Source organism: Vidua chalybeata, chromosome 22 (assembly GCF_026979565.1).
Source record: "Vidua chalybeata isolate OUT-0048 chromosome 22, bVidCha1 merged haplotype, whole genome shotgun sequence".
NCBI lineage: Eukaryota > Metazoa > Chordata > Aves > Passeriformes > Viduidae > Vidua > Vidua chalybeata.
In genome coordinates, this window is record NC_071551.1 from 6,299,357 (window position 1) to 6,440,377 (window position 141,021).

The 141,021-nt window shown below is 44.2% G+C and overlaps 5 protein-coding genes and 1 long non-coding RNA gene across 11 annotated transcripts in view; 4 read left to right on the plus strand and 2 right to left on the minus strand.

The window, feature by feature from the left end:
- Nucleotides 1–3,372: 3,372 nt before the first annotated feature.
- Nucleotides 3,373–24,661, plus strand: MXRA8 (matrix remodeling associated 8). 2 transcript variants are annotated; one of them, XM_053962629.1, is made up of 10 exons: nt 3,373–3,592; nt 9,678–9,698; nt 11,281–11,589; nt 12,914–13,015; nt 15,234–15,695; nt 20,621–20,779; nt 21,601–21,631; nt 22,144–22,220; nt 23,381–23,458; nt 24,284–24,661. In XM_053962629.1, the coding sequence occupies exons 1-10, from the start codon at nt 3,544–3,546 to the stop codon at nt 24,307–24,309; spliced, it is 1,314 nt and encodes a 437-aa protein (XP_053818604.1). In that variant the 5' UTR covers nt 3,373–3,543; the 3' UTR covers nt 24,310–24,661. The 2 variants fall into 2 exon arrangements, with proteins under 2 accessions (XP_053818604.1, XP_053818605.1); XM_053962630.1 differs by having other exon boundaries at nt 15,237–15,695.
- An 8,681-nt stretch (nt 24,662–33,342) lies between these two features.
- On the plus strand, nt 33,343–108,227 carry DVL1 (dishevelled segment polarity protein 1). 4 transcript variants are annotated; one of them, XM_053962624.1, is made up of 16 exons: nt 33,343–33,649; nt 59,643–59,712; nt 72,889–73,010; nt 78,223–78,335; nt 82,179–82,317; nt 88,063–88,156; nt 89,099–89,168; nt 89,789–89,928; nt 90,231–90,307; nt 90,797–90,864; nt 92,832–92,981; nt 95,927–96,058; nt 97,943–98,110; nt 99,251–99,457; nt 102,300–102,709; nt 108,150–108,227. In XM_053962624.1, exons 1-15 carry the CDS (start codon nt 33,480–33,482, stop codon nt 102,674–102,676), a joined length of 2,097 nt encoding a protein of 698 aa, XP_053818599.1. In that variant the 5' UTR covers nt 33,343–33,479; the 3' UTR covers nt 102,677–102,709; nt 108,150–108,227. The 4 variants fall into 4 exon arrangements, with proteins under 4 accessions (XP_053818599.1, XP_053818601.1, XP_053818598.1 ...); XM_053962626.1 differs by lacking the exon at nt 108,150–108,227 and adding an exon at nt 100,532–100,578 and having other exon boundaries at nt 102,300–102,382; XM_053962623.1 differs by lacking the exon at nt 108,150–108,227 and having other exon boundaries at nt 102,300–107,384.
- On the plus strand, nt 37,469–38,579 carry LOC128798794 (uncharacterized). The gene is made up of 3 exons (XR_008434546.1): nt 37,469–37,550; nt 38,323–38,411; nt 38,496–38,579. It is a non-coding gene; the product is annotated as an uncharacterized LOC128798794 (long non-coding RNA).
- Nucleotides 108,228–108,568: 341 nt separating the features above from the next.
- TAS1R3 (taste 1 receptor member 3) lies at nt 108,569–116,257 on the minus strand. Its single transcript, XM_053962633.1, has 6 exons — nt 115,714–116,257; nt 114,493–114,793; nt 111,239–112,018; nt 110,881–111,084; nt 110,674–110,794; nt 108,569–110,210 (listed from the first exon to the last, which is right to left on the minus strand). The coding sequence occupies exons 1-6, from the start codon at nt 116,118–116,120 to the stop codon at nt 109,285–109,287; spliced, it is 2,739 nt and encodes a 912-aa protein (XP_053818608.1). The 5' UTR covers nt 116,121–116,257; the 3' UTR covers nt 108,569–109,284.
- Nucleotides 116,258–117,414: 1,157 nt separating this feature from the next.
- On the minus strand, nt 117,415–122,636 carry CPTP (ceramide-1-phosphate transfer protein). 2 transcript variants are annotated; one of them, XM_053962632.1, is made up of 2 exons: nt 122,497–122,636; nt 117,415–119,538 (listed from the first exon to the last, which is right to left on the minus strand). In XM_053962632.1, exons 1-2 carry the CDS (start codon nt 122,619–122,621, stop codon nt 119,040–119,042), a joined length of 624 nt encoding a protein of 207 aa, XP_053818607.1. In that variant the 5' UTR covers nt 122,622–122,636; the 3' UTR covers nt 117,415–119,039. The 2 variants fall into 2 exon arrangements, with proteins under 2 accessions (XP_053818607.1, XP_053818606.1); XM_053962631.1 differs by having other exon boundaries at nt 119,478–120,687.
- A 98-nt stretch (nt 122,637–122,734) lies between these two features.
- Nucleotides 122,735–141,021, plus strand: part of INTS11 (integrator complex subunit 11) — a 29,387-nt gene continuing 11,100 nt past the window's right edge. Inside the window, exons 1-12 of the mRNA XM_053962627.1 lie at nt 122,735–122,815; nt 123,014–123,192; nt 124,904–125,001; nt 126,623–126,696; nt 127,094–127,322; nt 128,436–128,534; nt 130,560–130,594; nt 134,398–134,536; nt 137,138–137,202; nt 139,591–139,780; nt 140,374–140,457; nt 140,690–140,779. Of these exons, the coding sequence (XP_053818602.1) occupies nt 123,063–123,192; nt 124,904–125,001; nt 126,623–126,696; nt 127,094–127,322; nt 128,436–128,534; nt 130,560–130,594; nt 134,398–134,536; nt 137,138–137,202; nt 139,591–139,780; nt 140,374–140,457; nt 140,690–140,779 (1,233 nt within the window). The 5' untranslated portion in view covers nt 122,735–122,815; nt 123,014–123,062. The remainder of the gene's footprint in view (nt 122,816–123,013; nt 123,193–124,903; nt 125,002–126,622; nt 126,697–127,093; nt 127,323–128,435; nt 128,535–130,559; nt 130,595–134,397; nt 134,537–137,137; nt 137,203–139,590; nt 139,781–140,373; nt 140,458–140,689; nt 140,780–141,021) is intronic.

The window sequence follows — 141,021 nt, forward strand, 5'->3', positions numbered from 1 at the left end:
CCCTTCAGAGAAGGCAAATCAGGGTTTTTGTGTTTGTGGCTGGGGAACAAGCAGGGTAATGCTGGGGCTGAGAGGTGCCTGGCTTGTTCCAGCCCTGCAGTAATGACAGGCTCTGCTTGGCAGCCCTGTCATTGTGGTTGGCTTTCAGTTTTGTCCTCTCAGTTCACAGTTCTTGCTCTAAACTGGATTATTTCAGGCTCGCTTAAGGGGTTCGTGGCAGCTGCAAGATTTGGTTTCAAGAGAAAAGCTTTGCCACCAAGTGAAAAATCAAAATGGTGTTGGTGTAAATTAACCCTGAACTGCTGTGCCTTTCTTTTGCTGTTCCCATGCAAAGTTATTTTTTTTCCACATTTTATTTTGAATTTTATTTCATTTTTCCTTGCTGCCAATTAGCTGTACTCTTGTACTCTTTATTCCTAAGCTGTAGAATTCCCTACTACTTTTCTGTTCCAGGAATTTTATCCTTTCTTCTTCCCATGAGTAGGTATTTTCTCCTTTGATCCTGGTGGAACGCTCTGGGTCCTGTATTTAAAGAAGCTGTTGATGATAAGCCTGGAGTGCTGACAAATCCTGCACACAAGGCCTTGTACTGTAATTTGTGTCAACAGATCATTAATGCTGGCATTCCTTTTTAATTCCTGTATTTATGGCTGTGAAGATGGGGTGGAAGGGGCCACTTCCACTCCTGTTTCCCAGGGTTAGTGGCTCTCAAAAATTGCACTAAAGGATGCAGAGTTCCCCTTGCCATCAGACATTTTTTCTCGATCTGATACTTGCTCAGTTTTTCTGGCTGCTGGCCTTCAGTTTGGATTTATTGCGAAGTCTCTCAGTGCAGCCTGAAAACAAAAATGGAAAAAATGGAAGAGATGGGGAGGAGGAAACTTCCTGACATCCAACACTTCCCACGAGCCAATTACCCTCGCGACCCTGCACTTTCAGCAGGGCTTTGTCCACCTGAGTCGCTGCTTTAGATCTGAATTAGGTGTGAAACACCGATTTTCTTTTGCCACAGTGAAAAAGAGGCGACTCTGGGAACAGGGGAGCCTTTCTTCTGCTGCTGACCTGATCTGCTGGCAGGTGCAGAGCCTGCAAAACCCCTCCTGCTGCTGCTGGAAAGTCCCTTTTCCTCGCCTGGATGAAATTGCTTTCTCTGGTCAGGATTTGTGGTCAGCTGGAGATGAGCAGTGGGCAGCCAAGGGATGCTTGGTATTGGGAGAATCAACCCCAATTCCCCTGGGAGTGGGGAAGGAGAAAGGCTGGGGAGCACTGCTCAGCTCAGAATGGAGAAGCTGGTTAAAAATTCAGCTCCTAGACCAGGAAAAATGTTGACACAGCTGCTCCTCCAGGATGTCTTTGGAGTAGCAAAGCCCCAGGAAGCAGGGCTGGCTGCAGACTGTGCAGGATTAGAGAGGGGACAGACAGATATATATATAAATATATAAAAAATAATTATAACAACCCCCTAAATGTGTCCCTTTCAGCCCCTCTGTGAACCCCACAGAAGCTGCTGCTCTTCCCCTGGGTGATTTTAGGAGACTTCAGCCTTGTTCAGCCTGGACTTGGCTCCTTGCAGTCAGGAAATATCCAGTCCATGACAGCAGCAACCACAGCAATCTGCTCCCTCCCAAAAACCCTGCAAGGCAAGGGGCAGGCAGTAACCTCTGCAGTGCCACAGCTGGGAGGCAGAAAAGTGGGAAAAAAAACTGGGAAAAAAGTGGGAAAAAGGTCCTGCCCGTGGTTGGGAGGGACCAGGGGAAGGAGAAAATGCTGGATTTGCTGTCTGTTAGGTGGGAGCAGCTTTTTGCCTCCCAGCCAGGCATTTTCCAGGCTGCTCTGAACACAGCCTGGGTTGGCTCCCTGATGGAGAAAGGCTCGAGATTCCATGGGATTCCATGGGATTCCATGGGATTCCATGAGATTCCATGGGATTTCATGGGATTCCATGAGATTCCATGGGATTCCATGGGATTCCTGGCCCAGCAGCTGCTCTGGACCAGTGCTGTGGTTGTTGTGACACCTGGCACAGGTCAGGGACAGGGGAACAGGAGTTTTTGCTGCCTGCAGGTGGTTTGGGACTGGAATAATGGGAATTCCTGAGGCTGGCAAAGAGAAGCTGATGGGATTGGGGTTGCAGCTGGGCTGGATTTGTTCATATCCAGGTGATGAGGGTGGGAACGTGGAGGGAGGGGCTGTTCCTATCCCATCACCCCCAAATCTCCTCACTTCAGAAAAATGTCAGAGTTGGAGTTTCCAGGGAAATTTTTGTTCTTATCTGAAGATTATTTTAGTTTTTTTCCCTAACCAGTTCTCTGGATCTGTCTTGGACAGTGTGGAGTTAACAGCAAGCTTTTTTTTTTTTTTTTCATGGTCATATTATCTAATAATAATAATAGCTTCAGTTTCTTGGAATTTGTTTGGAAGTGTCTGGTTCTGTCTGATGTTGGAGACAGGATCCTGGATTGGGTGAAGTTCTGATCTGGATGCTCCCAAAGTTTCCCTTGTTGCAGTGTGTAATTATTTAAATGTTTATTTAGGAGGTTGTTTTAATTATAATTATAACACTCTCCTCTTTCCTGAAACTCTTCCCCCTCTGGGATAGAGGGAATCTATTTTCTGGTAGAGAGACAGAGAAATGTCAGAAGGAAAAATTCAAGTGTGGCAATTAAGTTTATCCTCATGATCCCATGGGAAGGCTCCTGACTTCTGTTTTTAAGTTCTCTTGTGGAGTCCCACAGACATTTAAGGACAGTGAGTTTTAATTCCCTTTCTTCACTTGATGATTAACTTAATTGAATTGTAAAATCCAGTAAATCCAATCCACTAAATGGTGTTAACCATAACCTGACAACAGCATGTGAGAAAACAGAAAAATTGACCATATTTTAATTTTCCTCTAATATGTAATTTTACTTTTAATATCCTAGCAGCAGCTACTCTATTTCCTATTTTATACTCTATTTCCTGACTTTATACTCATTGTAATTTTCCTGTAAATACACGGCCCTTGCTTACAAATCACAGGACAGGGTAAATATTGTTTTCTAGGTTGTCTTTGGAGACTGGAGCTGGAAGTAAAACCATATGAGGAGATCAGAACCCCATTGAAGGCAGCAGAATAAATCCAGTCTGGGGGAGTGTCAGACAAAGGCAGGAACAGCTGGATCAAGTAAAGCCCGAGGAAAATTGGTTCCATCCCTAGGGGGAGGGAGAAAGATTTGTTTTGTCAGCCCAGAGCTGTGTGGGACCAACTTCAGCCGATGAAAGTTTGATGTCAGAGTGAGGGAGGGCTCAGAAGGTGCCAGAGGGAGGGGAAGGAGGAGAGGGCTCCGCAGAAAGTGAGGGAAGGGAAGGGAAGGGAAGGAGGTGGGGGGCTGGAGGTGGAGTAATCCTGCAGAATCTGAGCTGCTGTCCTCAGCTCTGGGGATGTAAATTGATGAGGTCATAGTGTTTTCCAGTTACAGAAAGGAAAGTTAAAGAAAGAAAGAAAAAAAAAGCCTTCAGCTTGTTTTTCAAGAGAGGCGAAAACTCCGAGAAGCTGAAGAAATGGAGCAACTTGTAAAACTCCTCCTGTGGCAGATTTTGCTTCAGCAAAGTAAGCTCTGAGCTGCTGGTGTGGTGTTACTTGTTTTTATTTTGGCTGCACGACGGGGCTGGGGGTTGGCTACAAGATTTTGAAGCGTTATCTTTGTAAGACTTTGTTCAGATTCCTAAATTTGCTCTGTTTTCATCTGGGGAGGAGAGGGAGTCGTAGGTTTCCTCTCTGCTTTGTGGGGAGAGAATGGAAAAATGTTTGAGGTTGTAGGAATTCTGTTCAGCATGTTCTGTGCAATTTTTTTTTTACCTATCAGCAAATTCAAACCCAATAAGCTTGGCTGTGAGTACAGCAAAGCTTTCAGAGTCAGATGTACAGGATTTATTTTTTTATGTTTGAAGAAGCAGAAACAGCTGAGGGGCTCTGTGCGTGAGGGTTCAGATGGAGGGGAAAAAAGGATGTGTGGTTTTTGGGTTTCTTTTCCTCTTGTCAGCATAAAGACAGACACAGGATTCACTTTTGGGTAGCAAGGTGCAAGAAAGGAGTCAGAAGTGAGGAGCAGAAACTTTTTAGGGGCTGGTGACCCCCTGCTCTTCCCAACCCAGTTAAAAGACTGTGGCTGACACCTGAGCCCCTCAGTTGCTCAGCACTGAGGTGGAATAAGGTGAGGAGCTCTCCCTTTGGTCCCTAATTAATCCACTTTCCATGTCACCACGGCATTTCTGCAATGCCCCGAGGCGAGGTTTAGGAATTGGCAAACGATGGGATCGGTCATAGGGACAGAAGGGTTAAAGTGGCTCAGAAATGTGGGGTGTGGGGTGGGTTAAAGAGGAGGAGGAGGAGGAGAGCCCACAGTTGTGTGCTCCAGAAGCACCAACCAGTCCAGCGACTCCCAGTGAGGTTTGGCAGAGCACCCAGGGCAGGAATAGCAGGTTGGGCTGCTGCAGAGCCAAAGGTCCCACCTGAGCAGGGGTGATCTCTGACAGAGCTTCAGGTGCATTTTGGATTTACCCGGATGCGCTCCTGCCAGCCCTGATGTTTGAGCTCACCCAAACCAGGCTACAACTCAATAACGAGGATGAGAAGGGAGGGAATCTGTGCTCTGAGGAAATCTGTGACCCCTCCTGCAGAGGAACCACTCCCTCAAGTGTTAATGTCTCAGGGAGGAACAGCTCCGTGTTTGGAGTGGCTCTACAAAACCATTCCGTGGGCCTGCAGCCAAGGGGAAGCTCACAAGGCAGGGGAGGCTTTCTAAATTCAGCTAAAATCCCAGAAAAGCTGGGGCAGATCTCTGAGGGATCCTGTCTGTGCCCCAGGTGGGGATTGGTTCCTTGTAGAGACAAAAAGTTTTTCCTTTCTGCAGAGGCAGCACATTCCTGCTCCCTGCATGTTCCTACCTGCAGGCAGTGCAGGAATTGTTGGGGCTGGATGGGTGTTTAAGGGCTCTGACATCTTTTGGGAAGTGGGAGAGTCTGCTGCTGGGAAAGTTGTCCCAGGAAGCCTTTAAAAATAAACAAACACAGAGATTTAGAGAAAATCCCAGTTCGAAGCCTGGCTTGACCATCAGTGGGCTTTGAAGGGAAATTCTGTTTTAGTGAAAAGCTGAGTCTTGCAGGCTGGCCAGGAGGTGAATGGGAGAAGTTTAGGAGGAGCTGTTTTGCTCATCTCTCTCTTCCAGATGAGCCCAGATGTTTCTCCTGGGTGGGTTTAGAAAACCTGGGCTCATTTATGTCACTGTCACCTCGATGCTGCTGCACCAAAAGCCATCAGGGCCTCTCAGCCCCCTAAAGGAGCCAGGATGGAGCCACTGCCACTCCCCGGAGGGTTTGGGGACAGCGTGGTGGCACAGGCTGCTGCTTTTCCCATAATTGTGTAATGACCCTACAGAGCCCATTAAGCCCCCTATAAACAGAGGGATTTATGGGAGAAATGAGGAATCTGGCACACACAGATCTGGGGAAGAACATGTCCCTTTCTGTTCTGGTTGTTTTTCACCCCCCAGTATGAAACAGGAGCTCAGAGGTTTCAGCAGCGCCAAGCTGAGCAGCAGCTCCTGTGTTCCCAGGAGGGAGTTCAGCCCAGGATTGTTCAGGCAGGACTCAGGGGACAATTTTCTGTCCTTGTCTTGCTCCAAGGACAGAGCCTGGAGAGCTCTGAGCATGTCACACATCTTTCACAGCCCCGGCCTTTTGCTTCTAGTTTGCCCACAGTTTTTTTGTTTTTGTTTTTTTTTTTTTTTTTTTTTTTTTTTTTTTTTTTTTGTTTGTTTTTTTTTTTTTGTGGCTTAATTCTTCACATGAAAAATGGATGGGATTCAAGAAGTAAGAACTGGCTCTGCCTTTTACAAGGGATTAAGAAATCATTTTCCAGGCTGCTTTCCTCTTCTTCTACAGTGGGACCACAGAGTATCTCTGGGATCCTGCTGACTCAGCACAGAACGTGTCAGGGACAGCACAGAATTGTCTTTTGTTGGTGTTTCTTTTTTTTTTTTTTTTTTTTTTTTGTGGTTACATCACCCAGAGAAGACAAAGTGATTCTCCATCCCATGGAACTTGAAATTTTAAAATGAAAGCCACAGTTGAGTCCTGTGTTGACAGCTCTGGGTTTAGAAGCTCCAGCTCCTGGAGGCCTGTGAGGACAGAGGTCAGAGCTGTCACCAGGTGCATGAAGACTCTTTGGTTTCACACTTGACTCACCAAAATTCCAGCTGGTCCCAGTGCAGCAGTTCATGGACTGACACCTTTACTGGGCTGTCCTTTATCTCTGCTCAGAAATCCCTGCTTCCAGCTGCTCCCAGTGCTGCCTCCATGGGCTGTCACCATTACTGGGTTTGTCCTTTATCTCTTTCCAGCTGGTCCCAGTGCTGCCTCCATGGGCTGTCACCTTTACTGGGCTGTCCTTTATCTCTTCCAGCTGCTCCCAGTGCTGCCTCCATGGGCTGTCACCTTTACTGGGTTTGTCCTTTATCTCTTCCAGCACAGCCCAGTGCTGCCTCCATGGGCTGTCACCTTTACTGGGTTTGTCCTTTATCTCTTCCAGCTGCTCCCAGTGCTGCCTCCATGGGCTGTCACCTTTACTGGGCTGTCCTTTATCTCTTCCAGCTGCTCCCAGTGCTGCCTCCATGGGCTGTCACCTTTACTGGGTTTGTCCTTTATCTCTTCCAGCTGCTCCCAGTGCTGCCTCCATGGGCTGTCACCTTTACTGGGTTTGTCCTTTATCTCTTCCAGCTGCTCCCAGTGCTGCCTCCATGGGCTGTCACCTTTACTGGGTTTGTCCTTTATCTCTGCTCAGGATCTGCTGTGCCATAAAATCCCTTTTAAAAGCAGGGTTTGGTTGCTCTGCTTGTCTCACACAGCAGGGTCCCACAGCAGAGGGAACCCCAGATACTGAGAATTTTAAGACTTTCTGTGCTGAAAGGCACAAACCCTCAAGGGAACACTGCATTTGACCTAAAACCATAGAGAAAACTTCCAAAATTGAAGAACAGAAGTGAAATTATAGGTCTGTCGTTTATTAGAAATGTGTGACATCACATAATAGAAAACATAGAGATTAAATTTTAGAATATAGTAATACATATATAAAACAAGATAAAAGTTTTAGAACAGTAGCTAATCCTTCTTCACCTTCTTCTTCATAAATTTAGAGAATAGATAATTTAATAAATAATTTAATAGATAATTTAGATAATTTTATAATTAGACAGAAAAGTCCACATTACAATTAATTAGATATCGAATTAAAAGAGAAAATCATTTAGGTGCCATTTCTTAATTAAATAGTTTTTCCTTAAAAACCTTATAAAAATAGAAACAGAACTATTTTGTAGCTTATTGGTGAAATACTACAAAGCTCACAACTTGTAAAACTATAATATAGACACTGAAAAGAGAAAAGGGCTCATTCCTCCTTCCACTGCTGCTCTCTGCTCAGGTTATTGAAGGTCAGTTGTTCAAAATCCCATTTTCTCCAGGCGTGCAGGAGATCAGAGACATCCCAGATTCCTCAGATTTCTGAGTGATCTCATTTACAGCTCTGTCAAGTAAGTCTGAGCCTTACCCAGGAGCTGATGGATGTGTGCAGATTTCCAGCATGGCTGGGGAATCAGAACAATCAGTTCTTCCTTCTTTGCCTGCTGGAGTTCCTGTGCATTTTTGTGAAGAGTTATCCCTTTTTTTTTTTTCCCCTTCTAGAATTTTGCTGCTTGGCTGCAATGTCACTTTTTAAAAAATTATTTTATATTTGCACCGTTTTGTCAAACTGTGGATGATATCCTAGGGCAGGTTCGGAGCCAGAGTTTCTGCCCAGACTCAGTGTGTGCACACACAAAGTGAGAAACCCTTTCTCTCTAAACCTCTCTGGGCTGAGCTCCAATATTTAAGCTCACCTCATCTAGGCTGGCTTTTGGGGTGCTCAGTGGCAGCCCAGCTTTGTGTGGCAACAGCCAGCAAGTCACAAATGCAGTCTGTAAAATGCAAAATATAAAATCCACAGGCTCTTCCCCTGGTCCCAACAGCAGCAGCATCTCCTGGTCACTGAGGGGCAACACCTTGGAATGACTTTTTGAGGAAGCCACAGCATTCCTGCCCTGCTCCTGGCTGAAATTTTAGGAGTGGAGGGGAAAAGAACCCACAAGACATCAACTTTTCTTGTCTAAAAGCTGTTCCATCCCAGCCAGGCCCCTTTTTCACAGAGGGTTGTGTTTGGAAGTGCTGCCCAGGCTCCAGCAGCTCGGGAAGGGAAGGGAAGGGAAGTCAAGTCAAGTCAAGTCCTTGCCCTGGCAGGTGGAAGGTGCAGGGCTCCAAAAAGGTGCAGAGGCAGGTGCTGGTGTGAGCTCAGAGCTTTGCATGGCTGAGCTTTTGTCACTCGCTGGATTTCCAGTGCTGCATTCCTAATTCTGCTTGGTAAATTCGACGCTGCTCCGTGTTTTTCCCATTAGCTCGCCAGAGGAAAGGAGAGCAGTAAATGCCTTCACTCCTCTGCCTGAGCCAGCAGAGGATGTTTCTGTCCCACCAAATCAATTTGTTGTCCGTGCAGGGACTTGGAAGCAGCCTCAGACACCATTCCCCAGCTCCCAAATCGCTGTTCATGTCACGACACTGGCCCCAGGGCAAACCACACCCGTTCAGCCACAAGGACATTGCCTGGACACCGTGACACCTCAGCTGGTGGCCTGTCACAAGTGACACCGGTTTTTCCTGGCTGATTTGGTGCTGTGGAAGGGATTTTTTAAATCACTCTTTTGTTTTTCTAAGCCAAATCTAAGTCCTGGCCTGCAGGGACAAGGGCTGCAGCTGATACATTTTGCAGCCTATCAGGAGAGACAATCAAATGATGGAATTCTGATGTCTCTTTCTTATATACAGAGAGCACAGACCTTGTCTAAGATTTGGGTTTTCTCTTTGTGATGCTGAGATTTTAAATGTAAGGAAAAAAAACCTCCTATTTGAAGTGCCTTTGAGCTGGCAGTTCAACAGAGTGTGCTGCTCATTTTTTGTTCTCTGCTGTCCCTGCCCAGTGCTTTGTGACAGAAAAAGGGGAGGAAACCAAGTTAATTCTCAGCACTTGGGGGTGTGCTAAAATACCCCCAGTCTGGAGCTGATTTTGAAATTCATAAATTCCAGGGCTAAAAAAAAAAAAAAAAAAAAAAATACAGTCTTTGTCTGGAGGACTTTGTGCCTCTGACATTAGCAGGACAAAACCTCCAATGATTTTGATGGAACCCACTTGGGTTTGGCTGGGTGGAGAGATGAATGGTGGTGTTGTTTGGGAATCTGTGTTGGGAATCAAAAGCCTGATGCCAGGAGACCTTCTAGACCCCTCCCACACAAGGAGCAGGAGGGACTGGACCAGAGAAATGCAGAATCAAAGGAATTGGTTCATCCCTGGCAAAGTTCTTCCTGTGTGGATCTGAGTCATGTGAGTTGGAGAGAGCTGATGCATCCAGAGCATCACAGAATTAACTGTGCAGACCAAGTGTGTGGCTGGAGTGGGAAAAGGATATAAACATCCAGATATAAACATCAGCATTAACAGGGAAGGGGGAATAGATGGAGCAATAACAGAGGTGGCTGCTGACTTGGAGTGTGTTTGTAGCTTTTTTATCCTTTTGCTGTCAGTAACACTTTGTTTTCTGCTTTGACAGGTTCTGTGGGCTCATATTCAGGTGAGTGGCGTCTCTGTAAATCTGCCAGGTTTTGTGATCATGAGGAGGAGTGAGAGGGACCCTGATTCCATGGCATGCACAGGGGCTTTCATCCCTAACTTCCCTGGATTGTGCATCCCATGCACTGGTGTCTCTAAACCTGGATTAAACTGGGGGTCAGGATTAGGAAGGGTGGGTAGGACAGCTCGAGCGTACAATCCTGATAACAGACATGAATGAAATCTGTGTGTTAAAGTTTTATTTATTAGGGAAAGGTTCTTCCCCCTCTGCCGGAGTCTTCCCCGGATTTGGGTGACTCCGGATGGTGGTAAAGTCTCTCCTCCAACCCGTGCCTTCAAAGAAAGACTCAGTAGTCTTCAGTCGTCCGGTCTCAAGGCAGTTTATTGCATGTTATCTCAAGGCACACAGACTCCCTGACATTGTCCCTGACTCTGTCTGTCCCCGTCTCTGGCTGTCTCCCGTCTCCCCTCCCCGAGGGGCTGGTGCCATCTTTTATATCACACATTACGTATTAGGTGTTTACAGTTTTTCCCCAATGTCTACTACCTATATTGAACAGTGACTTTCTACTCTAACCCAATCTGTGAGTGCCAACATCACCAAGAACATGGAGAATAGGAAGAAGAAAGAGGGAGGACAGGGCACGCCCAAATCCCTCCATCTTAGAACTTCTGACCCCCATGTACAAAACTCAGACCCCCCTGTACAAGGCCTAAAACCCCCCTGTACAGCACTCAAAAATTCTACCTTTCACTTTGTGACTACTTCTACTATAATATCTAAACTTTTGTGATTTCTTGTTCTTCCTGCAAGGTTGGTAAATTGTTCCATGGGTCAAGCTCAAGACCACAGGGGTCCCTGGCCACCTGCCAGGGTCCCAGAGGCTTCTGCCCTGGGCCCAGAACATCCAAGAGTGTCTGAGGGACACCTTGGGTTCCGACACCCCTCAGGGAGGCACTGACAAGGCTCCCCAGGGAATGGCCCCAGCCCCAAGAGCTCCAGGAGCATTTGGATACTGCACAGGGTGGGGTTGTTGGGGTGTGTGTGCAGGGCTAAGGTTGGATCAGTGATTCCTGGGTCCTTTCCAGCTCAGGATTTTCCATGACATTGGCCCATGCAGGTCTTGTAACCAGAATCAAAAGCCTGCAGAGATTCCAGCACAACTCCCACTCCAGCCCCTCCTTCACACACCATGAACTCCATAACCCTACAACTCTTTTTTTGGTGTTTGCTCCTGGTTTTCCAGTCCCAGCTGATGCCTCCAACCCCCCCAGCGTGGTGGTGTCTGTGCTGAACAGGCTGCCCTGGAATGGTCCCAGCCCTGAGAGCTCCAGGATACCACTCTCAGGGATGCACAGGGTGGGGTTGTTGGGGTGTGTGTGCAGGGCTAAGGTTGGATCAGTGATTCCTGGGTCCTTTCCAGCTCAGGATTCTCCATGACATTGCCCCATGCAGGTCTTGAAACCAGAATCAAAACCCTGCAGAGATTCCAGCACAACTCCCACTCCAGCCCCTCCTTCACACACCATGAACTCCATAACCCTACAACTCTTTTCTCTGCTGTTTGCTCCTGGTTTTCCAGTCCCAGCTGATGCCTCCAACCCCACCAGCGTGGTGGTGTCTGTGCTGAACATCAGTGCTGTCCTGGGCTCCCAGGCCGTGCTGCCCTGCAAGAGCCACCGCATGGTGTGGACCCAGGACCGCCTCAACGACCGGCAGCGCGTGGTGCACTGGGACCTGCTCAGCTCCTACTACGGGGACAGCAGGATGGAGAGGCTCTGTGACATGTACTCAGCTGGGGACCAACGTGTCTACAGCTCCTACAACCAGGGCAGGATCCTCATGCCCGAGAATGCCTTTGCAGATGGGAATTTCTCGCTGGTGATCAAAGGTGTCGAGGTTTTTTTTTTTTTTTTTTTTTTTTTCCTTCCTGAGGGTCGATGGGGTTTGGGGGTTTTGGTGGAAATGGGTGGTTCACAGCATGTTTTTGGTAAATGGATTTATGGTTTAGTTGAGGTGTTAGGGTGTGGGTTGGACTGGAGGATCTCTAAGATCTCTTCCAACCCAGTCATTCTGTGAATAGCAGGTTAAGAAAGTCTTATTCTCAGGAGGAATTTTAAGGTTTGGAAGGGGCTGCTCAGGGAGGTGGGGGAGTCCCCATCCCTGGTCTGGGAGCAATTTTAGGTGTGCCTGGCTGTCCTAGACACTTGGAATTCAGGATTCCAGGGTCTGGGAGCAATCTCAGTGGCACTCAGTGCTCACCATGGTTACTTGTGCACCTCCAGGTCTATCCCAGAAAACCTGCACAGCTCAGCACGTTCAGCAGACCAAAACCCTCTCAGCATTCCCTCTTACCAAATACCTGCATATCTGGTCTGTTGCATTAATTAATTTCTGCTCCTTGGGCACGTAGGGAAGTGGAGCTTTCAGCTGGAGATTCAAGGCAGGAAGAAGTTGAGGAATTGCCCCTAAACCCATTCACTGCTCCTGGGCAGCCCTCTGGTTTTGCTTCAAAGTGAAGCTTCCAGCTGCCCCAGGGGAGGTTCAGGCTGGATAAAGGAGGATTTTTTTTTTTTCCCTGGAAAGGGTTTTTAAACATGGGAATTGCTGCTTAGGGAGGTGGTGGAGTCCCCACCCCATGAGGTGTCCAAGGAAGGACTGGACATGGCACTCAGAGCTCTGGGCTGGGTGACAAGGTGAGGATTGAGATTGGACTCAATCTTGGAGCTCTTTTCCAACCTCAGTGATTCTGTGAGGTTCTCTGAAGCGCTGGGTGTTTTATTTGCCTTTGAAGCCGACCTGCTTTGAAAGAGAATTTGTAACAACCTGAAAGCCACGTGGGCTTTTTGTGGCCCTTTGGTTGTGATTCAGTTCCTGGACTATAAACACTCCATGGTCATTGTTCCCATGCTTGCTCTCAGCTAAACCTAAACCAGCTTCCTCTTTCCACCTGTTAACAGAAATACACAAATTTCTACTCACAAGAAATACGCAAATTTCTGCTCACAAGAGCAAATCAACTGAACAAATTGTTTCATTAGCTGACCAAATCATTGCAAGAGGTGATTTGTCTCTGCTTAACCCACCCTGGTGATAAGGACGGCTTAGATCAAAGTTGTTTACATCCAGACGAGGATTTGGGAAACTGCAAATGACACAAATAATCATTGCCTCGGCATAAAACACTGCATTCCTCTCTCTTCCCTGCTCTACAGGTGTCGCAGAGAGTGATGCAGGCACATACTCCTGCAATCTTCACCATCACTACTGCCACTTGTATGAAACTGTGAAAATCCAGCTGGTCATCGCCAAGAGAGGTGGGTGTGGTGACACCTCCCGGCTCTGCAGGAGGCTTGGGAAGCAGCAGGAAAACCGGCTGCTCTCTGTGCTGTTTGCTGCCTGCCTGCCTGGGTTTCAGAGGGTTTATTTTAAAACCTCTCATCTTCCTTGGCCAAGCAGTGCCTGGAGCCTGCTCAGCTCCGTGTTTGCTCTTGGTCGTTACCAAAACTGTCCCTGCTGCAGCAGCAGCACGGCCGTGGTGACAGTCCCTCCCTGGTGACAGTCCCCTCCTGGTGACAGTCTCCTCCTGGTGACAGTCTCCTCCTGGTGACAGTCCCTCCCTGGTGACAGTCCCCTCCTGGTGACAATCTCCTCCTGGTGACAATCTCCTCCTGGTGACAATCCCCTCCTGGTGACAGTCCCTCCCTGGTGACAGTCCCCCCCTGGTGACAATCCCCTCCTGGTGACAATCCCCCCCTGGTGACAATCTCCTCCTGGTGACAGTCTCCTCCTGGTGACAGTCCCCTCCTGGTGACAATCTCCTCCTGGTGACAGTCCCCTCCTGGTGACAGTCCCCTCCTGGTGACAATCTCCTCCTGGTGACAATCCCCTCCTGGTGACAATCTCCTCCTGGTGACAGTCCCTCCCTGGTGACAATCTCCTCCTGGTGACAGTCCCCTCCTGGTGACAATCTCCTCCTGGTGACAATCCCCTCCTGGTGACAATCTCCTCCTGGTGACAATCTCCTCCTGGTGACAGTCCCCTCCTGGTGACAATCTCCTCCTGGTGACAATCTTCCCCTGGTGACAATCCACACCCTCAGCTCAGCCACAAGGACCTGCCCGTGCTCTGGCTGCTGAGCTTGCCCTGGGCAGCCTGTACTTAAAAACCCACCACACCTTAAGCCCAGCTCTAAAACCAGGCTGGGAGCCCCACCCATGCACGCAGGCACCCATTAAAAATCCATTTAAGCCTCTGGATAACGCCAGTGGAGCTGCTGGGGTGGAAGTGCATCTCCTCTGCTGCTCTCACAGTGCAAGAAGAACACCCTGAGAGCCCCAGTCTGCTCCTCTGTGCTCTGGCTTCTTCTGTTATTCCTTTTCAAGAGCCAAACACGGAGCAGTGCTGCTTCAGCCCCTCCAGTAATTAGGGCCTTTGTGGGTAGGAAAGCATTTCCTGTTCAGAGGATTGGGATGAAGATCCTCGTTCCATTCTTAGCTTGTGCAGGGAATTTGCTTCCTGCTCTCTGAAGCAGGAGATTAACTCTTGAGTTAGAAGGAGGAGAAAGTGGCCTTGCTTCATGAAATGGCCAAGGATGTTAGAGGATAGAGTTTTTTTTTTACTAACTGCTGAAACAAGTGTGAAAAAGGCAGGGTTGTTCATGTTCATGCGTGTTCAAGCTGTGCCATGTGGCACTTTTAAGCTTTTGGGAGGGGGTGTGTGACAGGATTCCAATCTCGTGGAGTTTTAGGATTCCAAGAGAGCAATCTCAGGTATCTCTGGGTGTCCTTGACACCTGGAATTCAGGATTCCAAGGTATGGGAGCAATCTCAGGTGTCTCTGGCTGTCCTTGACACTTGGCGTTGAGTGGGAATTTCGCATCGATCGCAGCGTGTGACAGCGAATTGGCCTAAAATTTTGCTGATTTTGGCCAAGGAAAGGAAACCTGGGTGATGCCTCAGGTTCAGCTTTTCCATTTTTCACATTCTCTGCTGATGCCTCAGGTTCAGCTTTTCTATTTTTCACATTCTGTGCTGCTTTAGTGTGTGGCTCTGAGCTTCACATGAGGGGATGCTGAGCTCTGTGCACAGAGCAGGGAGACAAAACAATTCCTGCTCCAGCTGGGCACCAAGGACAAATGATCCAAAGCTCAGGCCCAGGAGCACAAACAGCGTGGGCTGGAGAGAGAAAAACAAGCAGGATGGGAGTGCCTGGGCTAAAGCTGGAATGGGACAATCAACTGCAAGGTGCAAATGGAGCAGAGCTGATCATTTTGTGACCAATCATCCATTTCTTGGGACCATTTGGGTTCATTGGGTGCAGCCCTGGCTGGGCTCTGGTGCTGCCCAAGGTGGATCCATGAGGAGATCCTTTAATAAATCCCTGCTTTATTCTTCAGCTCTGCCCAGCCTCTGTCCTAGCTCAGCCTTCACAAGGCATCACGGCAAGGAAACTTTACGTCAATTATCTGGGGAAAACAGGATGGGTGGGACAAAACCGGCGGAGAAAACCCATCCCAAGGTTGTGTTCCCCCAGCAGGCGAGGAGGCCAGCGAGTACTGGGACGGCGAGAAGCCGGTGCTGGTGGCCCCGGAGGGCAGCACGGTGACGCTGCCGTGCGTCAACCGCCAGCACATCTGGACGGAGCGGCACAGCGAGGAGGAGCAGCAGGTGGTGCACTGGGACCGGCAGCCCCCGGGGGTGCCCCAGGACCGCGCTGACCGCCTGGTGGACCTGTACGCGTCCGGCGAGCGCCGCTCCTACGGGCCCCTGTTCCTGCGGCAGAAGATGAACGTCACCCGCGGCGCCTTCGCCCTCGGCGACTTCTCGCTGCGCATCTCCCACCTGGAGAGCGCCGACGAGGGCACCTACTCGTGCCACCTGCACCACCACTACTGCGGCCTGCACGAGCGCCGCATCTACCACGTGGCCGTGACGGAGCCGGAGAGGGAGAGGAAGGTGGTGAACCTCACCACGCACAGCGTGGTCCCTGCTGCAGGTGAGTGGCCCCTGCTGCAGGTGAGTGTCCCCTGCTGCAGGTGAGTGTCCTCTGCTGCAGGTGAGTGTCCTCTGCTGCAGGTCAGTGTCCCTGCTGCAGGTGAGTGTCCTCTGCTGCAGGTCAGTGTCCCTGCTGCAGGTGAGTGTCCCTGCTGCAGGTGAGTGCTCCCTGCTGCAGGTGAGCTGTCCCTGCTGCAGGTGAGCTGTCCCTGCTGCAGGTGAGTGTCCCTGCTGCAGGTGACTGCTCCCTGCTGCAGGTGAGTGTCCCCTGCTGCAGGTGAGCTGTCCCTGCTGCAGATCAGTGTCCCTGCTGCAGGTGAGTGCTCCCTGCTGCAGGTGAGCTGTCCCTGCTGCAGGTGAGCTGTCCCTGCTGCAGGTGAGTGTCCCTGCTGCAGGTGAGCTGTCCCTGCTGCAGGTGAGTGTCCCTGCTGCAGGTGAGTGGTCCTGGCTGCAGGTGAGTGTCCCTGCTGCAGGTGAGCTGTCCCTGCTGCAGGTGAGTGCTCCCTGCTGCAGGTGAGTGGTCCTGGCTGCAGGTGAGTGTCCCTGCCGCAGGTGAGTGTCCTCTGCCGCAGGTGAGTGTCCCCTGCTGCAGGTGAGCTGTCCCTGCTGCAGGTGAGTGTCCTCTGCTGCAGGTGAGTGTCCTCTGCTGCAGGTGAGTGTCCCTGCTGCAGGTGAGTGTCCTCTGCTGCAGGTGAGTGTCCTCTGCTGCAGGTGAGCTGTCCCTGCTGCAGGTGAGTGTCCCCTGCTGCAGGTCAGTGTCCCTGCTGCAGGTGAGTGCTCCCTGGTGCAGGTGAGTGCTCCCTGCTGCAGGTGAGCACTCCCTGCTGCAGGTGAGTGGCCCTGCTGTCCTTGTAGAGGTGGACACCGTTGCAGTCGTTGCGTTAATTTAAAGGAATGGGAGCACGATCAGGCTAAGGATGATTTGTTGCTCAGGTTTGTGGCAGCAGCTCTCTGGTCACACAGAACAGCACACAACTGTGAGAAGAGCAGAGAAAAGAAAGAGAAACAACTCTTACCTTAGCTTGCTGCACCTGTTGTGTGAACATGTGGAATGTGTTGTGGAGAGTTTTTACCAGAGAGTGGTTTCTTAATTAGCCAGTGGTGATGGTGTTTGAACTAAAGGACCAATCAATTCCACCTGTAGCAAACGAGGGTATAAAAAAGAGCAGTGGGTTTCTCAATGAAGATTGATCAGCCTGCTGTAATACACAGAGTTTATGCCAACTATTACCTGGCTGGGGACCCATTGCTGTGACACAGGTAAACATCAGTCTCAGAGGCCGTGAGATTTTCAAGAGCAAGCATTCAGCCATGGCTCAAATTGCAGACTTCATTCAGGTTCCTCATGACGTGGCAATATGGAGCTTTCTAACCCAATGTTGCCACAGGATTTATTTTGCTTTTCTGACCTATCACCTTGACTTACTGCCCCAGGGCAGTTCTGCACTGCTGACGGGTCCTGAGGCAAACAAGCTGGGTTTGGTTTGTATTTTTGTACAGCTCCCTCTCCCTTTTTATGGGCTCTCTTTCCTCTGTGCCTTTATGGAGGTGTGGGCAGGGGGTTGATGCAGCCCTGCCTTTGCTGTCACAACTCTTCCCACCAGAGTTTCTCTCCCCTTTGCATGGATGTTTAGGCTGTGCAAGGTGCCAGACCATGCAGAATCAACCACCAGGAATTTTCCTCCACCCTTCAGCTTTTCTTTTTTTTTTCTTTTTTTTTTTTTTCTGTGTGTGTGTGTGCCATAAACCAATTTTCATATTTTCCACTGCACTGAACTATCATCTGTTAGCCTGTCCAAACTCAAAACTGTCACACTTCGTTCAGGCAGAAAAAGAAAACAAAAATCCCAAGTTTAATTTTTTTTTTAAAGTCTTTTTGGTATAGTTATTTATTAACACTTTAAAATATTCATTGTGGTTTAATATTTATTGGCTCTTTAATACAGAATTTTGATTTGCTTCATACATTTTTAAATAGGTTTATTCTCCTGTAGAAATTGGCTTTCTCAAGTCATAGAGACCTAAACTTTTTCCCTGGGGCTAAGGTTGGTGTCCAGAAAATCCAGGCAGTGCTGAGGAGAGGTGGCTGGAGACCAGGACATCCAAATATCAGAGTTCCTGCACACAGCCCTTGAGCCTTATCCACAGATGGAAATCAGATCTTGTTTCCAGAGTAGCTCACCCAGAAATTTATTCAGGATGCTGTCCTGAGGAGTTCCCTACCTGCTCAGAAAGGAGGTGCAGTCTCTGAGTGGTTTAACCTGGCTGTGCTGGAGGAATTTCCCTTCCTGGCAAAAGCCACTTCCTCTGCCCAAACCAGCAGCTTTGGGACTTTGTGCCCTGCAGGCAGTGACCCCTCACCACTCACAAAAATGTGCTGAGTCCATGGGAATGTGTGAGCAGTGGAGCTTTCCAGGGGTTCCCTTTTCCAGCCCTGCCTGGGTGCAGCAGGGGAGGCTGAGGCATTGCCCCATTCCAGGAAAAGCTGCCTGGAATTCTTCTGGGGAGCACAACGTCAACGGGGAGACAACAAAAGCAAACCAAGGAGCTTTTTTCAGGCAGCAGCCTCAGCTCCTGGCCTTGCTCCAAGCTCCATTCCCAGACAGGAAAGTTCATCCTGTTTGGGGCAGAGGCAGGGGCTCAGTGCTGCTCTTGGGCTCAGCAGTGTAAATGTGGTGCACGTCTACTAAAAGAGCTTTTTTTCCTCAGGGTTTGCTCTGCAGCAGGTGGCTGAAAATTCTGTTGTGCCTCATGATTACTGCTCAAATACTGGCAAACCTTTGCCAGGTTTGGGAGAGCTCTCTACTTTTCCCAGCAGAATAATTTGGTCTTGACACTTTGGGAAGATCATGTTAAGGCACTTCTTAAACTTAAGCTTTCACTTCTCACCATCAAGATTTATTTTTCAGTGGTTAAAATGTCCTGGAAGTGAATTTGGGGCAGAGAGCAGGGGCTCAGTGCTGCTCTTGGGCTCAGCAGTGTAAATGTGGTGCACGTCTACTAAAAGAGCTTTTTTCCTCAGGGTTTGCTCTGCAGCAGGTGGCTGAAAATTCTGTTGTGCCTCATGATTACTGCTCAAATACTGGCAAACCTTTGCCAGGTTTGGGAGAGCTCTCCACTTTTTTCAGCAGAATAATTTGGTCCTCAATTGACACTTTGGGAAGATCATGTTAAGGCACTTCTTAAACTTAAGCTTTCCCCTCTCACCATCAGGATTTATTTTATTTTAATCATATCCTGGTTAAAATATCCTGGGAGTGAATTTGGGGCAGGTGGATGTGAGATGTGCTGGGAGATCAGATCCTGGTTACAGAACAAACCTTCATCACCCCAGCTTAAATTCTGGTGTAGGGTGAGGAGGAGCCTGTGTGACCCCATGATCCTGCTCTGGGCACTGACAGTGGGACTGAGCTGTCCCTGCGTGCCTCAGTTTCCCCAGTTATCAAATGGGACATACCCCATTGCCCAGAGTTATTAAATCTCTGTTTCCACTGTTTGTTGTTGCAGTGACCTCCTTGGTGTTGCCCAAAGTTTAAACCCAGCTCTTACCCCAGTTCTGTGGGAAAGCAAAAAGCCAGGAATAGAATTCCTCTGCTGTGGCACCATCTCATTGTGGCAGCAGGGAGCCAGGGATGGGACAAAGCAGAGCTGCCACATGTGCTGTTTGCAGCTTTGCAAGTGGCTTTCTCGCTTGGAATTGAGATTTTTTAGCTTGGCAGGGTGGAAATCCCATGGTTTTTCCAGCTCTGTATCCAGGGAGCACAAGGCATCTGGAAATCCCAGTAAAAAGCAGAGTGCTGCTGGAGTGGAGCACTGGGCCACCAGAACAGAGCACGTTGCTCAAGCTTTTTGATTTTCTAGGAGTGCTGTTGGCATTAGCAAACCATCATCTTTGGTTTCAGAGTGTTTATTTCAATCCACTCTTGCCTGATTCGATTCGATTTGAATTTTTGCTGGGTTGGTGTTTTTAAGCACTGGAAACAAACTGCCCCAAAATAAAACCCTGGAAGCAGTCGCTGTGCCAGCACTGCCAGAAGTGTCAGGACACAGCTGCTGAAGGCTGCTGTGGCTTTTGAGGCATTTCCCCCACTTTTCCCCTTATTCCCTCTGGGTAATTAGCAGGGGGCACTCCCAAGGGAATGGAGGTGAGGGCTCCCCCCTGTTCTTGCCTGGTGCTCTGTGAAAATTCCCTGTAGGGGTGAAGGTGGCATTTCAGCTCTGTTTTGAAGGAAAAAACCCTCTCCCAGCAGAGTCCTGTGGGATTCCATCCATGCCTGGGCTGGCTTTGTCCATTCCTCTGACTGTTGCAAGCAGAGAAGTCACTTCCTCTTTACATGTGTAAAACATTGACCTATTTATTTGAAATCCACCAAAAAAAAAAAAAAAAAAATTTCCATGTAAAAGTTTGGAGCTCCCCTTCCTTCTGCTGTGGAACAAAAATCCTGCTGCACCCTCAAAAGGAACGGAATCTTGGCTTCCCTCTGTTTTTGGAGGGGGGGGTTTATTTATTTTATTGATCTTATTTCATTTCAAAGGAAGCTCATTTTTTGGCTCTGAAAACTCTTCCCACTCCATAAATTATAACCCTTGGCAAGGAGGGGCTGCTGTCTGGAGCCAGAGCAGAGTGGAGTTTGTGTTGAAAGGGACCCAGAGGAGGGTTGTGGGACCCTCTGGAAGGTTTGGGGCTGGCTTTGCTCTGGAATTCCCCCCTGCAAGAACATTCTGACGGCCAGGGATCACTGATCCCAGGGAAGGGATCCTGTTAAACCCTGGGAATTCTGACCTGGTGAAGAGCACAGCATCTCCCACCTGCCAGAGGTGCGGGGTGGTGTAAATCAGGATTAAATTCTTGCAGTTCAGAATTTCTCCCTGAGCGTTCCCGCCTGTGATCCCATTTCCAGTGACGCCCTGTTCTCCTTCCCTCAGATCCAAACGTGGTCAGGGGCCACAATGTCATCAATGTCATCATCCCTGAGAGCAGGATGCACTTCTTCCAGCAGCTGGGCTACATCCTGGCCACTCTGCTGCTCTTCCTCGTCCTCCTCATCATCGTGGTGCTCGTCACCCGCAGGCGCCGGCAGAGAGGTGAGCGCAGGGGAAACCTGACCTGTTCTGCAAATAATTCCTGCAAGGAGCAGTGCTGCAGGCAGGGATCCCCTCCTGGAGAGCCAGGAACCTGCCCAGTGGGGAGGATTTGCAGGGCTGGTGTGGTGTTAAAACATCCAGACCTTGATTTTGTGGAATTGTTGGGGTTGGAAAAGACTCCCAGGGTCACCAAGTGCAGGCTTTGGCTGAACCCCACTCATGATTTGCTGAGCAGAAGGGAGAAGATCCCTTCAGAATTGGCATTTATCCCTTGGGAACTCAAGTGTCCAGGTCCTTGCCCAGTGGGGAGGATTTACCTTGATTTTATGGAATTGTTGGGGTTGCAAAAGACCTCCAGGGTCACCAAGTGCAGGCTTTGGCTGAACCCCACTCCAGATTTGCTGAGTAGAAGGGAGAAGATCCCTTCAGAATTGGCATTTATCCCTTGGGAACTCAAGTGTCCAGGTCCTTGCCCAGTGGGGAGGATTTGCAGGGCTGGTGTGGTGTTAAAACATCCAGACCTTGATTTTATGGAATTGTTGGGGTTGGAAAAGACTCCCAGGGTCACCAAGTGCAGGCTTTGGCTGAACCCCACTCATGATTTGCTGAGTAGAAGGGAGAAGAAAAGCCCTTGAGAGGTGGGATTTATCAGGTGTCCAGGTCCCTGCTGTGCTGGGTGACTCTGTGGGATCCCATAAAGGGACTTTGGGATCTCTGGGTGACACCCACAGCGCTGGTTTCGGGTGCCACACAAAAAGCCAACACCAGGAACGGGTCTGGAGTGGCTCTGACTGCTCATTCTGCTTTTTCCTCCTGGTTAGGTTATGAATACAACGTGAAGAAATATGGAGAGTAAGTAAAATTAATTTTAATATAGTTAATATTATTAATTAGGTTTAGAATGCATTAAAATGAAATCATGTCGTCCTCAGCTAAGAGCCTAAACCAGCTGAAAATCTGGTTAGGAGGAGGAAGTGGAAGGAGAAAATGGTTTGTGAGGCTGATTTGGCAATTGGATTTCCTCTTGCTACTCTTTGGGAACTGATTCAGGGATGAAGTTTCTGTGAGATGTCCTTGGGAGCTGGTGGGAAAGGAATAATGCACAGATCTGCTGTGAGATGGGGCCAAGATCATGGAGCTGGGCTCCTCCAGACCTCATTTTATAGGATTAAAGTGGAAAAGAGAAGGAAATTCCAGGATTGGCTGTCCATTGTTCTAAGATCTAGACCAATAGGTGGGGAAAAAGAAATTAAAAATAAATTCTCTAAAGAAATAGAAAAGCCGATGGGGAAAAGTGTGAAAGGAGCCAGTTAGCAAAAGATGGGACAATACCATTTTTTTCCCATCCATTATTCCCTTTTCAGGAAGGATGTGAATCTTAAAGAATTTACAGTGGACACGACAGATCTGACCCCACACAAAAGTGAAGACATCAGGCTGGGTAGGTATCCCTGGCCACCAAACCTGGCCAGAACCCTTGTAAATCTGAAATTTCTAATGGCACTTGGGTATTCTGACGTGACTTAACCCATTCTTTAACCTCTGGAAGTGGGTATGGAGTTTATTTGATCAAAATTGGGTAAGGAGGAGTCCTGAGTTTGTTGAGTTCGTTGTCTCCAACTTCTCTTGAAGCCACTTTGGTTTAACTTCCTGATTTTCTCCTCCCTGGATGTCAAATCGTTCAGGGAACATTTGGGCCTTCTGTCAAGATCTGTGGTAGCAATTAGGGCAGATGAACAGAGAACGAGAGGAAGAAAATTTGCAACAGAGGCCCTGAGACAGAAAAGAGAAAATACAAATCCCCCTGGAAGTCGTGGTAAAATGAAAGCCACTGGGAGGAGGGGAAGGAAGCTCATCTCACACTGTGAAAGTGTTTTTTTTTGGGATTTATAGGATGGATTTGGGGAATTCCCAACATTCCTGAAGGTAGATGCTGCTCCTTGCTGGGGTCTGAAGGTGCAGCCTTGAGTTTATTGTGTCAGAATTGATCAGGGCTTGGTTCTTGCTGGGATTTGGAGTGAATCCATTTCACAAAACTGCTGCTCTTGTCTGCACCACCCTGAGGCTCCTCAAGCCTTGGCATCATGGCAAGTTCACCCCAGCTGCAATTTGCTTGATAAGCCAGGAAATAATTGTCCCTTTGATTTTTTTTTTTTTAATTTGCATCCCCAGTAAAGGTTCAACCTTTAAAAGAACAAGCTGACAATCCTTAGGTCCCAAGAATTGCTGTAAAGGCCCCAGCAAACAAAAAAATTGGAAGCAAAGAAAGGAATTGCAGAGGGTGGGTTGCAAAAATCCCTCTCTGTGTGTCCCAGGAGAGCAAAATTGATATAAAACTGGATAATTGCATCTGTCAGGTGAGCTTTGAGGAGACAATCCAGAGCTGGAAGGATCTGTGAGGAGCAGGGAGCTGAAGTTTGCACAACTGATGAATGCTAGGGGCTAAAATGAAGTCAGAGCAGTTTTCCTGCTGAGTAACTCCAGAAATAATTCCTAGAAATCAGAGGTGTCAGACCTAGAGCACAGCAAGGAAGGACTGATCACCTCTGTCTTGCTCATAAAACTCTTTGTTTTCTTGAATTCTGCTCCTCCCTTGCACAGATTACAAAAACAACATCCTGAAGGAGAAAGCTGAGCAAGCCAGAAGCTTCCCAGCAAAGAACATTGATTTAGACAAAGGTAATCATGAGCTTCTTCCCCTTAATTGGTGGCTGTAGGGACCTGCTGATGGGAACAGTCCATCAGTGAGTGACCAAGCCACAGCCAGAGAGGAATGAGAAACCTCGTGGCAAAAGCAAGGAATGAGAAGCCAGCTCCCTTCCCATCCTTTCATCATGGAGCCACAAGATGCAAGCAGTGATTAGGCTTTTAAAAACTCTGGCCATGGCACAAATTGGAAATTTTTTTTTTTGATTGAAAAAGAAAGCCTGCAACAGTGCCTGCTCTGCTGTGACCTCGGAGGGAGGGAGGTGGAGCCCAAAAATGTCCTGGTGTGGTGTTTGGGCAGAAAACACTGAGCAGGAGGAGAGTGTTTGGAGTGGAATTAATTTGTGGGTAATGGGCAGTTACTTCATCCAAGAAAAGCAAACAGCTCTCCCTCCCTGGGGGCTGAATCTCCTCTTGCTGAGCCAGGATTAATCCCCAGGGTTGTGCCTGTGTTTGTAGGACAGCCCTGGTGTCAAGCAGGGCTTGTGATCAGCTCTGAGATTCCATGACTCGTTCCAGGGGCGTTGGGATTGAATAAATGAGGCTGAAATGACACCAAGCAGGGGATGGAGAGCCCAGGAGCTGTCTCTGATGGAATTCTCCTGGCATTTTCTCCTGCAGGGTGGATCTGGGCAATAATTCACCCCCAGTCTGTCTCACTGGGGGGGGGGGCTTTTGATATCAGGATTGTGGGTGACTGCAAATACTCACCCTAGAAATAAATCCATATTTTTGTGCTTCTTTCAGTGGTTTGAAATCTCCCTCCAGGTGCTGACCTCCTTTTCCATTTGCTTTCAGATTTCAGGAAGGAATATTGTAAATGAAGACACTGCCAAGCTGCTGGCTGGACCAGAAGCTTCCATCCAAGATAGATAACGTGGGAGAGAGATGGCTTTTCTCAATTCCATCTCCCTCCAGTTCCCACAGAACTTTTTCCACATCCACTTTTTTGTCCCCCACACAAGGGTGCAAATGCTTCATGCAAGAGTTAAACTGTCTTGTGTGCATTTATGGGGTTGGGTTGCCTTTCCTTTCCTCTGTTCTCCCAATCCTCCCTTCCCCTTTTCTTCCTTGACAATTATTGTTGGATTTTATGCATCAATGATTTTTATGAGCTGAATCAGCAGAGGTTTTGCTTTGATGTTACTGCTTTAAATAAAACCACCTGCATCACAATTCCTGAGCCATGGTTACACCACCAGGCGTTTTTCCATGTGGTGGATCCATCAGGACAACAATGGCAAAAGCTGATCCCTGTCCTAGGCTGGTAAAATTCATTTCACACAGAACTTGGCACCTCCCAGGAGAAGCACAAAGAGCACAGCCCTCCCAAAACCTCCTTTTATCAGTGGGGAAACGTCAAAATCCTCATTTTACGGGGAAAGGGGAGCACACCAATGGCTGAGGGCTCAGCTCAGAGCTGAGCTCTGCATTTCTCACCCCGTTTTTTGTTGATTTGTTTCTGTTTCAGCACAGCCCAGAGCAGATTTGGCAGGAGCATTTGGTGGATGCAGTCACAGTGCTGTAAAAGGCAGTCTCAGGTAGATCAGGAATGTTGTGCAGAGGGCTGAGCTCCTGGGTGGAACCTGGGATGGGATTTTTTCTGCAGCCCTGGGGTGGATCCAGGCCACACAGAGCACATCAAACCAAAGGTAGGAGCCAGCACAGGGAGATGGCTCCAGGAGGAACAGCAGGAATTTTCATGGAAAAGGAAATCCTGGAGGAGGATGAGTCCATTCCCATGGATTTGGAGTGGATTCCTGGCGGGGGGTTCTGCCTCTGAACAGCATCAGGTGGAGCTGCCAAAAAATAGGAAGCGATTCAGTGTTGTAATGCAAGGAAACTTCTGGAACTTCAGGAAAGCTGTAAATATGATCAGTTCTTGGGAAATGGAAGGAAAAGGTGTTCCCTGCTCTTGTGAGGGTGTGACAGGGACTTGCTGAGGGTGGCCAGGGATTGCCATCCCTCTGTTTGGTGGCCTGGAGGGGGGGATTTGTGTGAATGGAGCCGGGGCAGCATCTCCAAGACTCCTTTCTTGCCAATCTGGGTGTCTTGTCTGACTAAATCCCATTCCAGCCCCCCTGTCCCTCCTCCCACGGGCACAGGGATCTCTGCTGGCTGTGACAGGGCTCAGCAGAGGGTGGCACGGTTCCTCAAAAGCTGAGCTCAGCTCTGCCCAAAACGTGGTGGGTGAGGCCTCCAGAGGGGCTGTGCTGGCTCTTCACGAGGTGGGATGTCACAACAAGGCACTTTTCATGACAAATAGAGCATGGACATTTTTCCAGATATTAATATTTCTGTTACTGGGGGCTGTGTTAGGGAATAATTGTGTTGGGGGGGCTTTTTTTAAATGCCTCCAAGCAGTAAAAATATTAATAATAGAACAGGACTTGAGGTGCAGGTGAACCTTCCCAAGCTGCAGCTGAGCAGATCCTCATCTTTTAATTTCTTGGCCCTTCTAAGAAATTGGAAGGGCCAAGAAATTAAAGAAACTGCTCCCCACAGGTTCTTCTGTGATTTGTAATTCATCACCTTTATCCTCACTGAACATCCACCCCAAAAAGTGCCCAGGATTAGTGCAGAGCAAGGTCTGGGGTTGATCCCAAGCCCCCCTTTTGCCCTTCCCCTGAAGCAGAGAGGGATTTTCACCCTGCCCTGAAAGCCAGGCTGCATTCCTGCAGGTGCAGGAGGCTGTGCTGGTTATTCCATCAGGGTGGCACAGTCTCAAATAATTGTCATTAAGGTCTCTCTCCCTCCCTTTCAAGTCTGTGAGTCAAAGGTTGGAGGTTTTTCCTTGCCAGCTCCAATTGCTCAGCACAGCTCAGAGTGGGGTTACTCATAAACCCCAGAGGCGTTTCAGTTTTTTTGTCTGACTCCTGGGCTGCAGAATAGCTTAAGGGGGACAAAAATGAATATATTCTCTGAAACAAGGGCTGGGAAGGGCTCTGTGAGTTCCTCATCTTTGCTTTGATCACTGGATTTGGGTAATGGTCAGAGATGCCAGGTGGGGATGGGATGGGATGGGATGGGATGGGATGGGATGGGATGGGATGGGATGGGATGGGATGGGATGGGATGGGATGGGATGGGATGGGATTCTGGCCCAGGATAACCCTCCCTGATCAGGATGGGATTTTGGCCCAGGTTAACCCTTTCTGATAAGGATAGGATGGGATTCTGGCCCATGATAACCCTCCCTGGTGAGGATGGGGTGATATTCTGGCCCAGGATAATCCTCTCTGGTCAGGATGGGATTTTGGCCCAGGTTAACCCTTTCTGATCAGGCTGGGATAGGATTCTGACCCAGGATAACCCTCTCTGGTCAGGATGGGATTCTGGCCCAGGATAACACTCCCTGATCAGGATGGGATGAGATTCTGACCCAGGATAATCCTCTCTGGTCAGGATGGGATGAGATTCTGACCCAGGATAACCCTCTCTGATCAGGATGGAATTCTGGCCCAGGATAATCCTCTCTGGTCAGGATGGGATTTTAGCCCAGGATAACCCTTTCTGATCAGGATGGGATGAGATTCTGGCCCAGGATAATCCTCTCTGGTCAGGATGGGATTTTAGCCCAGGATAACCCTTTCTGATCAGGCTGGGATAGGATTCTGGCCCAGGATAACCCTCCCTGGTAAGGACAGGGTGGGATGGGATTCTGGCCCTTTTTCCTTCAGGAGAGGAATGTTGTGTGATTGACCTGGCGATCACCACCATGGCTTCCACCAGCAGCCACTCTGTAATTTAGCAAATTAAAATTCTGGCTGAGAGAGAGCCAGGCATGGGCTGGGTAACCAAGAGGAAAAAAACAACTGCAGATTTTTTTTTTTTTTTTTTTTTTTTTTTTTTTTCTTAATGCAGAGGAATTTTAGGGCTGTTTGCCCCAAAATCCTGGTGAGGATCCGGCATTCTCTGTCTGTGGCACTGCTGGGAAATCCATGGAAATGAGAGGGTTCCACATGGAATTCCCCCCTGCTCCCTCTTCCCAAACAATTTGGTTTTCTCTGTCCTTTTCTCTCCCGAATCTGGGACTTGCCTCTTGTGGAGAAACACTTGTTTCATGTGTGTAGCACTTGGCCTGGCCTATTCAAAGTCATTTTCTCTCTGTGCCAATGAATTGCTGCACTTTGATAAACTTCTTTCCCCATCACAGTCTCCCTGGTTTCCTGAGACATAGATTTTATATTCAATTAGTTAAAATAATAATAATAATAATAATAATAATAATAATAATAATAATAATAATAATAATCACCCTCCCCAGTATTTGCTGCCCCTCAGTGAGAACTTTGCCTTTGGGCAGAGAAATCAAAGTTCTTTAGGGTAATAAATGGACTATGAGCTCTTGGTGTGTGACAAGGAAATGGTGCTTGGCAGTGACCTTAAAAGGGGTTAAAACTGAGACTAGAACTAAAACCCTCTTTGCAGCTCTGTGGACACTCTCCACACCAAGAACTTCCTCCATAAATCTTGTCCTTTGTTATAACAGAATTAATTCTCATTATTATTGTTGCTTATTTTCTACCATTGGCCTGTTAACTCTCCAAACATTTAAGAAATAAAGGAGAATAAAATGGACTTTCCAGCTCAGGCTGATTTTATTTCTTGCCCTTTTGGAGGTGTTCTCTCAGCCAGCATTAGCTAATTCTTCCCAATAGCTGTGCAGGGGTGTTTCATCTCAGAGCATCCCAAAATGCCTGACAAAGTGCAGATTGGATCCAGTAAATTATTCCAGAGATTCCAATAAAATTTCCACCTTGGGACATCATTATTTGACAGGGTCATGGGGCCCCCAGAGGAATTTCAGCTCTCCAGAAATGTTGTATAAGGAACAAATCTGCAGCTGGAGATGGAGCTCAAACCATCCAGCAGAGAGGAAGGCTGGCAGCCCTTCCAGAGGATTTCATTTTGCAGGTCCAGAAGGGAAGATAACATTTCCTGCTGGAATTCAGATCTCCCTGCCAGCCCAAATTCCTCTTTTCCTTGCAGGACTAACACCTTGCAAAGTTCCTGCTGCACATTCTGCTCCTGGAGGCCTTCCAGCCCCTGAGCACTTCCCCAGCTGGCAGAGCAGAGTTCTCCCAGGGACACTGATGGAAGCAGCTCCTGGACACTGCTGGGACAAGGATCTGAAGGATCAAGGCAGGATATTGGGATAATTCACTTGTGGGGGGATTTTGGAAGGAATTAGAGACGAGATCTCCGAGTTGGTTTTGGTCACAAGATTTATTTTTCTTATCTTCTGCACAGGCAGGAGGGGTGAGTTCAGCTCACATCTTCACTGCATGGCTCAGAGGGTCACAGGACCCCTGGTTACAAGACTTTTTAATGATTTATTAACCAATAAAACACTGCTAACAAGGATATTTATGTTTTTGACCCAATCGTTAAATATTTCATCTTATGGACCCACGCTACATCTTAGCCAATCATGTTCTGGCACACAAACCCACAGTGCTGCATTCTGAACTCCTTGTTACCTCTGTAACTACTTTTATTTTTATACCTTAAACTTTTTATATATTTAAACTTCAATCTTTTCTATCTAAAAGGTTTAGATATAAAAGGTCCAGGGGACCCTAAAACACAAATAAATGTTTATTACGTGTAAGCCCCGGGGAGCTTTGCAGAGGTTACTGCAAAGTCTTTTGCTTCCCTCTAGTGTTTAATGTCTCCATTTCCCTGTCAGTGACTGCCCAGGCTCCACTGCACACAGAGGGAGAATAAAAAAGAAAAAAAAAACCTTGCAGAACTTCCAGACCAGATCCAGAAGTTGAAACTCTGCTTCTCATTCTGTTCTGGGATCATTTCCATCTTTTGTTCCTCTTCTGCATCGATGCCAATCTTGCCAACAATCCTCAAAGTGAAATTTTGTTACTTTACAGATAAATCCTCGATGTGAAAACCACCCAGGACACCTCTGGGCGGGTGCTCAGAGCTTTGGTTTCCCTTTTGTCCCATCTTTTCACACACTTATTTTGTGAAATATTGGCAAAATTTTTGCCCAAGAACGGAGGGTTCAGTTCTTTTCCCATGGAATATTAAGGTCATGTGTTCTACCTGATGTTCAAGAATTGTTTTAGAGATTCTCCAGTAAAAATTTAGAAGCCCCTAAACCAAAACCATCTTGGGGCAGTAGTTTAGGTCGGAAGCTCTGCTGAGCACCCAGAGTGTGAAGAGCTCTGGGACAAGCAACGAGCATTGCTGTAATTCTAAAAGGGTTTTAAAAATTGGCTTTTTTAAAGGGTTTGCTTATTCCCTGTGTGGTAACTGCTGTGAAAATGAAGAAAAGGGTGAGCAGCTTTTATCCCTCAGGACACTCTCTGCTCCCTGCAGGACTATTCCCTCTATCACAGAGAGCACAGCACTGTTAGCAAGAGATTTGGTGCCTCCTATTTATTTTTTGCTGAAGTGTTAAGGCCTGAGCTCTGCAGGACACGAGGTATTAGCCCTGCTGGGCCAGGGGTGCATCCTGCTTTCCTGTGTCCTCTCTTTAATTGGATTAGCTGCTGGTTTGACTGCAGCATGAAAGTTATCTCCTCTCTTCTGTGCTTTCTGGGGGAGCTTTTTGTGAGTCACAGAGCCAGCCTGGTCGCTCTGCTCCGGGGTAATCAGCTGACAATTATTATTTCCAGCTGTCAGAAGTGAAAGCGAAGCTCAGGGAGCAAGAACAGAGCTCTCAGCAGGTTCAGGCTCTGGCAGGGCACCTGAGGAGCCCAGGAGGTCCTTAAGTACCAACTGAGGGGACCAAATGTTAATTTTTTTGCCTGAGTTTCATGCTGCAAGAACTCCATAAAGCTCAGGATCTCAGCAAATATTGCTCGTGCCAGTGTTTTGATGCCACCAAAGGGAACCTTCCCATTCCTGCAGGTCCAGAAGTGCATTCATGGTGCACTTCCCATGCCAGGAGCACTCTGGGGTGCTTGCAGAGCCTGGTAGGACAGAAAGCTGAACTCATAGTTTTTATAGAAATCTCCGTTTTTCTCCTAATTTCAAAATTCAGAGTGAGAAATGCTTGGCCATCTTGGAAGGAAATGTATTTAAATATAAATAACTCTTGAAAAAGACTCTTTCACGTGCCCTAAATTGGTGATTCCTGGTTCAAACCAGCACCAAAGCAGGGGTCACATGATGAGGAGTAAGGCCATGCCCTGACCTTGCTGTTTGTCCTGTTTGATGGTCACACATTTAGCAGGGATGAGTGGTAGAAATGTCAGCTGGATGTGATTTTGGAATTGCTTCACCATGCCAGCAATGGCAGGAGGTACTTGGTGATGTTTTGGTTTCTCACTCTTGTGAGAAATTAAATTTCTCTTAATTTAAATTTTCCTCTTAAGTTAAAATTAAATTCTCTTGTTAAATTCTGGATTATCCAGCCCCAGCTCTGTGCAGAATTTGGGAGTGGTGTCAGTTCAGGTGGTGCTGGTAGCAGTGATTAAATTGAAAATAATGTTCCCAGACCTTTTGGCAGCCTCTGGCACAGTTTGGCCTCTCTGGGTTTGGTGCTGGTGGAAAAATCCTTGCAGTGCCACAGGAAATTCAGTCACTGAGCTGTGATTTTTTTCCTTCAGAGGGCAGCTCAGCATCCTGAGAGGTGAATGTGCCTTGCAAGGGTAAAACAGAACATCATTAGCTTGGGGTTTAACTGAAAAATGGTTTTTTAATAAGCAGGAGAGTCTTTGAGACCTAAGGACACTGCTCTGAAATCTTCGTTTTCTGGTTGTTGTTTTCAGGGAATTTCTAGAAATAAAGGTGAATTCTCTCCAAATACATCACCCGTGTGGCACTAAAGAGTTTTTTTCTGATTCTGTGGTCCCCACCTGTTTGCCATCTCTGTTCCCACTCCCATCCCCTTCCCTGTCCATCCCCTTCCCCTTGCATGTCCTTTCCACTTTCCCCTCGCCCGTTTCCATTCCATTTCCCATCCTCAGCCCCTTCCCCTTCCCCTGCTCCCATTCCTATTCCCATCCCTTCCCTATCCCCTTCTCCCATCCCCGTCCTCATTCCCATCCCTGTTCTCTTTCCCTGTCCCATCCCTGTTCCCTTCTCATCCCCTTTCTCTTTCTCCCATCCCATTTCCCCTTCTCCCACCCTATTTCCTGCCCCCATTCCCATCCCCATCTCCTTTCCTTTCTCCCACCCCTTTCCTGTCCTTCTTCCCTTTCCCATCCCATTCCCTTTCCTCATCCCCAGTCCTCTTTTCCTTTCCCATCTCCTTTCCTCATCCCATCCTCTTCCTTTTTCTCATCCTTATTCTCATCCCCTTTCTCTCCCTATCCCCATCCCCTTTCTTTTTCCCATCCCATCTTCTCTCCTTTCCTCATCCCATCCCCTTTCCCATCCTATCCACTTTCCTTTCCCCATCCCCATTCTTATTTCCACCCCCCTTCCTTTCCTCATCCCCATCCTCTTTCCCTTTCCTGTCCCATCCTTTTCCCTATCCCCATCCCATTCCCATTCTTATTCCCCTTTCCTTTTTGCATCCCATCTTCTCTTTCCCTTTCCATCCTTTTCCCTCCCCTCATCCCCTTTCCTTTCCACATCCCATCCTCTCCCCTTTCCCTATCCCCATCCTCTTTCTCACCCCATCCTCTCCCCTCTCCTCATCACCATTCCCATCCCTTTTCCCTATCCCCATCCCATCCTTTTCCTTATCCCCTTTCCTTTTCCCATTCCATCCTCTCCCCGTTCCCATTCCCTTCCCATCCGTTTCCTTATCCCCTTTCCTTTTCTCAACTCATCCCATCCTCTCTCCTCATCACCATTCCCATCCCTTTTCCCTATCCCCATCCCCTTTCCTTTTCCCATCTCATCTCATCCTCTCTCCTCATCACCATTCCCATCCTTTTCCTTATCCCCTTTCCTTTTCCCATCCCACCCTCTCCCCTTTCCTCATTCCCATCCTCTTTCCCTTTCCCGTCCCATCCTTTTCCCTATCCCCATCCCCTTCCCATTCTTATTCCCCTTTCCTTTTCCCATCCCACCCTCTCCCCTCTCCCCATCCCCACCCGCGCCCATTCTTATTCCCATCCCCATTCCCATCCCATCCTTTTCCTTATCCCCTTTCCTTAGCTCATCCCATCCTCTTTCCTCATTACCATCCCCATCCCATCCTCTTCCTTATCCCCTTTCCTTTTCCCATCCCACCCTCTCCCCTCTCCCCATCCCCACCCACCCCCATTCTTATTCCCATCCCTTTTCCCCATTCCCATCCCATACTTTCTTTATCCCCTTTCCTTTTCCTATCTCATCCTCTTCCCTCTCCTCATCACCATTCCCATCCCTTTTCCCCATCCCATCCTTTTCCTTATCCCCTTTCCTTTTCCCATCTCATCCTCTTCCCTCTCCTCATCACCATTCCCGTCCCTTTTCCCCATCCCATCCTTTTCCTTATCCCCTTTCCTTTTCCCATTCCATCCTCTCCCCATTCCCATTCCCTTCCCATCCGTTTCCTTATCCCCTTTCCTTTTCCTATCTCATCCTCTTCCCTCTCCTCATCACCATTCCCATCCCTTTTCCCCATCCCATCCTTTTCCTTATCCCCTTTCCTTTTCCCATCCCACCCTCTCCCCCATCCCCATCCCCACCCATTCTTATTCCCATCCCCTTCCCTTTCCCACCCCACCCCTCCATCCCGGCCGGCCGGGCCGTGCTGCCGCCGGGCCGGCAGGGGCGGTGTGCGGGCGCTGCGGGCGCGGAGCGGGGCCGCGGAGCGGGCGGAGGGCGCTGCCCGGGGCCGCCCCGCTCCCCCTCAGGCCGGGCCCGCCGCCCGCGGCCCGGGCAGCGCCGCAGCGGCGGCGGCGCAGCGAGGCCGGCGGGGCGGCCGGAGGATGCGGGCGGGGCGGGCGCGCTGCCGTTCCCGGGTCGGGCAGCTAGAGAGCAGTGCAGGGAGCGCCAGCCCGAGCCGCGAGCTCCCTTCCTGTGGGCAAGGCCGACAGCGGAGCCGAGCGCCGGCCGAGGCCCGGCCCGGCCGCCCCCGCTCCGCTCGCCCATGGCGGAGACCAAGATCATCTACCACATCGACGAGGAGGAGACGCCGTACCTGGTGAAGCTGCCCGTGCCGCCGGAGAAAGTCACGCTGGCCGATTTCAAAAATGTCCTCAGCAACCGGCCCGTGCACAGCTACAAGTTCTTCTTCAAGTCCATGGACCAGGATTTCGGGTGAGCGGCCGCGCTCCGGGCGCGCCCCCGGCCCTCGGGTGCGGTCCCTCAACCGCGGGCCGGGCAGGGCTCGCGGCATCCCCGGGGGCACCTGCCGGGCTCGGCCCGGGCCGGCCCCGCTCGGCACCGGCAGCGCCGCGAACATGGCGGGCGCGCCGGGCCGGCCCCGCCGCGGGCTCGGGGCTGCCGCGATCGCGGCCCGCGATGCCCCGGGACCCCCCCCCCGTGCCCCCGGCAGGAGCCCCCCGGGCCCGCCCGGAGCTGTCGCGGTGCCCCCGGGCCCGGGCCGAGGCGGCGGGGACGGGCGGCCGCAGCTGTCACCGCGCCCGGGGAGGCCGCGGGAGCGCCCGGGCAGGGCGGGCGTGCCCGGCGGCCGCGGGGCGCTGGCCCGGGGCGAGCGCCGAGGGGTCGGGGCGAGGAGCTGGGGGGGGCTCCGCGGGCAGCGCTGGGACCGCGGCTGTCAAAGCTCGGGGGTCGAACGGGTGTCAGATCCTCGGGGGTCGGACGGGTGACAGGCGGTCCTGTTTGAACGGGCGTGAAATGGTCGCTGGTTAAATGGGGGACGAGTGGTCAGTGGTCAGACGGGCGTGAAATGGTCACTGGTTAAATGGGGGACGAGTGGTCAGTGGTCAGACGGGCGTGAAATGGTCACTGGTTAAATGGGGGACGAGTGGTCAAACAGGCGTGAAATGGTCAGTGGTTAAGGCCAAACAGGCGTGAAATGGTCACTGGTTAAATGGGGGACGAGTGGTCAGTGGTCAAACGGGTGCTTAAGTGCTTGGTGGTCAAATAAATGTCAAATGGTCGGTGGTCAAACAGGTGACAAGTGGTTGGTGGTCAGATGAATGTCAAATGGGGGACAAGGGGTCAGTGCTCAAAGGGGTGTGGAATGCTCAGTGGTTCAATGGAATGCTCAGTGGCCAGAGGGGTGGGAAATGGTCAGTGGTCAAACGGGTGACAAGTGGCCGGGGTCAAACGGTGCCAGGGGCTGTGCTCAGACCGCAGCTGTCAAATCCTCGAGGTCACACGGGTGTCAAACGGGTGTGGGATGGCCAGTGGTCAGTTGTTGGTGGTCAAACAGGTATGGAGTGGTCAAGCAGGTCCAGGGGCTGTGCTCACATAGTGACTATCAAATCTACTGGGTGTCGGAACGGTCCCTGGTCAAACGGGTGTGAAGTGGTCAGTGGTCAAACGGGTGTGAAGTGGTCAGTGCTCAAACGGTGTCAGGTGGTCAAACGGGTGTGAAGTGGTCAGTGGTCAAACGGGTGTGAAGTGGTCAGTGGTCAAACGGGTGTCAGGTGGTCAAAGGGGTGTGAAGTGGTCAGTGGTCAAACGGGTGTGAAGTGGTCAGTGGTCAAACGGTGTCAGGTGGTCAAACGGGTGTGAAGTGGTCAGTGGTCAAATGGGTGTGAAGTGGTCAGTGGTCAAACGGGTGTGAAGTGGTCAGTGCTCAAACGGGTGTCAGGTGGTCAAAGGGGTGTCCCACAGTCCCTGTTTGAGCAGGTGACAAGCACTTGGTGGTCAGCCGGCTCCAGGGGCTGTGCTGGGCCAGCAGCTGTCGAAGCTCGGTGGTCACACGGCTGCCGGATGGTCAGTGGCCAAACAGGTGACAGATGGCCAGTGGCCAAATGCCCGCTTCCAAGGGCACATGCTGAGCTGGGAGTGCTGGAGAAGAGCGGGGCTGGACTTTGAAATGACCTCTGTGGTGGCCAGAGGCAGCTCGCTGGCCGGGGGGGGTGTTTGACATCGTTCTGCTCCCTGCACACCAGCGTGGCTTGCGTGCCACCGGGCTTAGCGACTTAGCCAGAATAAAATAAACCAATAAAAGCCCCTTTGACAGTTTGCCAGACAGTAACTTTCAAAATGTATTAATCCTTTTGTAGCAAATCGCTTCTCTTTGTACTCACATCTGTCGCTGGCAAGGCAATTTTGCACAGTTAAATGCCTTGCCAGGAATAAAAAAAAAAAAAAAAAATACAAAAATGGAGCAGGTTTGTGGGGAAACTCGTGCGGACCTGACTCCAAAACAACGCCGTGTTTGAGGTGCAGGTTTTGTGTTTGGTGAGATGGATCACCCCAGGCATCCTCGGATGTGTTGGGCAGCCTCTTTCCTATCCCTGAGACCCAAACCGTTCGTGCTGATTGGGTTTTTATCCCTGCTGGAATGTGGATATTGTTTGTTGACACGGATTTCTGATGTGGCGAGTTGTTAGTGTTGGCTTCTAACCATAGGAGTGTTCGTGGATTGACTTCTTGTTTTTCTCACTTATGCAAACATTTCTTTGGGGGGGGAAACAGAAGTACAAAATGTTTGTTTTCAAAATAAATGGAATTACTGGTAAATGGTAAATTAAGAAATGGTAAATTTTCCTCCTGCACCTCCCCGAGTGACAGGGACACGTTGTTGTCGTAGGAATTCAGGTTGTGTTTGTGGTTTGATTTCACTAAAGGAGGTTGGGATTGTTCAGGCAGCGTCTGCATCATTCCCAGTGCCACAGAAATTTAGGATTAGGAAATACAAACTGTGCTGAGGCATCTTGAACACACGGGGATGTTTTGGTCCTAGACCAGGAAACAGAGTTTGTAACAAACCCTAGAGTGGATTTTCTTACTAGTCTGAAAATTGGGGTGAAACTTGTCTGTTATTCTTGGAAATGAAGATGATGATGGAAGATGAAGGGCTGCAGGGATCAAGACCTGGAAATTCTGTCTCTGTTATTGAATCAGCAGCGTTTGGGTGACAATCCATTGCCTTGAGACAGCTCAGAGTGACTCTGACGTGGGACCCCCGAGCTTTGTTTGCATTTGTTTTCTATGTCTTGCTCCTTTTGTGTTTGTGCCTCTCTGAACCCAAAACATTTGGGAAGATTAGAAGTAAATTCAGCTGAATTTTGGCTGTTTGAGTGTTAATGGTAAATGTGGGCTTTGTTTTCATCATCTCATCTGCAAACTGACTTTTTGTAGAGTCATGGAATATCCTGAGCTGGGAGGGATTATCCAGCCCAGCCCCTGGCCCTGCCCAGACACCCCAAAATCCCAACCCTGTGCATCCCTGGGAGCATTGTCCAAACCCTCCTGGAGCTCTTGGGGCCGTGGGGAGCCTGGTCAGTGCCCCAGAACCCTCTGGGGGAAAAACCTTTCCCAAAATCCATCCCAGCTCCCCTGGCACAGCTCCAGCCTTTTAATTGTTGCAAACAGGCAATTCTAGCTGCCGTTGCCACAAACCATAACAGAGCTGTGGCTCTCTAATTTCTCCCTTATGTGCCTGAAAATCTCCTCCAGAGCAGCTCTTGCCTGGATGTTCTGGAAGGGGAGCTGCAGGGACATTTTGGGTGTCCCTCTGGTGTCCTGCTGTCCTTCCAAGCTGGGATTTGGCTTAAATCCCTGGGATTTTGGTCCCTAAATCCCTGAATTTTTCACTGTGAAATGTGAAAAGCACTGGTTGTGTTAGGAAAACAACTGTTTTCCTGGAGGATTGGAGGGAGCTGACTCCTTGCAATTCTGCACATGCTGTTGTAATTAAGGCAGGGCCTTTCCTGGATCCCGAAATAATGGAATAAATCATGTGCTCACAAACACTGGATGTGCTGAACGGTTTCCAGCTGGGAAAGATGCAGTGGCTGAGGGCTGGGATGGAGCTGGCTTGTGGAATTAAATTCGTGTTCTTTGCTGCTTGGAAGGTGCAGGAGGAGCTGTGGGAGGGTGACATTCCCCTCTGAGCTTTGCTTACAGTTTAATTTACTGCTCTGCCACTTTCATGCCCTGACCCACGAAGGGATGGCCCTGCCTTTACTCTGCTTTCCTCCTGCCCCCACCTGTAGCCACAATGCTGATTTTAAGATGCAGGATGTCCAGCTGTGCCCTGGCATGAATACTCAGCCCTTGGAAGTGCTTTTGTGTGGTAAGCACATTTCTCTCTCTCTCTCAGGATTTTTCATAAAGGTGCACAGAGGGAAGAGAAAACAATTTCTATTTCTGCTCCTTGTTTTTCCCATGTGGAATGTGTTTGGAGAATTGCTTACCTGGGGTGATTGCTTGGTTGGATTCTGGTGAGGATTGTTTGGGGCTGGTGGCCAATCCAACCCAATCCAACCCAATCCAATCCAACCCAATCCAACCCAATCCAACCCAATCCAATCCAACCCAATCCAATCCAACCCAACCCAATCCAATCCAATCCAATCCAATCCAATCCAATCCAATCCAATCCAACCCAATCCAATCCAACCCAATCCAACCCAACCCAATCCAACCCAACCCAATCCAATCCAACCCAACCCAATCCAACCCAATCCAACCCAATCCAATCCAATCCAATCCAACCCAACCCAACCCAATCCAATCCAACCCAATCCAACCCAACCCAATCCAACCCAACCCAATCCAACCCAACCCAACCCAATCCAATCCAACCCAATCCAATCCAATCCAACCCAACCCACCTGTGGCTGCACTCTCAGAGAGGGGCACGAGTTGTGGGTTAGTCAGATTTGGTAGTCAGAACAAGTAAGTTTATAGTTTTAGTATCTCCTTTAAATAGTATATTAATAGTTTATAGCATAGTTATAATAAAGAAATCATTCAGCCTCTGAGCTGGAGTCACACATCAGCATTTCTTCCCCCCAGCTTCACCTGCATTTTACAATACTTTTGTAGCTTCTGTTTTTATTCAGCTTGGTGGGGAACCGAGCAGGGACGTTACAGGGTGAGCCTCGCTGATGTGACAGCATCCAGCATCCCCCAGCAGTGGAATTCAGGAGAGGTGATGGTTGAGGTGTGTTTTTATAGACACGGAGCTGTGTCATCAGCTGATTTAATTAATCCCAGCCACTGATTCTTTCCTCAGGGCAAAGCTCAGAGGTCATTTCCCATCACTGACAGCCGTGCTTCTCAGGTTACAGCCCCACACGTCCTCGCAGGAACACAGAATTCTGTTAATTCTTTGATGATTACAAAAATGACAGCTAATGAACACATCTAAAAATAAAGCTGTAGCTTGTGATGCCTGGGCTCTCATGACTGAAACGGTGACAGCTGTGTGGGATCCAAATGATTCACCATGAATCTGTGTGACACATCCTACAAGAGGAATTCCTTTCTGTCTGCTTTTAAATATTTGGTATTTCCAGAGCTTTGCTTGTAAAACACTATCAGTAACTTCCAGAAGCACAAAAGGATGAATGTGGAGGATCCAGGCATTCCCATTTGTTTCATTTTCCCTACAAGAAGCTGGTGTGAGGCTTTGCTGTTCCAGTTTGGGATGTGGTGCTGCAGCAGGAGCGTTTCAGTGAGGAACTGAACCATCCTAAAGACATGATGTGTCCAGAACTGGAGAAAAATTCCTTCTCGTTGTGGTTGCCCTGCTCCATTCCCCCTGAGAGTGGGGCAGGAGGAGCAGCAGAGTGTGTCTGTTCTGCCACCCTTTGGGTGAGGTTCAAATCCTCATTCTTTCCATTGTGTGCACTAATTCTCCTCTGATTATTCTTCTTCAGGGACTACTCCAAGGAGTGGCTTCTTAAACATTCCTTTGGTATCAGCCAGAGAGCTTCCTTTCAATCTGCACTTGGAGCTGCAGCTAAAAATTGGTTTTCTTGGTTGAAAACCGGTGGGAAAATGGGATTTACAGCAGCAGGAATCCAGTTTGGGAGCTCAGTGGGGTAATTTTTAACGGGGGAAGCACTGAGAGCCTTTTCTTCTGGAGGCAGAGCAGCACCCCTGTCCTCAGCCTTGCCCTCAGGGCGACTTAGGAGTTGGTTTCTAACTCCTAAGAGGATTTTCTGATTTTTTTTCTAACTCCTAAGAGGTGTTAAAAACAGGAATCCTAACTGACAGATCTCTTGCTGGGCTGTAATTTCATCATTAGGAAAAGCTTTTAGAGACAAGAGGGTATTTTTATTTTTAAAAATACACAGAATAATTTTTTTCAGGGAGAAATGAAATGGGAGTTGTTTATTTCTCCACGAGGCTTAGCCAGGTCAGAGGGAATTTTTGGAAGAGTTTGTGGTGGCAGGACAAAAAGGGAACGGCTTCAGGGTCACAGAGGGCAGGGGCAGGTGGGATATTAGGAAAGAATTCTTCCCTGGGAGGGTGGGGAGGCCCTGGTAGAGATTTCCTAAAAAAATCTGTGGTTGCCTGTTGAGTTTTGGGGTTTTTGGGTGGGTTTTTTTTTTTGTATTTTATTTTATTTTATTTTATTTTATTTTATTTTATTTTATTTTATTTTATTTATGTTATTTTATTTTATTTTGTTTTATTTTATTTTATTGTATGTTATTTTATTTATTTTATTTTATTGTATGTTATTTTATTTTATTTTATTTTATTTTATTTTATTTTATTGTATGTTATTTTATTTATTTTATTTTATTTTATTGTATGTTATTTTATTTTATTTTATTTTATTTTATTTTGTATGTTTATTTTATTTTATTTTATTTTATTTTATTTTATTTTATGTTATTTTATTTTATTTTTTATTTTATTTTATTGTACTGTATTATATTTTATTTGGTTTTTTTTTGTTAGGGTCGGGATTAAATGTGTGACACAGTATTTTTTGTTCACAGTCAGATGTTTATTAGTTCTTATCTATATTAATAGTCTCACAAACTGTGAGTTCTACAGCACTTTAATAAACTAAAAAGGGAGCTGTATCTTTTTCTCTAAGGCTTTTTAAGGATAAAGTGTCTAATTAAGAAATGATACTTAAATTATTTTTATTTTTAACTCAATAACTAACTGCTCATGGTTTGCAGTGTGGGGGAATGAGGTCTTACAAGTGGGGAATTATCCCCACAAAAGCCCAGCCTGCCATGGGATCCCAGGATTACTGAGGGTGGAAAATCCCTCCAGGATCAGAGCTTGTGCCTGATCCCCACCTGTCCCCAGCCTTGGCAAAAAAAAAAAAAAAAAAAATTAAATAAAAAATAAATCCCTGCAGTCTCCTTTTGATAGCTTCTGTTTCTCTCTTTAGCCTCCAGGGATCAGTAATTAAAAAAATCAACCCCTGGGAAGTGCTGCTGGTCTTGGCCAACCTCTGACAGAAAATGAGTAAAGAAAGGATCAGTGCTGAAATAAAGATTCAGATTACAAAAGCACTGGGGCTGGAGCTCTCCTTATCTGCCTGTGCCAAGGAGCAGGATAAATGTCTCAATAAATTCGGAATTAGGGAGGGACCAAGTGGAGTTTCACTCCTGAGAGGTGCTGTTGGTGTCCTGCAGAAAGTAGGGTTTAGGAAGCTGGGGGGGATTAAAGGGTGGATGGCTGGAGTTGGAGATCTCTGCAGTGTTTGGAGGAAAAAGCAGCAAAAAAAAATTAAAATGTAGGGTTTGCCTGTTTCAGTGTTAGCTCAGCTTGTGTCAGTTCAGAGCCTGATTCCTGAAAATCTGCTGTGATTCCTGAAAAACGGCTCTGATTTCTAAAAAATCTGCTGTGATTCCTGAAAATCTGCTCATATTCCTAAAAAACTGCTCTTATTCTTAAGAAATCTGCTCTGATTCCTAAAAATCTGCTGTGATTCCTGAAAAAACTGCTGTGGTTCCTAAAAAAATGCTCTGATTCCTAAAAATCTGCTCTGATTACTGAAAAACTGCTGTGATTCCTAAAAAAATGCTGTGATTCCTGAAAAACTGCTCTTATTCCTAAGAAATATGCTCTGATTCCTAAAAATCTGCTTGATTCCTAAAAACTGCTCTGATTCCTAAAAAAAACCTGCTCTGATTCCTAAAAAACTGCTGTGATTCCTGAAAAACTGCTCTTATTCCTAAGAAATATGCTCTGATTCCTAAGAATCTGCTGTGGTTCTTAAAAATCTGCTCTGATTCCTAAAAAAAACTGCCACTAACAACTCCACTAATAGGGAAAATTTACAATTTCTTCCCAGTTTTCAAGCTCAGCCTTCTCGGGGTGAATGTGTTCTTTAAAAATAAGGAATGGGTCGCAGCCTTCTCGGGGTGAATGTGTTCTGTAAAAAGAAGAAATTTCCCCACTTTCTTCCAGCTTAATTCCCAGGAAAATTGGAGGCTGAACTTCTGTTGGATTCTGGATTTAAAGCTACAAATAGGAGGTTTACAAACATTTCTGAGAGCACGAGGGGACAGAGGGGAGGTTTGGAGGGGATTTTTTTTGGGTGGGATTTTCCCCCTGGGATGGATTTCCCAGAGAAGCTGTGGCTGCCCCATCCCTGGAAGTGTCCAAGGCAAGGTTGGAGCAGCCTGGGTTGAGTTTTCAAGTCCCTTCCAGCCCAAACCCGTGTGGAATTCCATCCACTTCTCATTTAGAAGTCAAATGCAGTTGGGCTGGTGCAGCTTTGGAAGGGAATTTTGCCTTTTGCTCTCCCTTTGCATATGGAAAAGGTTCATTTCTCTCCCTGTGATGCACAAAATCCCAGCCCCTTTTATCTGAGCTGTTTCTCTCAGGTTGCTGAAATGACTTTTCAAAGAGTGGGAGGTGGGGAACCAAACAGGCAGAGCTGGGCAGGTGAAGAATTCCGTGGGGCCCCTCCCAGAACAAGCTCCCTGGGGATTTTTTCCAGCTCCTGGATGATGTTTCCATGAGGAATATTTGGAGGAGCACCATTTCTTGGTGCATTCCTGGCAGTTTTTGAAAGTTTTTTAGCTGAATGATTTGGGGTTTCAGAGCTCTGTAATTTTTATTTCCCTTTAAATGACTTGAAGATCTGTTGGCAAATGTGTTTTGCTGGGTGAGGGACGAGGAGTTGGTGGGAAAAGCTTCTGATCCACCTGGAGTACAGAATTCCTGTGTCCTCCTGGATCTTCCAAGGATGCTCTGAATTGGACAAATGATTAAAAACTCAAAGATCTGTGTCAGGTACCCGAGTGGGTCCCTGAGCACTGCAGTTTTCTTGGTGTTCACAGTTCTTCAGGAACACAATAATAAATGGAATAACATCTCTGCCTTTCCCTTACCACTCCTGAAACGAGGGAGGTTGGCTGTCCTTGTTTCTGTGGACATTAGAATCCACCAGCCCTGCAATCTGTGCTAAAAATGCTATTTTTCTAAGTGAAATAGTAGAAAAAAATGTGTTGTAGTTTAGCTTGGAATGGCAAATCCATGCCTAAACATGAATGTGGGGCTGAGGGATTGCATTTATTACCAAAAACTTGTTTAATTTCTCTGCTGGAAAACCTTTCCCCTGGTGAAAACACAGATTTCTCACTCTGTGTGGTGCAAATCTTTAAAGAGAGACCACAGTCCCATCCAAAAACTCCCTGTTCCTTCCTTTATAGGATTTAATTTATGGGACTTTGTGACAAGCTGGGAATCTCTCTTTTAATACCTAAACAAACTTGTAGGTCCAGTTATACTTTGAATTTGCAGTGTGGGTGGAATTTATTACCTGGTGTGAAGGCGAGAGGCCTGAGCCCAGTTTTTCCCTGGTGTGAGGAGTGTCCTGGCTGGGGGAAGTGCCCTGGGATGGATTTTTGGAGCCCTGAGCAGCTCTGGGTTCCCATCCCTGCCCAGATGCCATCCCTGAGAGCTATTTTCAGTGTCCTGCCCCGAGTTTGGAGGATAATTGCACCCTGGGGAAAGCCAAATCCCAGGCAGCTCTTTGAAATGGGCATTCCACAAGCTTTTACAGTTTTTTTTTGTTTTTTTTTTTTTTCCCTAAGCTGTTCTCAAGAGCTGCTCCATTTTATAGGGGCTTGTTAATATTTATTGTTTTGGAACTCGGGCATTGGGAATGTGGGTTCAGGTCAGGATTATGGTGACCTGTCCCTTTGTACTGTGACTTCCTTGTTTTTCTGGCAGAGATGTGGCTGTCCCTTGGGATTAGATTGGGAACAGATTCATTAACACCTGTGAGATTGAAATATAGGCACATAAAGAATTTACTAAACAGCACAGGGAGCAGAGGAAAGAGGGAACTAAGAGAAAAGACAGGAGATCCTCAGTGTGGCTAAAATGCTTTGCTTGTTTTGCCCAGTTCTATTCCAAACCCATTGTGAAGAAATTGAGGAGCAGAAATTGAGGAGCAGAAATTGAGGAGAAGAAATTGAGGAGAAGAAATTTTAAGGTCTTAGGACTCTAAAAATCACCCATTTCCTTGGCTTCCCTGCAAGAATAATATTTTTTCTAGGTTAGCTGGGCATGGAGCGAGATATAACACCATGCACAGTTGCAGTGCCACAATCAAACCAGACTCAGTTCTGTAAATCTCAATTTAAATGCCACAAATATCTGTATTTTAGTGAGCTTTTCACACCTTGAGCACGGCACAGTTATTGAAATATTGTTCATTAAGGAGCAGAGAAGGAAATCATATTCCCTGCGTGCCACTGCTCTTGGACAGCCAGTCATAAATATTTTAAAATACTTCATTTGGAGGGAATGGGGCAGAATTTCTGGCTTGGGGCTGAGCTGCCCTGGACTGAGATGGGAGGATGAGGCAGAGCTGGGCTGGCAGCCCAAGCACCAGTTGGTTCAAACCACGTGGAATTTTTTTGGAAGGAGTCACTGTGGCAGTGCTCAGGGCTGCCAGGACCTTGCAGAGTGCTTGGAGTGTGATGCAGAGGGCAAAAGGGGACTGCTGCACATGGAAATTCCCTTTTCAGAGTCACACAAGGAAGAAAAACCCATTTTATTCCAATGTTTATCCCTGTAAATTCAGCAGAATTCCTCTCCCTGCTTTGGGAAGGTGGCTGAAGGTTCTCTGTGCTTCCCTCCTGATGTTCTTTTTGGATTCATGTTCCTAACTCCTGGCTCCCCTCACCAAGTAAGGAGGTTTTCTGCTGAAAAACCCATTTTATTCCAATGTTTATCCCTGTAAATTCAGCATTTTGCTTTATTTTCATTCCTCTCCCTGCTTTGGGAAGGTGGCTGAAGGCTCTCTGTGCTTCCCTCCTGATGTTCTTTTTGGATTCATGTTCCTAACTCCTGGCTCCCCTCACCAAGTAAGGAGGTTGTTTTTTTGTTTTGTTTTGTTTTTTTTTTTTTTGCAAAAAGCAAAAAATTGCTGTTTGCTGTGTTTGTCACCTGGGTGGGAAGGGGTGACTCTCCCAGCACTGCCTGCAGGTTCTTGCTGCAATTTCTGGAGAAAAGGTAAGAAGGATCTTGTTTTGCACTGAAGCTGCAGATCTTTGTTTGAGGAGGTTTTGAGGGTTTTGAGGAGGTTTTGGAGGATTTGAGGAGGATTTGAGGAGGTTTTGAGGTTTTGGAGGGTTTGAGGAGGGTTTGGAGGGTGTTGAGGGTTTTGAGGAGGTTTTGGAGGGTTTGAGGAGGGTTTGGAGGGTGTTGAGGGTTTTGAGGAGGTTTTGGAGGATTTGAGGAGGGTTTGGAGGGTGTTGAGGAGGGTTTGAAAGGTTTTGAGGAGGGTTTGAAGGATCTGAGGAGGTTTTGAGGTTTTGGAGGGTTTGAGGAGGATTTGAGGAGGATTTGAGGAGGTTTTGAGGTTTTGGAGGGTTTGAGGAGGGTTTGGAGGGTGTTGAGGGTTTTGAGGAGGTTTTGGAGGATTTGAGGAGGGTTTGGAGGGTGTTGAGGAGGGTTTGAAAGGTTTTGAGGAGGGTTTGAAGGATCTGAGGAGGTTTTGAGGTTTTGGAGGGTTTGAGGAGGGTTTGGAGGGTGTTGAGGGTTTTGAGGAGGTTTTGGAGGGTGTTGAGGAGGGTTTGAAGGGTTTTGAGAAGGGTTTGAAAGGTTTTGAGGAGGGTTTGGAGGATTTGAGGAGGTTTTGAGATTTTGGAGGGTTTGAGGAGGTTTGGAGGGTGTTAAGGAGGGTTTGGAGGGTGTTGAGGAGGGTTTGAAGGGTTTTGAGGAGGTTTTGGAGGGTTTTGAGGGTTTGAGGAGGTTTTGTGTAGGGTTTTGAGGAGGGTTTGTGTAGGGTTTTGAGGGTTTGAGGAGGTTTTGGAGGGTTTTGAGGAGGTTTTGAAGGGTTTGAGGAGGGTTTGTGTAGGGTTTTGAGGAGGGTTTTGAGGAACGTTTGAGGAGGTTTTAAAGGGTTTTGAGGAGGTTTTGTGTAGGGTTTTGAGGAGATTTTGAAGGGTTTTGAGGAGGGTTTGAAGAGTTTTGAGGAGGTTTTGTGTAGGGTTTTGAGGAGGGTTTTGAGGAACGTTTGAGGAGGTTTTGGAGGGTTTGAGGAGGGTTTGTGTAGGGTTTTGAGGAGGGTTTTGAGGAACGTTTGAGGAGGTTTTGGAGGGTTTGAGGAGGGTTTGTGTAGGGTTTTGAGGAACGTTTGAGGAGGTTTTGGAGGGTTTGAGGAGGGTTTGAGGAGGTTCTGGAGGGTTTGAGGAGGTTTTAAAGGGTTTTGAGGAGGTTTTGAAGGGTTTGAGGAGGTTTTGGAGGGTTTTGAGGAACGTTTGAGGAGGTTTTGGAGGGTTTGAGGAGGGTTTGTGTAGGGTTTTGAGGAGGGTTTTGCTCCCCAGGTGTGTCACTCACCCGTACCTGGCTGTGTCACTTCTGTCACCATCGTGGGCACCGTGTTCATCCCCGTTTCTGGCAGCTTTCTGTGGCAGGGCCTGTGGGGCCCTGACGGGGTTGTTGAGGAACAAAAACCCCAAAAAAGGAGAATTCTGGGTGTGCTGTGGGGTTTTGAGGAGACAGGGAAGGACGGCGCTCGGTTCCTGCCTGCGGCTCTGCACGACACCTGAGCAATTCCTGCTCCTCTAAGGCATTCCTCTCCTCCCCTCTTCCTTATTTTTCAGCAAAAAAATAAGGGAAAAAAACCCATTTCCAGAAAAAAAAAAAAAAAAACATTTTATACCAGTGTTTCTCGCTGTAAATTCAGGGAGATTTATTTTCATTTTTTCCCTGCACTGGGAAGGTGCTGAAGGTTCTCTGTGCTGAGGCCTCAGCTGGAAAATCCCTGAAATTGGAATTCTTCATTAAATATTCACACTGAAGTGTTAATCAGCTTCAGCCAGAATATTTATAGAGCTGCAGCCTTCGGTCCCAGATTAAGTATAGAAATAAAATATATTATATATAAATATAAATATATTATCGTTACATCAGTTATAATTGTAAGCTGCAGCCTTCGATCCCAGATTAAGTATAGAAATAAAATATATCATATATATAAATATAAATATATTATAGTTATATCAGTTATAATTGTAGGCTGCAACCTTTGATCCCAGATTAAGTATAGAAATAAAATATATCATATATAAAGTATATTATATAAAAATATAAAATATATTATATATAAATATATCATAGTTATATTAGTTACAATTGTAAGCTGCAGCCTTTGAACCCAGATTAAGTATAGAAATAAAATATATCATATATATTATATATAAATATAAATATAGTTATATCAGTTATAATTGTAAGCTGCAACCTTCAATCCCAGATTAAGTATAGAAATAAAATATATCATATATAAAATATATAAATTATATAAAAAATATTATATATAAATATATCATAGTTAGTTACAATTTTAAGCTGCAACCATCAATGCCTGAAAAGTATACAAATAAAATATATATTTAAATATAAATATAGTTACATTAGTTATAGTTTTAAACTGCAGCCTTTGATGCCAGATTAAGTATAAATATAACTTACAGTTTTATATTCAATTCAATTCATTCATTAATTTAAATTGATATTATGTGATTACTTATAAAACCATACGTTTTATATATATATAAAAGAAATCTAATTTTATATATATATAATTATATAATTTATACAGATCTATAATAAAATTAATTGAAACAGCTTTTTTTGGGAAACTGCTGCTTCATAAAGTAAAATCAATTTACTTTAAATTGCTATTTTGTGATTACTTAGAAAACTGTAGGTTTTATAGATGTAAAATAAAGCTAATTATAATTATAAAATTACATAATTTATATATATAAAATAAAATTAATTCAAACAGCTTTTTTGGGGGGGAAACTGCTGCTTCATAACGTAAAATCAATTTCCTTTAAATTGCTATTTACTTTAAATTGATGTTATATGATTACTTATAAAACAATAAGTTTTATATATATAAAATAAATCTAATTATAATGAGAATTTCCTAAGTTTTCTAATTTCAGATCTTCTCTCCCTTTTCATGAATGAAGCCTCTCCCATTTTCCCATCAGTAAAGGACAATTAAGAGCCTTGGGGATGATCCCAGTGATGAAGTGGAATTAATCTGGTGCTCAAGGACTTTAAGTGTTGCCCTGATTTTTAAAATTAAAAGTGTTACCTTTTCTTTCATAGTTCTTTTGAAAGTTTGAAAGTTCTCATCAAGCTTCTTTAACCTTCTGATAATGTTTCCATATTTGAGAGTCACAGTTCCCACACAATTTCATGGAAAAATAGAATAATTTACATATTTCTCTGTGGGTGGAGAGAAATGATTGATTGATCTTTGGAGCAGTGTGGTTGGAGAGGTGGCAATTCCATCAATCCATGGTCACCTTTGGAATTCTGTAAATACCAGATGTTTGAATAAAACTGATCTTTTTCTCTTTTGAACTCACCAAGCTCCTGTGTGCTCATTTAATGTCCAATACCAGCAATTAAAATGCTCTGTTTGTGTCATGGTTACCCTGCAATAAATCTGCCTCAGCCCTGCATTTCTGCATTTATTTCCCATGCAGGAAAGGAGAATTATCCTTGTTAACCTCATTTTTTCCGAGTGGAATGAAAAAAATCACCCGGCTAATTGTGCAGAGTGCAGTCCCTGCCGGGCGTGCATGATGCAATCAGAGTGCAGAATTATCAAACCCAGTGCTTAATTAGCAATTATCTCAGTGCTTATGACTCAGAGCCATTAGAGGTTTGTGGGCTTCACCTGCAATCAGGTGTTTCCCAGTCTGTGTGGAATCAGAGGAATTACTCTTGGCAGGGGGATGAGAGGGAGCCTGAGCCTCAACAACCCTTGGGTTTTTCTGGCTGAAATCCTCTGTGGAAGGAAACAAAAATTCGGGATGCTGGGAGGGTCAGCTGTGCCAGGCGCAGGTGAGGTGTGAGGGTGCCCTTGGGGGGAGGCACAAACACCTCCCACTGCAAACACAGGTGAACCTGGGGGGAGAGATGCTGATGTGTGACTCCAGCTCACAGGCTGAATGATTGCTCTATTATTAAAAAAAAAAAAAAAAAAAAAAATATATATATATATTTGTATATATATAATCATATATACACATATATATAGTTATATATAAAATATATAGTTATATATATATATATACATACTATATATAACTATATATAACTATATAATCCATTAATATACTATTTAAAGGAGATATTAAAGCTACAAAGCTGCTTTTCTAACTCCCAAATCTAACCCACAGCTCGTGCCCCTCTCTGAGAGTGCAGCCACAGGTGGGCTGGGTTGGATTAGGTTGGATTGGATTGGATTGGATTGGGTTGGATTGGATTGGGTTGGATTGGATTGGATTGGGTTGGATTGGGTTGGATTGGCCACCAGGCTCAAACAATCCTCACCAGAATCCAACCAAGACAGTTCAAACAATTCTCCAAACACATTCCACATGGGAAAAACAAGGAGCAGGAATAGAAATTGTTTTCTTTTTCTTTCCTCTGTGCTCCTCTGTGAAAAATCCTGAGAGAGAAGAATGTGCCTGCCACAACCTCCTTGTGCAGGTGCTGCTGTTGGACACAAAATGAGCACACAGGAGCTTTGTGAGTTCAAAAGAGAAAAAGATCAGTTTTATTCAAACATCTGGTATTTCTAGAATTCCAAAGGTGACCGTGGATTGATGGAATTGCCACCTCTCCAACCACACTGCTCCAAAGAGCAATCAATCATTTCTCTCCGCCCACAGAGAAATATGTAAATTATTCTATTTTTATGTGAAATTGTGTGGGAACTGTGACTCTCAAATATGGAGACATTATCAGAAGGTTAAAGAAGTTTGATGAGAACTTTCAAACTTTCAAAAGAACTATAAAAGAAAAGTTGACACTTTTAAAAATCAAGACATCGTGCAGGCAGCGTGGTGGGAGAGCCAGAGGATCCACACACAATTCCAGGAAGGCAGGGGAAGGAGGGGCTGCTACCAGCACTGATTGTTTCATTTGGTAATTAGTGCTTAAATCTCCTCAAAGTCAAATAAAGCAGAGGATGTGAGATTGTGGAGCTGTTCCCTCCTCCCTTACCCACATTTCCTCACCTTTTATTGGTTTTTTTTTTTTTTTTTTTGCAGATATTCATGGATTTGGGGGCTTTGCTGCTGGGGTAGAGCAGGTGTTTGGGGTGAAGAGTGGGGTATTTTTTCATGGTCTGTCTCTGATGTGACCTTGGCTGTGTTCTTTTACCTTCCTTCCACCTCATAGATACACTTGAAGGATGAATTAAAAGCTTTTTGTGCATGGAGATTTTTCTGGAGTGCAGCAAAGAGGGAGATGCCACAAATCTGTGACGAATATTGAATATTGTCTGTGAATATTGAAGAAAAATCTCTAAATTGTGGGTGTGCCGTGCTCTCCCTTTTCCAAGGGGCAGTTGTGGGGCAGGGGGAGCTGGGCAGGCAGACCTGCAGTGACCTGGAAATGTCATTTTTATTCAAAAGTTGTGGCCAGGTGTTTGTTTGCTCTCCTCTCTCTGTGTTCTTTTACCTTCCTTCCACCTCACAGATACATTTGAGGGATGAATTAAAAGCTTTTTGTGCATGGAGATTTTTCTAGATTACAGCAAAGAGGGAGATGCCAATACTGAATATTGAAGAAAAATCTCTAAAATATTGGTTTGCTGTGCTCTCCCTTTCCAAGGGGCAGTTGTGGGGCAGTGGGAGCTGGGCAGGCAGACCTGCAGTGACCTGGAAATGTCATTTTTATTCCAACTTTGTGGCCAGGTGTTTGTTTGCTCTCCTCTCCCTGTGTTCTTTTACCTTCCTTCCACCTGGTAGATGCATTTGAAGGATGAATTAAAAGATATTTTGGAGAAGAATATTAAAAGATGGAGATTTTTCTAGATTACAGCAAAGAGGGAGATGCCAATATTGAATATTGAAGAAAAATCTCTAAAATATTGGTTTGCTGTGCTCTCCCTTTCCAAGGGGCAGTTGTGGGGCAGTGGGAGCTGGGCAGGCAGACCTGCAGTGACCTGGAAATGTCATTTTTATTCCAACTTTGTGGCCAGGTGTTTGTTTGCTCTCCTCTCTTTGTGTTCTTTTACCTTCCTTCCACCTCATAGATACACTTGAAGGATGAATTAAAAGCTTTTTGTGCATGGAGATTTTTCTGGAGTGCAGCAAAGAGGGAGATGCCACAAATCTGTGAAGAATATTGAATATTGAAGAAAAAAATCTCTAAATTGTGGGTGAGCTGGGCAGGCAGACCTGCAGTGACCTGGAAATGTCATTTTTATTCCAACTTTGTGGCCAGGTGTTTGTTTGCTCTCCTCTCTCTGTGTTCTTTTACCTTCCTTCCACCTGGTAGATGCATTTGAAGGATGAATTAAAAGATATTTTGGAGAAGAATATTAAAAGATATTATGGAGATTTTTCTAGATTACAGCAAAGAGGGAGATGCCACAAATCTATGAAGAATATTGAATATTGAAGAAAAATCTCTAAATTGTGGGTGTGCTGTGCTCTCCCTTTCCAAGGGGCAGTTGTGGGGCAGTGGGAGCTGGGCAGGCAGACCTGCTGTGACCTGGAAATGTCATTTTTATTCCAACTTTGTGGCCAGGTGTTTGTTTGCTCTCCTCTGCCTGCCCCAGAGAGCCCCAGCCCCAGTTAAAGAGGAGGTTGTGTGTGCTGCAACAGGAGCTCTGTGCCTTCCAACCGGGGCTGCCAACAGGCAGGACGTGACCTGGGAGATAAATCCCCCTTTTTCTGAAAGGGGATAAACATCTCCTTTTCTGTGCCTTGCTATCTGATGCTCTTTGGTCTCATTTTCAAACATTAACAATCGGTTTGGGAGCTCTGGTGATTTATCTCCAGGGTGGACCTCATCCAGTGCCAATATTCTTCACCTCAGGAAGAGGTTTCTGGGAGAAATCACCTTTTTTTACTTCTTTTACTGGCTTAGATTGAAATATTCTTCACCTCAGGAAGAGGTTTCTGGGAGAAATCACCTTTTTTTACTTCTTTTACTGGCTTAGATTGAAATATTCTTCACCTCAGGAAGAGGTTTCTGGGAGAAATCACCTTTTTTTACTTCTTTTACTGGCTTAGATTGAAATATTCTTCACCTCAGGAAGAAGTTTCTGGGAGAAAACATCTTTTTTTTCTTCTTTTACTGGCTTAGATTGAAATATTCTTCACCTCAGGAAGAGGTTTCTGGGAGAAATCACCTTTTTTTTCTTTTACTGGCTTAGATTGAAATATTCTTCACCTCAGGAAGAAGTTTCCGGGAGAAAACATCTTTTTTTCTTTGTTTTGCTGACTTGGGTTGGAATATTTTTCACCTCAGGAAGAAATTTCTGAGAGAAATCACCTTTTATTCTTGTTATGCTCTTTTGGGTTGGAATATTCTTCACCTCAGGAAGAAATTTCTGGGAGAAATCACCTCTTTTTTCTTCTTTTACTGGCTTGGGTTGAAATACTCTTTACCTCAGGAAGAAGTTTCTGGGAGAAAACATCTTTTTATCCTTGCTATGCTCTTTTGGGTTGGACTATTTTTCACCTCAGGAAGAAATTTCTGGGAGAAATCACCTTTTTTTCCTTGTTATGATGACTTGGGTTGGAATATTTTTAACCTCAGGAAGAGGTCTCTGGAAGAAATCACCTTTTTTCCTTGTTATGCTGTTTTGGGTTGGAATATTTTTCACCTCAGGAAGAAATTTCTGAGAGAAATAACTTTTTTTTTTTCCTTGTTATGTTGTTTTGGATTGGAATATTCTTCACCTCAGGAAGAGATCTCTGAGAGAAATCACCTTTTATCCTTGTTGTGCTGTTTTGGGTTGGAATATTTTTCACGTCAGGAAGAAGTTTCTGGGAGAAATCACCATTTTTTCCTTGTGCTATTTTGGGTTGGAATATTCTTCACCTCAGGAAGATGTCTCTGAGAGAAATCACCTTTTTTTTCTTCTTTTACTGGCTTGGATTGAAATATTCTTCACCTCAGGAAGAGGTTTCTGGGAGAAATCACTTTTTTTTTTCCTTGTTATGCTGTTTTGGGTTGGAATATTCTCCACCTCAAGAAGAGGTCTCTGAGAGAAATTACTTTTTAAAAATTGTTATGCTGCTTTGGATTGGAATATTCCTCACCTCAGGAAGATGTCTCTGAGAGAAATCACTTTTTTTTCCTTTTGCTGCTTTGGGTTGGAATATTCCTCACCTCAGGAAGATGTCTCTGATAGAAATCACTTTTTTTCCTTGTTATGCTGACTTGGATTGGAATATTCCTCACCTCAGGAAGATGTCTCTGGTAGAAATCACTTTTTTTTTTGTTGTGCTGTTTTGGATTGGAAAATTCTTCACCTGGGAAGATATCTCTGATAGAAATCACCTTTTTTTCCTTGTGCTGTTTTGGGTTTGAACATTCTTCAGCCCAGGAAGATATCTCTGATAGCAATCACTTTTTTTTGTTGTGCTGTTCTGGGTTGGAGCATTCTTCACCCCAGGAAGATGTCTCTGATAGAAATCACTTTTTTTTTGTTGTGCTGTTCTGGGTTGGAACATTCTTCACCCCAGGAAGATGTCTCTGATAGAAATCACTTTTTTTTCCTTGTTGTGCTGTTTTGGATGGGAATATTCCTCACCTCAAGAAGATGTCTCTGATAGAAATCACTTTTTTTCCTTGTGCTGTTTTGGATGGGAATATTCCTCACCCCAGGAAGATGTCTCTGATAGAAATCACTTTTTTTTCCTTGTTGTGCTGTTTTGGATGGGAATATTCCTCACCCCAGGAAGATGTCTCTGATAGAAATCACTTTTTTTCCTTGTGCTGTTTTGGATGGGAATATTCCTCACCCCAGGAAGATGTCTCTGATAGAAATCACTTTTTTTTCCTTGTTGTGCTGTTTTGGATGGGAATATTCCTCACCCCAGGAAGATGTCTCTGGTAGAAATCACTTTTTTTTTCCTTGTGCTGTTCTGGGTTTGAACATTCTTCACCCCAGGAAGAGGACAGCAGCACTCAAGCTCAGACCTCACCAATACCAACCACTCCAACCCCTCCTTTTTTGCCTCGTTTCTCCTTGCTGGGGATGGAAAGGAGCCTCTTTACTCCCAAATAACGATTTGTGCCATTTTTAGCCATTTTTGCCACGAGTGGCTGCTGCCATCCTCGGTGTTCTTGGCGCTGCTGCTCTCTCCCCAGAGCTGGCTGGCAATCCCAGCCTGTCATTCTCCTGCCTCATAGCTCAGGGCTATATTTAGTAGTTTCAAGTTGCAACAGATCTGGAATTCTTCCCTTCAGCTGCAGCAAAGGCTGAGCTGGGCTGGGTTTTTGTCCTGCTGGAGTGCAGGGAGCTCAGTGCAGAGCTGGGCACTGGGGGTTTTAGGTTTTCCCTTCTGCTTTGGGGTGCAGCTTTGAGCTTTATATTAATGGTGCCAGGGTCTTTTCACAGGGTGCTGAATGCCAAACAATCCTACAGGAATGGGATGGGGATGAGCTGATCCCTTAGATTTTAGGTTTTTCTGTTCTGTTTTGCTGTGCAACTCTTAGCTTTATATTTAGTGTTAGGATCTTTTCACAGGGTACTGCAGGCAAAACAATCCTACAGGAATGGGATGGGGATAAACTGATACCTGTGGTTTTTCTGTTCTGCTTTGGGGTGCAGCTTTTAGCTTTATACTAATGCTATTAGGATATTTTCACAGGGTGCTGAAGAGAAAACAATCCTACAGGAATGGGATGGGGATAAACTGGTACCTGTGGTTTTTCTGTTCTGCTTTGGGGTGCAGCTTTTAGCTTTATACTAATGCTATTAGGATATTTTTACCATTATTTTACCATTAATATGGTACCAGGGTCTTTTCACAGGGTGCTGAAGAGAAAACAATCCTACAGGAATGGGATGGGGATAAACTGTCACCTTTGGGTTTAAGGTTTTCTGTTCTGCTTTGGGATGCTTCTAGTTTTATATTAAATATTACGAGTATCTTTTCATAGGGTGGTAGAGAGAAAATCCTACAGGAATGGGATGGGGATGAACTGATACCTGTGGTTTTTTCTGTTTGCTTTGGGGTGCAGCTTTTAGCTTTATACTAATGCTATTAGGATCTTTTCACAGGGTGCTGAAGAGAAAACAATCCTACAGGAATGGGATGGGGATAAACATACCTTGGGTTTTAGGTTTTTTCTCTTCTGCTTTGCTGTGCAGCTTTTAGTTTTATATTTAGTGTTAGGATCTTTTCACAGGGTGGTAGAGAGAAAATCCTACAGGAATGGGATGGGGATAAACTGATACCTGTGGTTTTTAGGTTTTCCCTTCTGCTTTGGGGTGCAGCTTTTAGCTTTATATTAATGGTGCCAGGGTCTTTTCACAGGGTGCTGAAGAGAAAACAATCCTACAGGAATGGGATGGGGATGAACTGATCCCTGTGGTTTTTTCTGTTCTGCTTTGCTGTGCAGCTTTTAGTTTTATATTTAATGTTAGGATCGTTTCACAGGGTGGTAGAGAGAAAATCCTACAGGAATGGGATGGGGATAAACTGACACCTTAGATTTTAGGGCTTTCTGTTCTGTTTTGGTGTGCAACTTTTAGCTTTATGTTTGGTGTTAGGATCTTTTCACAGGGTACTGCAGGCAAAACAATTCTACAGGAATGGGATGGGGATAAACTGATACCTGTGGTTTTTCTGTTCTGCTTTGGGGTGCAGCTTTTAGCTTTATATTAATGGTGCCAGGGTCTTTTCACAGGGTGCTGAATGCCAAACAATCCTACAGGAATGGGATGGGGATAAACTGATACCTGTGGTTTTTCTGTTCTGCTTTGGGGTGCAGCTTTTAGCTTTATACTAATGCTATTAGGATATTTTCACAGGGTGCTGAAGAGAAAAGAATCCTACAGGAATGGGATGGGGATAAACTGGTACCTGTGGTTTTTCTGTTCTGCTTTGGGGTGCAGCTTTTAGCTTTATACTAATGCTATTAGGATATTTTTACCATTAATTTACCATTAATATGGTACCAGGGTCTTTTCACAGGGTGCTGAAGAGAAAACAATCCTACAGGAATGGGATGGGGATAAACTGTCACCTTTGGGTTTAAGGTTTTCTGTTCTGCTTTGGGATGCTTCTAGTTTTATATTAAATATTACGAGTATCTTTTCATAGGGTGGTAGAGAGAAAATCCTACAGGAATGGGATGGGGATGAACTGATACCTGTGGTTTTTTCTGTTTGCTTTGGGGTGCAGCTTTTAGCTTTATACTAATGCTATTAGGATCTTTTCACAGGGTGCTGAAGAGAAAACAATCCTACAGGAATGGGATGGGGATAAACATACCTTGGGTTTTAGGTTTTTTCTCTTCTGCTTTGCTGTGCAGCTTTTAGTTTTATATTTAGTGTTAGGATCTTTTCACAGGGTGGTAGAGAGGAAACAATCTTACAGGAATGGGATGGGAAAAAACTAATACTTATGGGTTTTAGGTTTTTCTGTTCTGTTTTGCTGTGTAACTTTTAGCTTTATATTTAGTGTTAGGATCTTTTCACAGGGTGGTGAATGCAAAACAATCCTACAGGAATGGGATGGGGATAAACTGATACCTTTGGTTTTAGGTTTTCTGTTCTGCTTTGCTGTGCAGCTTTTAGTTTTATATTTAATGTTAGGATCGTTTCACAGGGTGGTAGAGAGAAAATCCTACAGGAATGGGATGGGGATAAACTGACACCTTAGATTTTAGGGCTTTCTGTTCTGTTTTGGTGTGCAACTTTTAGCTTTATGTTTGGTGTTAGGATCTTTTCACAGGGTACTGCAGGCAAAACAATCCTACAGGAATGGGATGGGGATAAACTGATACCTTTGGTTTTAGGTTTTTCTGTTCTGTTTTGCTGTGCAACTTTTAGCTTTATATTTAGTGTTAGGATCTTTTCACAGGGTGGTGAATGCAAAACAATCCTACAGGAATGGGATGGGGATAAACTGATACCTGTGGTTTTAGGTTTTCTGTTCTGCTTTGGGATGCTTTTAGTTTTATATTAAATATTACCAGGATCTTTCCACAAAACAATCCTGTTCTAGCTGGAGACTCAAGGACAATCTCTTCAAACTTCTGGCCCAAAGCACAACATGAGAAGAGGAGAGCAGGCAGGCAAGCAAGGAGGCTGAAACTTCATCATTTGAAACTCTTAATTGGGCAATTAATTCCCATATGGACTAAAACTTATAAAAATGTGAGATCTCATGACCAAACTCTCTTTTGCTTCCACCTTGGAGCCATCCGGGCACTGCCAGGGTGTGGAAGGCTCTTCAATAAAAATCCATTTTATTCCTTTTAACTCCATCTAAACTCTGTTCCAGCTCCTTGAGGCAGCACAGGGAGCTCCTTGTTGGAATCCAAAATTCAGGGAATTCTCAGAACTTCGGGCCTGGAAGCCAAAGCTTAGAATTAAACCCAGGATTTGATCTGAGACCTTGGAAAAGGTGATTGAGACTGGGGTGCTGGAAGTGAGAATGTGGATTTATGGTTTAAAGCAGAGACACATTAAGCTAAAAAGAGGAAAATTTAGAGTTTTAGAGTTTAAGAATTAAAAATAAAAGTTGTTACAAGGGTAAACAAGGAGTTCAGAATGCAGCACTGTGGGTTTGTGTGCCAGAACATGATTGCCTAAGAGAGCTCACTCTGTAGCATGGGTCCATAAGATGAAATATTTAAGGATTGGGTCAAAAACATAAATATCCTTGTTGGCTGTCTTTTATTGGTTAATAAATCCTTGTAACTAAGGGTCTTGTGACCCTCTGAGCCATGCAGTGAAGATGTGAGCTGAACTCACCCCTCCTGCCTGTGTGGAAGATAAGAAGAATAAATCCCATCATGTCAAAATCTCAGAGTTCCCATCTGTAACTCATTCAGAATCCCTTCAGTAATGCTCCCAGCTCCTCAGGCAGTGCCCCGAGCCTTTGCTCTGCACACAACCTCGCTCAGTGCTGTTTAAGTGCCTGCTTTAGCCTGAATCCTGCAGCTGGGAGCGCAAATTCTGGCTGGGATTTTTACTGCGAGCACAAATTCTGTGTGTGGTTTTTACTGGAAGCAGAAATTCTGTGTCTGATTTTTACTGGGTGCACAAATTCTGTGTCTGATTTTTACAGGGTGCACAAATTCTGTGTGTGATTTTTACTGGGAGCAGAAATTCTGTGTGTGATTTTTACTGGGAGCAGAAATTCTGTTTATATTTTTTTACTGGGAGCACAAATTCTGTGTGTGATTTTTACTGGGAGCCCAAATTCTGTGTGTGATTTTTACTGGGAGCAGAAATTCTGTTTATGTTTTTTACTGGGAGCAGAAATTCTGTGTGTGATTTTTACTGGGAGCAGAAATTCTGTTTATGTTTTTTACTGGGTGCAGAAATTCTGTGTGTGATTTTTACTGGGAGCACAAATTCTGTGTATGGTTTTTGCAGGGTACAAAAATTCTCTTTATGTTTTTTGCTGTGTGCAGAAATTTTATGTGGGATTTTTGCTGGGAGCACAAATTCTGTGTGTGATTTTTACTGGGTGCAGAAATTCTGTCTGATTTTTACTGGGTGCACAAATTCTGTGTGTGATTTTTGCTGGGTACAAAAATTCTGTTTATGTTTTTTGCTGAGTGCAGAAATTCTGTGTGTGATTTTTGCTGGGTGCAAAAATTCTGTTTATGATTTTTGCTGGGTGCAGAAATTCTGTTTATATTTTTACTGGGAGCAGAAATTCTGTTTATATTTTTTTACTGGGTGCATAAATTCTGTGTGTGATTTTTGCTGGGTGCAGAAATTCTGTTTATGTTTTTTTGCTGGGTGCAGAAATTCTCACCTGGCATTTCTGGGATGCCCCAAGTGTCATTTCCTGCACATCCTGCCCTTTCAGACGTGCAGATAAAATTCTTGCAGCACCTTTCTCTGCTGAGCCAGCAGCTGGAGCTCTGCTGAGTGAGTCTGCCCTGCAGGACACAAAAGATTCCAGTGTGCCCACTGAGATCCAGGAGAGTGTTGAAATCCTGCGTCTGCAGCTCCAGAATTACAGGTCTGAGAGCTTCTCTCAATTGTCAGAGGTTTTTAAAGCCCTGATTTTCTGCTTTTAGTGGAGTTTGCTCCTTGGAGTCTGAGGATAAATGACTAAAAACAAGAATGGAATCTTATGATCTGATTCCTGCTGCCAGAAGATGAAGGGAGGGCAGATGGTTTGGGAATTAAGTGAATATTTTACAATGTTTTTCTTTCCAATAATAGGAAAAAAAAAAAAAAAAGGGGGTGAAGATTTGCCTAATGTTGCCCTGCCAGCCATTAACAATGCAAATAAATGTGGAGGAAAAAAAGGTGCTCATTCCTTAAATGCAGGCATTAGTGGTGGAGTTATTTATTTGTAATTTTTCAGAGGAAACTCCATTTGCTCTTTTTTGCCTCCTAGCCAGCCCGCCCTCAACACGACCCTGCTTTATCCCAGTGAGCTGCTTTGTGCTTATTGTGGTTTTTCTTCACCCAGCAACAAGACAAAAACAGAAATAAAGGGAGATGTGCTTGTGGGTCCACACATCTTGGTGGAGTTTGATGAGATTTCAGGCTCCAGATTGTCAAAAGCAGATTTGTCTCTGTTCTGCAGTGAATTTGAGGCCAGAAATCTGGTTTTGGTACAAATTTGTGATCTCTGACAGAGAGGGGATTTCAGCACAGGGGGATTTTAGTCCCCATCAGACCTTTCAAGGCTCTGGGCAGACTCCAAAATGGGAAATTCTTGAAATTACTTTAGTGCCTCCCACTTTGGGGTGGTTGTCTGGAAAGCTGCTCTTTTGATTTGTTTCCTCTGTTCTCACAGTCCCAGCACCTGCTGACACCAACATTTTAATGAAAAAACTGTATTTTTCCCGCACAATATGAAAAAAAAACCCCACTGTCCATTCTGATGTGATGTGATTTCAAAATTCCTGATTTTTTTTTTCCTTTTGTTGTTTTTTTTTTGTTTGTTTTGTTTTCCAGGGTGGTGAAGGAAGAGATCTCAGATGACAACGCAAAGCTCCCTTGCTTCAATGGAAGAGTGGTGTCCTGGGTACGTTGGATTTTGTGTGTGGAATTCTGTGGTGGTTGATACTGGAAGCTCATTTTTAGATCCAATTTTTGCTGGGATGAAGGCACACAAGGAAGTAGTAGTAAAATAGGTTTATAGGAGTTTTTTCCAGCTACACAGTTGGAACAAACTTGGAATTCTCAGGTGGAATAAGAAGCTTTTCTCCATTCCTCTTCTGCTCTTAGGAGTTGAGGATCGTGCTCACACTTACATATTTTTTAATTTTTTAACTATTTTACTATTTGAACTAATTTTAATATTTTAACTCTTTTATCCCTTAAAACATTTTAGTATTTAATATTTTAGTCCAGACATTAAAGTTATACAGGATAAAGAATTCTCAGGTGGAATAAGCAGCTTTTCTCCATTCCTGTGCTGCTTTTAGGAGTTGAGGATCTTGCTCACATTTCTTACAACTTTTTTATATTTTAACTATCCTAATATTTTAACTAATTTTACTATTTTAACTATTTTATCCCTTAAAACATTTTAGTATTTAATATTTTAGCCCAGACATTGAAGTTATACAGGATAAGGAATTCTCAGGTGGAATAAGCAGCTTTTCTCCATTCCTCTTCTGCTTTTAGGAGTTGAGGATCTTGCTCACATTTCTTACAATTTTTTATATTTTAACTATTTTAATATTTTAACTAATTTTAATATTTTAACTATTTTATCCCTTAAAACATTTTAGTATTTAATATTTTAGCCCAGACATTGAAGTTATACAGGATAAGGAATTCTCAGGTGGAATAAGCAGCTTTTCTCCATTCCTGTGCTGCTTTTAGGAGTTGAGGATCTTGCTCACATTTCTTACAATTTTTTATATTTTAACTATTTTAACTATTTTACTATTTTAACTAATTTTAATATTTTAACTCTTTTATCCCTTAAAATATTTTAGTATTTAATATTTTAGTCCAGACATTAAAGTTATACAGGATAAAGAATTCTCAGGTGGAATAAGCAGCTTTTCTCCATTCCTGTGCTGCTCTTAGGAGTTGAGGATCTTGCTCTGACTTCTTACAACTTTTTTATATTTTAGCTATTTTAATATTTTAACTAATTTTACTATTTTAACTATTTTATCCCTTAAAACATTTTAGTATTTAATATTTTAGTCCAGACATTGAAGTTATACAGGATAAGGAATTCTCAGGTGGAATAAGCAGCTTTTCTCCATTCCTGTGTTGCTTTTAGGAGTTGAGGATCTTGCTCACATTTCTTACAACTTTTTTATATTTTAACTATTTTAATATTTTAACTCTTTTATCCCTTAAAACATTTTAGTATTTAATATTTTATCCCAGACATTGAAGTTATACAGGATAAGGAATTCTCAGGTGGAATAAGCAGCTTTTCTCCATTCCTGTGCTGCTTTTAGGAGTTGAGGATCTTGCTCACATTTCTTACAACTTTTTTATATTTTAACTATTTTAATATTTTAACTCTTTTATCCCTTAAAACATTTTAGTATTTAATATTTTATCCCAGACATTGAAGTTATACAGGATAAGGAATTCTCAGGTGGAATAAGCAGCTTTTCTCCATTCCTGTGTTGCTTTTAGGAGTTGAGGATCTTGCTCACATTTCTTACAACTTTTTTATATTTTAACTATTTTAACTATTTTACTATTTTAACTAATTTTAATATTTTAACTCTTTTATCCCTTAAAATATTTTAGTATTTAATATTTTAGTCCAGACATTGAAGTTATACAGGATAAAGAATTCTCAGGTGGAATAAGCAGCTTTTCTCCATTCCTGTGCTGCTCTTAGGAGTTGAGGATCTTGCTCTGACTTCTTACAACTTTTTTATATTTTAGCTATTTTAATATTTTAACTAATTTTACTATTTTAACTATTTTATCCCTTAAAACATTTTAGTATTTAATATTTTAGTCCAGACATTGAAGTTATACAGGATAAGGAATTCTCAGGTGGAATAAGCAGCTTTTCTCCATTCCTGTGCTGCTTTTAGGAGTTGAGGATCTTGCTCACATTTCTTACAACTTTTTTATATTTTAACTATTTTAATATTTTAACTCTTTTATCCCTTAAAACATTTTAGTATTTAATATTTTAGCCCAGACATTGAAGTTATACAGGATAAAGAATTCTCAGGTGGAATAAGCAGCTTTTCTCCATTCCTCTTCTGCTTTTAGGAGTTGAGGATCTTGCTCACATTTCTTACAATTTTTTATATTTTAACTATTTTAATATTTTAACTAATTTTAATATTTTAACTATTTTATCCCTTAAAACATTTTAGTATTTAATATTTTAGCCCAGACATTGAAGTTATACAGGATAAGGAATTCTCAGGTGGAATAAGCAGCTTTTCTCCATTCCTGTGCTGCTTTAAGAGTTGAGGATCTTGCTCACATTTCTTACAACTTTTTAATATTTTAACTATTTTACTATTTTAACTATTTTAATATTTTAACTCTTTTATCCCTTAAAATATTTTACTATTTAATATTTTAGTCCAGACATTAAAGTTATACAGGATAAAGAATTCTCAGGTGGAATAAGCAGCTTTTCTCCATTCCTCTTCTGCTTTTAGGAGTTGAGGATCTTGCTCACATTTCTTACAACTTTTTTATATTTTAACTATCTTAATATTTTAACTAATTTTACTATTTTAACTATTTTATCCCTTAAAACATTTTAGTATTTAATATTTTAGCCCAGACATTGAAGTTATACAGGATAAGGAATTCTCAGGTGGAATAAGCAGCTTTTCTCCATTCCTGTGCTGCTTTAAGAGTTGAGGATCTTGCTCACACTTCTTACAACTATTTTAATATTTTAATATTTTAACTATTTTAATATTTTAACTATTTTATCCCTTACATTATTTTAGTTAGCCCAGACATTGAAGTTATACAGGATAAGGACATTTGCTGCCTGCTGAGTAGCTTGACCTTTCTCAGCCTGGCTTCTTTTAGGCAGGATTACACGGAAATAGCACAAAAAAATCAAATACAGAATTGATTGCACGCTGTTTCCTGCGTGCAGGGAGAAGTGCAGGGGGCTGACTTTGATTGGGAGATGTTTCTTGAGCAAAGATTCCTTGTGGATCAGCAGGCCCAGCCCCTGCTGGGCTCCCAGCAGCTGGAATTGCTGAACTGAGCTCAGCTGGATCACACAGCACCAGCCACTTCTTCCTGCTCTATTGATTGCTTTTCATTTTAGGGCACTCACATTCTGGCAGCTGGGTCGTCCCAACAGGTTTTTAGTGTTAGGCAAGCAAAACATGTGGCTTTGTAAAGCTGAGTTTAAAATCAGCCCTCCCACGCACACACAAATGTGTATTAAGCACTTTGTAGATTTTGTATTAATTGAGGTCTTAAAAATTGAGATTTTTCAGTCTCTGCTGTCCAAAAGTAGCTGTTTGTTCCTGGGAATTGTGTTCAGAAGGAAAACTGACTTTTTCCCTTTTTTTTAGGACCTCCCTGCCTGTATTTTTTTTACCTTTGTGCTCCAACCTTTTGCCTCAGCAGCAGTGACTAATAACCAACGTGACTTTTCCAAGGCTCAGCCATGCATTTCCACACAGCAGGATCAGAATGCCTGGGTTTGGGCTTGGAGGAGGGTTTTAAAGCAGAGTTATTTTGATTTAAAGCTGCATTTCTGATCTAATTCTGATCTAAATCTGGGCAGTCTCAGGGAGAGCAACGAGAGGAAAAAGGGAAGATTCCCTGGATGAGCAGATTGGAATAATTTCATTCAAAGGAATAAAACCATTGGCAGTAAAGAAACAAACTGATGTTTAAACAAACAGAGAATATTTGGGAGCTGGGGATCCATCTGCAGACAGCACCAATTTTTAATTTCACCAATTTCTCCCCTTTTTGATGAGGTTGTGCCTGTTCTTAGTGGGAGCAGATGTGGGATGGGGACCACCCCTGCAGGAGGAACATCCTGGTGTGCCCTGGCTGGGATGAGGGGTTTGGCTCTGGCTGCAGGGCTCAGTGCTGCTGAGTTTGCTGCTCTCAGGGTGCCCCCGAGCTCTGCACCTTGGTGCTGCTGCTTTTGTCTCCAGTCCAAGGCCTGGTTTTGGGCTTGGAGGAGGGTTTTAAAGCAGAGTTATTTTGATTTAAAGCTGCATTTCTGATCTAATTCTGATCTAAATCTGGGCAGTCTCAGGGAGAGGAATGAGCACTGCTTTCCTCCAGGAAAAAGGGAAGATTCCCTGGATGAGCAGATTGGAATAATTTCATTCAAAGGAATAAAACCATCGGCATTAAAGAAACAAACTGATGTTTAAACAAACAGAGAATATTTGGGAGCTGGGGATCCATCTGCAGACAGCACCAATTTTTAATTTCACCAATTTCTCCCCTTTTTGATGAGGTTGTGCCTGTTCTCAGGTGGGAGCACATGTGGGATGGGGACCACCCCTGCAGGAGGAACATCCTGGTGTGCCCTGGCTGGGATGAGGGGTTTGGCTCTGGCTGCAGGGCTCAGTGCTGCTGAGTTTGCTGCTCTCAGGGTGCCCCCGAGCTCTGCACCTTGGTGCTGCTGCTTTTGTCTCCAGTCCAAGGATTACAGCAGGGCTGGAGCGTGGGGCTCTGGCAGGGTGGGAAGGGATGGGACAAAAAGGGATTTCATGTGTGATTAACGAGCGGAAGAGAGCGTCCCAAAAAGCTGCAGATAAAGCAGAAAATGGAGATGGGATTTGTGCTGCCATGGCCTGGGAGCTGCATCTGTTTGAGCAGCAGTGGTGCCTTGTGTCCTTCGGTGGCCCCCAGAAACTCGAGAGGCTGAGCTGGACAGAGCTAAAGAATAAAGCTGGGATTTATTAAAGGATCTCCTCATGGATCCACCTTGGGCAGCACCAGAGCCCAGCCAGGGCTGCACCCAAGGTGAACCCAAATGGTCCCAAGAAATGGATGATTGGTCACAAAATGATCAGCTCTGCTCCATTTGCACCTTGGAGTTGATTGTCCCATTCCAGCTTTAGCCCAGGCACTCCCATCCTGCTTGTTTTTCTCTCTCCAGCCCACGCTGTTTGTGCTCCTGGGCCTGAGCTTTGGATCATTTGTCCTTGGTGCCCAGCTGGAGCAGGAATTGTTTTGTCTCCCTGCTCTGTGCACAGAGCTCAGCATCCCCTCATGTGAAGCTCAGAGCCACACACTAAAGCAGCAGAGAATGTGAAAAATAGAAAAGCTGAACCTGAGACATCAGCACAGAATGTGAAAAATAGAAAAGCCAAAACCTGAGACATCAGCACAGAATGTGAAAAATAGAAAAGCTGAACCTGAGCCATCAGCAGAGAATCTGAAAAGTAGAAAAGCTAAAATCTGAGGCATCAGCAGAGAATCTGAAAAGTAGAAAAGCCAAAATCTGAGACATCAGCAGAGAATCTGAAAAGTAGAAAAGCCCAAATCTGAGGCATCAAGAGGGGTGGGAATTGATGGCAGCTCCTGTCAGGAGAGCAAATTCCCCCTGGGAATCCCTTTCCTCCTGCCCTGTCTTTGCTCCTCAGTGTCACCCCTCCCTGGTCTGCCCCTTCCTCCCATGCTGCTGAGCTGGTCAATATTAATTAAATGCCCAATTAATTCAATATCCAGGTTCTCCTCTGCATCCCTGTCCTGGGTCTCCCCTTCCCAGTGCATGCAGGATTTTGGGGCTGTTTGTTTTTATCTTTGTGGTCCGGTTAAATTTATTTTTTTTACTTTGGGAATTCAGTGTATTGATGATTTGTTCTGATTTCCAGACACCGTTCAGGCTCTTCTGTGCAGCAAAACGTGGCTCAGGTTGTTCCAGCAAGTTGTTCTTGGAGTTTAAGGAAAAATCCACCCCCAACCCCAAACTATTCCACATCAAGTAGGATGTGGATTATTTAATTTATTTAATTCTCCAATTCCTCAACCTCTTCCTCCTTCCCTCTCCCATCCAATCCCCCAAGGGCATTTTATCTCATGTTAAGAGCTGAATTCTTTGCCAGCTCCTTAAATAATATGAAACATCAAAATTATATGGTTTTTCCACCTGGAAAACAGGAGAGTATAAATAAATAAGATCAGAACAAGACTAGATATATATATATATATATGTATGTATGTATGTATGTATATATATGCACACACAGCAGTTAACTGTTATATTTTAATTCTGGCACTGTTACTATTTTCAGTTCAGAGGAACATCACAATCTCCTGAGATGCATTTTCACGATCTCTGAGATGCATTTCAAGAATTAATTCAATTTATTGCAGCTCCTGCACCAATATAAGTCGCTGGCTGCTTTCCAGATGCAGAAGGAGGCAGAATCCTTGTTTGAAACCCTCAAACTCCTTTTTTTTTTTTTTTTTTTTTTTTGCATTCCACTTTTGCTTGGAGGCTACAAAACCAATGTCTGCTCCCCTTTTCCTCCCTGACTGTGATGGGAGACAGTTGCTGATGCAAAAACCTTAATTTTGTATTTTCTTTGTCACAGGCAGTCAGTTTTCCCACATTAGGGGTGGAAACAGAGACACGCACATTTCTCATGGATTTTTTTTTTAATTTCCCATCAATTTAGATGAAAAATAGTGAAATATTTTTAGTTCTTAATGCCAGCACAGGAGCTTAACCCACAAAAATCGGCTCTGTTGGAGCCAGTGGCCAGGCCTCTGATGGAGAACAGTGCTAGATCTAAAAGCAAAATTTAGATGTGTGGTTTAAATTAATTATTTGGGAGCATTAATTATTAAATGAATTACTTGGTGTTTAATATTATGAATTATTTTAAATTATTATATAAATAAGATTTTATTTAATGGAGCCTTTTTGGTGTGCTGGACTGAATTTTTTTTTTATTCTGCTCGGGATGAATTCCGAACCCACCCAGTTCTGCAGAGCCAGCACGGATTGGAGGAAGAAGAATTGGATTTATTCCTTCAAAACTTGGATTTTTTTCCCTGCCTTCCACCCATCAGCCTGCTCCCAAATGTAGCCTGGCTTGGAGCTCACAAAATGCACTTTTTGCAGATGATGTTGACAGGGGTTTCAGCAATCAGCTGGAACATCTGGGTCTGACCTGCCTTATGAATTGCAAATGACTTTTTCACCCATAAAATCGCAGGGCTTATCTGCCTCCTTTTGCTGCTAATTACTGGAGGAGTTTTATGTAAATCTGGCTGGAAGTTAATTGTTCCCTTTCGAATTCTTTAATGTCCCATTCACTGGGACTTAACGGATCATTGCACACAAATCTTCCAGGCACAGCAAAGTTGGGTCTTTGCCTTTTGAAAAAAAAGATATAATTTAAAAAATATATATATAATGTAATATAATATGATATAATGTAATATAATATGATGTAATATAATATAATATAATATAATATAATATAATATAATATAATATAATATAATATAATATAATGTAATATAATGTAATATAATGTAATATAATATCTAAATTTTAATATATATAATATATAAAATTTCAATATATTATATATATATATAAATTAGATATATATAATTTAGAAATATATTCCTATATATATGTTATTTATATATAATATATAAACATATATAAAATAGTATAGCATATAATATAAATATAATAATAGGTAAAATATATAAACTTTCAGTGTATTTTTATCTAGATTTTAATATAATATGCATATATAAATATATACATAATATAATATATTAAATGTATTGTAGGAATTAATGTAATGTAATAGAGTAGACTAGAATATATGATATTACATTATATTATATTACATTATATTATATTATATTATATTATATTATATTATATTATATTATATTATATTATATTATATTATATTATATTATATTATTATATTATAATATTATATTATATTGCATTATATTATATTGCATGATATTACATGATATTATCATCTTATCATATTATATCATACATTATATTACATTATATTACATTATATTTAGCATTACATTATATAGAATATTATAATATACAAAATCTATTAAATTTTTATATATACCCAGGGATTTTTTCATTGCTTTGGCCAGGGCTGTTCCTTTACCCGCTGCCCATTTGTTTGTGTTCAGCGGAACCGGGGCGTTCCCTGTCCCGGCTCTGAGCCCGGATATCCAGGGGGTCTGCAGGAGTGATTTCCATAGGGGAGGATATCCAGGGGGTCTGCAGGACTGATTTCCATAGGGGAGGATATCCAGGGGGGTCTGCAGGACTGATTTCCATAGGGGAGGATATCCAGGGGGGTCTGCAGGACTGATTTCCATAGGGGAGGATATCCAGGGGGTCTGCAGGACTGATTTCCATAGGGGAGGATATCCAGGGGGTCTGCAGGACTGATTTCCATAGGGGAGGATATCCAGGGGGTCTGCAGGACTGATTTCCATAGGGGAGGATATCCAGGGGGGGTCTGCAGGACTGATTTCCATAGGGGAGGATATCCAGGGGGTCTGCAGGACTGATTTCTATAGGGGAGGATATCCAGGGGGGTCTGCAGGAGTGATTTCCATAGGGGAGGATATCCAGGGGGGTCTGCAGGACTGATTTCCATAGGGGAGGATATCCAGGGGGTCTGCAGGACTGATTTCCATAGGGGAGGATATCCAGGGGGGTCTGCAGGACTGATTTCCATAGGGGAGGAGATCCAGGGGGGTCTGCAGGACTGATTTCTATAGGGGAGGATATCCAGGGGGGTCTGCAGGAGTGATTTCCATAGGGGAGGATATCCAGGGGGGTCTGCAGGACTGATTTCCATAGGGGAGGATATCCAGGGGGTCTGCAGGACTGATTTCCATAGGGGAGGATATCCAGGGGGTCTGCAGGACTGATTTCCATAGGGGAGGATATCCAGGGGGGTCTGCAGGACTGATTTCCATAGGGGAGGATATCCAGGGGGTCTGCAGGACTGATTTCCATAGGGGAGGATATCCAGGGGGTCTGCAGGACTGATTTCCATAGGGGAGGATATCCAGGGGGTCTGCAGGACTGATTTCCATAGGGGAGGATATCCAGGGGGTCTGCAGGACTGATTTCCATAGGGGAGGATATCCAGGGGGGGCTGCAGGAGTGATTTCCATAGGGGAGGATATCCAGGGGGGCTGCAGGACTGATTTCCATAGGGGAGGAGATCCAGGGGGGGCTGCAGGAGTGATTTCCATAGGGGAGGAGATCCAGGGGGGGTCTGCAGGACTGATTTCCATAGGGGAGGATATCCAGGGGGTCTGCAGGACTGATTTCCATAGGGGAGGATATCCAGGGGGTTTGCAGGACTGATTTCCATAGGGGAGGATATCCAGGGGGGTCTGCAGGACTGATTTCCATAGGGGAGGAGATCCAGGGGGTTTGCAGGACTGATTTCCATAGGGGAGGATATCCAGGGGAGGATCTGCAAGCCTGCAGTTGTTCTTTAGTTTGGCTGCCCTGGAGTACAGCTGGATTAGTGGTGAATTAAAATCCCTGCTGCTAATTAGCTGTTTAAACTTCCTCCCCAGCCCTCCTGTGTCCTGCTTGTTTTCCTCCTCCGCATCTCTTTTGATTTCAGGCTGGGTTTGTTTTTCTTCTTGTTTGTTTTTGGTTCTTTTTGTTGTTGTGGTGGTGGTGTTTTTTAAGCATGAAATAATTCGGGACAGAGAGCTGCTCCTTCCTAGATTCCTTTGCAAGGAATCCTTTAAAAATCCCCCTTTTCCACTTTTAAACCTTTAGTTTTTTTTTTGACAATAGAGAGACTATAATTAATCGTATGTCAGAATTCATAATTAATTACAGTAAATGCATTTACACAAACCCATCTTCTGCCAGAAACAGCTGATATCTGTCCTGTTTTCCTAACATACAGCACAGAATATAATTTTTCTCTGGAACTCATTTGGAGTTTTCCTGGGACTGCTTACCTTAACTAAGTTATTAATGCAGTTTTACCTTTTTACCTTTTTATTTTTGGGCCTTAACTGGACAATTTGAAAAATGTGGAAGAAAATATTTTTTTGCAATGGCTTACAATGTTTTTCCCTGTTCTTTGCACGGTGGAAGCTGGGAGTGTGGCAGGAATTGGTTTGTGGCTGCTGCCAGGTCTGTTATCTCTGTTTTTTAGGAAGGATTTGCAACATCTGGGAACAATTCCTTGCCTGGCTGCTGGGAATGTGCAGTTCCCCATTGGCTGGCAGTGATGTCACTGCCTTCTGTGAGGTTTTCCCTGGTTTCTCCTCCCCATTATCTGGGTGCCAGCAGATAATTCTTGTCCTGTTTGTACATCAGCTTTTTACAGCCTCTATTTGCAATTATAATTAACGCTGTGGTGGGGCAGAACCATTTGACAAGGGCAGCACAGGAGCTTCAGGGCTGGGAAATGAAAAAAAAAAAAATTGCCCAGAGCTGAGGCAGGGAATAAAAATCCCCAGGAGCAGAATCTTGTGTTGAAATGAGCTGATTTCAGAGCCAGTCTCTTCACACTTTATATAAACCCTCACTCATCCCAAGCCTCATCTCAGTGCAGACAATTTCTCCTAGCTCAGATAAATATCCTTCTCCTGCTAAGGTTTTTGCAGGGATGTGGAGTGCTGGTGCCTTTGAGGGAATTCCTGGTGGAGCACAGCCCTTTTCTGCAATTGCTGCTTTGGGAGCAGCCTCGTGTGGATAATGGGGCACAGCTCTGCAGCTTTGACTTGGGGTTTGAGCTGCCTGTGACTTGATGGGAAATAATTACTGCCAGCTCAGAGATGAATGTGGCTGTTGTGGAAGTTGCTGTCAAAAATATAAATGGTTCTTTTGGGTATTTCTTTACTCACTGTGGTGCCTTGTGAAGGCTGAGCTGGAACAGAGCTAAAGAATAAAGCAGGGATTTATTAAAGGATCTCCTCATGGATCCACCTTGGGCAGCACCAGAGCCCAGCCAGGGCTGCACCCAAGGTGAACCCAAATGGTCCCAAGAAATGGATGATTGGTCACAAAATGATCAGCTCTGCTCCATTTGCACCTTGGAGTTGATTGTCCCATTCCAGCTTTAGCCCAGGCACTCCCATCCTGCTTGTTTTTCTCTCTCCAGCCCACGCTGTTTGTGCTCCTGGGCCTGAGCTTTGGATCATTTGTCCTTGGTGCCCAGCTGGAGCAGGAATTGTTTTGTCTCCCTGCTCTGTGCACAGAGCTCAGCATCCCCTCATGTGAAGCCCAGAGCCACACACTAAAGCAGCAGAGAATGTGAAAAATAGAAAAGCTGAACCTGAGGCATCAGCACAGAATGTGAAAAATAGAAAAGCCCAAACCTGAGACATCAGCTGGGATCAGTCCCTCACCCCTCCCTGAGCTCAGAGAAACACCAGGAGCTGCTGCTGTTCCTCAGTGAGCGTTTCAATATTGTCCTTTTGGTGCTGATAAATTAATCAATATTTAGCCAGACGAGATTTGAGAGCAGAGTGCATCCAGTGTTTGCTCTCTCTCCCCTCCCCAGGCTGGTTTTTGTGTGGACTCTGCACAGGCCATTCCTTCAGCTGGCTCAATGCCTGGGGGAGTTTATTCAGATTTCTGCTGAGCTCTGGAAGAGTCAGGCCTTGTCATAATTAATTAAAAAGCATCAGCAAATTTGGTGGAGAGGGGCTAAAAAAGAAAAAAAAAAGAAAAAAAAGGGGAAATTTTCCTACAGAGGTGAAACAACTGATCAGAGATTGGAGAAGGGGTTGGAAGTCTGGAGGTGACACAGGCACTGAACTGAGCACTGATTTTTGCAGTGGAACTGATTTTCAGCCAGATTTTTTTTTTTTTTGCCAGGAATGCTGGAATTCTTCTCCTGCACAGGAGGGAAGGAAAAAGGAGTTTTCAGTCAGTGCTTTGTTACCACAGCCTGGACTTTGCCCAAACTCCCTGGTGTTTGTCCTGTCAGGGCCCTCAGAAAAGCACCTGAGATCATTTTCTGACATTCCATGGATATTCCCTCTCCACTTCCCAGGAAAGATGAGCAGGACCTCAGCTGTAAAAGCAATCAGCATTCAGATGGGAAAAATATGTTTATTTTCCTGGGAAAATTTTAGAAGTTTCATAAAGGACAACAGGAGACAAAGACTGTAAAGCAGAAGATGTTGCAGCTGGGTGTGTCTTAGTACTTAGCCAAGAGTACACTTATTATTTTGGAAATACTTTTTATACACTATTTCTGTGTATAAAATAAAAAAAGAAATATATATAAGATATATAAAAATAATATTTATAATAATATATATTAAGTATAAATACTTCTAAATAACAATTATATAGAATAATAAATATAAGAATATAACAAGAATATAATTAATAAATTATTATTAATAATAAATATAAATAATTTAATTAAAGTTGTCCAGGACTGGGATTTGGGAGAATTCCCAAGGATGGGGAATGCTGTGTGCAGGCCCTTGGTGTTTGGAATGAGGAGCTGGAGCCTTGCAGCATCTTTAATTCCATTTTTCCGTGGGGATTCTGGATATTATCCATTATCCAGGAGATTCCCTGCTAATAACTGGGAATATTGATAATTTTAATATTGACATAATGTTAATATTGACAGCATTGTCCAGGACTGGGATTTGGGAGAATTCCCAAGGATGGGGAATGCTGTGTGCAGGCCTTTGGTGTTTGGAATGAGCAGCTGGATCCTTGCAGCATCTTTAATTCTCTATTTTCAAGGGAATTCAGGATATTGATCCATTATCCAGTAGAGTCCATGCTAATGACTGGGAATATTGATAATTTTAATATTGACAGCCTTGTCCAGGACTGGGATTTGGGATAAATCCCAAGCACTTCACTCCACACGGGCCTTTGGTGTTTGGAATGAGCAGCTGGATCCTTGCAGCATCTTTAATTCTCTATTTTCAAGGGAATTCAGGATATTGATCCATTATCCAGTAGAGTCCATGCTAATGACTGGGAATATTGATAATTTTAATATTGACAGCCTTGTCCAGGACTGGGATTTGGGAGAATTCCCAAGCTCTCCACTCCGTAGAAGAATTCCTGGTGCCTGCAGGAATCCCGTGCCCATCCAGGCCGCTGATGTTTTCCCGTGGAGTCTGAATTGAACCTGATTTTCCACAGCTTTGCCAGAGATCCCTGCGCTTCCCCGTCTCTGCTTCCCCTCAGATCCCGGGATTTCGGCTCACCATGTGGGAGAAGCTGGTGGGATTTTGTGTAATTCTGCTGTTATTTTTTTCCTGTTGGCAGCTGGTCCTGGCTGAAAGCTCCCACTCTGACACGGGCTCGCAGTGCACCGAGAGCCACGTGGACCTTCCACCAGCCCTGGAGAGGACAGGGGGCATCGGCGACTCCCGGCCCCCCTCGTTCCAGTAAGCCCCAATTTACTGATCACAGTCTCATTTATCCAATTGATTTATCAATTTCTCATTCCCATCTATTTCCCGCCCTCGTTTCCCTTCTGCTGCAAGCCAGCTGTTTGTTGTTGTGGTTAGAAAAATCAAATATTGAGGAATTAAAAGGGGGATAGGACTGAAAAAACCCTGTCATTGTTACAGTGAATATCCATCCAATATTAAACATTTATCCAGAATATCTCATTTTCCCAGCCCCCATCATTCCAGTAATTCCCATTTATTTATCAATTTCTCATTCCCATCTATTTCCCACCCTCATTTCCCTTCCTGCTGCAAACCGACTGTTTGTTGTTGTGGTTATAAAAATTAAATATCAAGGAATAAAAAGGGGATGGGACTAAAAAACCCCTGTCATTGTTACAATGAATATTTATCCAATATTAAACATTTATCCAGAATATCTCATTTTCCCAGCCCCCATCATTCCAGTAATTCCCATTTATTTATCAATTTCTCATTCCCATCTATTTCCCACCCTCATTTCCCTTCCTGCTGCAAGCCGACTGTTTGTTGTTGTGGTTATAAAAATTAAATATCAAGGAATAAAAAGGGGATGGGACTAAAAAACCCCTGTCATTGTTACAATGAATATTTATCCAATATTAAACATTTATCCAGAATATCTCATTTTCCCAGCCCCCATCATTCCAGTAATTCCCATTTATTTATCAATTTCTCATTCCCATCTATTTCCCACCCTCATTTCCCTTCCTGCTGCAAGCCAGCTGTTTGTTGTTGTGGTTATAAAAATTAAATATCAAGGAATAAAAAGGGGGATGGGACTGAAAAACCCCTGTCATTGCTAGAGTGAATATTTATCCAATATATTTATCCAACATAAAATATTTATCCAGAATATCTCATTTTCCCAGCCCCCATAATTCTAGTAATCCCCATTTATTTATCAAATTCAAATTCCCATCTATTTCCCACCCTCATTTCCCTTCCTGCTTCAAGCCAGCTGTTTGTTGTTGTGGTTAGAAAAATCAAATATTGAGGAATTAAAAGTGGGATGGGAATTAAGTTTCCCTGTCATTGTTAGGGTGAATATTTATCCAGTATAAAATATTTATCCAAATTATCTCATTTTCCCAGCCCCCATCATTCCAGTAATTCACATGTATTTATCAGATTCTCATTCCCATCTATTTCTCACCCTTATTTCCCTTCCTACTGCAAGCCAAGTGTTTGATTTTTGTCAAAATCAAATATTGAGGAATTAAAATGGGGATAGGACTGAAAAACCCCTGTCCTTGTTAAGAGTGAAATATTTATCCAGAATATCTCATTTTCCCAGCCCCCATCATTCCAGTAATTCCCATTTATTCATCAGATTCTCATTCCCATCTATTTCCCACCCTCATTTCCCTTCCTGCTTCAAGCCAGCTGTTTGTTGTTGTGGTTAGAAAAATCAAATATTGAGGAATTAAAAGGGGGATAGGACTGAAAAACCCCTGTCATTGTTAGAATGGATATTGATCCAACATAAAATATTTATCCAAAATACCTCATTTTCCCAGCCCCCATCATTCCAGTAATCCCCATTTATTTATCAAATTCAAATTCCCATCTATTTCCCACCCTCATTTCCCTTCCTGCTGCAAGCCAAGTGTTTGATTTTTAGAAAAATCAAATATTGAGGGCTTAAAAGTGGGATGTGACTGAAAAAAAACCCTGTCATTGTTAATAGTGAAATATTTATCCAAAATATCTCATTTTCCAGCCTGCTGTGGATGAGTTCAGTAGGGAGGGAGCCCAGAATGCTTTTTGCAGTGTGTGGCTGACAAGTGATTAGTGTGTTCTGTAATTAGGGAGGGTGCAGAGCCAGCTGGAGCTGCTGGCAGCAGGGGGAATTTCCACCAGGAATAATTCCTGCTCCAGCTGTGTGTGGCCAGGCTGGGAATAGCTGCTTTGATATTGTTATTTCCTCTTCCTGGTCCAAGGGCTATCCTTAGGATGCCTTCATTTTCCAGGGAATTTCCAGCAGGGAATAAAATTCCGCCTTCCACCAGGAGGATTTAAAGCAGGGCCTTGTGCTCTTAGGCTGTGTTTGGAAAAGGAAATATGGCCTAGATTTGCTTTTTTTTCCCATTTTTTGGGATGGTTGTTGCCTGGAAGAGCCCTCAGTGTTGTGAATGTTTAAAAAAAAAAAAACCTTTTAGAGGGGACAAGAAATCCTGGGAGATGCTGGCAGTGCCTTGCAAGGGCTGTGCTGCCCTCCTGTGTTCTGATCTGGCCAGAAAATAAAACCAGGCTTTTTGTCTTTCCTGGCCTAAACCTGCCTGCAACAGCTGTGAGCTCCAGCTTTGTTTACAAAGATAATTAGCTGGTAATTAGGCACGAGGTCTGTGGGTCCAATGCCCTGCTGGTCCTCCTGCTTCTTCCAGAATATTCCAAATATTGCAGAGAAAACGTGGCAATGCTCCGAGGGCTCAGGACGTTGCTCAGGTGTGGCAGGCACGTTCTCCTCTCAGGATTTTTCACAGAGGAGCACAGAGGGAAGAAAGAGAAAACAATTTCTATTTCTGCTCCTTGTTTTTCCCATGTGGAATGTGCCTGGAGAATTGTTTACCTGGGGTGATTGCTTGGTTGGATTCTGGTGAGGATTGTTTGAGCCTGGTGGCCAATCCAACCCAACCCAACCCAATCCAACCCAACCCAATCCAATCCAACCCAATCCAATCCAACCCAATCCAATCCAACCCAATCCAATCCAACCCAATCCAATCCAATCCAACCAACCCAATCCAACCCAACCCATTCCAACCCAATCCAACCCATTCCAACCCAATCCAACCCAATCCAACCAATCCAACCCAATCCAATCCAACCCAACCCAATCCAATCCAATCCAACCCAATCCAACCCAACCCAATCCAACCCAATCCAACCCAATCCAACCCAACCCAATCCAACCCAATCCAACCCAACCCGATCCAATCCGATCCAACCCAATCCAGCCCAATCCAATCCAACCCAACCCAACCCACCTGTGGCTGCACTCTCAGAGAGGGTCATGAGTTGTGAGTTAGATTTGTAGTTAGAAAAGCAGGTTTGTAGTTTTAGTATCTCCTTTAAATAATATATTAATGGATTATAGCATAGTTATAATAAAGAAATCATTCAGCCTCTGAGCTGGAGTCACACATCAGCATCTCTTCCCACCAGGTTCACCTGCATTATTATTATTTATTGATTAAATATAGTAAAATGATAAATAATATATTATAAATTATTTATATATAATATCTAATGTTATATATTAATATATATATAATAGCTAATCAAAAATCCTATTTTGGAGGCAGGTTTGGGTTCTCAGGTGGCTCAAGATTGGGAATTTGAGCAGGAATCAGCAGAGAAAAACCAAATAAACCCTGTAGCAACTGGCTATTGAGTTATAAATGATAAATATCATCAATATATTATAAATTATTAAATGTATTAAAAGAAATTATATTTATTGATTATTATTTATTGATTAAATATATTTAAAATGATAAATACTATCAATATGTTATAAATGAGTAAATATATTAAAATAAAGATTTATTGATTTATTTACTTATATACTTGTTTATATTTAGTTACAAATTCAGTGTATTATTTATAATTACTAATATATACTTATAAATATAATATTTACTTATAAATATATTTTAATGTATTTATATTAAATATATGTATGATTCATAAAAATAAATATATTTAATACAATAGATTTCATATACTATTTAATATAATATTTAATATTATAATAATTATATTTACTTAGAAATATATTCTTTACCATTTTACTTATTTATAATTTATAAAAATAAATATATAAATATAATATTTAATATAATATTTAATAGAGTATTTAATAGAATATCTAATATAATATTTAATATTATAATCCTTATATTTACTTAGAAATATATTCTTTATTTTATTATTTTACTTATTTTACTTACTACTTCATTTATTTATTATTTTATAATATTTTACTCTACTTATCTCACACTATATTACAGTAATAAGGGCTCTCACTAACTTTTAACTAGAAAACTTGTGACTCCCTCCTGAGAGACTCACACAGTTGTGGATTTAATAGGTTGGTGAATTTAAACACTGTCACTAGGATTTAATTAACTAATTACTCTGGGTTAACAATCTTCAGAACACTTTGTACATGGGTACACCATGGAAATGGAAATGTTTTCCTGAAGGACAGCCTCGATTTCCCCGTGTCTGTGCTGGGCACAGCCATCCACGCACCGAGAGCGTGGCTGTGAGGAGCCTCTGCAATCTGGAAATGTCCTGTCCCCCTCACGAGGTTTTGGGGTTCTCCTTCCCCCTCACGAGGTTTTGGGGTTCTCCTTTCCCCCTCAAGAGGTTTTGGGCTTCTCCTTTCCCCCCTCACGAGGTTTTGGGGTTCTCCTTTCCCCCTCACAAAGTTTTGGGGTTCTCCTTTTCTCCCCTCATGAGGTTTTGGGGTTCTCCTTTCCCCCTCACGAGGTTTTGGGGTTCTCCTTCCCCCTCAAGAGGTTTTGGGGTTCTCCTTTCCCCCTCACAAAGTTTTGGGGTTCTCCTTTTCTCCCCTCAAGAGGTTTTGGGGTTCTCCTTTCCCCCTCACGAGGTTTTGGGGTTCTCCTTCCCCCCTGAGGTGTTTTTTGGGTTCTCTTTTCACCCCTCAGGTGGTTTTGGGTTGTCTTTTTACTCCTGAGGTGTTGTTTAGGCTCTCTTTGCCCCTTAAGTGTTTTATGCTCTCTTTCCCCCCTGAGGTGGTTTTGGGTTCTCTTTCCTCCCCTGAGGTATTTTTTTAGGTTCTCTTTCCCCCCTGAGGTATTTTTTAGGCTCTCCTTCCCCCCTGAGGTATTTTTTTAGGCTCTCTTTCCCCCGTGAGGTGTTTTTTAGGCTCTCTTTCCCCCCTGAGGTGTTTTTTAGGCTCTGTTTCCCCCCTGAGGTGTTTTTTAGGCTCTCTTTCCCCCCTGAGGTATTTTTTAGGCTCTGTTTCCCCCCTGAGGTGGTTTTGGGGTGTCCCAGCAGCCTGGGCCGGTTTGCAGCGCTCATCCCCCGCGCAGCTCTGTACCTTCTGCACCAACCTGCTCCCAGCTACAGCCTCCAGTGTGGGAAAGGGAAAAAGAGAATAACTGGGGGATTGTCCCCGTGTGCTCTGTCACAGCCCCAACGCTGCCAGCAGCAGGGATGGCCTGGACAACGAGACGGGAAGCGAGTCCGTGGTCAGCCACCGGCGCGAGCGGCACCGCCGCAGGAACCGCGAAGGCCACGAGGACGGTGAGTCCTTCCTCATCCTCCCCCTTGTCGATTTCTCTCGGGGTTCCTAAGGTCAGGGTGACCCCGAGATCGTGAAGAGTCTTTGCTTCCCCAGCCCGTGCAGCCAAAGAAGGAGCCTGGAATGCTCCGATTGTGCTCTCAAGGTTGTTTATTTCTTTTTATCTCTAGCGTTCTCTCTCTGACCTGCCGAGCTCTGCCCAGCAAGGAGGCCGTGGCCATCTGCCCCGAGCCTTGGGCAGCGCCCACGTTATATACTCAAAATTACATGTCTGTGTTACAATTTATTACCAATTCCCATCACCCATGTTAGACTGTGAATCTCTACCCTAAACCAATAGAAAAGTGTCACCATCACACCAAGACATGAAGGACAAGATGAAGGAGAAGGAGGTCAGGACACGCCCAAATCCCTCCATCTTGTCCCCTTGAACCCCATTCAAAAAATCCCCAAAATTCTACTTTTCCACCCTGTGTTAGTTCAAATATCACACTGCTCAAACCCTTGTGGCTTGTAATTCCTCATACAAAATTGACAGATTTTTCCACGGGCTAAAATGGAAGCCACAGGTGTTTTTGACTTCATGCCAAGGTCTCTGAGCCCCTGCCAGGGTCTGGAGCCAGCCAGGGCAGCCAGAGGGATGTGCTGGGCTCCGACACCCCCTTCCCAATCTTCCTCACCTCTCTCAGAGCAACAACTCCTCCTCCTCCTCCTCCTCCACTTGTGCCTGCATTCCTGCCTGCTTTCAGGGACTCTTTATTATTGCTAATGGAATAATTTGGTAATTGCTCCGAAAGTCTTTGAAGCTCGGCGTTTTTCCGAGAAACGCTTCACAGTGAAGTGGCAGAGAGATTGGTTTTGACAATGTGCAGAACTTTCTGTAGCATGAGAAGATGAATAGCTTGGCTGATGATTTCTCAAGGTTTAGATCAGGTGTGGTGTTTTCTGCTGGTGTAACAGAGGCTCTGAAGATTTTTTTTTTAATACCTAAATGCACCCCAAGTGCACCTGTAAAATGCAGAACTCCATCTCTTGCCTCTGGTCTGTACATCAAAGGAAGCTTGGGTTTTTCATTCATTGCCAGACAAGAATTTCCAGGCTTAATTAAGAATTAATAGGTGCCACCCATTGTGCTTAAAATGGTCCAGAACTTGGAATACTTGGGCCCAAGAAATGTCATCATAGCCTTTATTCACAGCTCCACCCAGCATAGCATTTGCCTCCAGTTAGAACCCCAGAAATCTGATTTATACTGAGGGATTCTGTTCATTTAACCCTTCCAGAGTGCCACTGATGAGGAGTGGATGGAAGTCCCTCAGTGGGATTTCTCAGAGAGCTGTCTGTGCATGATCCTGACTGCAAATTCCTTTGGGAACTGACAGAAAGAGGCAGAATCCTCTCACAGTGTTGATTAAAAACTTGTTGCAGGAAGAATGTGAAAAGGGGAGCTGTTTTAAGCATTAAATCAGTGCCAGTGCATGTTTTGCTCTGGGTGTTTATGGCCTAAGAGCTGGTGTTGGTGGATAAAATTGTTTGAGCACTGGAATTTCTGCCTGGAGTGCTCTGAAACCAATTCATGCATTTCCCTTGAGAAGGAAATGGGATAAAATTTCCTCCTTTTACCAAAGCCCAGGCAAGAACCTGTCACAAACATTACTGTTCTCTGAGTTTAGGCCTTCTGCCTGCAGTGGGTGAGTTCTGTTAGTGTGCATAAAGCAAGGAGAACTGCTTTAAAAGACATTATTTAATGTCCAGGGTGTTTCTGTGGTCACAACAATATTTCATTTAGCAATAACAGCCTAACAACACCAGGAGTGTGTTGTTTCCAGTGGAAAGCAAGTCTAAAATGCACAGTTCAGCTCTGTGTCCTGAATTGCCACTTGACAACACTAAAAGAAGAGAAATACCCTGATCCTGGGAAGGATTTTAAGGCCTTTTCATAACAGTGATCACAAGGTCACTCTTCTCTTGCACCTGCAGGTCTTGTCTGGGATGGAAAATGGGGGAGCAGCCCTAGGAAAAGGGGGACAAGGATGGGGAAAGGGCTGTGACACCTGGATCCAGCTATTCCAGGGCCAGCAGCTGCGTGCTGGGAAAACCCTCCTTCCCCTGCAGGAAGCAGGAAATGCAGTGAGAGTGTTTGATGTGCTCCTGCAGGGACTCGTTTGAATAATGCCCAAATTACAGCCCTGGTGCTTGGCAGAGGGGCAGGATGAGGGAACTCCTGGAGCTCTGTGTTACTCACAGCTCTGTGCCAGGGGATTTATTCCAGAGGCACAGGAACAGCTCGCCCAGCTGAGCAGTTTGGAACCGTTTGGTACAAAGAATCACCCACCCTGGCAAAGAGGATTTCCCTGGGTTCCCTCAAGGGAAAGGAGCTCTTGTTCCACGAGAAAACAGGAGCAGGGTGTTCCAGCCTTCATTTCAAACAGGTGAAGTGAGAAAAGGTCTGAAGGAGCATTTGGGAGCAGAGGAGCACTGAGCTGAAAGCTGAACAGGTCAAACAGGCTGAGTCCACTGAGCCCAGAGTGCTGGAATGGAGAGGTTCTACAGAATGAAGGTTGGGAAAACCCCAGGGAAGAAAACAGAAGATATTGTCAATGCATTTGTTACATATTTTAATAACTCCTTAAAAAATCTTATAACCTTCTAAACCATTCTAAACCATTCTAAAACCTTCTAAACAATATAAACCAAGCTCACCCTTAATAAAAAAACATAATAAAAAAGAATTTAAAAAATAACATCTATGCCTATATAAAATAGGCGTAAACAATATAAACCAAGCTCACCCTTAATAAAAAAATAGAATAAAATAGAATTAAAAAAAATAACATCTATGCCTATATAAAATAGGCGTAAACAATATAAACCAAACTCACTCTTAATAAAAAAATAAAAAAAAATTAAAAAATAATATCTATGCCTATATAAAATAGGCGTAAACAATATAAACCAAGCTCACCCTTAATAAAAAAACATAATAAAAAAGAATTTAAAAAATAACATCTATGCCTATATAAAATAGGCGTAAACAATATAAACCAAGCTCACCCTTAATAAAAAATATAATAAAATAGAATTTAAAAAATAACATCTATGCCTATATAAAATAGGCGTAAACAATATAAACCAAGCTCACCCTTAATAAAAAAACATAATAAAAAAGAATTTAAAAAAATAACATCTATGCCTATATAAAATAGGCATAAACAATATAAACCAAGCTCACCCTTAATAAAAAACATAATAAAAAAGAATTAAAAAAATAACATCTATGCCTATATAAAATAGGTATATAATAAAAAATTTATTACCTATAATTTAAAAATTACCGATAATAAAAATATATTTTATATAAATTATAAGTATATATATTTATATAAATTATTATATATTATACATTTATATAAATTATAATATATAAATATATTTTAATATTGAAAATATATAAATAATTTATATTAAATATAAAATATTATATAAAATATATTATATAAAATTATAAAATTATATAAAAGTATATAAAATATTATATTAAATATTAATAAATAAATATATATATAAATAAATATATCAATATTTTTATATTAAATATATATTTTTATTATAGGTAATTTTTAAATTATAGGTAATAAATTTTTTTTTTATATTAAAAAAAATAAGCTACACAGAGTTGGCAGTTTTTTCCACGGGCTAAAACGGAAGCCACAGGTGTTTTTGACTTCGTGCCAGGGTCTGGAGCCAGCCAGGGCAGCCAGAGGGGCGTCCTGGGCTCTGACATGGGGGGCACATGTATTCCTGCAGCGCTGTGCTGTGACACTGCCTCGCTTGTGCTTTGGCAGCCCCCAGGATCAACGGGCACCCCAAGCTGGAGCGGCACCGGGAGCACGCGCCGGGCTACGACAGCTCCTCCACCGTGCTGAGCAGCGAGCTGGAGTCCAGCAGCTTCATCGACTCCGAGGACGAGGACCACACCAGCAGGTACCCACGCAGCTCCTGCCTGGCTCTTCTCAACCCATCTCTTTTTTTTCCTTTTTTTTTTTTGTGTTTTTTAGGTTTTTTTTAATTATTTTTTTGGGTTTTTTTGTTTGTTTGTTTGATTTGTTTTTGGGTTTTTTTCATTTTTTGTTTTTGTTTGGTTTTTTAAGGGTTTTTTTTATGTTGTTTTTTGTTGTTTGTTTTGGGTTTTTGGTTGTTTTTTGTAGTTTTTTTGTTTGCTTGATTTTGGATTTTTTTGGTGGGTTTTTTTTTTGTTTTTTTTTTTAATTTTCCTTTAATTTCTTTTGTGATTTTGATGCCTTGTGAAGGCTGCCCTAGAGCAGAGACTAGAAAGAGCTAAAGAATAAAGCAGGGATTTATTAAAGGATCTCCTCCATGGATCCACCTTGGGCAGCACCAGAGCCCAGCCAGGGCTGCACCCAAGGTGAACCCAAATGGTCCCAAGAAATGGATGATTGGTCACAAAATGATCAGCTCTGCTCCATTTGCACCTTGGAGTTGATTGTCCCATTCCAGCTTTAGCCCAGGCACTCCCATCCTGCTTGTTTTTCTCTCTCCAGCCCACGCTGTTTGTGCTCCTGGGCCTGAGCTTTGGATCATTTGTCCTTGGTGCCCAGCTGGAGCAGGAATTGTTTTGTCTCCCTGCTCTGTGCACAGAGCTCAGCATCCCCTCATGTGAAGCTCAGAGCCACACACTAAAGCAGCAGAGAATGTGAAAAATAGAAAAGCTGAACCTGAGGCATCAGCACAGAATGTGAAAAATAGAAAAGCTGAACCTGAGGCATCAGCACAGAATGTGAAAAATAGAAAAGCTGAACCTGAAACATCAGCACAGAATGTGAAAAATAGAAAAGCTGAACCTGAGACATTGATTTGAGCTCAGGTCGCTCATCAGTGACATCACTGTGTGGAATCACTGCTCAGTTTTATATAAATAAATATAGAAATCTATAACTTATGTAAATTTTAAATTTTTTTTTCTTTAACTCTCAGTTATTGAGTCCAAACCACTGCTGCTGTTGAAAGAAAAGCTCTGCTCCTCTCCTTTTCATAGCAAGAATGGCCACATTTCCAGATCAAAGCACTCTGCCTACCTATTTATAAAGCAGTGGTGTGAATATTAAAACAAAATACTGTCAGCACAGATTCCTAATAAGTGTGCACTTCACTGGAGCTCAATTATAAAGGAATTCCTGGGTAATTGCATAGTCTGAGACCTATGAGCAGTTCAGGAATTCATCAAAGTTAATGCTGTTGCAAAGGCAGCCTGGGCTGCCACGTTTTTGTGGCTTCTTCATTATTTCTTTCTTTTTGTCTGGGCAGAGTGTGTGAATTATTCCCCACTTGAAAAATACCTCTCATTTCAAGACATCTTTTTTATATCTAAAGATATTTTTGTTTTTCTTTAAGAAGTCTTTAAGCCAATACATTTTGTGGCTTCAAAATACTTATTTTCATGGATGTAAAACCAATCTGAAGTATTTTCCTTCCTTTTCCTGGCCACTGGCTCTAGAGCTGTTGTTCATCCCAGTGGACTCTGAAAATCCATTATGGATTTGCCAGAGAACAACAGGGTGACAGATCTCTGGTGAGTCACAGGGATCTGCAGCTAAAAAAGGCAGAACATGGTAATTTTAATGAAACCATGGCATTTTTAATAAAAACAGCAAAAAGCAGGAGATCCTGAACCCATTGCTGTGCTTACAAACATGATCAGCTTATGGATCTTGGTGGATCTGTTGGGTCTTGCAGTTGGTCAGGGTTTAAAGACCTCACAATTCTGATTAAAGGCTGTGACTTTCCAAAGGGTAACTAAAATTCACATTGGAGATTTAGTCCTGAATTGGTTTCAAGAACTTACTTTGCAGTCCCAGTGAAGTGCAGGGTGTCCCTGCACATGGCAGGGGTTGGAATAAGATGAGTTTAAGGTCCCTTCCAACCAAACCATTCCATGATGAGATGTAAAAAAATCACTTTTCTGGGTATTTACCTGCATGGAGGGTTGCTCCTTAACCCTGAACGCACCCTGAGCTTTCCCAAAACCTCCAGGGCTTTGAGCCCACAACAACAACAGCAGCCCTGCAGCTGATTTGTGTTTCTTGTAAATAAATGAATAATTTCCATGGCAGCAAGCAATGCAGTGGGGCAGCATTAGCTCAGGGTGGCCACTGGGCCACGTCAGAACAAGCCCAGCAAATCTTTCTGTACGAATAAAAAAAACAACAACAAAACTTCCTGAGTCTGACCTGAGAAAGAAAGAAAGAAAGAGATTCTTGGAAGCTGCTGCTCCTGCCTTTCCCTCTGGAGATTGGGCAGGAGTTTTTGGCACAGGGAAGAGCTGCCAGGCCAGCTAGTCAGGAAGAACCACTCGAAGGAATGCTCCAAGGTATGCTGTTGTGTTCCAGGGATGATGTTCTCAGGCACGGGAGGCTTTGTGCTGGCAGGGAGAAGGTTTCTGTAGAGGCAAATCAGGCAAAGAGCAAATGGAGAAGGTTCCAGAGCTGCTGGAGGCACCAGCCTGGGGACAGAGGGGTCTGAGGGGTGAGTTTGGTCCCTGAGGGACACATCCCCTGGGGACAGAGGGGTCTGAGGGGTCAGTTTGGTCCCTGAGGGACACATCTGGGGTCTGAGGGGTCACTTTGGTCCCTGATGGACACATCTGGGGTCTGAGGGGTCACTTTGGTCCCTGGTGGACACATCTGGGGTCTGAGGGGTCACTTTGGTCCCTGATGGACACATCTGGGGTCTGAGGGGTCACTTTGGTCCCTGGTGGACACATCTGGGGTCTGAGGGGTCACTTTGGTCCCTGATGGACACATCTGGGGTCTGAGGGGTCACTTTGGTCCCTGATGGACACATCTGGGGTCTGAGGGGTCACTTTGGTCCCTGATGGACACATCGGGGGTCTGAGGGGTCACTGTGGTTCCTGATGGACACATCTGGGGACAGAGGGGTCACTTTGGTCCCTGATGGACACATCTGGGGTCTGAGGGGTCACTTTGGTCCCTGATGGACACATCCCCTGGGGACAGAGGGGTCACTGTGGTTCCTGGCAGCTGGTGGGTTCTGGTGCAGAAGCTGCTGTGTGAGGGAGGCTGTGCAGGGAGGAGGCACTGAGGCAGGAAATCAGAGGGAAAGGATGTTGCTGTCCTGGAAGGGAGGAGGTTGTGAGGCTCAGGATGCTTTTCTGGCTCTGTTTGCCTTGGTTTTATTTGAACTGGGAGCAGTGGAGCAGAGCTGGGTAATTCCCAGCCCAAGGAAGTTCTGTTGCATTCAGGTAAAGAATAATTTCATGTTTTGCTGAATTAACCTGTTCACAGACATTCCAGGACAGTGCAGAGTGACAGTGGGAGCACAAACATTTATTTCCTTTTTTTTTTTTCAAAGTGTTGGCAAATTTTTTGACCATTTTTTTTTACAAATTGAATGTTTCTGTTGTTTGCAGATAGGATTATGAACACGGGTTGATGTAGGCAACTTCACAGTGAAAGCTTTTTCCCTGTCTTCTCTAAAGTAAAGCTTTAACAAATCTGACATCTGTAGCTGTAGGATTATTGTCAGCAATTGCTGCTCTCAGTTCAATGCAACTAAAAGAATTCACTGCAAAAAAATGTTTATTTCTCATTTAAGAAATTACCATAATTTCTTTTTAAGCCATGTGGATAAGCTTTCTTTAACAAATGTTGCCATTTTTTCCCTGTCCTTTGGGAATTGTAGAATGGAGAAAAAATTATTATTATTATTATTATTATTATTATTATTATTATTATTACTACAGTATTTTTAAAAAATCTCTTCTGTTGTATTTCTGGGCATTTGTGTTAGAAGTGCAGTCAGGGTTTTGAGCAGTAGCTGGTGCAGGAAATTAATTGGTAGTGATAATTCCAGATTTGTTTTTCATCTTTGCACTTTATTTGTCTCAAAAGCTCAAATTTACCATCTTGTCTTGCTCATCAGATTGCAATAATAACAACTTTTACCCAGTATTTCTGGAGATGTTTCAGAGAGCAAAATATTCCTCATTAGAGTAGGTCTGAGCTGCTTTTTGGCATCCAGATGCTCCCAGAATATTAAGGATTCAGCGAGGCTGCACTAAGGCTGTGGATTGAGCAGAAATTACAAGGAGAGATGATGAAATGTGCCACAGCTACATGAAAATGGTGTAAAAATGTTCCTGCAGAGCCTTCTGATCATCACTTTTGTGAGAGGCTGCTTTAGCTCCAGTTTTTTCCCCTGAAATGTTTTGTGTCCCCTCGAACTAAACCTGAGCTGGGGCTTTTCGAAGGAGCTGCTTCTCATCCTTCCATCCCAGCAGAATGGCAAAAATACAACAAGAACGACTTCAGTTCTCACATGTTATCACCTGCTAACAGAGGCTCAGAGATTTGCCAAGGAAGTCTGGTTTTGCTGGTTGAATTTGGGAGAAAAATGCACTTTTAGAGAGCAGGCAGCTTCACTGGAGTGAGCCTTGGCTTTCCTCAGATTCTCCTAAACTGGGAAGTCTTAACTGAATCCTCTGGTGAGGGAGGAGGAGAAGGAAATGGGAGAGGAAGCAGGAAGGGGGAGAATATTGTCAGCAAAATAAAAGAGGAGTTTTTTGTGTCAATCTCTGGTGGATATTGAACAAGCCCAGTTTTGGGAGCCCTGGGTTTGACACCTCCTTATTTTTCCTGTGTGAGCTGTTCCACCCACCAGAAATTATCACTTTTTGGATCTTTTTTTTTTTTTTTGTAAAATCCCACCTCTTGCCTCTTCAGTTCCCCTCGCTGGGAGGGGAAGGAGGAGTGTGTGAGGTTAACATGCCTGAAATAGTTGTGTGAACTCAAGGGAATGTCAGGAGATTCACACCCTCTGAGCAGCTCCAGCACCTCCAGGGCTGATACTTGATAAAAATATTTCAGGCCAGAGGGGTTTCCTGTGGGCAATTCCTTTTTGGAATTGCTGGCATCAAGTTTTTGAGGTATTCTCACATTCCTGCATGTGGCTGGAACATGGAAGGCAGGGATGTGGAAACTGGGGGGAAAGCCTGGCACTGTTTGTTTTGTCTTGTATAAGGCTGGGTTTTTTCATCTTGGTTAATGATGGAGCATTGCTTTGTCTTTTTTTTTTTTTTTGCCATTCTTACATATTAAATAGAAGAGAGATGTCTCTCTGGTGTTACTGTGGTATCTTAATAATCTGGGCTTTGTTCCAGGCTCCTGAAATTAATTTGGGCAAATCCATTTCTGTCTCATTCTACTCTCTGTAAAGTGAGGATGATTAATGCTCCAAACTCTCAAAGACCTTAAAGATCTATATGTAAAATGTGGCACATTTAGGTTCTACAAGTTTGGAGAGCCTGGAAAAAACAGCAAAATAAAACTTAGCAGAATATGTGAAGGTAAATCATATTCACTGTCCCCCTGTTACCAATTGCTGTTTGATTTCTTTAAATTCAAGCCTTGAATTCCTGGCAACAGTGGAAGAAAATACTGTCCAGCACCATGACAGGACTCACAAAAAAGAGCATCAAAGGCTGCACTCAGACCTGCTCCCAGAAGAAAACAAGTGCTATATTAAATAATAATTAAATTACTAATCTGATCCCTGCTGTTGTTCAGCTGGAATCTTCTGCTGAGCTGTCTGTGTGATTTCCCCTCTGCTGCTGCTGCAGGAATCAGCTCTTTCTGGCAGGAGCTGCAGGTGCCTGGGCCTGGCAGGGGTGACATTTGCTGTCCTTGCCCTCAGGTTGAGCAGCTCCACGGAGCAGAGCACTTCGTCCCGCCTCATCCGCAAGCACAAGCGCCGGAGGAGGAAACAGAGGATGCGGCAGATTGACAGGGTAAGGCTGGCACCAGCATCACCCAGGGAGGTGAGCCAGGATTTTGGAGTGGAGCTGTTGGCTCAGGAAGGGATCCAGGACAGGTCTGTGCCTGTTGGATTCACTGGGAAGGCTCCTTGTGGCTCCAGGCTGGGCTAAATCTCTGCGTTTGAAGTTCTGCGGCTCCAAAGTGAAGTTTTCACCTCTCCCTTTCTGCTTTCGCTGTTCAGTGATCCCATTTCTTGTCTTTTCCAAGACCAGAATCTGGAGGAGAAGCTCCATTATGATGTGGGAAGGGGTGTGAGATACCCTGAGACCTGGGAGGATAAACCCAAGTTCATAGGAAATGCCAAATTTTGCCTTTGCCCTTTCCCGTGCCAGTCCTTGGCAGCAGGATGAGGGTGACCCCACGGACAGCCTCCTGAAGTTCTCATTTTGTTCTCCCATAAATCTCAGTCTCCACACATTAAAGAATGACCTCGCAGACATTTTATCACAGGGTAGTGCTTTAGAAGGTCTTTGATAAGCACCTTTGTATCTCATTTTGGAGGCAGGGCAGTGTCTTTCCTCTCACTTCCCACTGGATCATGTGCTGTCCACTCCTCCCTTCAGGGAGGAGCCGTGGGCAGTAATTCACACTCCACTGGGCACTTTAGGATCCAAATGTTTGCCTGTCAGTCACAGCCAGGAAGCAGAACTAATTCCAGGGGAAGTTCAGTTGAGGAACCTCAGTATAGGAACGTGCTCTGTGTGTTTTTTATCAGACCTTTGGAGAAAGTGCAGACTCTGCTCAGATTTCTTTCCTTAAAGTTTCTAAATGAAGCATAATTTCGAGGAAGCCTCAATAATTTCCGGCTGCCTTTCAATTGGAAACCTATTAATCAATTCCTGATGAGTTAATCCTCAGCAGTTCTTACTCTGAGCTGTTTAAAACCTTGAGACCTTTTCTGTTGTGTTTTGCAGTCGTCCTCGTTCAGCAGCATCACTGACTCCACCATGTCCCTAAACATCATCACTGTCACACTCAACATGGGTAAGAGGACAAGCCACGTTTTTTTATGATGAATTTCAATTGGTAGAGATGTATTTTGTGTTTACCTGGATTCCTAGTCCAGAACTGGGCCATTTTCACCAGCAGATCAGTGTTCCTTCCAGGGAAGGAGCTGGAACTGCAGGATGTGGAGTTAATGGTGAGGGATTGGGGTAGAAGAGCACTGGAGGTTTGCATTTCTGCTGCTCCTGTGTTTCATTTGTCAGCCAGGCAGAAATGTGCCGGGCTGCCAGCAAATTCAGCACCTTTCAGCAGCACCAAACCCTTCCTGCCTCTCTGACTCGTGGAACAAACATTGCTTAATGTGATCAGTGCTAATTTCCAGGTGTGGACAAGTCTTTTCAGTGCTCTTCCTCTTGCTGGGTTTTTTTTTAAAGTAACACTGTCTTGGATTAAAAAATCCTGTCTTTAGCAGCCTTTCCCTGGAGGTGCCAGACAAACATTCATGATTAGAGCAGCCTGAGATTATTGCAAGTCAAACCTTGCCCCGCTGCGGTGTTGAGATGTTTCAAAGCTGAAACAGCCTGGCTCTTTGCTATCATTCCAATCACTTTGCCTGCTTTTTTTCCCCCCTCCCCACCCTCCACTTTGTGTCCATCTAGAAAAGTACAACTTCCTGGGAATCAGCATTGTGGGGCAGAGCAATGACCGGGGCGATGGTGGCATCTACATCGGCTCCATCATGAAAGGAGGGGCGGTGGCAGCGGACGGGCGCATCGAGCCAGGGGACATGCTGCTGCAGGTGGGTCCCTGTCCCCAAATCCTGCTGCTCTGCTCTGCCATCCCACCAGCCCCAGGGGCTGTGGTGACCAGGGAACAGAATTTATTCATCCTCAGAGAAACGTGGCCCAAAGACCACTGAAATCGGTGATTCTTTGTCAGGCGCTCTGAGAAATGACATCTCAAGGGAACGGAAGCAGTGAGCAGGCAGATATGTTGGGGGATTTAATGAAGTAATTAAAACACCATTAATTAATGAAGTAATTAAAGCACCTTTAGCTTTCCTGCTGCAAAGGCTGACCTCTGCTCTCTGCGCTGTTTCAGGTGAATGATGTCAATTTTGAGAACATGAGCAATGACGATGCCGTTCGGGTTTTACGGGAAATAGTCTCCAAACCAGGGTGAGCACATCCCAAAACCTCTTCCTATTTATCCTCCGTTTATCTTCTTCCATTTATCCTCCATGTGCAGTTGTTGGAGCTGGGAAAACCTCAGAGAAATCAACGTTCTGTTGTCCATCAGCATGACTGATCTTAGCTGTGAACTTCTCAGTGTGAATGATGAATAGGTGAGGTTGGTTCTGGCCAAAACCAACAGGAATTGAGGAGTTGCCTGCTTTCAGCAGGGCTGTTTGTTTATGTGATGATTATTTTAATATCTCAAGAGCTGATCATCCAACACATTTCACCACCAGTGCTCATCATCTGTGCAAAACCAGGAGCGTCCTGATGTGCTTCATACTGAAAATACTATAAAGCTTCTCAAAACCATTCTCAGAATGTGCTTGACAACTGCTGGATAGGAATAAATTTGTTTCAAATCGTTCTTGTAGCATTTTCAGCTCTTTAGGAAAGTTAAGAGTCATCCTTACCTGTTTTCTTTCTTCCTAGACCTATCAGCCTAACAGTAGCCAAATGCTGGGACCCTACTCCCAGGAGTTATTTCACCATCCCCAGGGGTGAGTACACATTTGGACTCTTTGCTGGCTTCCTGGGAAGCCCCAAAAGTCTGGAATATTTTCACCTATTTTGGCATCTAACAGATTCTACCCATTCAATTCTTTTATTTGTTTACTTTTGTACTGGGAGCCTGGGGTTCCACTGCCCATTGAATTCCTGGGAGGTTTTCTCTTGGTTCACATCTTTGGATCAAGCTCCTGACATTTTGGGAGATGATCTTAACTTTTCAGTTCATGAAAGGTTTGGAAATAATTACACCAAGTGTTAAAAATCCTCATTTTCTCACAGTGAACTTTTAGAGAGAACTGAGTGTTTTGAAGATGTGAAGGAAGCAGCAGTGATACACATAAAAAGAAAAGAAAATTATCTTGTTTTCAGTAGCAGTAAAAGATCTGTGCTCATGTGACAAACACAGCTTGCCTCCTGCTGGTGAGGGCTGTGCTGGTGGTGCTGGAACCAGTTTGTTCCCAGTCCACAGAAGATGAGAGTGGCACTGAAAATGAGGGTGCAATAAAGGCAAGACTGGTGCAGACTGGGGGAGCCCCCGTGAAACCCTTAGGAAAACCAGAAAAACAACAAGAGAAAACCGCTCAGATCTTTCAAAACCTCGGTGTTTGCTGCAAGTTTTGACCCCATTTTGCTGTCCCTTTGTGGTAGTGCCAGCTATGGGATTCCACTCATATGAAACCTTCAGAAAACCAGAGAATGAACAAGAAAACCAGAGAAAACCCCTCAGATCTCTCAAAACCTCGGTGTTTGCTGCAAGTTTTCACCCCATTTTCTATCCCTTTGTGCTGGTATAATCTGTTGGATCTCACCCAAACCCTCAGAAAACCAGAGAATGAACAAGAAAACCAGAGAAAACCCCTCAGATCTCTCAAAACCTCGGTGTTTGCTGCAAGTTTTCACCCCACTTTCTGTCCCTTTGTGCTGGTACAATCTGTGGGATCTCACTCACGTGAAACCCTCAGAAAACCAGAGAAACAACAATAAAACCAGAGGAAACCCCTCAGATCTCTCAAAACCTTGGTGTTTGCTGCAAGTTTTCACCCCATTTTGCTGTCCCTTTGTGATGGTGCAGATTACAGGACTCCACTCACGTGAAACCTTCAGAAAACCAGAGAAACAACAAAAAAAACAGAGAAAACCCCTCAGATCTTTCAAAACCTCGGTGTTTGCTGCAAGTTTTCACCCAATTTTCTGTCTCTGTGCTGGTACAATCTGTGGGATCTCACTCATGTGGTACAATCTGTGGGATCTCACTCACCCAAACCCTCCGAAAACCAAAGAAACAACAAGAAAACCAGAGAAAACCCCTCAGATCAGTCAGAACCTCAGTATTTGCTGCATTCCTGACCCCGTTTTCTGTGCCTTTGTGGTGGTAGAGACTAGAGGACCTCACTACATTGAAACTCTTATTAAAACCAGTATAGCCAAAAGAAAACCCCTCAGATCTCTCCCAGTCTTGGTGTTTTGCTGCGTTTCTGACCCCGTTTTCTGTCCCTTTGTGCTGGTACAATCTGTGGGATCTCACTCACTTGAAACCCTCAGAAAACCAGAGAAACATGAAGAAAACCAGAGAAAACCGCTCAGATCTTTCAAAATCTTGGTGTTTGCTGCAGGTTTTGACCCCATTTTGCTGTCCTGTTGTGATGGTGCAGATTACAGGACTCCACTCATATGAAACCTTCAGAAAACCAGAGAAACAACAAGAAAACCAGAGAAAACCCCACAGATCTCTCAAAACCTTGGTGTTTGCTGCAAGTTTTGACCCCACTTTCTGTCTCTTTGTGCTGGTACAATCTGTGGGATCTCACTCATGTGGTACAATCTGTGGGATCTCACTCACCCAAACCCTCCGAAAACCAGAGAAACAACAAGAAAACCAGAGAAAACCCCTCAGATCTGTCAGAACCTCGGTGTTTGCTGCATTCCTGACCCCGTTTTCTTTGCCTTTTGCTCGCAGCTGAGCCGGTGCGGCCGATCGACCCCGCGGCGTGGATCTCTCATACCACGGCCATGACGGGAGCGTACCCCCGTTACGGTATGAGCCCCTCCATGAGCATCACCACATCTACCAGCTCCTCACTAACAAGCTCAATTCCCGAGTCGGAAAGTAAGTCACCCCCTGGCCAGCCCAGGGCAGGGGGCTGCTCGGGGCCACCAGGGCCCGGCCACGGGCACGGTGACAGCGGCGGCGCCAGCCAGGCCTTGAGTGGTTTCTCACGCTTGGGGGAAGCAGGAAAATTTTTGGCAGAGTTTGGAGGTTGATGTAGAGGTGTTTGGTCAGGGTTCTGTCTCAGGGAGAAGTGGTTGCTGGCGGATTTTAATGATAGGTTCAGGTTTTTCCTCTCAGGTGCATTTGGTTGGTTTTTAATAAATTTCAGCAATAACGTCACTTATTCACATGGGAAGTCCTTCCCTGATATTCACATGGCCTTCTTTTAAACTTTTTACTTTTTTTTTTTTTTTTTTGCTCTTTTTTTCTATTCCTAGAATTTATTGAGCAAGCTAAAACCAAATTTAACATCCCACATGAAATTATGGTTAGATTTCAGCTTTTTTCCTGGTTTGTCCGTCTATGGCAATCTGAAAGAGCCATACCCATGAAACCAGGAGGTTGGATTTTAAACCTGAACCAGGAGGTTCAGGTTTAGGTTCAGGTTTGTCCACTCAGGTGGATGGGAGAGCTCCCTTCTTGCATTTGATTGGTTTTTAATAAATTTCAACAATAACGTTCATGCTTTCATTTGGCAAATCCTCCCCTGATATTCACATGGACTTCTTTTATAATTTTAAGTCTTGTTTTTTGTTCTTTTTTATGTTGCTAGAATTTACTGAGCAAGCTAAAACCAAATTTAACATCCCCCATGAAATTATGGTTAGATTTCAACCTTTTTCCTGGTTTGTCAGTCTGTGGCAGTCTAAAAAAGTTCTCAAAATCCATGAAACCAAGAGGTTGCTATGATTCAGAGAGGTTTCTTTAATTCAAAAACCTCTCAGAGCACTCAAATCACAAATCTTTTTAGTTGGAAGGGACCCACAAGGATCACTGAGTCCAGATCTTAAGTGAATGGCCCAGACAGGGATCAAACCCTGTTGCTGTTATTAACACAATGCTCCAACTCCTTATCTTGGAAAATTTGTTTAAAGAGTATTAACTCTTCCTTGTATTTAACTCAGAACGACACTTTGAGGATTTTAAAGACCTTTTGTGGTATTGGATATAAAGTCCCTCTGATTTTATAAGCTGGAATTCCACCTCACCTTGGAGGGAAAGTTTTTTTTTTTTTTTTTTTAATGTAGGTGTTTTTAGCCATCAGGCAGCACCACTGAGGGGAAATAATCTGCAGCAGGAAGCAAATGAGCCCCTTTCCTGCTGGCTGCTTTATCCTGAGATGTGTTTTGAGCCTTTCAGGTACTGCTGGGATCCAGTGTCTCTGCTGATTGCTGTCAGACAAGTCTGTACTCAGCATTCCTCTTGAACAATTCGAGTATCCTGTGCCTTGCTGCTAGTGCTGGGCTTGGGAAGTGGGGAGCAGGCACCCTCTCAGTCAGACTTTGAAAATAAAGGTATTTGGGAGCAGAACCACGTTTCTGGAGACAGCTTCTCATTTCTGTGCCAGTGACTGAAACGATTTCCTGTCTGGAATGCAAGAGAATAAAGAGTACCTCTGATTTTTATTGTGACCTCTTGCTTCAGCTCAGCCCTGTGACCTGCCCTGACCTGGGTTGGGTGAATTTTTAAAGCTGACTGAAATCAGATCAAAATGGGAGCATTTCAGATACATCTCAGAATTTGCCACATTTGTACAGCAACCAGAACTTAAAAAATACAGATTTTCTGTTCATATGCAGATCTCAAGTCTCCAAGAAAATGCAATTTATTGCTCCCCGATATGAGTTTGGTGTATTTTTTTTTGTTGTTGCTTTTTGCCACTAACCAAACTAACTAAAAGCAAAAGCAAAGTTTTAGTGTTTATTTGAGGTTTGTAAGTATTGAAGCTGCATGCAGAGCTGGTCTGGGATGTTTTCATGCATATTGGCAGTGCATGTGTGGAAAGAAACATTTTCAGTTTTCATTGTTTCACGCTTGCTGTACCTTTTTTTATCCAAAATTTTGGGGTGGCTGGAAAAGGACAAAAGTGGTTCCCTTTGTGCTTTTGAAAGGTGGGTGATGTGGGGAACTGGGAGGGGAGGAGGGTTTTGGAATTCCTGCTGGAGAAGGGTCTGGGCTACAAACACAGATAAAAATGAATTTTCTAGGGCTGGAAGATGGGACAGGAAGGAGGACTTGACAAATTCAGCCTCAACTCTGTTCTGATTTTATTGTAAAAACCGATTAGGAAAGTGTGAAACCTCTGGGGATCCAGTTCTGCCCGTAATGGTGTGAACTGGGAATGGCTGTGGAGGCATTTGGGAGTTTTTAATTTTTAAAGTGTTCCACAAAAAAGATTGAGGGCAAAGCAATCCTGGGAGGAGTGGATTGATTGTGAGGGGACCCTGGGAAGGATTTTTATAAGAAAATCCCTGATTTCTTCTGAGGAGGGAAGATTTCTTTTATAATTTCAATTCTCCCCACGAATGTCCAGATCTTTAAATTAAAAACTGGACACGGGTGGTACTCCTGACAGTGAACCCCAAAAGAACAAACCCCAAAAACTTGTCCCACAGAGTTCTCCAGGGGGCTGCTCCTGGGAAATGGAACTGGAAAATGATGGATCACAAAAACCCTTGGGTTTCCAGTCTGGAAGCAGAGTGGATCCTGTAGCTGCTCTGGGAAGCCAAGACTTGGGGACTCAGCATTTCTGCCACTAAAAATCTGAAAAATTGCTACAAATGCTGTCATTCACTCCTTGGATGAGAATGCATTTGGGAATCTTTGTGGGTTTTGGGTGGTTTTGTTTTATTTTGTTTTTTTAGGGTTTGTTGTTGGTTTGTTTTTTTTTTTTTGGCATCTGTTGGTAAAACTGTATTTTTGTTTCATCCAAACTGGGAGCTGAGAAGTTCCTTCAGCCTGAGTTCATTTCAAATCAGCCTGTGGCCTCTCTTCCTTTTTAGAATTAGAAGAATCTCCCTTAACTGTGAAGAGTGACATGGCTACTATTGTCAAGGTCATGCAGCTGCCAGACTCAGGCCTTGAAATTCGGGACAGGATGTGGTTAAAAATCACCATCTCCAATGCAGTGATAGGTAAGCAGATCCCAGGAATGCTGAGGGAAAAAAAAAAAACAGTCACTTAATAGAAAAAGGCTCAAAAAATCTACCTTTTAATGAGCTTTATTTTCATGTCTGTGACCTCTTATATTCCATTTACGGACAGGAAATAATTCTTGTTGGAGCTTGGCTCTCCAAAATTGTTGCACATTTCTCATGCCCACACAGAGCTCCTTCTTAATTCTTTGGTTTTCTATCTCAGGTTTTCAGGTGGCTCTAGAGATCTGCCCAAGTTCAGCAGAGCAGCTGGAATTCAACCACAATAAATAATTCACAATAATAATTCAACCTTAATAAAACCCTTTAATTAGATTTAAAATCACCACAGCCAGTCTGAGCTGTGCTAATATTTAGCCAGTCCAGGCTGTAGTTGCTTTTTGCTGAGGAAGGGCTTGGAACAAAGTTATTTTGTCAACCTAACATCTGCCTCTTGAGGAAGGTGACTCCCAGGGAAGAGTCAAATCCAGAGAAAAATTTGAGCTGCTCCTGCAGCTCAAAGGGGTTGCATGGTGTGTGTAAATAAGGAAATTTAAAATCAGTATTAAAATTAAATCAATATTTAATTAATATTAATTAGTAAATCATACATTTTTCATGTGTGTGTTTAGTGTCGGTGTCCATGTAGGTGTTCAGCAGGCACAGTTTGGCTCAGATAATCTAATTTTAGGTGTTCAGCTGGGATAATCCCATTTTAGGTTCAGCTAACACAGTTTGCCTCAGATAATCCCATTGTAGGTGTTCACCTGACACAATTTGGCTCAGATAATCCCATTTTAGGTGTTCAGCTGACACAGTTTGCCTCAGATAATCCCATTCTAGGTTCAGCTGACACAGTTTGCCTCAGATAATCCCATTGTAGGTGTTCAGCTGACACAGTTTGCCTCAGATAATCCCATTCTAGGTTCAGCTGACACAGTTTGCCTCAGATAATCCCATTTTAGGTTCAGATGACACAATTTTGCTCAGATAATCCCATTTTAGGTTCAGCTAACACAGTTTGGCTCAGATAATCCCATTGTAGGTGTTCAACTGACACAATTTGGCTCAGATAATCCCATTTTAGGTGTTCAGATGACATAATTTTGCTCAGATAATCCCATTTTAGGTTCAGCTGACACAGTTTTGCTCAGATAATCCCATTTTAGGTTCAGCTGACACAATTTTGCTCAGATAATCCCATTTTAGGTGTTCAGCTGACACAATTTTGCTCAAATAACCCTATTTTAGGTGTTCAGCTGACACAATTCTGCTCAGATAATCCCATTTTAGGTTCAGCTGACACAGTTTGGCTCAGATAATCCCATTTTAGGTTCAGCTGACACAATTCTGCTCAGATAATCCCATTCTAGGTTCAGCTGGCACAGTTTGCCTCAGATGACCCCATTTTAGGTGTTCAGCTGACACAATTCTGCTCAGATAATCCCATTTTAGGTTCAGCTAACACAGTTTGGCTCAGATAATCCCATTTTAGGTGTTCAGCTGACACAATTTTGCTCAAATAACCCCATTTTAGGTGTTCATCTGACACAATTCTGCTCAGGTAATCCCATTGTAGGTGTCCAGCTGGCACAGTTTGCCTCAGATAATCCCATTTTAGGTTCAGCTGACACAATTCTGCTCAGGTAATCCCATTTTAGGTTCAGCTGACACAATTCTGCTCAGATAATCCCATTTTAGGTTCAGCTGACACAATTCTGCTCAGATAATCCCATTCTAGGTTCAGCTGACACAGTTTGGCTCAGATAATCCCATTTTAGGTGTTCAACTGACACAATTCTGCTCAGATAATCCCATTTTAGGTTCAGCTGGCACAGTTTGCCTCAGATGACCCCGTGTCTCCTCTTGCTGTCCCCATTTCAGGAGCAGATGTGGTGGACTGGCTTTACACACACGTGGAAGGCTTCAAGGACCGCCGGGAGGCCAGGAAATACGCCAGCAGCATGCTGAAACACGGCTACCTCAGGCACACTGTGAACAAAATCACCTTCTCAGAGCAGTGCTACTACGTCTTCGGGGACCTCTGTGGCAGTAAGTCCCCAGCTGGGAAGGACAGAGCTGTCCCTGTGTCACTTCTGTGCCTTGAGGGTGCTCTTTGTCCCCTTGTGTGTCCTCGTGATGAGGAGTTCCCTGAGGAGGGATTTCCATGAGGGTGGCAGAGCTCTGGAGCAGCTGCCCAGGGGAGGGTGGAGTCCCTCTGGAGATATTCCAAACCCAGCTGGACACATTCCTGTGTCACCTGCTCCAGGATTGGACAGGGGGATCTCCAGAGGGGTCCCCTGGCTCTCCTGGGGTTTCACAGAACAGGGGAACCCTTCATCACCCTGGAATTGTGGACAAGTGGCTGGTGCTCCCTGGTAGCAAGGAGAGCTCTTGGAGGAGGATGAACCCATCAAGCAGAGCACTGAGGAGAGCAGGATTTACTTCTGTGGTGCCACACTGATGGCTCAGGTTCAGCTTTTCTATTTTTCACATTCTGTGCTGATGTCTCAGGTTCAGCTTTTCTATTTTTCACATTCTGTGCTGATGTCTCAGGTTCAGCTTTTCTATTTTTCACAGTCTCTGCTGCTTTAGTGTGTGGCTCTGAGCTTCACATGAGGGGATGCTGAGCTCTGTGCACAGAGCAGGGAGACAAAACAATTCCTGCTCCAGCTGGGCACCAAGGACAAATGATCCAAAGCTCAGGCCCAGGAGCACAAACAGCGTGGGCTGGAGAGAGGAAAACAAGCAGGATGGGAGTGCCTGGGCTAAAGCTGGAATGGGACAATCAACTCCAAGGTGCAAATGGAGCAGAGCTGATCATTTTGTGACCAATCATCCATTTCTTGGGACCATTTGGGTTCACCTTGGGTGCAGCCCTGGCTGGGCTCTGGTGCTGCCCAAGGTGGATCCATTGAGATCCTTTAATAAATCCCTGCTTTATTCTTCAGCTCTGTCCAGCCTCTGTTCCAGGTCAGCATCAGCCCATTCCCTGCTGTCAGTCCCACTCAGTTTCCAGCCTGGAAAAGGGGGATGTCCTCACCCTGTCCTCCCCCTTTTCTCACCTCTCACTGCTGGGTGAGAAGGCCAATCCCAGGGCGTTGCTGACCTTCAAATACCTCCATAAATAAATTCACAGTGATCATTTTACCTGCTGCTGGGTAAGAAATGTTCCCCTTTTTTCTTCCCCAGATCTGGCTGCACTGAACCTCAACAACGGTTCCAGCGGCGCCTCGGACCAGGACACCCTGGCTCCACTCCCACACCCCGCTGCTCCCTGGCCCTTGGGCCAAGGATATCCCTACCAGTATCCTCTGCCCCCTCCTTGTTTCCCACCAGCCTACCAAGACCCAGGCTTTAGCTATGGCAGTGGCAGTGCAGGCAGCCAGCAAAGTGAAGGTAAGATGGGATAAATCAGTTTGAATTCCACGGCTCTCATTGTCCCCCACCATCTGCTTGAGTTCCTTGGTGCTGTCCGTGCTTGGTCTCGTGGTTTTGGTTGCTCCCTGCATGGATTGTGTGCAATGAACCGAAGGTGTCTGAGGCTCTGCAGGAGTGGGTTTGGCTTTCAGCTCTCTGTGGGAACTTGCCAGGCTTAACCCAGTCAGGAATTGCCAGCAGTGGGGTTGGTGCTGCTGGCAATGAGGCAGTTTCTGTGCTGATGGCACAGGGGTTAGAACCGAGGTGCTCTTGGCTTTCACGTCAGAGCTCAGCACAAAAGGAAAATCACAGTTTTTTGTAACTGGGAGGTGGCCAGCCAGGGATTTCCAGGGCTGCAACACTGCTCCCAGGGAGGAGAGTGTCTGCTGGCATGTGTGACAGGGGCAGGAAGAGAATTCTGCATGGATTAAAGACCTGCCCTCCTCCTTTTCTGCCCTAGCATAATGCTGTGATTCATTTTTAACCTTAGTAAACAAAATAATGCCATTTTTTGGTTGTACAGATACTATTTTTTAATTAATTTTTTAAAAGAATCACTCCCAGAGTGAGTTTTGCTTTTGGAAATGCTGCCAGTAAAGAAGGGGCGAGGATCCCTTGTGTTTTTCTTTGAACATCCAGTAAACTGGATGTCACTTATCCCTACTCAGCACAGCCAGTCAGATTTTACAAAATGGCACAAAAGGGTTTCATAACAGGAGCTTGCTCACGGGATTTTAACCCAGCTGCTTCTCACCTTATCCCAAAATAAGAAATATCCACGAGGAATCTCACAGAGGTTTTAGAACTGGAAACTGATTGCCCTGGACAGAGTGTGGGGGTGTTTTTTTGGCAGCTGCTTCTGTGAGCAGAAGGAATTCTCTCCCCGCTGCTGGAATAGGAAAGGAAAGGTGTTTTATCCATGCTGTGGAGAGCCTCCCAAAAAGTGCCAGGCTGTTCAGCTCTGAAAGGTTTCCACTCTTTCCCTCGTGGAGAACAATTTCTGTGCTGTTTCTTGCTTTGTAACTGTTATTCCCTTGTTTTGTCCTGAGCAAGCGTTAGACTGAAGGATTCCTAGAGGAATGGCTGACTCTAGGGGATTGGTAAGCTTCAAATGCCTCCATGATGAATTCACAGCATGACCATTTTTAGATTATTGTGACCCAAGTGTTTAGCTGTATTTTGGGTTTTTTTGGTTGGTGTTGTTTTTTTTTTTTTTTTTTACTTTTAAGTTTTATTTTTATTTTGAATTGTCTTGGCCGCTCGACCTCTGCTCGGTGGTGTGACATTGTCATATCAACCTGTGGGACTGTGCTGCAGCAGCTCAGAGGGGAGGGGATCAGGTGGGAAAACCCATCCCCAGGCTCTCCGGAAAAGAAATAGTCCAAATTTATTATGGTGTCACCCCTCTGGGTTGGATTTCTCTGCCCATTAACTGGTGGCCAGGTGGCTCAGGCAGGGGTTGGCAGTGCTGGAACACAAGGCTGCACTGCTCACTCCCAAAATACTGTTAAATTTGGGGATTTGTGCCCTCTCTCATTCACCTGCACCATTAAATCATAAAAACCAGCAAATACCACTTCAGAGACCCAGGCTTGGAATATTCACTTCAAATCCAGTGGTTCTGTGGTCTGTTTTCCATCTCTCTGGCACTCTGCAGAAAATGCAGCCTTTCCCTCCAAAATCCAGTCTGGTTTCCCATCTCTCCAGTCAGCTGGAGCAGCAGGAAGTGATGGCATCTCAAGAAGGAGCAGCCCCAAATAATTCTGGTTTTCCCATTTCTGTGGCTCATTTAGACTCAAAAGCTGGTCCCCTGTTCTGCTGGCTGGGGATCCTTTTTGGGAAGTCCATCCTGCACTAAGGTGCATGAATTTAATGGGATATTCCTTAGGCTGATCAGTTGGATTTAAAAAAAAAAAAAATAATTAGCTTGGAACTGTCTCTTAATCTGTCATGGGAACAGAGCAGGACCTTCAGCTTCCTTAAAAAATCAGTTTTTGAAGTTTAGTGGAGCTTGTTTTTAGTAACGACTCAGCTGACACTCAGTGGCAATCCTTTGGTTTTCCAAGGGGATTTAGTGGCCTCTCTTGGGAACAATATCCTGGTGCTGCTGATTTGTAGTAGAGCAGTTCAGGAGCTGTTTCCTTAGGGAATTCTCTGACAGCACAAGGCTTTAGGGAGGAATTTTAAAAGGACCTCCTCACTGCAGCCAACAAAACCTGAGGGATTTGAGGGTGACAGAGAAGGCAAAGGGGTTTCTTTTGGAAAAAGTAATTTTAAAAGTAATTTTAAAAGGACCTCCCCACTGAAGCCAAAACCTGAGGGATTTAAGGGTGACAGAGAAGGCAAAGGAATTTCTTTTGGAAAAAGTAATTTTAAAAGTAATTTTAAAAGGACCTCCCCACTGAAGCCAAAACCTGAGGGATTTAAGGGTGACAGAGAAGGCAAAGGAATTTCTTTTGGAAAAAGTAATTTTAAAAGGACCTCCCCACTGAAGCCAAAACCTGAGGGATTCACGGGTGACAGAGAAGGCAAAGGAATTTCTTTTGGACAAGGTACAAAATAAAGCAGAGACAATTAGAATTAAACCTCATTTGCTTGAGTCAAACCCCAAATTCCTGCTTTTTCCTCCTGTTCCTGCTCCTCCTCCTCTCCTGTCTGGGATTTGAGCCAGGAGCTGGAGTTCAGCTGCCGCTTTCACCGCGCAAGCTCGGGGCGGCATCCGTGTGTCCCCATGCATGGCACAGCCCTCACCACCAGCACGCGGGGACCCTCCCCAGAGCCCAGCTCACCTTTTTCCTCTCCTCTTTTTTTGGCCTGGCAGGGAGCAAAAGCAGCGGCTCCAACCGGAGCACCAGCGAGACCAGCAGGAGAGGAGCGGGCAGGGAGAAGGAGCGCAAGTCCGGGGGCAGCGGCAGCGAGTCGGAGCCCGGAGCGCGCCGCGAGCGGCCGCTCAGCCAGCTCAGCCAGCGCTCGGCCAGCGACAGGAGCCACCAGAGCCACCACTCCTACGGGCCCCCGGGGGTGCCCCCCTTGTACAGCCTGCCCAAACTGGGCTCCAAGGTGCTGGGCAGCAGCGGCCCGCCCGGAGGGCCGCCGGTGCGCGAGCTGAGCGCCGTGCCGCCCGAGCTCACCGGGAGCCGCCAGTCCTTCCAGAAGGCCATGGGCAACCCTTGCGAGTTCTTCGTGGACATCATGTGAGAGAGGAAGTGCCTTCAAAAGACTCTGCACAGGGTGGGTTTTTTGGTTTTTTTTCTTTGGTTTTGGCGGGTGGGTTGTGGGGCGCTCAGCTGGAAGAGGCTTGGCTGTCTTGCATGTCACACCTTTCCGTTCGCGAGTGTGTCGCAGAAAACAAACAAACAAAAAAAATCGACAAAACTGAACAAAAAGAAGAAAAAAAAAAAAAAATACAAACCCCGCCCCCTTCGCCTACAAAAATGAACAACAAAATCTCCTGGGATTGTTAAATATCAGCAAAGCGACGGCATCTTTTCGTTACGTTTATTTTTTCTCCCCATCTCGTTCTGGATTGTGAATGGCTGGTGTATATTCACATCTTAATGAGCTTTGGTCATCGTGGCACCTACTTCAGTGGAATTAGTGTCTCTTTCTGGGCTGATTGGAGGACTGGTATTTCACATGACTTCTAAATTCCTGACAATGCATAGGAGCACTTTGATTTTTTTTTTTTTTTCCCCTGCTTTTTCTCTTGCAAGGACAAAAGGACTGCTGGCTGGTATCTGGGATACTGCCTTGGAATGCTGTGTTTTGGATGCATCCATAGCTCTAAGCAGACATGGCACCCACAAGTGCTTGGAAAGGAGCAGGATCCACCCAATTCCTAGAGGAGAACAAAGTTGTGGCTACTTTCTGCTGACTAGGCAGTATAAATCAATCTTTCTTGGGTTCTTCAAGGGTTGTTTTTTATTTGAGATATTCTATCAAGGGAGTGCTGGAGTCTTGCTACTGTATGTGTTCATTGTGCAGAACTTGTAAAGTTATTTCCTTCAGTTATTTCCTTATTTCCCAAGAGTGATTTTCCAGCTGCACTCGGTTCCTGGGCATTTCAGTCACATCCCTGCTGCCAGGTGTGGCTGTTCCCTCTGATGTGCACTTGCTTGCAGGTTGGAAGAGTTATTCCCACAGAAATAGGAAAATGGCTGCAGTTCTGTCAGCTTTGCCCTTCTGAAGGGGCTGTTTATCCCATTCCAGCAGAGAAATCCTGGCTCCCACTGGGACGTGGCTCTTCTTTGTGAGCACAATCTTTCTCTTTTTTTTTTTGTTGAACCAGAGACCTGGAGACATCTGACCCCCCAGGGAACATTTCTGAGCACAGTGGGCAGAGAGGTGTGAGGGTATCTGAGTGCAGATCAGAAATGATACAAAAAGAAATCCTTACCCTGGCACTGAGACCCTGGAGCTCCCCAGAATAAATCCTTACCCTGACGCTGTGTTAGACCCACTCTGGAGCTCTCCAAAAATAAATCCTTACCCCTGACACTGAGTTAGACCCATTGTGGAGCTCCCCAAAAATAAATCCTTACCCCTGACACTGAGACCCTGGAGCTCCCCAAAAATAAATCCTTACCCCTGACACTGAGACCCACTCTGGAGCTCCCCAAAAATATATCCTTACCCCTGACACTGTGTTAGACCCATCCTGGAGCTCCTCAAAAAGAAATCCTTACCCTGACACTGAGACCCACCCTGGAGCTCCCCAGAATAAATCCTTACACTGACGCTGTGTTAGACCCACTCTGGAGCTCCCCAAAAATAAATCCTTACCCCTGACACTGAGTTAGACCCATTGTGGAGCTCCCCAAAAATAAATCCTTACCCCTGATACTGAGACCCTGGAGCTCCCCAAAAATAAATCCTTACCCCTGACACTGAGACCCTGGAGCTCCCCAAAAATAAATCCTTACCCCTGACACTGTGTTAGACCCATCCTGGAGCTCCTCAAAAAGAAATCCTTACCCTGACACTGAGACCCTGGAGCTCCCCAGAATAAATCCTTACACTGACGCTGTGTTAGACCCACTCTGGAGCTCCCCAAAAATAAATCCTTACCCCTGACACTGTGTTAGACCCATCCTGGAGCTCCTCAAACAGAAATCCTTACCCTGACACTGAGATCCACCCTGGAGCTCCCCAAAAATAAATTCGTACCCTGACACTGAGATCCACCCTGGAATTCCTCAAAAAGAAATCCTTACCCTGATATTGAGACCCATCCTGGAGCTCCCCAAAAATAAATCCTTATCCTGACACTGAGACCCACTCTGGAGCTCCCCAAAAAGAAATCCTTTTCAAATTCTCAAAAAGAAAGCCCTGACTCCTCCTCCTGCTGAGGACCTCTGACTGAAGCACCTGCTGTTGAATATCCCCAGGATTTAATTTCTGGCTATTTCCTGCTCTGAGGCTGTAGAAAGTGAATTCAGGCAGCTTTGGGGATGTTCAAGAAGCTTTTTTAAGGCGTGGTGAGCACAGCCATGCTCCCATGTGGCTCATTTATTGAGCCAGGAGCTGCAGCCACCCTGGCATTCGACCATGGGGCCATTCCTCAGTTAAATCCTCTTTTGTGAGATCCCTACGGCTGCCAGGATTTAGAAGAGGTGCTTTAAAATCAGTTTTTTACTGTAAATAAGCATTTTCTTCACTGGTAAGAAGCTTCTTTCTGGTCTGTTCTGTGTTTTTTGGGTAAATATCCAAGGTGGATGTGAAGAGAGAACATCTTTGTCTCTGTACACACACAGTTCATTCGTCACCCTGAAAACTGACTCTTCAAAATGTCCATTTCATTCTGATTTTTCACTCCTTTTTCCCACCTCCCTTTCTCAGAGACTCCAGATGTTTGTGGGAATGGGAGACTCAATTTCTCCTTCCACAGGGAGCCAGGAATTTGGGAAACACTCACTCAGCCCATTTCTGGGCTTCTAAATTAATTTTCTTTCCTAAAACCTCCCCCCAAAAAAGCTGCCCAAAGCTTCTGAAAGCAGAGCTTTCATCACTGCCCATGGCTGGCTCCTCCAAAAGAGGCCCTGCCTAAAGCTTGACTGTACAACAGGACTGTGCTTTTCTTTCCCTCCTCCTCCCAGGTGCAAACCTGACTTGGTAAATTATTCTGAAAGATTGACACTTAAATCAGGGTAAAATAGTGGTGGAATTCTGCTCTTGTCTCCAGCAGACACTGCTGAGCAGTCTGTGACTTTACTGACAATCACTAGTGGTTCTACTTTTAAATTAATTGAGATTTTTTTTCTGGCCTCTTATAAATTATGATTTCTCTGGCCCTGTTTGTTTTAAGGCAGAACTCAGAGAGCTGGAGGAAAAAAAAAAAAAAAGATCTCCTTTTAATATTTCCAAAAAGGAGATTAAAGCTGGGAGCTGAGCTTTTCACTTGGAAATGTTTAATTTCCAAGAGTTGCAGTTTACACACCTGCTGGGGGTTTGGTTTTGTCTCGTGGTTTTGCTGTTGGCAGAAACTGTTCTGTGTCTTGCTGGTCTTTGCTGCTATGTTGAAAAATGACTTTTTTTTTTTTTAAATGTGCGTGCTCGTGGGTCGCCCTGGGACGAGGCTGTGAGTCCCCAGCAGATGTGGGAGTTGTCCTGAGGAAATGAGGCTGGAGGAGCTTCCCCCAGTGCAGGGAGAGGTGCTCTGGGTGTTGTTGCAGAGGTGGATCCTGCAGAGAGAGTAGGAGGGAGCAGTGCCCCTCTTGAACAGTGCAATATTGAGCAGTGACACAAAAATCTGCATTTCCCACCCCCCCGTGCAGAGGCTGGGCTGAAGATCTTTGCCAGATCTGTTTCCTCAAGGGAAGAAAAATGAGATTTCCCCCATCCCATCCTTGGCTTCCATCCTTTGTGTCCTTCCAGCTCTGCCCTGCAGGAACCTGTGCCAGGGGAGCTGCCCTCAGTGGGAATTGTGCCAGGGGGAAGAAAACTGGGAGGCTGGAGTGCTGCAGACCCAGCATTTCTTACCCACCAGGGCCTGAAATTTAATTTGGATGGAATGGCTCCAGGGAGAGGTTTGCTGTGCAGGGCATGGGAACACCCTCAGAACAGGAGCCTGAAGGAACTGGACTAAAATAATTCTTGCATTGCTTTTTAAAATCAGGTAATTTTTATTCTGCAGCTGAGCTCAGTGCTCGCCCCTCCCTGCAGCAGGGATGTCTGGGGGATCCTGGAAAAGGGGCAGGAAACACTTTGGGGTGACTTCTCCCACCCCAAGAGGCAGGATCTGCTGGGGGAGTGTCTCCAGCCAGTATCTGAACCCTTAAGAGGAAATTTTTTTGGCAAATAGTCTTAAAAGCATGCTGGTGTCTTTTACCTCCTGTTAATGAATCTGCTTTTCCAAGGAATCAGTGCCCTGGACACTTTATCCAAAGGTTTTATTGGATGGCAAGCAATGATGCACACACGTTGACTTTTGCTATGATTTTTGTCCTCTCTGATTTTTGTTCTCTCCCCTCCTGAGACTTGACAGCTCATGGGTTGATGTAATTGTTTTGGTTTTTTTTTTTTTTTTTTTTTTTTGTTTTTTGTTTTTTTTTGTTTTGTTTTGTTTTGTTTTGCATTTAACTGGATTGTAATAAGATTGACTTAAAATTATTAATTCTAATCAGTGATTAGAAATACATGTAAAGAATTTTATGTACAGTAGAGGAACAAAGTTACATGATTTTAAAGAATGAAAACCCAGACTATCACCTGTCCTAGAACTGGTTCTACTCCAAGAGTGACCTCTTATTAGCATGGACTGCACTGTTCCTGTTAAATGTCTATTGCATAATTGAATTCTTTTTTGTAGATATTGTATTAAAACCCAAGTGTCTGTATAGTTAATATATAGCTGCTTATGTGTAAATGCTATTTTAAACACTAAAAAGCTTTTAATTTTATGTGATAACCACGGTGTATGTGTTCAGTTCTTTGCAGTATTTCACTGTGATTTATTTCATCAATATTGCCCATTTTTGGACTTTTCCAGCAGAAACCAGGATCACTGGGACACCCTGGGTAGACTCTGGTGAGCCTTGGGTTTGTCAGGACACCCTGTAGGGTCTCAGCTGGACTCGAGATTTAAAAGTTTTTTTCCAACCTAAATTATTTTAAATTTCCAGCTGAAATGAAAAGAGCAAGCACAGCTTGGTGAGGCAGATTCCTTCATCCCAGCTGGTGCAGATCACACAGCAAGGGGAGAGTGAAACATTTAAATACCATAAATCCCATAAATCCCAGCGTTTTCCAGTGAGGAGGATATTAAATGGTCAGGTTTAAGTGAATATGAAATGCTCAGAATTTAGGTGAATATTAAATTGTCAGAATTCAAGTGAATATTAAATTGTCAGAATTTAAGTGAATATTAAATGGTCAGAATTTAGGTGAATATGAAATGCTCAGAATTTAAGTGAATATGAAATGATCAGAATTTAAGTGAATATTAAATGCTCAGCATTTAAGTGAATATTAAATTGTCAGAATTTAAGTGAATATTAAATGGTCAGAATTAGGTGAATATTAAATTGTCAGAATTTAAGTGAATATTAAACAATCAGAATTTAAGTGGATATTAAATGCTCAGCATTTAGGTGAATATTAAATTATCAGCATTTAAGTGAATATTAAATTATCAGAATTTAAGTGAATATTAAATGATCAGAATTTTGGACAGCCTTTTCCTGCAGGGCCTGGTGGAGTTAAATCAGATTTTTTTCCTTTCCCTATTTCTGGAATGATGATCAAAAGTTATTTAATGCTACGGAACCACAGCCCTGGAGGAGGAATACTGAGAATTTCAGGTGGTTGTGAAGAATTCCTGCAGGCTCCAGGAACAAGAACTCCAGGCTCCAGGTCAGAGTTCTGGTTTTTTTAATCACACTGAGGAATAATTTTGGATGGAGGTGATCACAAAAAATGGGGACAAGTAACTTTGCAGTGCACCAAAAGGTTCTTTATTATTATTTTTTTTCTTTAAGAGTGAAAATACTCACTGGTTTTAGATTAATTTGCAAATTCTTTAATCTTAAGTTCCAGTAACACACAGTAGAGAGATGGAAAAAAATTTTAATCTAGGGAATAAAAGAGCAGAAATGGAAAAACTTTTAAGGAATAAAAGAGCAGAATAATTCCTTTTCAGCATGAGTAGGGAAAAGAAAAATCGTGGTGATGTGACTGGATATTGACTTGGCACTGCCTGGCACCAGTGTGAAGTTTTTGGTGATTTTTGCCTGTTTTTTGGGGGAGGGAGGAACCTCCTGCTGTGCCTTTGCAGAGTGATTTGCACAGAGCTCATTTCCATCAGTCTGTCCCTGATTTCCATGGGTTTCCACACAAATCGAGTGAGCTGGGATTTGAATGGGTAATTCCCCCTTTGTATCTCACACACAGCTGCTGCTACCTGCCAGAATGTTCTTTTTACTTCTCCTTTATTGGGTAGATTTGACAATTCTTACAAGGCTTGGGAAAGCATTCCTGGCTCTATCTCAGGAGCTGTTATTTAATAAGGGAAATTACCTGAAGTGTTTACAGGGAAATGGTGTTGGTGACTCACATGGCCACACTTGAGAGATGGGTGTAAAATATCATTTCTGGAGGTTCTTTCATTAACTGAACCTGATTTTGGCTCATTTTTGGGGCTGGAATGTGTTTCCAGAGAGGATGGAGGCTGCTCCTCTGGACTTGCCGAGCCCTGTGCTTTCACAGCTCTAGTTCAGGTGTGATTGTGCCTGTGGCCACAGAGTGCTCATAAAAAGGATTTTCTCCTTGAAATCCAGCTTGTGCGAGGAGCAGGTGACACAGGGTGTGGTTTATTGTCTGTCCTGCTCTGGCTGCTCCTCAGAGGGGTTCTGGCAATAATCCCCCGTGTTCAGATCAGGCCTGAACACCAAGATGTAGCACTTGGGCACGAAGTAACTGGCCAAGATCCCCAGGGCGGTGGCCAGGACGGTGCAAATCTGCGTGACGGCCCTGAGGACCGTCCTGAGCGTGGCGAAAATCACCACGAAGAAGATCCAGACGACGAAATAGATGAGGGTGGCAAAGGTGATGCCCCTGGCCACGTTGTACCTCCTGGCTGGGGTTTGCACCATGAAGGTGCACAGGAAGCAGGAGAAGGCCAGGCAGCTGTTGTAGCCGTGCAGGAGGACAAAGGCAGCCCAGGACTGCGTGCCACACAGCAGCAGCACCTCCCTGGGCAGGGACTCGTAGTCGGCCACCAGGTAGTCAGGGCCCAGGCGGAGGTGGCACAAGCAGAGCAACGCCTGGGTGAGCATGGAGGCGGCCACCAGCAGCCAGGCCCTGCCGTGGGTCACCCAGCGCAGCAGCCTGGGGGCGCAGCGAGGGAATTCCGTCAGCAGGGCGACCTCCAGGGCCTTGGGCACGAAGGTGGAGAAGCAGCCGTTGAGGCACAGGGCGTAGGAGAGCTGCTGCAGCGAGCAGAGCGCCGCGCTGGGCCTGCCCACGTACAGGCAGCAGCTGAGGCTCTGCAGCAGCAGCCAGAGCAGGGCGAAGAGGCTCCTGGCACCCCCCGCCAGCTGCACCAGCGGGCTCCGCAGGTGCTTCAGGAACAGCAGCGCCGCCGCGCCGCTCAGGGCCGCCGTCAGGGCCACCAGGGCCACCAGGGCCACGGCCAGGGGCTCGTCCCAGAAGAGGAACCTCTCGCTGCGGTCGTGGCACCGCGTGCTGCGGGCGGGCGCCCACTGGTGCCGCGGGCACGGGGAGCAGCTGGTGCTGTCTGCAAAGAGAGCCTGCTGAGCACCCTGCAGGCCTTGGCGCCGGCTCACAACAGGGATTTTTGGTGGTGGTTGGGCTGGGGTTTTGCCTCCCTCCAAGGTGTGTTGGGAGCTCCAGAGCTTGTGGTAGTTCACCCTCCGCTTTTCCACCCTCATCCCCGAAGGATCCTTGCATTTCTTGCCTCTTGTTTCCCTTCTCCAGCAATCCCAGGATTTTATCCTCTGCCTCTCTTCTACCCATGCCCCCAGAATTCCATCATATCCTTTTCTCCTAGCTCTGCAGATAAAACGTAAATGTTGTCCTCATTCCTTCCCTCTGGGCCCAGCAGGGGCAGGTCCCCAGTGAAGCGCAGAACAGAGAGGGGACACCTGGCAGTGCTTACGGAGGAGAGCTCCCAGCTCATCACCACCTCAGCCAGGAGACAGACTAATCCTGTTAAAGCCTTTAAATTGCCCAGACCTCACCTGTGCTGCTCCAGAAGGTGTTTTCTGAGCAGTCTGTGCAGTCATAGCAGCAGAGGTTGAATCCTTTTATTCTTCTGAATTGTCCTGGCTGGCAGCGCCTGAAGCACTCGGATGTGGGCTCCTGGCAAAGGCAGGAACGAACATCAGCCAGGAAACCTCCAGGAGAACAAATCTCCAGCAAATCAGAGGGAACTGTGCCATTCTTACCTTCTTATCTGCGGTATGGAACTCGATCTGGGACTTATGGACGTACAGGGACTGGTCATAGTCCCCCACGGGCAGGTAGGTCACGCTGCCATCCCTCCAGGCCCAGAAGATCAGTTTGTACCCAGTGTTTGTGCCGTGGGATTGGTCAAACCTGAAGCTCTGGCCGTTCACCTCGAACGGGAGGGTGTTCATGAAGTGCAGCAGCTGGGGAGGAAGTGAAAATAAAACCAGTTTTGGTACAGTCGCTCTTGTTTGGAGGGTGGCAATTCTGCAAGCTGACATCAGCTGTCCCTTAGGTGGGCTAAGATGGGCACAATCTGGCTGCCATGTGACAAAAACCAAAAAGATCTGCCCTCACCTGCCAGGGCCTGATGGGTGTTTTGGGACAGCCTTTGGTGGTGCAGCCCAGAGCTCTGTGCAGGGCGTGGGCCACGCTGTACACGGCCGTGTGCACCGGCTGCACCGTGGTCACCGCCAGCATGGGCCAGACGTCCCCGAGGGTGACGTTGCCACACTGCTGGCAGTGCGTGCCCAGCACCTCGGCGTTCGCGAGGCGGCTCAGCTCCCTGGACTGCCGGCAGAACTCGTCCTGCGTGACGGAGCTGAAGAGCTCAGCCACGTACTCCTGGAAGCCGGGGACCGTCCCCGTTCTCATGACAAAGCCCAGCACCGTCCCGATGCTCTGGAGGTTGGGGGTGGAGGTGGCGATGTCCGACAGCATCCAGGCCTCGGTGCCAATCCAGACCTTCTTGCCCAGCCCCATCCTGATGCTGTGCTCCAGCAGGGCCTGGGCTGGCACGTTGTGTGCAAGCAGCACGATGACGTTGACTTTGGTGCTGTTAATTAACTTAATTGTGTTTTCCAGCTGCTTTTCGGCATTGGGCTCGGTCAGGTCTGTGGGGATGAGCCCCTCGAAGGCGATGCAGATGTTGTTGGTGCCAGCCATGCTGAGGAAGAGGGCCTGGGCCCCCTGGCCATACGCATCGTCGTTGCCCACTGTGGCGACCCAGTTCCAGCCAAACTGGTTGAGGAGCAGCACTATGGCCTCCACCAGGTTCTTGTCGCTGGGCACGGTGCGGTAGAAGGACGGGTACAGCTCCGTGTTGCTCAGGGTCTCACTGCTGGCTCCGTAGCTCACCTGGGGGAGAAAGGATCCTCACTTCCAAACAAGTCCAAAGGTTTATTAAAACCTTACCAGAAATAGAAGACTGAGTAGAGAAAATGTTACGGCGCTGGGAGCAGAGGACTTTAGTGGCAGGCACATCCTTGTCTCTCTCAGAATTTTTTCATAGAGGAGCACAGAGAGAAGAAAGAGAAAACAATTTCTATTCCTGCTCCTTGTTTTTCCCATGTGGAATGTGTTTGGAGAATTGTTTACCTGGGGTGATTGCTTGGTTGGATTCTGGTGAGGATTGTTTGGGGCTGGTGGCCAATCCAATCCAATCCAATCCAACCCAATCCAATCCAATCCAATCCAACCCAATCCAATCCAATCCAACCCAACCCAATCCAACCCAATCCAATCCAACCCAATCCAATCCGACCCAATCCAACCCAATCCAATCCAATCCAATCCAATCCAATCCAACCCAATCCAATCCAATCCAACCCACCTGTGGCTGCACTCTCAGAGAGGGGCACGAGTTGTGAGGGAGTTAGAGATGGGAGTTAGAAAAGCAGGTTTGTAGCTTTAGTATCTCCTTTAAATAGTATATTAATGGGTTACGGCATAATTATAATAAAGAAATCATTCAGCCTCTGAGCTGGAGTCACACATCAGCATCTCTCCCCCCCGGGTTCACCTGCATTTACAATCGACTTTTCCCACCCTGTGCTCGTCCACACCACGGAGGTTTTGCCTTTTAACCCTTTAGCCCTCCCAAAGTTCTGCCCATCCTTCACTGTCTGTTCTGAGTTTAAATCCTTAAATCTTGATTGGAGGTCAGCTGTTGCCATGCTGATGCCCTGTGAAGGCTGAGCTAGGACAGAGGCTGGGCAGAGCTAAAGAATAAAGCAGGGATTTATTAAAGGATCTCCTCATGGATCCACCTTGGGCAGCACCAGAGCCCAGCCAGGGCTGCACCCAATGAACCCAAATGGTCCCAAGAAATGGATGATTGGTCACAAAATGATCAGCTCTGCTCCATTTGCACCTTGCAGTTGATTGTCCCATTCCAGCTTTAAAGCCTGGAGTGTGTCCAGGAGGGGAGTTAATGACCCACCCCAGAACATTCCGGAAATCTGTGGCAGAGGAAAGGCTGGAATCTCTGCTTTAACACCAAGCCCTTCCCCACCAAAAGGGAGAAAATTCTTACAGGGCTTGGGAAAGGATTCCTGCATGCATCTCTGGAGCTGTTTCATATGAAATTTACTTAAGAAATTTCTATAAGATATTTATATTAATACTTACAGAACTTCTATAAGAAATTTCTATTAATACTTAAGAAACTTCTATAAGAAATTCAATAAAAAAGGGAAATATTACCAGAAGTGTTTACAGGGACATAAAACATAAATTCTGGAGGTTGTTTCATTACCTAAAAGAGAGAATTCTGCTTCTGGGAGGGTTTTACCTGCGGGATGAGGAAGGAGCTGAAGAGCTTGGCCGTGGCCAGGCACAGGTCAGAGTTGTGGGGGAGAAAAGGGAGAAAATTCTTACAGAGCTTGGGAAAGGATTCCTGGATGCATCTCTGGAGCTGTTTCATATGAAATTTACTTAAGAAATTTCTATAAGAAATTTCTATTAACAGTTAAGAAATTTCTATTAATACTTAAGAAACTTCTTCTATAAGAAATTCAATAAGAAAGGGAAATTATCAGGAGTGCTTACAGGGAAGTGGTTTGGCTTAGACATTCACACAAAGCATGAATTCTGGAGGTTGTTTCATTACCTCAAAGGGAGAATTCTGCTTCTGGGAGGGTTTTACCTGCGGGATCAGGAAGGAGCTGAAGAGCTTGGCCGTGGCCAGGCAAAGGTCAGAGTTGTGGGGGAGAAAGGGGAGAAAATTCTTACAGAGCTTGGGAAAGGATTCCTGGATGCATCTCTGGAGCTGTTTCATATGAAATTTACTTAAGAAATTTCTATAAGAAATTTCTATTAACAGTTAAGAAATTTCTATTAATACTTAAGAAACTTCTTCTATAAGAAATTCAATAAGAAAGGGAAATTATCAGGAGTGCTTACAGGGAAGTGGTTTGGCTTAGACATTCACACAAAGCATGAATTCTGGAGGTTGTTTCATTACCTCAAAGGGAGAATTCTGCTTCTGGGAGGGTTTTACCTGCGGGATCAGGAAGGAGCTGAAGAGCTTGGCCGTGGCCAGGCAAAGGTCAGAGTTGTGGGGGAGAAAGGGGAGAAAATTCTTACAGAGCTTGGGAAAGGATTCCTGGATGCATCTCTGGAGCTGTTTCATATGAAATTTACTTAAGAAATTTCTATTAATACTTAAGAAACTTCTATAAGAAATTGAATAAGAAAAGAAAATTACCAAGACTATTTACAGGGAAGTGGTCAGGGAAATTACCAGAAGTGTTTACAGGGACACAAAACATCAATTCTGGAGGTTGTTTCATTACCTAAAAGGGAGAATTCTGCTTCTGGGAGGGTTTTACCTGCGGGATGAGGAAGGAGCTGAAGAGCTTGGCCGTGGCCAGGCCCAGGTCCGAGCTGTGGGGCCCGATGACGGCGGTGACGCGGGGCTGGTACTGGCTGTAGTCGCAGAGCACCCCGATGCCCGCGGTGCCCTTCTGGCTCAGGAAGAGCAGGCTGGGCTGCAGGGCCACCAGGGGCTCGGAGCACGTGTCGTACATGTCATAGCCCAGCGAGACTCCTGGCAGGAGAGAGCTGGAATTGTTGATCTGCTCGATGGCAAACCTCATCCCCAGCGCCCAGATCAGCCCGTCCACGAATAACCTGGGGGGAGAGCGGACAGCGGGGACACGGCCTGGAGGTGCAGCTGGGACTCGGCTTCTTCGTGGAGGAAAAATCATTTATCCTTTGTAAGAATTAATTCATTTTTATAAGTAAAAAAGTATTTGATTCAATTTAACTGATTCATTTACAATTTAAGTATTTGCTTCAATGTAACTAATTAATTTACAATTTAAGTGTTTGATTCATTTACTATTAAAGCCTTTGCTTCAATTTAACTGATGCATTTACAATATAAGCATTTGATCCAATGTAACTGATTCATTTACGATTTAAGCATTTGCTTCAATGTAACTGACTCCTTTATGATTTAAGCATTTGTTTCAATTTAACTATTTATTTACAATTTAAGCGTTTGCTTCAATGCAACTAATTAATTTACAATTTAAGTGTTTGATTCATTTACAATTAAAGCCTTTGCTTCAATTTAACTGATTCATTTACAATTTAAGTGTTTGCTTCAATTTAACTGATTCATTTACAATTTAAGCATTTGATTAAATGTAACTGATTCATTTACAATTTAAGCATTTGCTTCAATGTAACTGACTCATTTACAATTTAAGTGTTTGATTAATTTACAATTTAAGTATTTGCTTCAATTTAACTGATTCACCTACAATTTAAGTGTTTGATTCAATGTAACTGATTCATTTACAATTTAAGCATTTGATTCAATTTAACTGATCCATGTACAATTTAAGTGTTTGCTTCAAGCCCTAAGGAAGCCAATGCTGCTAAAATCTTTTATCAAGGTGAAACTAAACTTTGTCAGCATTGAAAAAACACAAAACCATTTCCATTGTGGGACCAGCTGATGTCCCCAGTGCTCCACCCCTCTGCCCCATCCCAGTTCCACTGATTTTCCCTTTTTTTCCCCCAAATCCCAGCCCTGCTCTTACCTCTCACAGAGCAGCAGGGTGGGCTCTGAGCGCGCTGTCAGGTTCACCGTGTCCTTGCCAAAGGGGAACAAACCCCCCAGGATGAAATCCCCCGGCCTCCTGAACTGGGCTGACAGGCACGAGGGGCTCAGGGAGCCAGCCCAGCCAAAGCTCAGGCACAGCCACAGCCCAGGCAGCTGCATTCTGGGGGGAGAATCTGGGGAAAAAATCTGGGAAAAGGAATCCAGGGAGGTCTCTTTAAATAGAGCTGGGAGGGGTTGAATAACGGGGGGTATTTGTTTGGCAAAATGTATTAAATTCACTTTAGAGGGCAATAACCAAATATTCTCTGAGTAAAAACCACTGCCCTCATCCTGATTGCCTGTACTCACTGAGTAACCTTTACTCAGGGTGGTTTCCAAATCCATTGGCACAGCTGTGGAAATAACCAAATCAGGGAGCCAGCCCAGCCAAAGCTCAGGCACAGCCCAGGCAGCTGCATTTGGGGGGAAAATCTGGGGGAAAAAAAATCTGGGAAAAGGAATCCAGGGAGGTCTCTTTAAATAGAGCTGGGAGGGGTTGAATAATGGGGGGTATTTGTTTGGCAAAATGTATTAAATTCACTTTAGAGGGCAATAACCAAATACTCTGAGTAAAAACCACTGCCCTCATCCTGATTGCCTTTACTCACTGAGTAACCTTTACTCACTGAGTAACCTTTACTCAGGGTGGTTTCCAAATCCATTGGCACAGCTGTGGAAATTCGGGTTCCCCTGGGAGAGGGGACAAAACCTGCTCTGATTCTGGTAAATTATTTACACATCAGTCATTTTTATTTCTTTATATTTTAAATTTGAGGTCACCTCATCATGGAAATAACCAAATCTTCCTGAGGGCAGGGCAGGAATTTGCCTGGAGAGGCCATTCCTGGCTCACAAGTCACTCAGCTGTACTGAGATTTTTTTAGGAAGTTGTTGCTGGTTGATCTAATTCCCCCCCCCTCACACTGAGCTGGGATATTATTTTCAGTTAAAAAACTTAAATCCGAGTTGACAGCATGGTAATTTAGGTTTTATTACCGTATTTTTTCTGTCCAGGGTTGGATTTTAGGAGAACTCTGAATGAGAAGTTCAATTTCCTGCATTTTCCACTGTATCAGAAAACTGCTTTTGCTGCCAAAGTGATGCTCCAGGGCTGGAATATTTTCTTTGCAGGAAGAAAAGCAGATGCAGAGACCTAAATACAGGAATCCACCAGCTGCAGCTGTGTTTTCCAGGTATGTTCATACTGATATTTTTTTAAGCATCCTTTCCCTTTACTGGACTATTTAAGTGTCAGCTTTAACTATAAAACTTTAAAAAATAAGTTCTAAACAGAAATTTGGCCAAGTCCATCTTCAATATTAGTAATGGTAATTATAAGTATTAATATTTATTTCCTAAGAGGAATAGTTAGAACGAGTGTGACAAGGGAGAAAAAGTATTTTTCTTGTGGTCATACCATCATTTCTAGAGATCTAAACCCATTTTTTCCCCTTGACACACTTTATTTAATTTATTTGAAGGCATTTAATTCACTGCACAGGTGAAATACCAGCTGGCCTGATCTCCAGGGAAATGAAATATTTTTCCGGGGGGGGAAAAAAAAAAATATCTGAGTGGGTTACACTGTAAATGGTGTTCCTTCCCAACACACCCCCACAAAGGACACTCCTCAAAACCACATTTTTCACATCATTTAATGTCCAGTGAGTCCAGTCCCCGTGAGGTAATAGTGATTTCCTGAATTTTTCAGCGTTACATCAGGCCAAAAAGAGACGAGCAGCCTGCAGGAGTCCCCCAGGTGTCCCTGCAGTCCTGGACTGACCCTGCAGTGCTTTTCCAGCTCCCCAAAATGTAAACCCAGTGAGTTCCCCCAGTAAATCCCCTCTGACATCCCTTGGCTCTTCCAGGAGAAGGCAGAAGCCTCACAAAGCTGTGATTTACAGTACAAGTGTGGATTCCCCCCTCAGAGAGGCAGGAAAACCCTTTTTTGTAGGCATTTAACACACTGATAAAAATAAAAATTACACACGCAAGAACACAACTCGGAAGCAAACAGCTCCAGGCTGGGCCGGACAGAGGGGATTGTGCAGCATAAATGAAATTTTGTGCAAAAATCACGGATTTAACAGGGAAGGGACACGGAGGGAAGGTGCTGCTGGGTGGATCCCTGCTCCAGGAACACTCTTCCCTTCCATCCACCCCCATTTCCTTCAGCTCCCACAAGGACAGGGAAATTTCATTTCCCCAGGGCATTACTCAGCATTAAATGCTGCAGGTGAAGCCCCCAGGTGGGATTTTTTTGTCTAAGCCAAAGTGGCCAGGTGAGCTGCCACGGGGTGTAGGAGAGCTCCAGTTTGTGCTGCCAAATATTGCTGTAAATGCACAGAGCTGGGCTTGAAAAGAAAAATCTCTTCCAGCCTTGCTGGGAATAAAAAAAATAAACCTCTTAGCAGCTCATCCTAATGTGGAGGTGTTTTTTTTTTTTCTACCTGTAGAGCTCTACATAGCTCATCCTAATGTGGAACTTTTTTCCTAACTGTAGAGACGTAAAAAAAAAGAACTGACAGATGTAAAAAAAAAAGAAAAAATGTGTAAAAAAAAAAAAACTATTCTACATTTATAAAGTGGAATAACTTGGCCAACTCCTCAGCTCCAGGCTGGAAAGAAAAAGTGGAAATAACCAAATAATAAATGGACAGAGAACCAGAGGCTTGTGCTTGTGCAAAAATGTTGTTTTCACCCATCAGGGTAGGTCGAGCAGCTTGTGCTGCACAAAGAGCTCCTGCCTGATGCTGAAAACTGGGAATAAAAAAAAAAAAATCAATCCCTTAGCAGCTCAACCTGATGTAGAATTCCTTTTCTAACTGTAGAGATGCAAGAAAAGAACTGACAGATGCTAAAAAAGAACCGGTCCACATTTATAACATGGAATAGTTTTGCCAACTCCTCAGCTCCGGGCTGCAAAAGTGGAAATAACCACGGACAGAGAAGCAGAAACTCGTGCAAAAATGTTGTTTTCAGCAGTCAGGGCAGGTTGAGCAGCTTGTGCTGCACAAAGAGCTCCTAGCTGATGCTGAAAACTGGGAATAAAAAAAAAAATCAATCCCTTAGCAGCTCAACCTGATGTAGAATTCCTTTTCTAACTGTAGAGATGCAAGAAAAGAACTGACAGATGCTAAAAAAGAACCGGTCCACATTTATAACATGGAATAGTTTTGCCAACTCCTCAGCTCCGGGCTGCAAAAGTGGAAATAACCACGGACAGAGAAGCAGAAACTCGTGCAAAAATGTCGTTTTCAGCAGTCAGGGCAGGTCGAGCAGCTTGTGCTCGGCGAAGAGCTCCTGGGTGATGCCGTACACGTCTCCGATGTAGGGGATGGCCTCGCCCAGCATGGCCACGGCCTCCTCGGGCGAGCCCACGTTCATGATCTCCAGGAAGGCATCGCGGGAGGGCAGCGCGCAGAACGCCACGGTGGCCGCCTTGCGGACCACCCAGGGGTGGTGCTGGGCCAGCGAGGCGTTGTAGGCGTCGGTGCAGAGCACGGAGGTGCGCGGCTCCCCGGAGCGCAGCCCCTCGAGGAAGAGCTGCAGCCAGCGCAGGGCGCGGTGCAGCCGCAGCACCGTGCGGCAGCCGGAGTCGGGCCGGGCCCGCAGCGCCGCCGGCCCCGCCGCCAGCTCGTGCTGCACCAGCGACTGCAGCGACACGAAGCGGTGCTGCTGGCGGTGAGCCTCCAGCAGAGACACCTTGGCCACCGCGTCCCGGGAGATGAAGGAGAAGACGGCGCCCAGGCTCTGCAGGAAGCTGAGGGGAAAGGGGGAGGTGGGTTAGGCGGGTGAGGGGTGGGGGAAAAAACCACCCTGAAGGGCGGGAAAACAAAGCCAAAAGCAGCTGAGGGGGGAAACGAGAAGGCAAAAAAGATCTGAGGGGGGAAAAGAGAACCCTGCCAAACCCCTGCCAAAGAAACTGCTGAGGGGTGAAAAGAGAACCCAAAAAGCACCTGAGCGGGGAAAAGAGAACCCAAAAACCACATGAGGGGAGAAAATAGGAAAAAAAATCGGAGAGGTGAAAAGAGAACCCAAAAAGCAAATGAGGGGGGAAATGAGAAGGCAAAAAAGATCTGAGGGGGGGGAAAGAGAACCCTGCCAAACCCCTGCCAAAGAAACTGCTGAGGGGTGAAAAGAGAACCCAAAAAGCACCTGAGGGGGGAAAAGACAACCCTGCCAAACCCCTGCCGAAAAAAAACCCAGCTGAGGGGTGAAAAGAGAAGCCAAAAGCTCCGGAGCAGTGCTGCTGGCGGTGAGCCTCCAGCAGAGCCACCTTGGCCACCGCGTCCCGGGAGATGAAGGAGAAGACGGCGCCCAGGCTCTGCAGGAAGCTGAGGGGAAAGGGGGAGGTGGGTTAGGCGGGTGAGGGGTGGGGGAAAAAACCACCCTGAAGGGCGGGAAAACAAAGCCAAAAGCAGCTGAGGGGGGAAACGAGAAGGCAAAAAAGATCTGAGGGGGGAAAAGAGAACCCTGCCAAACCCCTGCCAAAGAAACTGCTGAGGGGTGAAAAGAGAACCCAAAAAGCACCTGAGCGGGGAAAAGAGAACCCAAAAACCACATGAGGGGAGAAAATAGGAAAAAAAAATCGGAGAGGTGAAAAGAGAACCCAAAAAGCAAATGAGGGGGGAAATGAGAAGGCAAAAAAGATCTGAGGGGGGGGAAAGAGAACCCTGCCAAACCCCTGCCAAAGAAACTGCTGAGGGGTGAAAAGAGAACCCAAAAAGCACCTGAGGGGGGAAAAGACAACCCTGCCAAACCCCTGCCGAAAAAAAACCCAGCTGAGGGGTGAAAAGAGAAGCCAAAAGCTCCGGAGCAGTGCTGCTGGCGGTGAGCCTCCAGCAGAGCCACCTTGGCCACCGCGTCCCGGGAGATGAAGGAGAAGACGGCGCCCAGGCTCTGCAGGAAGCTGAGGGGAAAGGGGGAGGTGGGTTAGGCGGGTGAGGGGTGGGGGGAAAAAACCACCCTGAAGGGCGGGAAAATAAAGCGAAAAGCACCTGAGGGGTGAAAACAGAACCCAAAAAACACTTGAGGGGTGAAAAGAGAACCCAAAAAGCACCTGAGGGGTGAAAAGAGAACCCAAAAAGCACCTGAGGGGGGAAACGAGAAGGCAAAAAAGATCTGAGGGAGGGAAAAGAGAACCCTGCCAAACCCCTGCCAAAGAAACTGCTGAGGGGTGAAAAGAGAACCCAAAAACACCTGAGGGGGGGAAAGAGAAGGCAAAAAACACCTGAGGGGTGAAAAGAGAACCCAAAAAGCACCTGAGGGGGGGGAAAGAGAACCCAAAAACCACATGGGGGGGGGGGGAAAGAGAACCCTGCCAAACCCCTGCCAAAAAAAACCACCTGAGGGGTGAAAAGAGAACCCAAAAAGCACCTGAGGGGGGAAATGAGAAGGCAAAAAAGATCTGAGGGGGGGGAAAGAGAACGCTGCCAAACCCCTGCCAAAGAAACTGCTGAGGGGTGAAAAGAGAACCCAAAAACACCTGAGGGGGGGAAAGAGAAGGCAAAAAACACCTGAGGGGTGAAAACAGAAAAAAAAAAAAAATCCGAGGGGTGAAAAGAGAACCCAAAAAGCACCTGAGGAGGAAACAGAGAAGGCAAAAAAAAAAAAAAACCTGAGGGGGGAAAAGAGAACCCTGCCAAACCCCTGCAAAAAAAACCAGCTGAGGGGTGAAAAGAGAACCCAAAAAACACCTGAGGGGTGAAAAGAGCACCCCAAAAGAACAGCTGAGGGGTGAAAAGAGCACCCAAAAAACCACAAGCACAGAATGTGCTGTGTTGAAAGGGACCTTAAAGCTCCTCCAGTGCCCACGGGCAGGGACACCCTGCACTGTCCCAGGCTGCCCTGAGCTGGCCCGGGACACTGCCAGGGATGGAAAACCCACAGCTCCTCTGGGAAAGCCATCCCAGCACCTCCCCACCCTCCCAGGGAAGAATTCCTTCCCAAAATCCAACCGAAACTCAGTCTCTGTCAGCGTGGATCCGTGCCCCCTTGTCCTGTAAATTGTTCTGTCCCTCTCTCCTGTCAGCTCCAGTGCTGGAAAAGGGCCACAGTGCGTTTAAATGGGTTAAACTGGAGAAACTGCCCTGAACTCCTACAAATACAACAGTGAAAACACGATGTGGCCTAAAGCTCTGTGTGACAGATCTCCCTTAGGAGGCTGCTGGGATTTTTTTTCCGAATGCTGATAGTAAAAGGGTTTTAAAATCACGGGGATTTGGGGAGTTAGGAGGAAAGCCAGGCTTGGTAGGCCCTGGGAAAATACCCTGGGAAAATCTAGGCCTTGTGCTTGCTAGGGCTGCACCTGTGTGACCAGTATATGATAAATAACATCATTGTCAGATGCGATGATTGTTTAGTAATTAAATATAATTACTGCTTAATCGTAAGAATAATCATGAGAAACTGTGGTCAGGGGCTTGAGAAATTCATGCTTGATTTAAGGTCAATGTATACCACAGAACAATATGAGTTTAATAATTAACATGTAAGTTATGTAAGGATAGAATATAAAATACGTTCAGCTCCAAAGCCATGTGGGAGTCAGATTTGGGTCTGTAGCCCTGATTCCCAGAGCTCTTCAATAAAAGCAGCTCCATATAATGGAATTCTGTGATTCTGTGTGTCCCGAACGCTAACAACTCCGCCTTCGCCCCCTGCCCTGTCACTGCAGCCTTCTGCCCGCAGCCGCCCGCGCTCGCTCCCGGGCACTCACCGGATGAGCCCCCGCCAGCCGCTCAGGTAGGGCTCCAGCAGCACCTCCCGCTGCTCCGTCACGCACCTCCGGAAGGCGTCCAGAACCTCCCTGAGGCTGAAGGGGCCCGCGGCCGCCGCCGCCATCGCTCCGCCTCCTCCTCCTCCTCCTCCTCCTCCTCCTTCCGCATCCCGCCCCGCCCGCTCGGCCAATCAGCGCCGCGTCCGTCACCCGCCGCGCCCCGCCGGCCAATCCGCTTCGCGTGCGTCATTGCGGCTCGGCCAATCCGCGCGGGGCGGCGCAGGCGCGGAGGAGGCGCCGGGTGTGCGTCCGGGCCTGGGTGAGTTTGCGGGGTTTTGTGTGGTTTTATGTAATTTTTTTTGGGTGGTTTTGTGCTTTTTTTTTTTGTTTGTTTTTGTGCGTTCCTACCCGTGTTTCCCCGGCTCGCAGCAGCGGTGGTGGATATCGCCGCCAAGCGGGGCCGCTTTCCCACAGGTTGCTGTTTATCGCCTCACGCGTGTTGTGTGTCTCGCCTCAGGAGAAAGTTTGGTCTCTGCTCGAGTTTCGGATCCTGGAAAACAATTGAAATGGCGCCTGTAAAACCAGCGAAATCCTCTCTTGTTGTGCCCCCGCGGGTCTGCTCCTGGAGTGATTTCCTGTGCGGGTTTGGGACCTGGAGCGGGGTGAAAATGCCTGAGATCAAAGTCACCCCCTTGGGTAAGTCCGGCCTAAAATCGCCTTGAAATACAAACGCTGAAAACCTGGGGGGGTTTGGAATGCAGGGTAATACTTGGAATTTCTGATCTCATTCCTGTCAGCTCTCTGCCCTCCCTTGTTTGTTTTTTTTTTTTTTTTTTTTTCCAGTGACAGTTATAGCTATTTGAATTAATTAATCAGGATTAATGAAGGTACTGTGGCATTGTGGTGGAGCATTAACTCGCTCCAGTGCTAAAGAACCACAGGAAGAAAATATTTCTCGTTTTGCCCTGTTTAATGCTTTTTAAATGGGTTTTGTAGTGAGAGGGCAGAGGATGTGCTGAGCAGCAATCTGCTTTATCCTCGTGGATAATTTTCAGCCTTGGTCCGGGTTTAATTAACGAAGCTTAACGAGAGCAAAGCAGCTGGAAAAGGAGTTCTGATCCTTGCCAGATAAAGGATTCTTCTCTCTTCTTTGAAACTGCAATTGCAGGAAGTTTGTGCAGACTTTACCTGCTTTTTATTTTCCTGAAAGAATTGCAGCTTTTCTCAGAGCTGTTTTACCAGTGTCTTACTGGTGTTTTACTGGTATTTTGCTAATCTTTTATTGGTATTTTGCTGACGTTTTATTGATATTTTACTGGTGTTTTGCTGATACTTTGCTGGTGTTTTATTGATGTTTTGCTGGTAATTTGCTGGTGGTGTTTTATTGGAATTTTGCTGGGTTTTTTTTTTTGTTTGTTTTTTGTTTTTTTTTTTTTTTTGCTGGTGGTGTTTTGCTGATATTTTCCTGGTGTTTTATTTGGGTTTTGTTGGTGTTTTATTGGTATTTTGCTGGTGGTGTTTTATTGGTGTTTTGCCCACGTTTTACTGATATTTTACTGATATTTTCCGGGTGTTTTATTGGTATTTTGCTGGTGGTGTTTTATTGGTATTTGGCCAATATTTTGCTGGTATTTCGTGATGTTTTCCTGGTGTTTTGTGATGTTATCCTGGTGTTTCCTGGTGTTTTCCTGGTGTTTTGTGATGTTATCCTGGTGTTTTCCTGGTGTTTTGTGATGTTTTCCTGCTGTTTCCTGGTGTTTTGTGATGTTTCCCTGCTGTTTCCTGGTGTTTTGTGATGTTTTCCTGCTGTTTCCTGGTGTTTTGTGATGTTTTCACGCTGTTTCCTGGTGTTTTGTGATGTTTTCACGCTGTTTCCTGGTGTTTTCCTGGTGTTTTGTGATGTTTTCCTGCTGTTTCCTGGTGTTTTCCTGGTGTTTTGTGATGTTTTCCTGCTGTTTCCTGGTGGTTTGTGATGTTTTCACGCTGTTTCCTGGTGTTTTCCTGGTGTTTTGTGATGTTTTCCTGCTGTTTCCTGGTGTTTTGTGATGTTTTCCTGCTGTTTCCTGGTGTTTTCCGATGTTTTCCTGCTGTTTCCTGGTGTTTTCCGATGTTTTCCTGCTGTTTCCTGGTGTTTTGTGATGTTTTCCTGCTGTTTCCTGGTGTTTTGTGATGTTTTCATGCTGTTTCCTGGTGTTTTGTGATGTTTTCCTGCTGTTTCCTGGTGTTTTGTGATGTTTTCATGCTGTTTCCTGGTGTTTTCCTGGTGTTTTGTGATGTTTTCCTGCTGTTTCCTGGTGTTTTGTGATGTTTTCCTGCTGTTTCCTGGTGTTTTGTGATGTTTTCCTGCTGTTTCCTGGTGTTTTCCTGGTGTTTCCCTGCTGTTTCCTGCTGTTTTCCTGGTGTCCAGGCGCTGGGCAGGACGTGGGCAGGAGCTGCATCCTGGTGTCCATCGCTGGCAAGAACGTCATGCTGGACTGTGGCATGCACATGGGCTACAACGATGATGTGAGTGTCCCCTCCTGTCCCACCTGCATTTCTGGGCTCCTCCATCAGCCCCTGCTGGAGCTGGACCGTGCCAGAGCTGCTCTTTCCCCTTCAAAAACCTCCCTTCTCCTCAAGTATTCCATGAAATGTCAGCCCTCCTTCCCCTGGCTTGTGGGCTTGGGGGAAATGTTTATTAATGCAGCTGCAAATGCTCCATTCCAGGTGGGTTTGGACTCCCTGGGTTTCCTGTGAGCAGGAATCCTGTCCTTAGCTTTGGGGCAGCTCATTCCAGGTGGGATCCTCAGCAGGGACAGAGAAGGAAACTCCTGATTTTGGCTTCCCTGACACAGCAGGAAAGGAATGGTGGCACAAATATTCTGTAGGATTTAGTTCAAGCAGCAAATGTGCTGTGACAGGAAAGCTTTTGGGGCTTCGTGCCTCAGAGCCAGGATGTGTTCAGCACCCATTTTACTTGGGAGAGAAAATAATTTATTTGTGAAAGGGTCAGTTCTCTGTCTGTCCCCTCATTTCTGCCTCTCCCTGCACTCAAAAGCTGCTGGTGCTGCCTGGAGAGGGCTCAGCACATTCCCCATATCCCATTCCCTCCATTTTTTGTGGGATCAGTGGTGCTGGTGTTGGTGGAAGGAGCTCAGCACATTCCCAGTGTCCCATTCCTTCAATTTTTTGTGGGATCAGTGGTGCTGGTGCTGCCTGGAGAGAGCTCAGCACATTCCCAGTGTCCCATTCCTTCCATTTTTTGTTGGATCAGTGATGCTGGTGCTGCCTGGAGTGAGCTCAGCACATTCCCAGTGTCCCACTGTCCCATTCCCTCTCTGTTTTTTTTTGGGATCACTGTTGCTGGTGCTGCTTGGAGAGGGCTCAGTACATTCCCAATATCCCATTCCCTCCATTTTTTGTGGGATCAGTGATGCTGGTGCTGCCTGGAGAGAGCTCAGCACATTCCCAGTGTCCCATTCCTTCCATTTTTGTGGGATCAGTGATGCTGGTGCTGCCTGGAGAGAGCTCAGCACATTCCCAGTGTCCCATTCCCTCCATTTTTTGTGGGATATTAATTAAAATTAAATTAAATTTAAATTAAAAATACAGCTAAGGAATCAAGGGGTTAAATTAAAAATACACCTCAGAAATCAAGGGGTTAAGTTAAAAATACATCTCAGAAATCAAGGGGTTAAATTAAATTTAAAATACAGCTAATGAATACAGCTGGTGCTGCCTGGAGAGAGCTCAGCACATTCCCAGTGTCCCATTCCCTCCATTTTTTGTTGGATCACTGATGCTGGTGCTGCTTGGAGAGGGCTCAGCACATTCCCAATATCCCATTCCCTCCATTTTTTGTGGGATCACTGATGCTGGTGCTGCCTGGAGAGAGCTCAGCACATTCCCAGTGTCCCAATATCCCTTTCCCTCCATTTTTTGTTGGATCACTGATGTTGGTGCTGCCTGGAGAGGGCTCAGCACATTCCCAATATCCCATTCCCTCCATTTTTTGTGGGATCAGTGATGCTGGTGCTGCCTGGAGAGGGCTCAGCACATTCCCAGTGTCCCACTGACCCATTCCCTCCATGTTTTTTGGGATCACTGATACATTCCTGACGGGTTGCCTGTTCTCCCATGGCTGCAGAGGCGCTTCCCTGACTTCTCCTACATCACCCAGAACGGAAGGCTGACTGATTTCCTGGACTGTGTCATCATCAGGTGAGCCTCCTTCCTTGTCCCAGCTCCTTGGGTGCTGTCCCTGCCATCCCAAACACTTCCCAAGCCCATCCCTCCTGTTGGAGCTGCTTTTTCCACATCCTGCACGGCTGGAAAATGCCAACCCAACCCACCTGTGGCTGCACTCTCAGAGAGGGACACGAGCTGTGGGTTAGATTTGTAGTTAGAAAAGCAGCTTTATTTGTAGCTTTAATATCTCCTTTAAATAGTATATTAATGGGTTATAGCACAGTGATAATAAAGAAATCATTCAGCCTCTGAGCTCGAGTTACACATCAGCATTTCTTCCCACCAGCTTTCACCTGCATTTACAATACTAACACAACCAATGTGGATTTTTTTGGGTTTTTTTGTTTTTTTTTTTTGTTTATTTTCGCAGCCACTTCCACCTGGACCACTGTGGGGCTCTGCCCTACTTCAGTGAGATGGTGGGCTATGACGGCCCCATCTACATGACCCACCCCACCAAGGCCATCTGCCCCATCCTGCTGGAGGACTACAGGAAGATCACCGTGGACAAGAAGGGGGAAACCAACTTCTTCACCTCGCAGATGATCAAAGACTGCATGAAGAAGGTGGTGGCCGTGCACCTCCACCAGACAGTGCAGGTCAGGGGCTTGGGAATCAAGGGGTTAAGTTAGAAATACACCTCAGAAATCAAGGGGTTAAGTTAGAAATACAGCTAAGGATTCAAGGGGTTAAATTAAAAATACAGCTACGGAATCAAGGGGTTAAGTTAAAAATACACCTCAGAAATCAAGGGGTTAAGTTAAAAATACACCTCAGAAATCAAGGGGTTAAGTTAAAAATACACCTCAGAAATCAAGGGGTTAAATTAAAAATACAGCTACGGAATCAAGGGGTTAAATTAAATTTAAAACACAGCTAATGAATCAAGGCGTTAAATTAAAAATACACCTAAGGAATCAAGGGGTTAAATTAAAAATACACCTCAGAAATCAAGGGGTTAAGTTAGAAATACAGCTACGGAATCAAGGGGTTAAATTAAAAATATACTTAATTAATCAAGGGGTTAAATTAAAAATACAGCTACGGAATCAAGGGGTTAAATTAAAAATACACCTAATTAATCAAGGGGATAAGTTAAATTTAAAATACAGCTAATGAATCAAGGGGTTAAGTTAAAATACAGCTAAGGAAACAAGGGGTTAAATTAAAAGTACAGCTAAGGAATCAAGGGGTTAAGTTAGAAATACAGCTACGGAATCAAGGGGTTAAATTAAAAATACAATTAATGAATCAAGGGGTTAAATTAAAAACATAACTAATGAATCAAGGGGATTAAATTAAAAATACAGCTAATGAATGAAGGGATTAAGTTAAAAATACAGCTAATGAATCAAGGGGTTAAGTTAAAATACAGCTAAGGAATCAAGGGGTTAAATTAAATTTAAAATACAGCTAATGAATCAAGGGATTAAGTTAAAATACAGCTAAGGAAACAAGGGGTTAAATTAAAATTAATGATCGAATTAATAATAATTATTTATCCACATTTGATCAATAATTTAGTCGAATAATTGTAATTTATAATTAATAATAATTATAAAATTAATTATGATCATTATAATGACGTATTTATCCACATTTGGACAAGATGATGACAATAATTATAATTAATAACAATAATGATAGAGTGTATGGTGTTAATTACAATCTCGACGATTGGGCAGTAATTAATTGTAATAATTGGTGGGCAGGTGGATGAGGAGCTGGAGATCAAGGCTTACTACGCGGGGCACGTGCTGGGGGCTGCCATGTTCCACATCAAGGTGGGCTGCGAGTCCGTGGTGTACACGGTGAGTAGGGATTGCTCCAGGGAGTGCCCTTCCCTCAGCTCCCGGTGCCGAACAGCCCAGAATAACCCCGACATCCCAGAATATCCATAATGTCACAGGAACCCCAGAATAACCCCGACATCCCAGAATATCCATAATGTCACAGGAACCCCAGAATAACCCCGACATCCCAGAATATCCGTAATGTCACAGGAACCCCAGAATAACCCCGACATCCCAGAATATCCATAATGTCACAGGAACCCCAGAATAACCCCGACATCCCAGAATATCCATAATGTCACAGGAACCCCAGAATAACCCCGACATCCCAGAATATCCCGAAATGTCACAGGAACCCCAGAATAACCCCGACATCCCAGAATATCCATAATGTCACAGGAACGCGCGGCAGAGATATTGTGTTGTATATGTCTATGTGATATACGTGGTTATATTATGGTTATATTTGTGTTCGTGTTGTTTAGATAAATGATAGATCATAGATAAATGTAATATACGGATTTTGTATATTTCATGTGTGTCTTTAAATTTATATATATTACATAAGATGTATTATGTATCTTATATAATATGTATTATATCTTATATAAGATGCATTACATATCTTATATAATGTGTATTATATATTATATAAGATGTATTATATACCTTATATAATGTGTATTATATATTATATAAGATGTATTACATACCTTATATAATGTGTATTATATCTTATATAAGATGTATTATATACCTTATATAATATGTATTATATATTATATAAGATGTATTATATATCTTATGTAATGTGTACTATATCTTATATAATATGTATTATATACCTTATATAAGATGTATTATATATTATATAATATGTATTATATATTATATAAGATGTATTATATAATATATCTTATATAAGTTGTATTATATATTATATAATACGTAATATATATACATAAAATAGATTAAATAATAATTTATTTAATACATAATATATACATATATATTATAAAATATATTATTTAATACATAATATACACATAACATATATTATATAATATATAATGCATCATGTATAATATAAGTAATATATAAATATATAAATATATATAATAATATAATTTATAAAAATATATAATATAATGTATTTTATAATATTATGTGTTATATATTGTATTAATATTATATATAATTATTCTATATCTAATTATATAATATTTTATATATTATGTATTACATAATACATATTGTGTATTATATAATATATATTATGTAATATATATTATATGTTATACTATATTTTTATGTATAATATATACTAATATAAAATATACATAGAATATAAAATATATTGTATATTATATATGAGATATATTTATTATATGAATAATAGAAATATATATTATAGATATATTTTATATTTTATGTATATTTATATTTACATATTTTCTATATTAATTATATTATATTATATTATATTGTATTATATTATATTATATTATGATATAAATAAAATATTATAAATCTATTTTATACATAGTATATATTTAATATATATTTTTATATATGATACATTAGATAAATCTATAAAATATATGTAATATCTATTACATAATAGTATAGTGTATATATAATATATATTATGTAAGTAATATATTATAAATATATTACAAAATATATAATACTCTATATATTTTATATATTACATATTATATATACTGTCATATAAAATATAGATTATATTTTACATATGTTGTTATATATATTTTATTTATATATGTATGATATATTTTCTATATTATATTTATACATTATTATATATAAATATATTTATTTTATACATTTGAGCTTCCATTGGAGGCTCAAAATAATCTCTTACATATATATTTTTATTTATATATGTATGATGTATTTTCTATATTATATTTATACATTATTATATAAAAATATATTTATTTTATACATTTGAGCCTCTGTTGGAGGCTCCAAATGATCTCAAAGCAAAACCAGCAAATCTCCCTGGTTCTCTCCCCGCAGGGTGATTATAACATGACACCTGACAGACACCTGGGGTGAGTAAAAGCTGAATTTCTGGGACTTCTGGGGATTTCTCACTGCCAGGTCCCAGCACAGCTCCTGTTAATTGCAGGGGCTCATCAGCTTTAATTATTTGGAATATTTAATGATGTCTCTGCTGGAAATAAAAATGCAATTTTGAATAGTGGGAGTGAAGATATTTACCTTAAACCTGCCTGATAGGCCTTGATGCAATCTGAATATTCACATTAATTCATTTTTAACAGATTAATTCATTTTTAATCGATTAATTTATTTTTAGGGCTGTGTCCTCGTTGGACTTCACTGTTTGCAATGGTTTTTTCTTGGTGTTTTTTACTTTCTAAGAGATTATTAATCACAAACTTCAAGTGTTAGAATATTATAAATCTCTCATAGATGTATTTTCACTGGCATATATGAGAGATTTTTTACATCCCTGCTATTCAGGTGAATATTTTAATGCATTTAAAACTGGATACATTTAATAATGCATTTAAACTGGATAAATGTTGCTTTTTGAGCTCTGTAACTTCAATTTTGAGCTGGATTAATTTAAACAGAGCTACCACGGAATTCCAGAGGTATTATGGGATTTATTCCCATTTCCTTTATTTATTATATTCCTTTATTTATTTTCCTTTATTATTTTCCTGTATTTATTTATTCCCATTTCCACTTTACTCCCATTTCCTGTGGACACAGTGCCATTCCCCAATCCAGCTTGGAGATTTTCAGATTAAAAACTCCAGAAACCATTTCCTGCTGTGATCTTTGAATTTTAATGCATTTAAAACTGGTAATAAACTGGATAAATACTGCTTTTTGAGCTCTATAATTTCCATTTTGAGCTGGATTAATTTAAATTAAGCAACCACAGCATTCCCAAAGCACACTTTGTTCCCATTTCCACTTTATTCCCATTTCCTGTGGACACGGTGCCATTCTCCAATCCAGCTTGGAGATTTTTGGATGAAAAAGGCCAGAACCCATTTCCTGCTGTGATCTTTGAGTTTTAATGCATTTAAACCTGGTCATAAACTGGATAAATACTGCTTTTTGAGCTCTGTAATTTCAATTTTGAGCTGGATTAATTGAAGCAAAGCTCAGCATTCCAAAGGCACGCTTTACTCCTGTGGCCACAGTGCCATTCCCCAGTCCAGAGATTTCCAGCTGGGCTGGAGATTTTGAGATGGGTTTGGAGATTTTGAGATGGATTTGGAGATTTTGAGATGGGTTTGGAGATTTTGAGATGGGTTTGGAGATTTTGGGATGGGTTTGGAGATTTTGAGATGGATTTGGAGATTTTGAGATGGGTTTGGAGATTTTGAGATGGATTTGGAGATTTTGAGATGGATTTGGAGATTTTGAGATGGATTTGGAGATTTTGAGATGGGTTTGGAGATTTTGAGATGGATTTGGAGATTTTGAGATGGGTTTGGAGATTTTGAGATGGATTTGGAGATTTTGAGATGGATTTGGAGATTTTGAGATGGGTTTGGAGATTTTGGGATGGATTTGGAGATTTTGAGATGGATTTGGAGATTTTGAGATGGGTTTGGAGATTTTGAGATGGGTTTGGAGATTTTGAGATGGATTTGGAGATTTTGAGATGGGTTTGGAGATTTTGAGATGGATTTGGAGATTTTGAGATGGGTTTGGAGATTTTGAGATGGGTTTGGAGATGATTCCACAATGGGTTGCAGATTCCCAGCTGCATTAGAGGTTTTGAGCGGGGTTGCAGATTCCCAGCAGGGTCACAGATTTTGAGCTGGGTTGCAGATTTTGAGATGGGTTCCAGGTTCCCAGCGGGGTTGCAGATTCCCAGCTGGATTAGAGATTCCCAGCTGGGTTGCAGATTTTGAGCTGGATTGCAGATTCTCAGCTGGGTTGCAGATTTTGAGATGGGTCGCAGGTTCCCAGCTGGATTAGAGATTCCCAGTGGGGTTGCAGATTTTGAGATGGATCGCAGATTCTCAGCTGGGTTGCAGATTTTGAGATGGATCGCAGATTTTGAGCTGGGTTGCAGATTCTCAGCTGGGTTGCAGATTCTCAGCTGGGTTGCAGGTTCTGGGTTGCAGGTTCTGAGCTGCAGGTTCTGGGTTGCAGATTCTGGGTTGCAGATTCTGGGTCGCAGGTTCTGGGTTGCAGGTTCTGGGTTGCAGGTTCTGGGTTGCAGGTTCTGAGCTGGGTCGCAGGTTCTGGGTCGCAGGTTCTGGGTTGCAGGTTCTGGGTTGCAGGTTCTGAGCTGGGTTGCAGGTTCTGAGCTGGGTCGCAGATTCTGGGTCGCAGGTTCTGGGTTGCAGGTTCTGGGTCGCAGGTTCTGGGTTGCAGGCTCTGGGTCGCAGATTCTGGGTTGCAGGTTCTGAGCTGCAGATTCTGGGTCGCAGGTTCTGGGTTGCAGATTCTGGGTTGCAGGTTCTGAGCTGCAGATTCTGGGTCGCAGGTTCTGGGTTGCAGGCTCTGGGTCGCAGGTTCTGGGTCGCAGATTCTGGGTTGCAGGTTCTGAGCTGCAGATTCTGGGTCGCAGGTTCTGGGTTGCAGATTCTGGGTCGCAGATTCTGGGTTGCAGATTCTGGGTCGCAGGTTCTGGGTTGCAGATTCTGGGTCGCAGGCTCTGGGTCGCAGGTTCTGGGTCGCAGATTCTGGGTCGCAGGTTCTGGGTTGCAGATTCTGGGTTGCAGGTTCTGAGCTGCAGATTCTGGGTCGCAGGTTCTGGGTTGCAGGCTCTGGGTCGCAGGTTCTGGGTCGCAGATTCTGGGTTGCAGGTTCTGAGCTGCAGATTCTGGGTCGCAGGTTCTGGGTCGCAGGTTCTGGGTCGCAGGTTCTGGGTCGCAGATTCTGGGTCGCAGGTTCTGGGTCGCAGGTTCTGGGTCGCAGGTTCTGGGTCGCAGGTTCTGGGTCGCAGATTCTGGGTCGCAGGTTCTGGGTCGCAGGTTCTGGGTCGCAGGTTCTGGGTCGCAGGTTCTGGGTCGCAGGTTCTGGGTTGCAGGTTCTGGGTCGCAGATTCTGGGTCGCAGATTCTGGGTCACAGATTCTGGGTCGCAGATTCTGGGTCGCAGATTCTGGGTCGCAGGTTCTGGGTCGCAGGTTCTGGGTTGCAGATTCTGGGTCACAGATTCTGGGTCACAGGTTCTGGGTCGCAGGTTCTGGGTCGCAGGTTCTGGGTCGCAGGTTCTGGGTTGCAAGTTCTGGGTTGCAGGTTCTGGGTCGCAGGTTCTGGGTCGCAGATTCTGGGTTGCAGATTCTGGGTCGCAGGTTCTGAGTTGCAGGTTCTGGGTCGCAGATTCTGGGTCGCAGATTCTGGGTCGCAGGTTCTGGGTCGCAGGTTCTGGGTCGCAGGTTCTGGGTTGCAGGTTCTGGGTCGCAGGCTCTGGGTCGCAGGTTCTGGGTCGCAGGTTCTGGGTCGCAGATTCTGGGTTGCAGATTCTGGGTTGCAGATTCTGGGTCGCAGATTCTGGGTCGCAGATTCTGGGTCGCAGATTCTGGGTCGCAGATTCTGGGTCGCAGATTCTGGGTCGCAGATTCTGGGTTGCAGATTCTGGGTTGCAGATTCTGGGTCGCAGATTCTGGGTCGCAGGTTCTGGGTCGCAGGTTCTGGGTCGCAGGCTCTGGGTCGCAGGTTCTGGGTCGCAGATTCTGGGTTGCAGATTCTGGGTTGCAGATTCTGGGTCGCAGATTCTGAGCTGGGTTGCAGATTCTGAGCTGGGTCGCAGGTTCTGGGTCGCAGGTTCTGGGTCGCAGGTTCTGGGTTGAGATTCTCCCAGCTGAGGCAGCCGGGGCCGTTCCCCGCGGTGACCCGGCGCCGTTCCGTGCCCAGGGCCGCCTGGATCGACAAGTGCCGCCCGGATCTGCTGATCACCGAGTCCACCTACGCCACCACCATCCGCGACTCCAAGCGCTGCCGGGAGAGGGATTTCCTCAAGAAAGTCCACGAGACCGTGGAGAGAGGAGGGAAGGTACAGCGCGCCCTCAGAAACATCCCAGTACAGCCCAAAACGTCTCCAAATATCCCAAAACAGCCCAAAATAGCCCAGGATAGCCCAAAACAGCCCAGAATAGCCCAAAACGTCCCAGAATGTGCCAAAATGTCCCCAAATATCCCAAAATATCCCAAAACATCCCAGAATATCCCAAAACGTCCCCAAATATCCCAAAATGTCCCAAAATATCCCAGAATATCCCAAAATGTCCCAAAACATCCCCGAATATCCCCAAATATCCCAGAATATCCCAAAGTATCCCAAAACATCCCCAAATATCCCAAAATGTCCCAAAACATCCCAGAATGTCCCAAAATGCCCCAAAACGTCCCAAAATATCCCTGAATATCCCCAAATATCCCAAAGTATCCCAAAACATCCCCAAATATCCCAAAATGTCCCAGAATATCCCTGAATATCCCCAAATATCCCAGAATATTCCCAAATATCTCAAAATATCCCCAAATATCTCAAAATATCCCAAAATGTCCCCGAATATCCCCAAATATCCCAGAATATCCCAAAATGTCCCAAAACATCCCAGAATATCCCCAAATATCCCCAGAATATCCCCAAATCTCCCCAAATATCCCAGAATATCCCCAAATATCCCAAAATGTCCCCGAATATCCCCAAATATCCCAGAATGTCCCCGAATATCCCCAAATTTCCCCAATATCCCCAAATTTCCCCAGTTTTCCCCAAATCCAGTTTCAATCCAGCAGGAGCGGAGTCGCCCCCGGTGCTTCCCTGCAAACTGCAGAAAGAATAATTAATGATAAATAATTAATAATGATCACGTGAATAATAGTGATAGTTGTAATAATAATAGACACAATAATAATAATAAATATGTAATAAAACTACTTAATAATTACTAATAAATAATGAAGAGTGTAAAGGATGTCAGGAAGTGGGAGGGGTTTGACAGAAAGAATAAATAATAATTAATAAATTGGTAATAATAATAAACACACACTAATAAGTAAATAATTAATCATTTAAATAATAATAAATACATAATGAAAATACATAATAATTAATAATGCATAATAATGAATGGTAAAGGATGTCAGGAAGAGGGAGGGGGTTTGACAGAAAGAATCAATAATAATAATTAATAAATTGATAATAATTACAAAAAATTAATATTTTAAATAATAGAAAATACATAATAATAAGTAATAATGAATAATAAAGGATGTCAGGAAGAGGGAGGGGGTTTGACAGAAATAATAAATAATAATAATTAATAAATTGATAATAATTACAAAAAAGAATATTTTAAGTAATAGAAAATACATAATAATAAATAATAATGAATAGTAAAGGATGTCAGGAAGTGGGAGGGGGTTTGACAGAAAGAATAATAAATAGTAATTAATTAATAATAAATACACAATAATTAATAATAAAAATCATCTAAATGATACTAAATACGTAATGAAAATACATAATAATAAATATCTATAAATAAAAATATTTAAGTTAATAAATGCTAGTAATAAATACATAAGAAAATGCATAATGATTTATAATAATAATAAATATATAATAATTAATAGTAAATAAATAATACACACTAATTAAGTAATAAATGATAATAAATACATGATAAATACATAATGAATAGAAAATAATAATAGCTACAGAATAAGTACATATATACATAAATATATAATAATTAATAGTAAATAAAAATACACAGTAATTAAATAATAATAAATACCTGATAAATACATAATGAATAGAAAATAATAATAGCTACAGAATAAATACATATATACATACATATATAATAATTAATAGTAAATAATACACAGTAATTAAATAATAGATGATAATAAATACATATATAAATAAATATATAATAATTAATAGTAAATAAATAATACACAGTTATTAAATGATCAATTATAAATAAATGCATGATAAATACATAATGAATAGAAAATAATAATGGCTACAGAATAAATAAATACATAAATATATAATAATTAATAGTAAATTAATAATACACAGTAATTAAATAATAGATGATAATAAATACATGATAAATACATAATGAATAGAAAATAATAATGGCTATAGAATAAATACATACATACATAAATATATAATAATTAATATAAATAAATAATACACAGTGATTAAATAATTATAATAAATACATGATAAATACATAATTAATAGTAAATAAATAATACTAATTAAATAATAAACGATAATAAATGCATGATAAATACATAATGAATAGAAAATAATAATGGCTACAGAATAAATACATACATACATATATACATAACAATTAATAATAATAGTAAATAAAGAATAAATACATAATAAACACCAAACAAATTCTTTTAATTAAATAATAACCAATAATAGCGAGAAACGAATACCTAAGAATAAACACATCATAACTAAAACCAACAATAAATAAGCAATAAGCGCCTCGTTACAATGAAAGCGCAATGAAATGAAATGAGCGCTAGTGCTAATTAACGATTAATGATTAGGTGAGAATTAAGAGCCAGGGAGGCTCGGGGGCGGCGCTGAGCTCCGCGTCTCTCGCAGGTTCTCATCCCGGTCTTCGCCCTCGGCCGTGCCCAGGAGCTCTGCATTTTACTGGAAACCTTCTGGTGAGCCCTCGCTGCCCGGGCACGGCTCTGTCTGCAGGGAGAAAAGGGGAAGTAGAGCTCATCAAACGGGGAATTGCATCCCAAAAAAGTGTCCCAGGTTAATGGACAGCCAGAATAGGGAATTAGAGCTCATCAAACGGGGAATTGTATCCCAAAAAAATGTCCCAGGTTCATGGACAGCCAGAATATTGATTTATAGTACATGAAAAGAGGGAATTATACCCCAAAAAACTGTCCCAGGTTCATGGATAGCCAGAATAGGGAATTAGAGCTCATCAAACGGGGAATTGCATCCCAAAAAAGTGTCCCAGGTTAATGGACAGCCAGAATAGGGAATTAGAGCTCATCAAACGGGGAATTGCATCCCAAAAAAGTGTCCCAGGTTCATGGATAGCCAGAACAGGGAATTAGAGCTCATCAAACGGGGAATTGTATCCCAAAAAAGTGTCCCAGGTTCATGGATAGCCAGAATATTGATTTATAGTTCATGAAAACAGGGAATTATATCCCAAAAAACTGTCCCAGGTTCATGGATAGCCAGAACAGGGAATCAGAGCTCATCAAACGGGGAATTGCATCCCAAAAAAGTGTCCCAGGTTCATGGATAGCCAGAATATTGATTTATAGTACATGAAAACAGGGAATTATATCCCAAAAAAAACATCCCATGTTCATGGACAGCCAGAATAGGGAATTAGAGCTCATCAAACGGGGAATTGTATCCCAAAAAAATGTCCCAGGTTCATGGACAGCCAGAATATTGATTTATAGTACATGAAAACAGGGAATTATACCCCAAAAAACTGTCCCAGGTTCATGGATAGCCAGAATAGGGAATTAGAGCTCATCAAACGGGGAATTGTATCCCAAAAAAATGTCCCAGGTTCATGGATAGCCAGAATAGGGAATTAGAGCTCATCAAACGGGGAATTGCATCCCAAAAAACTGTCCCAGGTTCATGGATAGCCAGAATAGGGAATTAGAGCTCATCAAACGGGGAATTGCATCCCAAAAAACTGTCCCAGGTTCATGGAGAGCCAGAATATTGATTTATAGTACATGAAAACAGGGAATTATATCCCAAAAAACTGTCCCAGGTTCATGGACAGCCAGAATATTGATTTATAGTACATGAAAAGAGGGAATTATATCCCAAAAAACTGTCCCAGGTTCATGGACAGCCAGAATAGGGAATTATAGTTCATGAAAACAGGGAATTACACCCCAAAAAACGCTTGGGAGCTTCATGGACATCCAGAATAGTGAATTTTAGTTTATGAAAACAGGGAATTACACCCCAAAAAACCCTTGGGGGTTTTTATGGACAGCCAGAAAATTGATTTATAGTTCATGAAAACAGGGAATTACACCCCAAAAAAAACATCCCATGTTCATGGATAGCCAGAATAGGGAATTATAGCTCATCAAACGGGGAATTGTATCCCAAAAAACTGTCCCAGGTTAATGGATAGCCAGAATAAGGAATTAGAGCTCATCAAACAGGGAATTATATCCCTAAAAAACTCCCATGTTCATGGATAGCCAGAATAGGGAATTAGAGTTCATCAAACGGGGATTATATCCCAAAAAAATGTCCCAGGTTCATGGACAGCCAGAATAGGGAATTAGAGCTCATCAAACAGGGAATTATATCCCTAAAAAACTCCCATGTTCATGGATAGCCAGAATAGGGAATTAGAGCTCATCAAACGGGGAATTACATCCCAAAAAAAACCGTCCCAGGTTCATGGACAGCCAGAATAGGGAATTAGAGCTCATCAAACAGGGGATTATATCCCAAAAAAATGTCCCAGGTTCATGGATAGCCAGAATAGTGAATTATAGTTCATGAAAACAGGGAATTATACCCCAAAAAACGCTTAGGAGCTTCATGGACAGCCAGAATAGGGAATTATAGTTAATCAAACAGGGGATTACACCCCAAAAAAACCCTTGGGGGTTTTTATGGACAGCCAGGATTTATTTACCCCTCAACTTTTCTGCAGGGAATTTGGTGAGAAAGGCACTAAAACCTGCATGGTGCTGTTAAAAAATATTGATTTATACCTCAAAAAAACCAGGGAAATAGACCCCAAAAATTCTTGGGGTTTTTATGGACAGCCAGGATTTATTTACCCCTCAACTTTTTTACAGGGAATTTGGTGAGAAGGGCACTAAAACCTGCATGGTGCTGTTAAAAAATATTGATTTATACCTCACAAAAACAGGAAAATACATCCCAAAAAAACCATGGGAGTCTCCCAAAGTGGTTTTTTTTTTTGGGGGGTGTATTTCCCTGTTTTTGCTTTTCCCAACTTTACCACCAACCAGGATTTATTTACCCCTCACATTTTTTTTTTTTTTAATTTATTTTTTTTTTCCTTGCAGGGAAAGGATGAACCTGAAAGCTCCGATTTATTTCTCCACGGGCCTGACGGAGAAAGCCAACCATTATTACAAACTCTTCATCACCTGGACCAACCAGAAAATCAGGAAAACTTTTGTGCAGAGGAACATGTTTGAGTTCAAGCACATCAAAGCCTTTGACAGAGCCTTTGCAGACAACCCCGGGCCCATGGTGGGTGAGGGTTTGGGAGCTTTTTTTCTTTTTTTAATTCCAGTGTGACCCCAAATCTTGGGGGAAAAAAATCCCCCACGCCATCAACCCCACCTCAAATCCTCTCCTGGCCAGGTCACCTCTGTAAATATCCCATTTCTTCCTGGTTTTTTATTTAATTAAAGGTGAAAAGCTCCGAGAAAATCAAATTTTTTTTTGCATGTTTATGTCATCTGCGCATCCTGGTTCCAGGCGGGGTTTTCTTTTCTGCACAAGTTTTTGTTGCTGCTTTAATTCTGGCTGGTTTATTTAAAAAAAAAAAAAAAAAAAAAAAAAAAAAAAAAAAAACACCCACTCAGAGTTTTCCATCAGACACTGGGGATGCTCACAAATATTTCCTAAAACAGGGAAATGTTGGGTTTGTTTCTTTAAAACAGCTCCTGGGAATTTTAGATGAGGGTGGGGGGAAAAAAAAAAAAATCAAATAGGAAAAAATCCCCATTTGTGCAGTGCTGGGGGTGGGAATGGGGCGATGCTCTGCGTGGAAAAAAAGGGATTTAGGGTGGGAAAAAAGGGATTTTTGCAGTGATTTCTGGCACTCCTTTGGCTTGCAGGTGGTGTTTGCAACCCCTGGGATGCTCCATGCAGGACAATCCCTCCAAATCTTCCGGAAATGGGCAGGGAATGAGAAGAATATGGTGAGAAATTTTTTTTTTTTATTTTTATTTTTTTTTTTTTTTAGCGGGGGGTGATTTCTCACATTGATGAGAGTTCCAACTACAGAGATGGCAGCAAAGCTTTTCTTGAGGAGCTGGAATAAAAAGGACAAAACCCCTCTTTGAGCTGGCTCTAAACCTGGTGTTTAAGGTGGATTTGCCAGCCCAAATCCGTGGAATTTTTGATTTTCCTGGCTGGTTTTTGTGTCCCCAGGTGATCATGCCTGGCTACTGTGTCCAGGGAACTGTGGGCCACAAGATCCTCAGCGGGCAGAGGAAGCTGGAGATGGAAGGGAGACAAATCGTGAGTTGGATTTTCAATTTCCAGCACTGAAAAATGCCTCCAAATCTTCTTTACAGCCGGGGGTGCACTTGGGTTTTGTTTTTAATTTTTGCTTTAGCAAAGTTGGTTTGGTTTTTTCTTTCTTCTCCTTTTGCATTAATTTCTGCCAAAAAAAAAAAAAAAAAAAAAAAAAAAGGCAAAAAAACTTTGAGGGGCCTTCTGCTGTAAAACTGAGGTTACTAAATGTTAGTAAAATTAAATAT

Coding starts and splice junctions, on each gene's coding strand:
- TAS1R3 (XM_053962633.1), bottom strand. CDS start 116,120: ATGGATTTGGAAACCACCCTGAGTAAAGGTTACTCAGTGAGTACAGGC. Junction 114,794..115,713: donor ACCCTGCTGCTCTGTGAGAG/GTAAGAGCAGGG, acceptor CTCTCCCCCCAG/GTTATTCGTGGACGGGCTGA. Junction 111,085..111,238: donor CACCCATCAGGCCCTGGCAG/GTGAGGGCAGAT, acceptor CTTCCTCCCCAG/CTGCTGCACTTCATGAACAC.
- DVL1 (XM_053962624.1), top strand. CDS start 33,480: ATGGCGGAGACCAAGATCATCTACCACATCGACGAGGAGGAGACGCCG. Junction 90,865..92,831: donor TTATTTCACCATCCCCAGGG/GTGAGTACACAT, acceptor TTTTGCTCGCAG/CTGAGCCGGTGCGGCCGATC. Junction 99,458..102,299: donor AGGCAGCCAGCAAAGTGAAG/GTAAGATGGGAT, acceptor TTGGCCTGGCAG/GGAGCAAAAGCAGCGGCTCC.
- CPTP (XM_053962631.1), bottom strand. CDS start 122,621: ATGGCGGCGGCGGCCGCGGGCCCCTTCAGCCTCAGGGAGGTTCTGGAC. Junction 120,688..122,496: donor GGCTGGCGGGGGCTCATCCG/GTGAGTGCCCGG, acceptor CTTTCCCCTCAG/CTTCCTGCAGAGCCTGGGCG.
- MXRA8 (XM_053962629.1), top strand. CDS start 3,544: ATGGAGCAACTTGTAAAACTCCTCCTGTGGCAGATTTTGCTTCAGCAA. Junction 11,590..12,913: donor TTTCTCGCTGGTGATCAAAG/GTGTCGAGGTTT, acceptor CCTGCTCTACAG/GTGTCGCAGAGAGTGATGCA. Junction 13,016..15,233: donor GCTGGTCATCGCCAAGAGAG/GTGGGTGTGGTG, acceptor GTGTTCCCCCAG/CAGGCGAGGAGGCCAGCGAG.